We start from the raw sequence: 136,375 nt of genomic DNA on the forward strand, positions 1-136,375 counted from the left end.
CTTGTGCCTTACAGGTGTACACAGCCCATTCTTGAAACATTAAAGTTTGCCCTGTTCCCCTCAGGATTCCTTGCCCTTTTAGGCTCAGGAGTTCCCATATTAAAGTTTGACCTACACCTTAAGGCAAGAGACAGTAAATAATTCAAAGGAAGGCAGGAGCCATCCTCATTTCCACACCAAGGCTGTATCTCTGCTCCTAAGGACATCCCTGCAGCGCTGCGTGTTCTCTCCATAACATAATTCACCTCTACCTCCCACAAACCACCATTCCCTCTGGCAGGACCATCTCCAGAAGAATCCCAGCAGACCAAGGCCGTATTTAGCCTTTCTGAGGAGGGTTCCAATGGCTGGAGTGCAACCCAGGAGTCCAGCGAGCCTCGCTGCCTGAGCCTCAGCATCCTCAGCCCAGCCGACGCCGTCGTCGGGCGATACAAACTCCAGCTCCAGGTCCTCGCTGGGAACAAGCTCTCCTCCAAAGTCCTGGGCCAGTTTGTGCTACTCTTCAATCCCTGGTGTCCAGGTATGCTCTGAACCTCCAAATAACTCATTGTCTCAGCCAGGAAACCTGGGTGTCACAGTGAAGTCTGTGCCTGGTGGTCACAGCTACAGAAAGTTGGTTTTTTGCTTAACATCAAGGATGAAGTTTTTGTCCCTTCTTCAGTGTTGAGAGGCATCAAAGACCCAGACTCTTGCTTGTAGGATAAGAAATCAAAGGGAGTAAATATTACAAATATTCATTCTAGAATTTTTTTCCTCTGATTTTTCCTCTGGTTCTTGCATTCATTTGTAAAACAAGTAACAAGTGCCTGTAAGATACATACTGTGCTTACTGCAGGGACAGGAACACAGTCAGTTCCCCGAAAGGAATTTCATGCTTATTTTACTTTCTAAATGGTTACAGAGGTGTAGCAGAGAGTCCTAAGGCTGAATGTATGGGCAGTCTCATCTGATCCCTAGAACTGCTCTCTATTTGAGATTTTCAGTTAGAGCAAAACCATTTCCTTCCAGCCATCATGTCTCACTCTGCTTGCAGATGATGATGTCTACATGGCTAATGAAAAGGAGAGGCAGGAGTATGTCCTGAATGACAGCGGAATCATCTTTCAGGGAGTGGAGAAAGATATTCAAGAAGAAGCTTGGAACTATGGACAGGTAAATAGCATCACCTCCTCCAGAACTGTAAAAATAAGAGTAGTGGGTAAATAGGATCTTGAGGAGAAAAAAATCATTCTCTCATAGTATAAGAGTTCAATATTCCTCACTTCAGATCTTCTTGCAGATATGATCTCATTTTTCATTACATTACAGACAGCAGCATCAGAATCATTTCCTCTGTGTGGCATGTGCTCATACAGAAATAAAAGAAACAAAGCATAATTTTAGGCAAAAGTTTTCTTTTGCCTGTTAGAAAAACTGGTAAAACTATATTATGCAATGTGTTCAGTAATGGGGCAGAAGACCCTAAAAGGATACCCCAAATGTACTCAACTGAAACAAGTCCTGTTGGAATTTTTGAAAAGCAGTTTGGCCCTCCAAGTGTAACCACTGCAAAGACAGAACCACAGCCCATCTCCAGGCACACAGCCATCCTGCCACTGCCCAGGCCAGCCAGGACCATCCCTGGCCCCTTCATGCCCTCTAACTGTACCAGCATTTGCAGACAGCATTTCTATTTATCCTCCTGACCCCATGGTTGCTTTTACATTGATAAATGAAACAAGGCCAGGGTTCCTTTCTGTCTCAGAGGCCAAGGGCCATCCTTGCCTGGCCACATCCATCCAGCCAAGCACTGGGGCATTCTCTGGGCCCAAGCAGTGTCTTGGTGACCCTAATCCACAATAATTATTTTTGTGGGTTTCTTTCAGATCAGATCACCTCATATGAGGTGGGGGCAGCCCATGAGGGCAAAGCTTTCATAACAGACAGGTGCCTGAAGGGGCAGGGCAGGATGTGGGAGGGTGTGAGCCCTGCTGAGCCAAACCCACAGTGATCTTGTCTGTGCCACCAGGCACATAATGTCCTTGTGAATGCCACTGGCCATGCACCCACACTGTGCTCAGACATCTTTAAAACACTATGGAGAGTTGGCAGCTTAATGATTATAATATCCTCTTGCCCCAGTTTTCTTTAACAGTACAGAAAACTCTTCTATTCCCATCTTCCTCCCAAGCTCAGAGAAGGAAACCAGGTGGGGAGTTTATCCTTGGGTTTTCTTATGAAATCAGCTTTGATATATTGCTTGTTTTGATTCCAGTTTGAAGAGGACATCCTGGATATCTCTCTGGCTGTTCTGGACCGGAGCCTGAACCACCGTGAGGACCCAGCTCTGGATGTGTCCAGGAGGAACAGCCCTGTCTACGTGAGCAGGGTTATCAGTGCCACGGTAAAGTCATCCTGTACTTACACCTACCAACAAAACCCCAACCCGCACTCACCATTCAGCATGAAATCCTCAATGTTTCATAGGTGTAGCCAAGCAAAAAATAGCTACAAAATAGGTAAAATGGAGATTTATTCTCCTTCCCAAAAGTTTGCTCACAGCTGAAGGAATGTTTCCAAGAACTTCTGAGAAACATCAAACCTCACATGTGTTTTCCTGACAGATTCTCAGTCCATTAGATCTTTTCACTAATTTGGAAAGCCTTTGACTATTCTGAAATCACTTGCTAAGTTTTTCAAACACCCAAGAGAAGCACAAAATATTTTGGAAAACCAGTGCTGGTTCAGCTGCATTTAATGTCTGAATTTAGCATTCTTTACTTAAGGGATATTTGTTCAGTGAGCTTTTTAGCATTTCCTGCAACAAATAGTTACAGCTCCTCCTCACAAACCCATAAATGCACAACTAGGCAGCTGAAAAGTTTTCTATTATATAAATAATACATGCCTCACCACAACTCTTAGCAAATTCTTCCTTTATAACTGATATTTTTCAGCCTTTTGGACAGCACTCACTTTAGGCATTCTCAGCCTCAATATAAAGTAAATAACTCTACTCAGATGTACAAAATTACTATAACTACAAATAATTAAGGAAAAAATATTAAAAATAACTTGCTGCATCCTGTACCACCACACTTGATACTTAAACAAGGCTCTACAATGGTTGTGCACAAATTTATGCAACCACATTTAACAAGTTTGGGCAAGCTGTACTATGTGCACATTTGCAACAAATGCACATTCAGAGAAAAGATGGATTTCTCAAGGCTCCCATAAATCACTTGAGAATGTGAAGCAGCATGAATGCAGATTCTAGCAGAGTAATGACATAGAAGGAGGTGAGATCAATGGCTGAAACAGAGAAAATGTAAATAGGTGTCAGTCAGTACATTTGGGATCACTTGTACTGAAAACAAGTCAGTTTTGAATTACTAGATTCTACAATCTAGTCTGGGTTTGGTCCAGTTGTGTGTGGCCTTTGAGCAGACGAAATTCTGTCTAAAATTCAAATATTCTGTCCCATCACCCAGTCAACAAGAACAGTGCTACCCACACAGGGTCACCTCTAACTACTTCCCTCTCTCTTTTCCTGTAAACACTTTAATTCTCTCACGAGAAGGACTCTTTCAGGTGAACAGCAACGACGATAAGGGAGTGGTGGAAGGGAAGTGGAGCGGGAGGTTCCGCTCGGGGACGAACCCTCTGCGCTGGAGCGGCAGCGTGACCATCCTGCGCCGCTGGCACCGCACCCGCTACCGCCCCGTGCGCTACGGACAGTGCTGGGTCTTCGCAGGAGTCACCTGCACAGGTACGCTGGCACTGCTGGAAGTGGCACCACACACGCAGCTTCTCAGGTTTTGTGTTGCTGGAATGGCTCCCGAGGTATTGAAAAGTCTTTTTTCCCAGCCCTGCGAGTGAAGAAGTTGAGGTTCCTCAGGTCTGCTTTTCAAGGTTGTTTATTTTCTCTTATCTATTCCATTCTTTCTCTCACCTGCTGAGATCTGTCTGGCAGGTTGGTTTGTGGCACATTGACTGCCCTTGTGGTGGTGTTAGCTTTTTATACTAAGAACTACGTGTACTTTATTTACAATAATTTTCCAATACCTATCACCTATGTTAGACAGTCTGCCTCTACTCTAAACCAATCCAGAAGTGTCACCATCACAGCAGGAGATGGAGGACAAGAAGAAGAAGGACAAGACACGCCCAGATTCCTCCATCTTACCTCTTGAACCCCCATTCTAAATCCCCAAAATTCTACATTTTCACCCTGTGACAAATTAACTATCATTCTGCCCAAACTCTTGTGGCTTGTAAATCCTCATATAAAGTTGGTAATTGTTTCCATGGGCTAAAATTGAAGGCACAGGTGTTTTTGACTCTGTGCCAAGGTCTGAGAGCCCCTTGCCAGGGTCTCGAGTCATCCAGGGCAGCCAGAGGGATGTCCTGGGTTCTGACAGCAGCTCACTACGAACTGAACTTTGTGACAATTCTGTTCAGGCTGTTTCAGCTCTGGCAGGGAAGAGTGAGGAACCTCTTCTCTCCATGTGTGAAGGGTTAATCCTTCAGTTTACAGGTTGTAATAATGCATGCCAGCTTTGTGAGTAAACACAAAACTTTGTGAGTAAGCAAAAACCAAAAGGGTTTTTCAGGCTGGGCTGGTGAAAAGATCAAGGTTTCCTGTTTCAAAGCAAGGATTCAAAGAAAACCAGTATTCTTTTAAGTCATTTTCTCACACTGCCAGTTTTCTACTGCTGTATCTTATCAGCTGATGACAAGAGCAAGTCACAATTCTGAGGACCTGTAAAGGGAGCTGCAAGTCAGGAAAATAATTTAATTCTAGCAGTGTCCAGTCAGAGCTGCTCTGAGACACCAAAACCTCTGTAGGGAAAATACAAAGGAAAATTGAGAGGTGTATCTCCATAAGCAGAAAAAGAAACAAGGAACAAACAGAGGGAAAATGGGAGAGAGAACAGGGTAAGGAATCAAAGATTAAAATAAATGGATGAACCAAAATCTTATTTAAAAGGACATGACAGCTAAGAATGTCATGTCAGTCAAAGTGTCTTTTAAGCAATTTTGCACAATGAGTGTGGCTTGCATCATGGCTGGAGGGAAATTTCGGAGGGCTTGTTTCACCACTGAAAACATGCACTAAACTGTGTGACCAAGAGAAAAACTTTCTATATGTCTGCAAAATAGGTTTACAGAGCTTTTATGGTATTCTATATTGCAGTACTGAGGTGCTTGGGAATACCTACTCGTGTTATTACAAACTTCAACTCTGCCCATGACAAGAACCTAAATCTGAGTATTGATAAGTACATTGATGTGTCTGGAAACAACCTGCACTTGAGTGAAGACAGTGTGTGGTAAATATACATACTTCTTTTATATTTCTTCCATTATATTCCCCGCTAATTAAAATATCTAGAATCATGCTCCTGAGAAACCAAAACCACCCTGACCTTATGATCCCAGTGATATAAAGCTCCACTCCAGACCTTTGGCTTTTTGTTCAGGAATGTCCAATATTGAATTATTGACTCTGAAATGAAGTATTTTCCTTTTAATATTTCTTTTTCATAACATCCCGACCTTTCTCAGAGGTATAACACAAAAAGCTGGCAAAAAGGGGAAGGAGGTGCTCATGTAAGGAGTACAGCAGCTGCTCTCTCCACAGTGGAGCTTTCCTTCACTGAATTAGAATTATTTCTTGCATTGTACAAATCTGATATTCTGCATTCTACCTCCCTTGTAGGAATTTCCATGTCTGGAATGAAAGTTGGTTTGTTAGAAGAGACCTCGGCTCTTTTTATGATGGATGGCAGGTTCTGGATGCAACACCCCAGGAAAGAAGCAAAGGTAACACTGTTGTAAATATGAAAACCTGTAGATAATGTTACTCCTAAGGATTGCCAGGAGTAAAAAACTGAAATTTGAAATTACCAAAAATTTCAGGACAATTCTCTTCTATATATCCCCTGTAGATGTAGCATTCATTTGGGTGCACAAGAAAAGCAATACCCACATCAATCTCCAGTAAGGAGCTTTTCTGTCAGCCTCTGGATTGCTGAGCAGCATAACAATTTTCTTTTTTCATTTCAATTCTCCGCCTCCACAAAAGCCAGCACATCTTAAGTTCACTTATCTCACCCCTGCTTGTCTTAGCTGCTCACATCACACAGTCCCATTCTTCACTACCAGGTTGAACAAATTCAGTTTCCTGGCTCTTCTCAATGCACACCCAGCACTGTTGATTCCCATCTCTCATTCTGACTGTACTTCTGACTCCTCTCCTTCCATCTGAGAGTTTTGCATGCAGCCTTTGGTGGGTGAGACCATTTCTCATGGCACCCATCACCAGAAGCTTCAGCTCTCCCCACCAGCCTCCTGTGCAGCCCCACCTTTTGATCTAAAGTGCACCTGGAATCTCAGGGCATGCTGTTACCACATCACACAGACATTAAAACACTGTACTTGACCCAAATGTGTCTTTGGAGTGGCTGCCTCTCCCTCTTGCTGTCAGCATGAGGATTTATGTTGCTTTACTTCTCCCAAATGTGTCTTTGGAGTGGCTGCCTCTCCCTCCTGCTGTCAGCATGAGGATTTATGTTGTTCAACTTCCCCCTCTGTAATGCAGGCATCTATCAGTGTGGTCCTGCCTCCACCAGAGCCATTAAGGAAGGGGATGTGGACCTGGATTACGACAGCCCATTTGTGTTTGCAGCAGTGAATGCTGACTGTGTTACTTGGATTCGCTACAGCAAGAAAAGAAAAGAGAGAATTTATTCTGACACCAGGAAGATTGGGAAATTTATCAGCACCAAAGCAGTGGGCACTAACGCCCGTGTGGATGTCACTGATAATTACAAATATCCAGAAGGTAAATTCTTTATTGCAATAGTTTTGCCACTGATGATCAGGTGTGAAAAGAATTAAGGCCTTTGTTGGACTGAGCACTGACTAAATTTCTTTACTTCTAGAGCCAAGCAATTGTGAATTTTCAAAGTCTTAGGGCTCCTTACTTGCTGATATTGATTCAATTGAAACAACAGCCATTCTGGAGAGCTGGTTGGGGAGAATTTTTGCAAAAGGATTATTTCATCCTTCTCAGTTTCAGAGGAGATGGTAACTGCTCCACCTTATGCAGAACTGATCTCCCCCAGAATTACCTTCCTACTGCCCACAGCTTCTAAGGGGTGCCCATGAGCAGCCACCTGGGCACCTGGGCAGGTTTTACTTTCCAGCCTTCATGGCCACGCACATTCATTTGCTTTTGTGCCAAAATTCACATTAGGGTCAGACCTCACTTTCTGCTCTTGATTTTCTTTGCCCTTCTCAGCTTCCCTAAATGTCTGAGATCACTCATGGCACCACAGCATGTACATGCACGAGATCTCTGACCATGGTACCTTTCAATGCAGGATCCCTGAAAGAAAGGCAGGTGTACAAGAAAGCACTGAAGCTGCTGGGTGTGAAAAGACCTGGGAAAAGAAGCAGAATTCCAAGGTCCAGAAGAGGATTTTCAAGGGCACACCCTGCACAAACCCCCAGCATCTCAGGGAAGCTGCTCCTTGATGCATCTCCTGTGGTTGGCCAGGACATCCTCCTTACCTTGACACTCAAAAACTTGATCTCAGATTTTAAGACCATAAAGGTTAAACTGAAGGCTTCAGCCATTCTCTACACCAGAAAACCCAAGGCAGAGATTTTGCAGTTGCATAGGTCTGTTAAACTTGGATCTGAAGAAGGTAATTTTGATTTATTACAGCTTTTATTACTGGACAAGATATAGTTTTGGGTTGTGGTCAGATCACATTAATTTAAAGAATGGCTCATGAGGTGTATGACCTGCAAACAGTTGTAGGTCAAGGCTATTCAGGGGAAAAGAAACACACATATTTTCCCTGTCTTAAGCATTTGCTTTCAGGCACTGACAAAAAGGAGACTGAGCAGGGTGACCTTTTGTCTGACCCAGCACAGCCACTGTTGGTGCTACATTATGACCTTCTTTGCTAAGAGAGAACAACTAAGAGACATGGACTGGAGAATAGTGAGATGCTGGCTCCCCCTAAGCAAAACAAAAAGACAAATTAAAGGGAGGAAAACAAGCCTGCAACTTTCACAGCAGCACAACAGAAACCACCGACTGCAGGAAGAGCTGTGCCACTTGCAGAGAGGGGTCTCTGCCCTGCTTTCAGAGGGACAGTGCTGAAAAATGAGAGGCAGCACAGATGGACAGAACTACCCTCTCAAGCTAATATATAACACGTTAGAATTCATTACAGAGTTCCAGCAGAATTCTTTTTCTCACTATACTGAGTTCCATTGCCTTCCTCACTGGCACAGCAACTCTGATTGTGCAAGGCAGAGGCTGAACAGCTGCATCTGCAAGGGCATTTCAACCAATCCACCTTCTGACCTCTGCCCTCTTTGCAAGGAAGGAGCAATAAACCCCAGCTTCAGTTTAATGAAAAAAACACCAGCAGGTATTGCCACATCCATCCATCCATCCATCCATCCATCCATCCATCCATCCATCCATCCATCCATCCATCCATCCTCAGACTGCCCAGATACCAAACTGTACCTGATCATTTAGTGCTTTATGTAAATGTGAGTAGAAGTCACCCATGAGCATCATTCCTGCCTGTTGGTGTCAACACTCACAAATGTGTAGCCCCAGGGTGATAAGAGAATTACTCCTTAAAACACAGGTATCTTACAGATAGCTGATACTCAGAAAAAAAAAAAAAAGAAGAGAGGGAAATTTTGTTTCTGTTTCATTACAGTGAAAGAGATTTCTTTCAAGATCTCCTACTCCCAGTACAAAAACTCTCTGGTGGATGACAGGAAGATCCTGGTGACTGCTGTGTGCCAGATGAAACAGGGAGCCTCACTTCTCGTGGAGAAGGATATTGTGCTCCAGGATCCTTTTATCACCATCAAGGTAAAAGCTAGTCCCCTCTGTGACCCTTGAGAGATGTGCTGAGAAGCAGTGACTGGAATTCCTACTCCATCTCCTACTATCTCCTACATCTTCCTACTCCATCCCTTTCCTCATGGGAAGGAATATGGGAAATGAAATCATGCCTGATCTTGGATCTTGTTGCTGTAGTAACAGGCCATATGATACAAATGAAATGAAATGCATTAAAAAAAAAGAAAAATCTTTCCATGGCATAGCTGTGCTGGGATATTCTTGTCAGTGTTTGTTATGTGGCACTGATCAAGTTCTCAGTGTTACAACAGTTACAAGGTAAGTCTACCTAAGAATGGACAGGCAGAATACAGAGAAAGAAATCTCATCCATATTTAGACCTCCCCTTCTGTTAGAAAAGTCTGATCAATATCTTCCAGTTTATTTAGGAAGACTGATTTTTAACAAAGACACCTTCAGTGACCAGCTGATAACACCTGGGGCTGTGAGTCTCTCTATTACCAATATTCAAAGAAAGCTCTTTAACTGTATCATGATAAATGTCACTTTTCACCTTCTGCAACACTTCCCAAATGATTAATTAGAAGTGGAGGCTTTCTCTTTTTTCCACTTTTAACTGACTTTTGACACATGTAGTACAATGAATAAAAAGCAGTTCTTAGCCTGCAGGAAAGATCCTGCACTATGTTTGCCCAGGGACAGTCCTGGCTTTGCATGGCCCATCACATCCACATAAACGAGCTGAACTGGTTTTGGACAGCAGATTTAAATGCTGCATAACTCATGGGATCAAATGCTATCTGCTCATCTTACTGTAAATAACACAGAGGGAATATGGTAATGTGCAGAGCCCTTCAGGGCCTCCAGACTGGATTAGTTGTCCCAAACCACTCTGTCAGTAGCATACAAGAAAAGCAAGGTCACATACAGGAGTAAAAAATTGTGGTTTTTTGCAGGTCTGGCAATTTCTGAATGCCAAGTTCTAGTGAGACTTTTTACAAAGTCTCTGTGCTGTGTCATGCAAATAGCAAAGCCAGTTTATGTAGGGCAGGCATCTGGATTAAATTACTCCCATTCAGTGATTAAGTGTTAAGAAGCATTTATGTTTCTGTTGATTGAAACTTCCCTATAAACATGGAGACAGTAATAGAGAAATGCAATTGGGACCTCTCAATGATGTTACCTTATATTACATTATTTACAACTATATACCAGATATCCCAATTCCACATTATCTCAGCCAAAATAAGGTAATGAATATGTTTATTTGCTAATTTGCATTCTTTTCCCTGAGACACCACAATTCACCTTTGCCTCACACCCCTTATGTTCTCCAGTCCCAAACCTTTCATTTAGCCCAGTTAAAGCTAATTTAAGGTGCCTCCAGTAGTTAGCCATGTATGCCAATACTTGTGTTCTCACTCTGATGAGTATCATGTTATACATGAAACCATGCACTGACCTAGTTAAAAAAGGGACTAAATGGTTGATTCTACAGCAGCTTGCTGATTCTTAGCCACACTCATTCACACTCTGTTCCCCAAAACCACACACATGAGCTAATTCCTGGCTCCTTCCTGCCCAGGTGACCCTAAGGGTGAGTGGTTTGCAATGGGAATGAAAGGAGAAAAGCATTATGAAGACACGAGACTGATGCAGAATGTTTTCTCTCTGTAGGTCCTTGGTCCAGCTATGGTACACAAGCCTGTCAATGTGGAGGTCACATTCACCAACCCCCTGTGTGAGGAGGTGACAGACTGTGTCCTGAGAGCTGAGGGCAGCGGCCTGCTCAAAGAGCAACTCCGAATCTGGTATGTCAACACTTCTGACTGGTCATTGTTCACTTTGGTGAGAAATCTGGAGAAAAACTGGGAAATCTGGAGTACCCGTGGGGTTTTTAAAAAGATTATTCTGTCAACCTCATGACTTTCATCTGCACCAGCCTTGGACAAAATGCGACGATGTCAGTACTCTCCATACAGCAGATGGAGTTTTTGCACTGCTTTTGCCACAATTTGAATTACAGAATGCTCAGGGAGTGGAGAGGTGGCATATAGTCTTAAATTTGGGTGCTCAGAAGAATACATAGCAAGAATTTTTCAGCTGCTTTAACTTACAAATGCATTCTCTCTTTTAGTGTGGAAAGAATGGCCCCCATGGAGACTTCAACAGTGGAGTTTGAGATCATTCCCTACAGGAGTGGCACCAGGCAGCTCCAGGTGGACTTGGTTTGCACCCACTTTTCAGACATTAAGGGATTTGTGATGATTCATGTGGCCCCCACTCAGTGATATAACCTGCACAGCAGTGCAGTTTTGCCTGTTTATGAGGCTGGTGCTGTGTTCATGCATTCTCGTGACCGGAAGCACAGAAATGCAGATTACTCAGCCAAAATAAAGTGATGTAATATGAACGGAAACCAATAAAAAGGTACCAGGGACTGTACTGTAAAGACAGTGTCACCTTTCTCATTCTCTAGCCTGTTTTATGGGCCTTTACACATACAATTACTAGTGGGAACCATTATATCATTAAACTTGAAGGAGAGGATCAAGTGTGATGGTTTGCAGCATTAGAGCCTGTAGCAATAATAGCAGCTGGATTTCCTAGGAACATCATTTAAAATCACTGGTTCTATAAGCTTCATGGAATGCAATTTAATTATCACAGAATAATAAATTTATTTGAGTTGGAAGGAGTCTTAGAGCTCATCTTGTTTCATGGGCAGGGACACCTTCCACCATCCCAGGCTGCTCAAAGCCCCATCTAACCTGGCCTTGGACACTTCCAGGGATCATGGGGCAGCCACAGCTGCTCTGGGCACCTGTACCAGGGCCTCAGCACCCTCACAGGGAAGAATTTCTTCCTAATATCCAATCTAAACCTGCCCTCCTCCAGCTTAAGGCCAGTCCCTCATGTCCAATCTCCCCATACCCTTGTGAAAAGTCCCTCTCCAGCCTCCTTGTGAGCCCCTTTTAGGCACTGGAAAGAACTATAAGGTGTCCCTGAAACCTTCACTTCTCCATGCTTATATCCACTAAATATGTTTTATTCAGTACTAGCCAAAGTACTATCCAAGTAGCTGACATAATTAAATTCCAGGATTAAATTTCTCATTGAATCTTATTGCTAGAAAGAAAATACAGCAATAAGATATGGCAGTGATACAACAGAACTCTCTTCTTATGACTGGAAAAATGAGAAAGTAGCAAAGTAGAAAAAGGAGGACATCAGAAAGGTGTACGAAAATTCACAATTAACAGTCACTCTTCCTCACGCCACAAAGCTGCTTAAAGCAGATCATCATTCATGAGGGAGGCATTGTGCCACCCATACCTAAATCCCTAATGTGTCCATTCACTCCTTGCAAAGTTAACAAGCCAATCCAGCAAAGCTCTGAATGCTCCTAAGAGACAAATTGACTTATTGCTCCTGACAGTCAGAACTGCCCAGCAATGCAGGACCAGCTTCCCCCAGAATGTCCCATGCTCACAAACTGACTTTGGGACACAGACTAACCTGAGAACTCATTTAAATATTTCTTTGATTTAAAGCCAGCAAAATCTTCAAAACATGTAAAGTCCCATTTTACTACATCAATTACAATATTTTGCCACCCACACATATAATGGATGTGGAAGCTTGGTAAAACTAGTCAGCCCAGAGAGACTGGAATGAAGGTTGAAAAGGACACACACACATACACACAGGAATTCAGATTTCTCCAGGCAAAGGAGAGGGGAATAGGTAGCTTTGCACCTATCAATTAAGTCTTGCAGGATCTTGGATAGTCAGGGCAGACAATCCTCCACTGGCCTCAGAGAAGGCCTTGAGGTAGTGATGGCATTTCAGAGAATCTCATTAAATCTTACAAGAATGCAGACTGACATTACATTTTACACACCGTACAACCAAAACATCCAAATTCCTTCAGTATTCCTTCTTAAACACAATCCAGGCAATTATTTCAGACAGTATTTGTCACAGAGCTTGCAATGACCTCATCCTAATTAACTACCTGCAAAGGAAGGCTGCAGTTCAAAGGGAAGCCAGGCTGGAGAGCCTGGGCCAAGTCCCAGGCTTTGCAACACTCGCTGGGTTTTCACAGCGTCAGCATTTCCATCTGCCCTCAGCAACCACACCCAGCTCACTTTGAGTGTGAAAATGCAGATCTGGCCAGTGCCATGCAGGAGAAACACATTCTCCCTGCATGAGACATCTGACAACTGTTCAATTATACTAATGATTATTACAGAGGAAAACATCTAAGTGCCCGAGGAAGGATTTAAATTGCTTTTGTTAAACCTGCAATCTTTACACAGCCCTTGGTCAGAAGTCAGTGGGAGTCGGGGGAGTGCAATGGCTAATTGTCAGTATTTTTCTTAATAAATATGCAGTTTAAATAAGGGCATGCCCAAGAGGCTGACCCAGCCAGCCCCCATTCCAGTCTGACCACTCCAAAAAATATCCAATGAGCACTCACTGATATGACACCTTCACAACCATGAATTGGTCCTGGAACACACTGAAATCAGCCTCCAGGGTAGTGAATGTTTCTCCCCATGATTCTGTTCTTCTAAGTTTCTAGATTCAGATTAAAAAATAAAAAATCAACCAGAAATAGCTGAAGTTTCTGGTTTCAAATGACATTGTTCTGCCACCAAAGCCTCACTGCTTTACATCTTGGTCTGTCCCTCTCCTGTACTGCATGTAGAGGGCTCTGCTCACTGTAAAAGATAAAACCAAAGGCACAGTGTAAGAATTTCTGGTTGCTTTAAAGCAACAAAAAGTCTCCCTCAAAATAAAAATTCCTATCTAATTCATGGGTATGCCACATCAAAGCTGGAAGTGTAGACACAATAAAAGGGTGTATGTAATTTTTGATCACCATATTCAGAGAGAGATCCAGTTATAAAAAGATGCTCACTCAGTTTAAGCTTCTATTTTTAAAGGTAATAAAGTTTTTATGGATTTATGTTTGGACCTGTAAAACAAGTATTCCTATACACCATAAGATAATAAAGTAATATCCAGGCAGGATGGACACTTTCAAGGATCTATCTTATGGATAACTTTTTCTTGAGATTTCTAGGACCATGTCAGGGATGTAGTGGATAGAGAAGTGACAAAACCATCTAAGTTTAACAAAGGCAAGTGCTGGATTCTGCACCTGGGATGGGGCAGCCCTGGATGTAGGGAGAGCCTGGGGACAGAGGGCTCATTCTCACCAGATGGAATGCCAGTACAAACACTTGAATACTACATGCAGAACTCTCTTTTGCATGTTAACCTTCTCCATGGGCTTTTTTAGCCCAAGAAAAACTTAAAGGGACAATAAATTGGTCTCTTTTCAGAGCTGAAGTGCAGGAAATCCTGCGCAGGAAATGTTACTTGCAGTTGCCAGTTTGACCAAGAGATGGTACTGTGTGTATGCACAGTCGTCACAAGCCAGTGATGATGGGATAAATACCTCTCTGTATCTAAACCACCCTGATTTAGAGGTTCAAAATTCACACATTTACTGCAAAGGTGCATTTCAGTGCACTTCATTGATCATGCAAGGAAAGTCAGAAGTTTGAGCACAGTCAGTTTAAAATTTGCTTAGACTGAAAGAGCACAAATCAGCCATCACATACCGTGTTTAGCTCCTTATGTAAGAAAAAAGTTCAAGACATATACAAAAATCACATATAATTGACATTGAGCGATGTATACAATAAATACAGAATTTTCTGGAAGATTTTCCCAATATTCTTCTTAGCATTCCCAACTTCTGCAAATCTGGCTTTGTGACCTCCAGGCTTTGCAATAAAGTCAGAGCAGTCAAAGCTCACGCAAGGCAGGAGTGTGCCCTTGTCACAAGGAAGGGAACAACATCCTGGGCTGCCCCAGGTAAAGAATTGCCAGAGGGTCAGGGGAGCTGATTCCTGCCTTGGGCAGCACTGCTGAGGCCACACCTGCAGTGCTGTGCCCAGGGCTGGACTCGTCACCACAAGAGGTGACCAGCAGCTCCTGGTGACCCTGCTGGGGCAGGAGCTGGGACAAGATGACCTCTGAGGTCCCTTCCAGCCTCAAACACTCTGCAGTTATTCTGTGGAAGTGAATCTATACAAAAAACCTAAAACTCAAGAGAGTTTGTTTCTAGCTTAAATGACACAGATAAGCAAACAATTGTAAAATTTAATAAAGAAATACTAGAAAACCACTGAACTCTCTGGACTATATTATGTAATCAACTTCTCAAATTATTTTTAAGTTTTTGGAGATCATAGGTTTCTGCAAAACTATTAATGACTCACTCCAGAGTGAAAGCTGTTCATTTCTGATACCTTATTTCTTGTCTTTTGACCAATTATTATTAATCCAGTGGCATTCTTTTTATATTACAGCAACTTTAGGAACATATTTAGTCCAAGTCTCCAGCTCAATATTTTTAAATAACCTCCATTAAGCTACACAAATTCAGTAGTTTCTTTCAACACATTTTCTCATTTTTAAGTGGTTGCACTTTTCTGAATTAGGCACAAGAGCAATGGATGTACTGAGTATATTTTTTAACTCCTTGAAGGGTTTAGGATCTAAATAGCTTGGGGTCAATGTTGGAGAGCAGCTGTCCGACAGTTACATTGGAAGTGCACTCTGTGCATTGTTCAGAGCCGTATTTAGATTTGCATTTCCTACTCTGGGCTCCTCAGTGCACAGCTCCTTGAAGGAATTGTCACTGGCTGTCTCTAAATGCTTCACCTCCTGCTGTGGAACTTCACCTCATCTGTAGCCTTCTCCAGTGTGGTCTGAGAGATAAAAGAGCCCTCAACATCTGCACACCAGATAAGCTGGAAAGGTGGCAGCCCCACGTCCCACCCTGTACAAAGAAACCAAGCAAACAACTTTGCAAGAGGACAGCTTTTAGCACAGCTGCAGGAAGGAGCCACTGCCCACCAGAGCAAGCAGAAGCTGAATATTTTCATGGTACCCAGAACCAGCCATGGGCCAAGGTAAGCAAAAATCATTTTTGTTACTTCCAAGCATTTGCCAGCCATGTGTCAGGAAGAGACAACTGTTCCTGCTCCAAGACAGAGTTCATGAGGCTTGGGGAGAGCTGAGCTTGCAGGGCAGGAGCCAAGTGCTCTAAAGGCTTAGGGAGCTCAGTCTGCAGGGCAGACTGCACAAAAGGCTCAGCAATCAGAACTTGGTACTGATCCCTGAGAGGAGACTGAGAAGCAGCAAGGAGCAGCTAAGGCAGACAGGTGAGGGCTTGGAAGCAGAGCTAAGTGAATCCTCATGACAGGGAATGGGGGGTGGGAGGAATTAAGGAGACAGCACAACTGAAACAGAGAGATGAGCAAGTGTTTGAGCCTCTGGAGCAGGGAAACAAGGCTCCAGGAAACCTTGAAGAAAGTGACAGTAAGATCCATGAAAAGTCATATGATGGAGAGGAAGCCAGACTCCACATCACTCACTGTTCTACAAGACACAGAACAGACATTTCCATCACAGAGAGAAAACAGAATGGGTCAGCAAGGGGAGGTGGATTATGTGTCACATAAGGGGCAGCAGCTGCAACCCACAGGGCCAAGGATCTTAGTGATGGGCTACAACCCAAAGAGGTAAATAAGGTCAGGATGATTCCAAGGCTGAGACAAAACAGGGAGTAACTGGCTGCTTGAAATTGTGACAAGTTTTTTTCTGTCTTCTGGTGCTGGACAGAAGCACATAGGATGTGTATGAAGCCTGTGTAGGAGACAAGAGGAGGAGGAGGAGGAGGAGGATCTTTCCTGTCTCCTGCATGGCATTGCCAACTGATGTGGTACAAAGTAGGAAAACTGGAGTTTGATCCAGCTGTGCATTTGAACCAGCAGTGAAGGTTGCACTTAATGATGTCAGGTATAAGCAAAGGCAGCTCAACAGTCACTCAACACCAGAAGAGCCAAGCTCAGAGTGAAGTCCCTACCATTACTGGATAGAAAGTCTCTAAGGCAGGGGGAGAATGGGTGTTTCTCCACTCACAATCAGCTGGTTTTGTGCCCCAGAATGTGGCTCAGGGCCCGACTGCAGCCAGCTCACAGCCCCAAACTCATTCTCTATCTTCTCACACTACAGGTCTGAGCATCCAAAACTGTGATTTCATGATACCAGAGAATAACAAAACCCACCACACAGAAGAGATCAGCACTAAAAGGCTCATAGTGAGGAGAGGACAGCCATTCACCATCACTGTGAGATTCTCAGCTCCAGTACACAACTACCTGAAGCAGATGAAGAGGACCTTCCTCATCGTACAGACAGGTAATGCCATAACAAACCTACCAGAGCTCTGCTCCTCCACCAGAGCTGGGGGCAAAAGCCATCTCCAGAGCTGGGCAGGGGTGCCCAATTTAGATGTGAGGCCAGTAAACTGTTTATGTGAGGCAAAGCAGAGTCTCCTGCAGGATCACAACCAGATCCCTTCCAGAAGGGACGCTGCACACAATAACCAACACAGCTTCACCATTCCATGGTTACAAAATGCTCATGGGATCTCTTCTGGCTTTTGGGGTTAGGAGTGCTCAAACCTAGCTGGCCTGTCACAGGTTTTTCTGTCAGAGTGTTTTCTATGAGACCCCTGAGAAGGGCAGCAGCTTTCAGCCCCAGCTTGTTTCACCATATTGTGAGCACTGGGCTGTTACAAGACACTAAATTCCATAGGCACAGCAGGGCTGCACCATTCTGGCCATTCCTGGTTTCTACAAATCTATGGAAAGCACATTTCACTTTAAAGCAGGGAGGCCTGAGTGCATTCCTGGCCTTAGCAGTGTTCAGTGGGCATTGAGCTGCTAAAGGGTCACGGCCCTTCCACGAGGAGAGCTGTGGCTCTAGAGAGAGACAAGGTCCCTGCTGTCTGCACAGGTGAGCAATAAACAATGTTTGGAATAAACACAACCAGATTTCTTTGTCTGCAGGACCACATTCTGCCAAAGCAGATGAAATCCAGGCTGAATTTCCTATCTCCAGCCTGGCAGACCAGAAGCAGTGGAGTGCAGCAGTGGAGGAACAGGACCCAAACTTCTGGACCCTGCGTGTGAGCACACCTGCCAATGCCCCCATTGGCCAGTACAATCTGCTTTTCCGTGCCTCCAAATCCCCTCAGCTCCTGGGCGACTTCACCCTCCTCTTTAATCCCTGGTGCAGAGGTAGGTGGTCAGAAAGAGAAATGAGAAATGCAGGCTGGGATCAGCCACTTCACAAAAAAAAAAAACAACTTTGGAGCTGTGGCAGTGCCTCCATGGAGGGAGGCTGACTCACCCAGTGCTCCTTCCACTCCTGCCCTGCTCCCCACAGCACCTCAGGAGAGAGCTAGGGGCTCATAAAGCCCCAATTTTCCTGCCTCAGCACTTTTGCCTCTCCCTGGAGTACTCCACTGGAAAAGCCCTGTCCTTCTGCTAAGGGGAAAGTGTTTGATTAAGTGTTTTCTATAATAGAGATTTTAGGATGAGTCAAGATTGTAATTGGTCTGGTTAAGGCCACTGTATCTTTCTTAGTATCAGAACTTATCAGCCAGGAGAGTAGAAGGGCCAGCAAGGGCAACAGCCTGGGTCCAGAGAACTTTTTGGACAAGGCAATGGAGATGACCATGAAATTCTTCTTTCCTGTCTGATTTACAGTCTGAGGTATTTCTCAGGGCAGAATGCTGGGGGCTGCCAAAGCCCAGTGGAACCTGCTGATGCATGAGAGATGCAAGTGCACCTGAGACCAGCCATGCTTTCTTCCTGGTGCTTTTATCCCCTAATCTAGATGATGAGGTGTTCTTGGCTAATGAGGCACAGCGGCAGGAGTATATCCTAAACCAAGATGGCATCATCTACCAGGGGACTGAAAATGCAATCCTAGCCCAACCCTGGGACTTCAGCCAGGTAAGCAAGAGGTCTAGTATGTCTGTGCTCTCTTCCAACCACCAGCAGAGGAAAGGTGCATAAATCTGGTTTGTACAGGACACTGATGAAAAAATTCTACTCATCTCTGTGTTCTCTGCACCCACTACCTCCTGTGCAGGAGAGCAGGGACCTGTGGATGAAGTCCTATAACCCAGCACCTGTAATTTTAGCTTCCTTCTCATGCTGTCCTCTATAAAGGAATGCATTGTTCTGTATCTGAGCTTTGTGTGCCTTCCTTTCATCAACAGGTATAAAAGCATTTAACAGAGCTCAATAATACTGTCTCTATCAGGTAAAGTGAGGACAAGAAGATCTTTCTGTTTGTCTAAGGCCATCTGATATAACCAGTGATTATTTCACTTTTGTGCCAGCAGATCTTACAAGCATCTCTGTGCCAACCTAGAGAGTGCTCCAGAAAAGTGTTTCACCTTTTTGCAGGGGTTCCATACTGTTGTCTCCTTATCACAAAAGTTTCATACCTCCTTGGTGTTTCTGTGGGCTGCTCCTCCCAGCACTGACTCTTTGCTCTTCACAAAGCAGCCAACTGACTCCAGTTCCCTTCTCACCCAGCCACCCCACTCTTTTATAGCATCTTCTTCTCATTGGTCACAGCTGTGGCTTGTTAAAGTCAGGCCTGTTCATCATCTTTGATAATTAGTCCAGCTGCAACTCCTTAGGGGTAAGATTACTTTCTACACTATCTTTATTTTCTTATATTCTATCCCCCTACAGAAAAGCATCAATTTCCCTCAATCAGGGAATGCAGTATCATGCTGATGCATTTCCCACCTTCAATAAAGTTGGAGGTCTGTCCTCAGCTCCCCCTGCAGACCTCTGCCCTCCTTCACAGCCCACTTACCCAAAACCATCAGCAGAAAGGGAGAAACAATCTGCACAGTCACAAACCCTCGTAGGGACTCAAGAGAACAAAAATTCATGGGGAGTTTCCTGAAGTGATGTGTTTTTGTTTCAGTTTGAGGAGGACATGGTTGACATCTCCTTCATCCTGCTGGCTCTGGGGGAGCACTCCCGAAGAGAAAAGGATCCTGCCCAGCGCCAAAGCCCCGTCCCCGTCTGCAGAGCAGCTGCTGCCATGGTGAGGAGGGCACAGAGCAGCCCTGGCCCGAGCAGGGGGCACCTCCTCACCCCCAGGGCAGGCTAAACCACTGGCCTCAGAGGAAACCTGTTCCAAACAACACCTCCTGCCCATCTCCAGCCTGTCCTGATATTCCTTCAGCAGACACGTAGGGCTGCAGGACGTTCTTAGCAGTAAAAATGCATTTAATGAACAAATCTCAGAGGAGACTGCTGCCCCTGTGTGACAGTGTTCACAGGGGTCTCAGGTTGAGGGAAGAGATGAGGATCTGACTCCATGTTTCAGAAGGCTGATTTATTATTTTATGATATATATTACATTATAACTATACTAAAAGAATAGAAGAAAGGATTTCATCAGAAGGCTAGCTAAGAATAGAATAAGAAGGAAATGATAACAAAAGCTTGTAGCTCGGACTCTCTGTCTGAGCCAGCTGGGCTGTGATTGGCCATTAATTAGAAACAATCAACATGGGCCAATCACAGATCCACTTGCTGCATTCCACAGCAGCAGATAATCAATGTTTACATTTTGTTCCTGAGGCTTCTCAGCTTCTCAGGAGGAAAAATCCTAAGGAAAGGATTTTTCATAAAAGATGTCTGTGACATCCCTGTTCTGCTCAGCCATGACCATCATGCTTGGCATAAAAATGTCTTCTTGTTTTCTTCTGCTTTGGGAACACCTCCCACAAACAGGATCAGGCAGACCTATCAAAGAGAGGCAATTCCTTAATACATCTTTTCTCTCCTCCTTCTCCACAGCTGAACTGCAGTGAATTTAGAAGCCTGACAGAATATGAGCCTGGGCAACACCATAATGGGACACCCCCTTCCAAGTGGCTGGGAAGCATCCCCATCCTCCGGCAGTGGATTGCATCCAAATTCCAGCCCGTGCACTCCGGGAGGTGCTGGGTGTCTGCTGCAGTCCTGTGCTCAGGTACAGGGAGGTGCTGGGTGTTTGGGGCACTCCTGTGCTCAGGTACAGGGTGCTGGGTGTTTGGGGCACTCCTGTGCTCAGGTACAGGGTGGTGCTGGGTGTTTGGGACAGTCCTGTGCCCAGGTACAGTGCTCCTACAGCCTTTTATCCTCAGGGGAGAGGCACATCTTTAGTGTCATCAACACCCAGCATCACTGCCTTCAAGACAAGAGTATCAGTATATCCATTCACTGAATGCACATGTGAAATTTTATTTCCTGAGGGAGGAATGCCTCTTGCAAAGTCCAAACAGCAGATTTTGTGCCATTCCTAACAGGCCTAGCACCAGAAGAGGCTCTACATGTATCACCAGAGACACTCCTAAGGCAGGGTGCACAACTGATTCACAGCTCTCTCTTTACACAGTTCTGAGGTGCCTGGGAATTCCCACCAGGGTGGTCACTGGCTTTACCTGGGCTCACAACACCAAGGGCAGCCTGAGTGTGGATGAGTACTATGATGAGGATGGGACACTGCTGACACAGGACAAGAGTGCTCGTGTCTGGTAAGAACACATGGCAGGGCCCCAGCAAGGATTTGAGACAATACTTGGATGTGGGAAATGAAACCCAGGGGAAAGAGGTAAAACAGCTGCAAGGAGGTGACAGGAGACAGCTCAGCTGAGATCCTGTCTACAGGACCTGTTCTTGATAAACTCAAGAGTGCTCTATTTCTAGAGCCCACAAAGGAAGAATGATAGCCCAGTCCAGCTGCAGAAACTCCACTTGTTTCTCCACACACAACTCTGCTCTTCTCAATATGAACTGAACTCCTTCAAGGGAGCATTAACCAGCTGCGGTTTGGCAAAAGCTTTACTCAAAAACTTTACCCTGTACCTCAGGGCTCAGTCCCTGGATGTAAGCTCATGCTGTTGCCTCTTGCAGGACCTTCCACGTTTGGAATGAATGCTGGATGGCTCGTTCAGACTTGCTGCCAGAGTACAGTGGGTGGCAGGCACTGGATGCCACCTGCCAGGAAAAAAGCAAGGGTAAGATATCAGAGCAAGGGTAAGATATCAGAGATGGGCTTGAGCAAGAGCAGGGGGAAGTGAAGCAGAGGTAAATAAAGCCATTCAATATTCCTCCTTTCCCATCTTTCAGTGGAAAGATGCAAAAAGACAGGAACTCACTCACCTTCTTGACTTTAGGCACAAAACTATCATTTATGTGTTTGGTTTGTGCAGCTCATGTAGCTCTATCACTGCTTCCTAATGGCCTCCTAAACGAGATATTTCACCAGTATAGGTCAAAACTAGGGATGGGTTTAGTTGGGAAAGCATCTGAATCTTATCTGGACCACATTTTCTCTTCAGGTGTATCCTTCTGTGGGCCAGCCCCTGTTCGTGCCATCAAGGAAGGTGACACACAAGTTGATTATGATGTCTGCTACTTCTTTGCTGCCATCAATGCCAAGTGTCATGTGTGGATACACAAAGCAGATGACACCCTCAAGCCAGCTTTTGGTGGCACAAAATACACTGGAAACAACATCAGCACCAAGAGTGTGGGCAGTGAGCGCTGTGAGGACATCACACAAAACTACAAATATCCTGAAGGTATGGGCAGGCACAGGCTGAGCACATTCCCTGTCACTGTCACAAATCAGGAGTAAAAGACCAGAGCAGAACCAAACCAGAGCACCAGGGTCAGCCACTTCTCACTACTTCCCCTTCTTCAGTGGCACTAGAACACCTCATTCTCTCTGTCTACAGAGCCAAAGCAGAGGCCATCACCCAAACTTCACCCTGCTTAATGGCATTAAGGTCTGTGGAAGACCAGGTGTTTGTACACCAGGCACTTTCATGTCTGGAATACCTTTTCTGATTTCTGTTATCTCTACACTCTGTACATCCACCTCCCATTTTCTCTGTAATATAAATATGGATAGATGTATTCCAGACTCCAGCTTTCTGAAAAGGGCTGTTGTGCTCTCAGATACTGCCTGAATCTCTCCCTCAACAAGCAGCTCCCCTCCAGAATCTGAGTGGTTTCCCTGGCTCAACCATAACACCCCATCTTCACCTGTGGCTTGTTTCTCCATGGCTGCAGGAGACAACTGCAACTTCTCAACACATGAGAGCATGGAACTGTGCCTTAGCTACAGCAGAAAAAAGCAGCTGCCTCCTCTACTCTGAGAGATGCTAGCACCAAGGTGTTTTAAAAACTGTGACAGCTATTGCCAAGTAGAATCTGTCAGGCACATCCAGTGAATATCCTGACAGCTGAAGCTTTCAAAGTGACCCACCCAGAAGCAAAAAAGGATATCTCTCTATGCTCTTAGGAAAAGTATCTCCAGTACTACCAGGAGAAATCAATGCCATTCTCCTGCTGCTTCTCACTAGTAAACAGGAAAGAGAACCAAAGTATGTGCTTCCTTTTTTTGTGACAGGTTCTCTCCAGGAAAAAAAAGTCCTTGACAAAGCCTATAGAAACATGAAGGAACTTGAGACAACCAGCAGCATGAGCAGCACACAGTTTATCTTCTTTCCTACTGCTCTGGAAGAGCCAGTCAACATTTTCATCCATTTCCAGTCAAGTTCTTTGCAACTGGGACAAGATATGACACTTTCCATTGAAGTGTTCAACCACACTGATAGAGAAAAGGCTACTCATCTGGTAGCTGGGATCCAGGCTCTGCATTATAATGGTGTGCCCATTGCCCAGCTTTGGAAGGAAGAGTTTCATTTTAACCTCCACAGCAATTCAGGTAAGGACTCCCCTGGGTGCATGGCTAGAAAAGTCCTCTAGTGCTCTCATTTCAGAAAAGTTCCCCCAGACCTAGGTTTACAAAAGGTTGGCTGAATAGTTGATTCTAGGTGATTACCCAGAGAGATGGTGGAGTCTCCCTAATGGGAGATATTCCAGAATTGACTGGACACAATCCTGTGCCCTGGGGTGACCCTGCTTGGGCAGGGAGGCTGCACCAGATAATCCACTATTGTCCATTCCAACCTCACCCATCCTGTGAAATAAAACACTTTGGCAACATCACCTTAGAGATTTCCAATCTGCAAATCCGCTTGAGGCCACATTTAAATGCTGCAGCTTTTAGTACAATGTTGGGCACTGAACACTCCCAGGTGTCATGCAGGGACAGACCAGGCTGCACTCATCACCTGCTGCTTCACCCCTCTGTTCCAGTCAATAACTTGAAGGTGTCTGTGCCTTACACATGGTTTGGAAAAGAGCTGGGAGAGAACCACCTGCTCAGGCTGACTGCTGTGCTTAGAGATGAGGACTCCTCCTTCATGTACCTGGCACAGGAAGAAATCAGCATTTCTGATTCCCCTCTCACCATTGAGGTACGATTGGGCTGTCATCCTGCCTCTGCAGTGGGGAAAAAACAGCTTTTGTAGTCATAAGCAGCAAAACAATTCTGCTGGGTTCAGGAGCTCTCTGAGAAAGCAGAGCAGAAGAAATTATAATAAATTAAATAAGCTGGACTTTGCCTCTTCTGGCAAATGGCACCTCAGGCACCAAAAAAAAAAAAAAATCACTCATCTCCCTTTAATCATAGAAGAATATATTTTCTTCTCTCAATTTCAGCTCATTTCCTTCTTTCAACAGTTCCTAGAAAACATGGTGCAGTATGAGCCAAGCACAGCAAGGATCAGCCTCCAGAACCCCCTCATGGAGCCCCTGGAGCAGTGTGTGATAGCAGTCACAGGGCGAGGGCTCATTTACAGACACAGGAATTACAGGTAAGTGCAAAGTGCTGATCCAAGAACAGCAAGTGGAAAAAGAGACACAATACAAGCAAAGGAAAAGCTGTCCTCAAAAATAACCAAGCAACAACATGGAAGGAAAATATCACTATGGCATAAAAGGCCCAAGCATCCCATCCTTTATTTACAGATAATACAGATGATTTTCACACTGAAAAGGAGAAAAGCCAGCTAAGAGAATTTTCAACAGACGTGTAATACCCAAGTTGAAGCCAATATGGCATTTGTGAAAGCTTCAACATCAAAGGCATAGACAGCAAAAGGAAAACCTCCTGCCAACAAAAAGGATAACAGAGAAATGCCCCAAGACTTAGTGAGAAATACACATGAAATAAGGCAAAGTTCAATGTCACTGAAATGAGCTAAGAAATTTAGAAACTATTTGCTGCTGAGAAATCAATTACTTTCTAGTGAGCAACTTGAACATCCCTAAGTGGAGTAAAACTGTATTGTTTATGACAGTTTTCCATCCATTACCCACTATAAACAATGAACAGTGGTGTTTTTCCCTTCTCTACTGAAGAACCAGGCAGATGTTACTTAGCCAAGAGCCACCAAAGGGGCATGCTCCCCTTCACATGACAAACACCCCACATTTGTCCCAAGAAGCTGCATTAGGACAAAGTCCCCTCAGATGTCTCCATGGAGGGTTTCAATTCTCCTGTCCTATCTCCCTCCCAAACCACTGTTAGATGACAATTTCACCGTAGTTGTTTGAGTCATTGCCAGCTTTCTTCTATTTCTTGTTTTTCCTTTCCTTCTTTTTGGCACCACATTCCTGTCCAGCTAATGCATATCCCAGACACAGGAAACTAAAACCACAAAGAGGGCGATTCCTGTATAATCCCTTCTCTCCTTTCAGGCTGGGCTCTGTGCAAGCTAAAAGCACTCAAGAGCTGGAAATCCCATTCACCCCCACCCGAGCAGGGCCCAGGAGACTCACTGCACATCTTACCTGCCTCCAGCTCCACAACCTGAAGAGCTACAGAACAACCAACATTGCAGCTGCCTGAGGCCAGCTCAGAACAGGTCCTCACCAAAGAGTGGCTGTGATCTGTGCCCTGGTCACGGGCAAGCACAGATGTAAACAGTTTTTATAATAAAAGCTATATTTAAAACCATGTCTGATTTTGATTATTTGCACAAACTCAACTCTCTCCCATCTGCCACTATGTCTACTCTGCAGTTTTAGAAGTGAGCCTCACTGTGACAAAGATGGGCTGAATGCTGAAACACACATTGCAGTTCTCACCACAGCTGTGCTGAGCCCACCAGTGCTTAAGTCTTCTGCCCTACCTGTGACAAGTAAAGGGTATCCTGGAACTTTTAAAGTGATGATAGATGTAGGATGTCTCAAGGGATATATATATATAGAGGGATATCTCTCCCTGTAGATCCTTGACATTGGTAAGGTAGTAAACAATATCTTCTGCTACTTTCTGAGAAAATAAGAGAAAGCTCATTCACTGCTCTCTAAGACAGTGAACAGGAAATAGACAGGAAATAGCAGCAGTGCAGAACATTTTATAATTATTCACTGGGCTGCTTAAAAAGAAGCAAGACCCTCTCATTCTGTATATATCCTTTGTCCTCTGAAGACAGATAAAGCAACTAATGTAAATCTAGCAATATTTTATTTTTCTCTGAACCCCACAGTAGCTGTAATGTCCAAAGAATGGGGCACATTCAGAAGCAGCACTGCATCATCCCAAGAATCCAAGCAAAATGACACCTTTGCCATGGCAAAGGGCAACTTCCTGGAGAGGTTCTTCCAAGTAGCAGTGAAGTTCTCTCCTCCATTGTTCTCATCATTTTCCAAACAGCCAAAGAACAGCAAAGTTCACTGGAAATGCAGATGCCAGAGCCAGTGGCAGCAGCACACACAGGCACAGAAGAGTTAAAGCTGACCCTGTGTGAAGCTCTTGACTTTGTTCATGTTGTGATCTACTGCACCAGTTAGAAACTGCACCCAGCCTTCCTCTGATGGTGGACACACATGGCTTGTCCTGCAAAAGGGGAGGAAATTCATTAGGGAAGCCTCCTGGTCTGTTTGCATCCAGACAGCACAGAGGTACTGTGAAGCTCTGAATAACCAGCAGTAAAACAGGGCTGCTCTAGCCCCAGAGGGCTTTGAGCAAGAACCCACACTCATGTCTGCAGTCCCAAACCCAAAATAAGGAACCACTATCATCCCTAGCACCTTTTTCTCACTCCCATCCCTTTGTGACTAGATAACAACACCATTGCTCTGAAATGCCAGCATCTACTGTCCAGAAATGAGTCATGTTTGACATGAGGCACAAAGGTATCAACCTTCATAGCAGGGAACACACACTTACAAAACTGTAGCTCATACTCACTTGGCAATCTCTAAGACTTTCGTTAATACTGAGGCCAGCTTAGCAGCCTAGAAAGAAACAAAAGGGAAATAAAGTGAGCCAAGTGAGAGGAAAAGGAGGGTCTGAACAGTACTGGAAAATAAAGAGGACTACGGGGATGCACAAAAGCCTGTTATGAATAAAACTGCCATGGATCCGATGCAGAATGAAGTCATCCATCACTGCCATGCTGGAAGTGCCTTCCAACCTACTCCTGGCTGTGACAGGTAAAAAAGAAACCTGTCTGTTTTTAAACCACACATTAAAATGCCTTTTTTTTTAAGCCTACTAGAAATTAGTAACTGGTATTAAAGTACAAAGTTGCAAGTGATTGCTTTTAATGTAATTTGATATTAAGTAATTCTTTTTTTATTAAAAAAATCAAGCCACTGGCCAAAGGCATGAAACCAAAATTAAGAATAAAACAAATCCCAGATACGAGGAGATTTGTACTTGATTTATGATGCAAGGGATGTTTCAAAGCTCAGTCAGGTTGCCAGAGTGTTGCCTAGTCAAGTTTTCAGTGTTGCCAAAGATGCAGACTCCACTGCTTCTCCAAGCAGCTTGGTTCAGTGCTTAAATACACTCACTGAAAGAGTTTTTCATTTCATAGAAAGCTTTATTTGAGCAAGACTGCACTACCCAAGGAAAGAACTACATGTGCAGTAGCTAGGCAGCCTTAGACATCACTTTCCTGAGGTTCTATCACTGCAAATCTCTGTGGATTATAGCTCAGAGCTGAAGTTTTAAGTACCCTTAAGAGGTGCAGATGCAGTATGTGTGTCCACCTGAAGTTAAGCGTGCAAGAACAAAGGGCACTCTTCATCCTTAAGAAATTATTACTGAGGCAGTTACTAGCACCCATATCTCCCTGAAGTCACCTAAGCCTTCCAATCTGATTTCTTCCCATTCCCTGTGCAGATACTCAGGCACTGAGCTATCAGGACTGCAGATACTCACGTTAAATCGCACAGCCAGTGGGTTCACAGGTGGGTACATGCTCAGTGCCAGCTCATCAACACTGGAACAGAAAAGAGGGGAACAAGGAAGGAATGTTCTGATAGCACAACTCACAGATTCTGGTCAAAGTCTGCCCCAGTCCTGAATGCAGGTCAGGAACAACAGAGAGATGCCAGCTGTACCTATGGGATGCTGTGTGTCCCTGTCACCATGGAGTGAGATGTGGTCACAGCTCCATCCCCTGCGCTTCTCTCCTGACCTACACAACCCTCAACAGCTTAACAGCCTTCCCACTACATCTGTGTCCACCACCTGCTCACAGCTCCAGTATCACAGAGGTTCTTTCAACTTCTCACTCAAGACCTCAAAGAAAGACCAGTGTCACAGACATCTTTTATGAAAAATCCTTTCCTTAGGCTTTTTCCTCCTGAGAAGCCTCAGGAACAAAATGTAAACATTGATTATCTGCTGCTGTGGAATGCAACAGGTGGAGCTGTGATTGGCCCATGTTGGTTGTTTCTAATTAATGGCCAATCACAGCCCAGCTGGCTCAGACAGAGAGTCCGAGCCACAAGCCTTTGTTATAATTTCTTTCTTTTTCTATTCTTAGCTAGCCTTTTGATGAAATCCTTTCTTCTATTCTTTTAGTATAGTTTTAATATAATATATATCATAAAATAATAAATCAAGCCTTCTGAAAGATGGAGTCAGATTCTCATCTCTTCCCTCATCCTAAGATCCCTGTGAACACCGTCATAGACCAGGAGTGCTCTGGAGGGAAAACAGCATGGGGAGAACCCTGCTTACCTTGGGCTGATCTCATTAGCAATGTCTGCTAGGTCATCCAGCTGTGCAATGTGCTCTGGAGAATCAGCTTTGCCATGGGCCTTCACTGCAGCCAAAACTTTCTTCAGGCAAGCTTTAGAAGCCTTCATCAGTCCCATGCAGGAACTGAGCAGCTGCCTGTCAGCCTCTGACCAGTACGTGTCCCTGTTGCCCCGAAAGCCCAGCTCTTCATCTTCCATGATGTCCCCATAGGGATCCTGCCCTTCCACCAGTGCCTGAGAACACAGAGGCACTGAAAACCCAGAGCCTGGCATCAATTCCAGTAACACCCAGGAGCAAAGGGAAAAAATAATCTAGACATCATATAAATAACTAACAATCTAGACATCATATAAATAATTAATGGAGAAATCACAGTTGGTTAATGCTAAAATAACTGGATTAAGAAAAAACACCACTCTAACAGTGCAAACAGCAAGAACTTGGTGAATTCTTACACGATCCTAAATTGCCTCCCCCATTCCCAATTCATGGCTTTATGAAAATCTTATACAAAGTAAACCAGGCTTGAGAATAAAAACTCATTAAAATCCATGCATAAAAAAATAATCTATGTCATGTAGGAGCAAATCTATAGTAAAGTCTGGATGTAAAATAATTCCTGAGTTTCATCACTGAACCAGCCTAGAGGGTGGCTGGGCAGTGGAACAGGGTCCCCAGAGAAGTGGTCACAGCCCCAAACCTGCCAGAGTTCAAGGAGCATTTGGACAACCCTCAGGCACATGGTGGGATTGTCTGGGTTGTCCTGAGCAGGACCAGGAGCTGGACTTGATGATCCTTGTGCATCCCTTCCAACTGAGAATATTCTGAGTCTATGAATCCACCACTGCATGTCCCTCTAAGGCTTAGGGGCTTCCTTACCTGTTCCATCTCCTCCACAGCATCCTTGACCACACCTAGAGATGCAGCCAGAGCCGACACAACTGCTGCCTGGTTATCTGCAAAAGCATGAAAACTGTGGCACCCCACTGTTTCAAATCGGTCTCCAGCAACCTCCATCTAGGCTTGCAATCACTGTAGGATCAAACTTCCTGCAGAGCTCAGAGCTGCACTGTTGTCAGACAAAGAATCTGACCTGATTTCCAAGCTTATACATTTCAAAACCAGTCAAGTTTTTGAGTTATTCTCCATTCAGCTTTTATTGTACCAGCTGGAATGCCCTTGCAAAAGCTATTGATATTCCAAGATCCATCCTGGAGCTGTTGCTCTGCATTTAAAACACTCACCTCGTGGCAGGTTAGACACTTGCTCACAGGCCTCCCACACACCTCCAGTTGATATCAGCTGTTCCTGAGACAAGCTGAAACAAAACAAAACCCTCAAGGTCAGAGTCAATAACAGCACTGTGCTAGACTGTGGTTTGTTTCATTTTCTGCAACAAAGATGATAAACACTAGCAAAAGTTCTGCTGCAAAGATGTCACCAACCAGCTTGTCACTAGGATGCCATGTCTGTGTAAAGCCCTTACTGCCTCCTAATAAGTATACTTGTAACTTGTTCTTGCCTTTTAATCACAATTATCACAAAATTATCACAAAATCACATAACTATGCAATTGAAAATGACAACCTCTCCACTGGGGCATTGAGAATTGTGTCTGTGAGCTGGATCATCCCTTCCACTACTTCAGTGGTGGCATCTCGAACCATCTTCCGAAGGGTAGTACCTGGGTGAGACAGAGAAAGAGCAAGAAAGTTGGCACAAAGTCAGCACTGACAGAGAGCAAGTGCTGAAGATGAACACACAGACTGCTCCGTTTGTGTGGATACACTGTATAAATGAAGTTACATGTATTTTGAAGAAAGGGAAATGCTTCCCAGGTCCAAAAGAACTCTGGACAAGGATTTCATTCTTTTCAATGCTCAATCAACCACACAACTTCCTACATCATCACTCTCCCACAGATGGAAAACTGCAGCAGCAGACAGACAAGTACCTCACTCATAAACACGTTCAAAGTCTACAGAACAGCTGATAATAGGATACCATGGTAATAAAAACTTGCTGATACCAGACCTCATTAGGCTCTGAAACACTGGGTTTCTCTATACAGCAGTGGTGAAAGAACCCCCATCCCATACAGTGGTGACTGCCTTGCTGTCACCAGCTCACCTTGGCCCTTGGGTAGCCAGTAGTACACTGTGGCAACTGCAAGAATGGCATTTTGGACATCCTCACTCAGCTTCCGGCAGTTCTGAAAACAGAGAGGCAAAAGGATCACCCAGAGTAACACCCAGCTGCAGCACATGTAGGCATCCTCACAAGCAATCACCGGCTTTCAGACTGCTCTGAGTAAACAAATACAGCACAAGAAAAAGGCACCATAAGCCAACTGTATGCATCTTAGCTTGCCTCATGATTTAGTAAGAAAACACTCCCTGGTGTGGTAGTCATGCATCAGAAAAGAATTAGTAACTTAGATCATTATTCTGAACTTAAGGTTTTTTTCTGCCTCTGCTCTCAACACCGGTATGATAAACTTCTCTCAACTGATAGCAAAAATATTGCATATTCTTTGTTAAACTTAAGGTCTGTATTCTCCAATAATCTGTCTCTATCAGCAATGAGCTGTGGCTGTGAAAGAATATAAGAACATTTTTATTTAGTATATCTCCCTACCTTAGAGAAATTTGTTCTCTGGGCAGTTCTTGGATTATATTAATACACTCCACCGTACACAGCCCATTTAGTCAAATGAACCAAGAAATACCTCAAGCTTGCAAACACACTGCAATTTCATAGTCTGTCAAGGCTTTCTCTCACCTCTGCAGAAGGTAGTGGAGGCCTTGAGAATGCCAGACTCAGCTTTGTAGCTTCCTGTGATGTTACTTGGAATGTCTGACCTAAAAAAAAAATCCAACAGGAGCAAAAGAAGACAAAGTAACTCAGGTAAAAGATAAAAGAACATAGCAGCAGCTCTGATTCTACTGCTTGTTTACCATTTCACCCAAGCAATACAAAGATAAAAACTAAACCCCATTACGAAGAAAAACTCCCTGCTGCATTCGTGCCATGCATTGCTTGTGTCCTGTCTGCTTTTTCTCACTTGGCTGGTAGTGAACCCCAGTCTGCATTCTGGTCCATGACCTGTTCAGCAGGATGTGCCAGGAGGCTTTAACAGAGACCTTTAGAAACCTTGTGTGAACGGTTCAATATCTGCCTTTGCTCTGCCACACCTTGGAGCGTTTGGGGACCAGACTTAGGGTGGTCAGGCACTGGAACGGGCTGGCCTGGGCGGTGGAGGAGTCAGTAATTGGGGATGTTTAGGATGATCCAGGAGGCTGGATCTGGCACTGACGTGGTTTATGGTTTACAGCTGGGCAAACGGTTAGCGGCTGGACTTGATGATCTTAAAGATCCCTCTCTTCCAACCCTGCCCATTCCGCGACTCCGCGAGTGGAGGGCACACCCCACAGCTGGAGACCCGCGGGGAGGGCAGCCCTGCCCCGGACCGGCCCCGCGGGTACCCGGCACCCCCGAACCCCGGCCCGGCCCGCCCCGCCCGTACCTAGCGCGTCCCAGAAGCGCGGCAGCTCGAACGGCTCTCGGCCCTCGCTCGGCTCTCCCTCTGCAACGGTACAGACACAGCTCAGCCCGCGGGGAGCCGGCCCGGCTCAACCCGGCTCGGCCCGACCCCCGCCCGGCCCCGCTCCCGGTCCCGGCCCGCACCTCGCAGCCGCGCCAGCACCGCCCGCAGCGCCCCGCGCACGTCCCGCAGCGGCTCCCGCGCCTCCATCGCTGCGGGGCGGCCCCGGAGCGCCACAGAGGCGCGTCACGTCCGCTCCGGGAGCGGCCCCGCCCCATAGACAGCCCCGCCCCATAGACAACCCCATAGAGACAGCCCCGCCCCATAGAGACAGCCCCGCCCCATAGAGACAGCCCCGCCCCATAGACAACCCCATAAAAACAGCCCCGCCCCATAGAGACAGCCCCACCCCATAGAGACAGCCCCGCCCCATAGAGACAGCCCCGCCCCATAGACAACCCCATAAAAACAGCCCCGCCCCATAGAGACAGCCCCGCCCCATAGACAACCCCATAGAGACAGCCCCGCCCCATAGAGACAGCCCCGCCCCATAGAGACAGCCCCGCCCCATAGACAACCCCATAGAGACAGCCCCGCCCCATAGAGACAGCCCCGCCCCATAGACAACCCCATAAAACAGCCCCGCCCCATAGAGACAGCCCCGTCCCATAGAGACAGCCCCGCCCCATAGACAACCCCATAGAGACAGCCCCGCCCCATAGAGACAGCCCCGCCCCATAGAGACAGCCCCGCCCCATAGACAACCCCATAAAGACAGCCCCACCCCATAGAGACAGCCCCGCCCCATAGACAACCCCATAAAGACAGCCCCACCCCATAGAGACAGCATCGCCCCACAGACAACCCATAGAGACAGCCCTACCCGATAGAGACAGCCCAGCCCCACAGACAACCCTTAGAGACAGCCCTACCCTTTAGAGACAACCCCATAGAGACAGCCCTACCCCACAGAGACACCCCCACCACATAGAGACAGCCCTACCCTATAGAGACAGCCTCATAGAGACAGCCCCACCCCACAGAGACTGCCCAGCAGGGTTCACTTTATTAGTGACACACTTTATTAGTTAAGAACAAGCAAAGGGGGAAAGCAGTGGGGCTGTGCCCCTGTGTGTGTGTGTCTGCGGGAAAGAGCGAAGCTCACACTCTACATCAGCCGGCGCAGCTCCTCGAAGTTGAGCATGTTGTTGGCCACGTCGGACCAGGCCGCGTGGGTTGCCCCGTCCATCTCCGGGGCCAGGCGGTTGCTGCTCTCCAGGGTGTGGTTGGTGCCACCGATGACTTCGTGGCACTCAGGGCACCTACTCTCCTCCATTGCCCCCCCACACTCCCCAATTACGTAGATGTGCCCATTTTTGCACTTGAACCAGTGGCCACGGGGACAGCCAATAGCACTGACAATCTGCACCCGCTCAGCTTCAGAAATCCCCAGCCCTGACATAGGCAAGCTAGCATTGATCTTCTTCAAGCGAGCCTTCACTGCAGCCTCATCTTCCTCTGTGAATTTCTTTGTCCCTTCCAGGATCTCCCGTGCACTGTTAATCTCTGCTGCAATGTCTGCGGGCATCGTCCTACTTGTTGCTTTGCACCTTTCCAAGAGGCTCAGCAAGTAAGTCAGCCTCTGGATCTCAGACTGCAGGTCAGTGAGCTCCTGGTCTGTAAAACTGATGCGTGGCTTATCCAACCACTTCTGCACTTCATCCAGCCTCTTTATCAGCCCTCTCTTTTCATTCTCATCGATTTTGTTCAGAGAATTAGTTAGGTCTGCTACACGTTTGTAAAAATTAAGCAAGTTCTCAATTAGTCCGATACTCTTTGTGGAGAGAGGTGAAGCTTTTAGTTTATTTTCCAGCATGGCATACTTTGAATATAGATTAGGTCTCAGAAAAAGATTCTGCATCAGCGCAGCCTGAGCCTGCAGCCTCTGTCTGTTAGACTCAATTTCCTCTGCCGGGCCTCGGATTTTCTGTTTCACCCGTTCTATCTCCTCCACCTGCCTTTTCACACTGCTGCCATATCTCAGATTCTTTCTGATGGGTGTCTGACACAGAGGGCATACCTTCAGCTTGACGGCATCATCATCTTCATCCATATAGTGGTCAAGGCCTTGAGACTCAAAGACATGGCCGCAGTCTTCAAGCTGTACAAATCGAGCATCTGGGTCATCCTCAGAGCCAAAGAAGATCTGAGTGAGTTCCTCACGGTCACAAACAAGGCACTTCTTTGGGCAGGGCTCTCCACACAATCCAACACAGGGATGACCACAGGGCAGCATCTTAGCACAGGGAACATTGCAGCGAGGCCTGTTGCATGGCTCAGAGCAAAGCTTGGTACACTGGTAGTGCTGGCACTGCCACTCACACGGCTCAGCACAAGGAACACAGCTTTCCCAACATTTCTTTTTGCACTTACTGTGAATACAGTAGTTCTCACATTCCTTCTGACAAGGAGGACATTCTGAAGTACAAGGCTCTTGACACTTGTGGGAACAGATCAAGACACGCTTGCATGGCCTGGCACATGCCTTATGAAATCTTCCTTCAAAACAAGTATGACAGGAACCTGAACATACATGACCACATGCCAGTGTGACAGAACATTTACTCTCACATTTCACAGGCTCCTCATGCCTCATCCTGGTCATCCAGCAAGCAACTTTCTGCTCGTGGCCACATTTCAGTGTGGCTGTAACCCGTTGAGGACACTTCATCGTGCATTGCTGCCCACAGGTACGCATGCATGTGTGTCCACAGTTTAACTTCTTCCGGCAAGGTTCTAGGCACTCAAATTTCCATTCTGGAATATGGCATGGCACCATCTGTACGTGGCCACACTTAGAAATAGTTTTCTTTACCTTCACCATACATTTTCCACAGGGCTCATAACATGACTTTGGGCAGCGGTGCCCATCTTCACAAAGTACCTTTTGACAAGGCTTCAGGCACTGGTACTCTTTGTGCTCGGGGTCATATGGGTGACATGCCCTTGTGCAAGCATGGCCACAATTCAACCTAAACTCACAGGGACGAGTACAGCCTCCCTCTGGGACACTATTGAAGTCTTCACCTGTAGATACCTTTGTCTTGGTTCCAGGGTGGTTTTGACAGCAAAGCTCCAATGACTGGCCAATGTGACCATTCTTCCTAAGGGTTACAATGATCTTGTTCCAGAGAGGAACCTTGCCAAGCATTCTCATGTTTCCAATACAATAGAGGCCTTTCTTAGCTCTGGATAATGCCACACATATCCGATTAGGGATCTGCAAGAACCCAGGTCTCCCCTCTTTGTTGCTCCTCACCAATGACAGCAGAATAATATCATTCTCCTCTCCCTGGTACTTATCCACCACATGAACCTTCACACCTTCAAAGATCTTTGCTGGCATGAACCTACGCAGACAGAAGAGCTGTCCAGTGTAAGTAGTGAGAATGGTGATCTGAGAAGGTTCATAGCCCTGACACAAGAAATATTTGCACAGTTCCACTACAAAGTGGGCCTCATGTGGGTTCTGGTGGCTTTTCCCTTCCTGGATCTCTTGTTCAGGAACCTCATGTTCCACAAAGAAGATATTAGTTGAGACACCCTGAAACAAAAGGAAGGATGTCAGAGAGAGAATTCTAGTTTCTGTCACCCCAGAGTGTTTCCGTGTTCCTGATCATCCACATCCAGGAGGACTTTTAAGGAGCTGACTACAGTATGCAGTTACTGTGTACTTAGGTGATTTCCTCTTAGATTTCCATAGGTTATTAATCAAATTCCCATTTCAGCTTACTGGTAATATTTTAGTATCCTAATATGAAATCAGTTTCTGATTTTATTCTCTATCTTTCCAGAGATGTTTTTACTGTACGTTTCTAGGTTATACCAAAGAAAACATGAAGTGTTAGTAACTTCTCAAAGCATACTCATGGTGTGAACAATGTCTTGTTTTGGCCCTGTAGGAGAAAGATACTAAGTTACCAGTGCACAGGACTGAGCACTTGCCTAAAACACACTTCCTCTGTTGTTGCAATAAAAACAAAGCAGCAAGGAAGATTTCTTCTTCAACAGAAAAAACTAGGAGTGCTAGGACTCCAGTAGTCACTTACCATCTCATGGTGTTCAGAGTGGACTGCTCACCTGTTCAAAAACTCTATTTGCCTTGAGTTAGCAGGTGCTTTTACTTTTTTACCTATTAACTGGAATTATTCTACCCGTAAGAAATTATTGCTCTGCCTGCCAAAACCCAGAGAGTGATTTTAACAGGAAAGAACAGCTTTTGTAGATCAAACACAGATCTCTGGTTGTCCAAGGTAAGATTACAGAGAGATGACTGTTAATAGTTCAAAGATGCAAGAAAAGCACCAACCTAGAGATACATGAAGCCCTGGTTAGGGCTTCCTCATTTGTATTTCCTCATTTCATTAAGGAAATTTAAATCAGAAAATGGGGAGTGAGTGTTAAGATGGATGCTCAGTATCATTAAGGAAGAAGCAAAGACTGACACTTCTGACTGATACCCAAGGCAAGCATTCTAATAACTTACTAAATTCTGGCTGTTTATTGAGCATGTTAGATAATAAATGATGACTTTATACTTGTAAGCTGCACAGATCTTCTTTGCAATGTTGTGCATTGGCAGAATGCCCAAATGGAGAGACTAAGGAAAGAGTTCCAGTAATCCTGTCACCTATTTTATGTTGGAATTTCAATATTATCCTCTAAATCTTTCATTTAAGATTTCTTCCTAGCTTTCAAACTCCTACAATTTGTTTGTTCCCCCTTCCATTTTTACTGTTCTTTTAAAGTCATTGGTATTGGATCTATTTCCACCGTCCACCATTACTAATGCCAGAAGAACTACAAATTACTTATGTAATTCTATATTGCACAATTCCTTGATTCAGGTATAAATTTCAATAAGTGAATTTGACCTAAGAATTTGAAATCCTTGAACACTGTAGTTTACAGAAACTCATTTAGCCAGTAACAGGGGACAAAAGCAACCCCCTGGACTGCTGAAAACTCACTTTTATATTCTCATATTCCAGGACAGAGGGATGGTTCTCCAGATTCTGGTATATATGAGGACTGATAAGCTGGGCAATTTCAGGGCGCATGCGGTGCTGAAACACAAAACAATTTTATCAGTCTTGTGAAAGGAGAACCATATTTCCCTGTCAATATTCTTTTGCTCCACTGTACAGACAGTGGCTGAATATAAGACAAGGATGACTTTTCAATAAGAGACAAGAAGGGAGCACTTCCCAATCCCTGCTCTCCCTCACCCCATTGCTGACACCACCAACAACTGCAGGACTGAGAGTAGCAGAGCATCTTCAAGAAAATCTCTTGATAAGGTTGTTGCACAGTAATGCTGGCTTCAGTGCAAATCTAGGCACACTTATAGATAACAAAAGCCAGCACATCACCCTAACTACTAAATGAGCTCTTTCAAGTACCTTTAACACAGGACTGGTGGTGGTAGAATTAACTTCCCCAGGCACCAAGATAGATTATTATAGCAATTTAGCAGGAAGCATCCTGAGAAGAATTGTGCTGTCTCACTCTGCAAAGCTGTGGAAGTTTCAGTTGCCACAATAAACCGTGTCCTTCACAGAAAAACATGAGAACCACAGTGCTGTGGACAATATAGCTAAATAACTGAAAATATTCTGGAACTCTGTATCAGTTTGACAGCTCCTACCACTCTTTTCAGAAGTTAGATGGAACATGCTCTTCTTTTAGGCTGCTCTTACAGTAGAAATATAAACTTAACTGTATTACAAACTTAAAACAACCTAAATACAAATGCCATGAAGTATTTTATAGCTCTTTCTTACTTGGTACTTCAGACAGACAAAAGGGAAATCCACTTTGATCAGACGTTCAAAGAGAGAGACTTCGAGGTTGAAGTTCTTGGCCAGGTCATATACATTTGCACTTGGCTGCAACTGAAAGAGAAGGGATAGGAGGTCCATGTTTTGGCACTTTTCCTATGTCTAAGTAGGATTTTTCACTCTCATTTTTTTGTGACTGGTCTCCCACTGAAAGGCCAGAGACTGGATTCTTACAGAAGTGCTAAACATCAAAGCTAGATACAGTCACAATCAGAGCACATCTAAAATTGTATTAGTTCAACTAAAACATCAGTCCCACAGGAGCTCTACTCTAAAATTACAGGAGAGAGGACCTGTGGTATCTGTGGAAGCTGGGGAGCAAAAAGCCTTGGCAATTTTCCCACACAGCATTTGGTTAGATGGTTCTTGTTCATTAACCCAGCAGACAGAGATGTTAGCCATGAAAGTTACCTGCTGGTGATCTCCAATGAGGATGAGGTGCTGGCATTCTCTACTCAGAGTAGTAATGGTGTGAGCCTCAAGCACCTCTGCTGCCTCTTCTACAATGACAATCTGTGGCTCTATGTACTGCAAGATCCGTCGGTATTTTGCAGCACCTGAGCAAGGACAGAAGATAAACCTTAGGGTATAACTTCATTCAAGCTGTAAGGCAAGACTTTTCACAGAGGGGAGTAGGCTGTGTCTCAGAAAAACTGGGGTTCTTCTCAAGATTCCCCACTTCAACACTTGGCTTTTTAAATTTTAAAACAGCACAATACCAGGGATGGCTTCTATATGATGAGTTAAGGAAGGCAGGTGGGGATTACTCCTACGCCTGCCTTGGTCCTTTTTCCAAAGCTCTCTTCAGACAAAAGAAATGCTCAATATGATAACTTTATACTTATACTTTATACTTATTTATGTGTTCTACACACATAAATAAGGCTAAATTGTCTCTCCAAAGGGACAAACTACAACAACCGTGACACTACCATCTCCAGAAGGTACTGTGGGAATAGCAACACAGGTATTGGCTGTGCCTTACTAAGGCACAAGTGGTGCAGCTCCATTAGAAGAATGCTACTCAAGAGGGGGGAGTGCAAAACAGCAGAAGCTGCTCATGCCACTACTTAACTCTCACAACAGCCCCATCTGCAAAGGGAGTCAAAGATTAAAAAGGCAGAGCCTGTCCCAGGCTGTGAAGCAACACATTCTAATCTTTCAGCAAAAAGGTTCTTTAAACATGATTGTAAGCAATACAATACTGGTTTGTTTCCCAACTGCTCTGCACCTGTAGTTGTCATCCCCACAACTCTGGCTCTACTGAGAATGCAGAGATCTTGCTCCAGCTTCAGTTCTTTCAGCTTTCTGGCTGCTTCCTGATACCGCCCTTCATGCTCCCGAATGTTCTCTCGAATAGAACCCTGGTAAGTCTGCAGCCAAAGCCTGGGAAGAAAGCACCATTATCACACACTGCAAGGAAAACAGGATGGTGATCCACAGGTTCTGAGTGGATTCAGCTCAAAACTTCTGCCATGCCTTTTGGGAAACAGATTATTACCATCTGTACTTAGTCCTGAACATGTACAAATGCAGGGCATGATATTGCTTCCCATGCAGTACAAGGAAGGTAAGAACGAGCATGTTCAAACAAGGAAACGAACAAGTACAAACAGAAACATCATGGCTTGACACAGTTTGCACACTGGAATGATCTTAGGAAACACCTGCCTGACAAGCCCTGCACAATAGCTTTGTCACCTGTAAAGCCTCCAGCGGGAGTCCAGGTCAAGTTGCCACACATCCTGAACAGCATTGGCCTCTAACTCTGTCATTGCGTTCACTTTACGGAGCTCAACCTTCATCTTCCGCATAATTTTTCTCCTCTGGCCACGAGTTACCTGCAAAACGAAAAAAAAAAGCACCCCAATAAGCAGTTACAGCACAGAGATTCTTTTGTTTTAGTATCCCCGTGTTTTTCTTTACACAGTCATGCCAATGCATGCAGGTACCTCCCACTGCATGTTCTCCTGCTGTGGTTGAGCTGTTCCTTCTTCCTGATCCAGCTTCATAGCCAGCATGGAATGGGCTATTTCCTGAACACTGTCATCTTCCTTCTCCCTCCTCCAATAGTCTGCTATCTTTTCATCCTCAATCACTCTCTCATCTTCAATCAGGTCAGCCATCTCTGGGATCTCCAAAAGCTCCTCTTCTGCTTCATCTTCGCTCTCCTCCTCTCCCTCCTGATCACCACCTGTGGGAGTCACCAGTCACATGAAGTAAGCCACAGCCACTCTATCAGTGCAGCAGTCAGACCACTACATTGAAATGGGGGTTAATCTTAATTCCCTCACAGTATCACACATCATTCAGTGCCTGTTAAGAAGTAGTGTCTCTTTTCTGGCACACATCCACTGCTTAGGCAAACACACTTGTAGAAAATGTGTGTGGGGTGGGTGTCTTTCTGGTGTTTAGTTTTTTTTTTTTTTTTGCTTTGTTTGTTTTACCTGGATTTTCAGCTGATATATTCTCTGCAGCACTCTGAGTGAAGGCAGATACACCAAGTCCCAGCCACTCCAGAATCAGTGAGCTTTGTGAAGCAATGTAGTAAAACTCAGTGTCCTGCTAATATAGAGAAAGTCAAATCAGCCAGGCCTTTTGTACTTCAGAGTCTTAGCATGATGCCAAAGCAGCACCTTACAGCAGTGGGAACTAGGACAAGTCCCCTCAAGACACCCTCCAGAACTAGAAAGTCCCAGCAGCCCCAGATCTTCAGAAAGGGTACCCCTCCTCCCTTCAGTTTAAGAGGCTTTCCTGGGTACCCCTCCTCCCTTCAGCTTAAGAGGCTTCCCTTTGGGTACTTGCATTTTTATGCCACTAAAGATCACTTACAATCTCTGCAGTTTGAAGGAGCAAAGTTCAAAGCCCCTCTTGCCCTGCTTGTTTAAACTACTGTCATTTGGCACAGCTTGCTGTTCACTCCTTTACTTTCCCAGTAACCAAACGGTGCTAAAAAGATGTGTGCTGCTGGAACCTCAGGCCCATTAGCAGAAAGGATGGTAAGCATGCACTGGGACTGCTTGACTCAGAAGAAAGGGACCTCTCTTACCAGAGCCCTTCTCAGGCTGGCCCAGTGCTGGGGTGCCATGTGTGGTTTCAAGTAGCGCTCGTGCAGAACTCCATAGGCCGTGCACTCCAACCGCTTCGCTCCTTCAAGGAGACCCCCCTCAGCCTCCTTCATCTCCCTCGTTATCTACTCACAACAAAGACCAGGGAGGCAGTGTCACACTCAGAGAAACAAAGCTCATTAACAGCACGACAAAAATCTGACAGAAGAATTAAGTGACCAAATTCAGCGTAAAACAAGGTGAAAGGCCAGGTGTGGGGGAGGTTTATTACCTCCTCCAATGCACAGGCAACCCAGTCCCAGCATCTCCCAGGAGGTCTGTACATACATGGTCAGAGTCTCTGAAGTGGTAGTCTGGGAAACCAAATCTGTAGGCATGCTTCCTCAGCTCCTTCAAGGTGAATCTGTGCAGGGCTGCACTGCTACTCCTGCCCCCAATACGCACTATCCCGGCTTCTTCAAATGAGTATATTCCTGTGAATAAAAAATATTAGAACTAAATGGCCAAGCTCAGTTTTCAGCAGTAGGACAAGACGTAGGAAAAATACCCTTTGACAGCAAATCCTACAGTGGTTTGCTCTGAGAGAAGTTTTTTTAATCTATGTCAATGGGGCTAGAGTCACTAAAAAGAATCAAACCAAAATGCAGGTTATCATGCCATACAATGAGCAGAGTAAGGGTTACAGTGTAGTTTCTAATTACAGGTTGTAACAACAGGCTGACCAGAGAACTGGATGCACTATCACTTGAAGTGTTCAATGCCAGGCTGGACAGAGCTTGGAACAACCTGGTCTAGTGGAAGGTATCCCTGTCCATGGCAGGTGGATTGGAACTAGATGATCTTTAAGGTCTTTCCAACCCAAACCATTCTATGATTATACCACCATCCTGCTTGCAGGCACTCTTACCTTCTAAGAACTGATCCAGTGCATGGTTGGTGTAGCAGACTATAAGGATGGGACGCTTCCTGTAAGTGCTTTGCCACACGTGATCATTAGTCAAGAGAGCCTGAACAATCTTCAAACCCACATAAGTCTTCCCTGCAAGACAAACTCAGAATCAGAAAAGGGTAATCCACGCTCTATAAGTGCCTCGAAACACAGAAATCATCAAAACAGATAAAAGATTTCTTTCCAGGCCGCCAATCTGGTCTGTGCCAAGAGAACTGACTCCAGGGGTAACTAACTTACAAAATGTACACAAAGCAGCATGAACTGACATTCCAGCCTGTAGCTGAGCAAGGCCGTGGTCTGCAAGAATGTTATTTTTTGGATAATACACTGGACACAGGGTTTTCTCTCCCACTGGATCCTCCAGCCTACTCTGATACTGGCATCATAGATGACATTTGGCTGCACATGAAACATCCATATACTACTGAAATACAAGCACTGGTGCTTGTTAAATTCAGGTACCATTTAAAACAATTACAGTCCATCTTGTAATACTTTATTCACACAATGGCTCACGGCTGAATGTTCCCAAAGCCCTAACATGCTGTGAAGACAAGTAGGAGAGTGCTGCACAGCAAGAAGGACCAAGTTCTCAAAGGCCACTGTAAACTTCTTCACCCCAATATACAAGCACAGCCAACAGTGCAGTTGGTGTCTGTTTGCATGTAGGTGGGCAAAGATCAGATGTGGCTATTTGAGGATATTAACTGTCTCCACAGCTCACACTAACTGGGTGACTCAAGCATCAATTATGCACAGGACTAAAGCTTTGGAGACAGTACAGCTGGCTTTCTCTGACGTTAATCTCCCTAGATGGGGAAATCAACAAGAACTCCTTAAATTACAGAGCCTTTAAGCAAATATGTCTCACCAGTGCCAGGAGGTCCTTGGATGATAGCCAGCTCCTTGGTGAGTGCAAGATTCAATGCCTGCATCTGAGACTCATCTAATTTCAAATCTTCCATTGAAAGCCATTGACCGGGATCTAGAATTTTGACAATTTTCAAGCTATCAGGGCACTTCTCTTTACGTGAAGTCTTCACCAAGGGTGCAAAGTTGTAGGCAGTATCCCATGTCAGGTATGCTGGCACCTTCACCTGTGCATCACATTCCACAATGTACCTCTGGAATGGGATGTCTTCTTCCCGCATTTTCTGCAACCCTTCTAGCACATGCCTATAGGCCTCAAAATAGGCAGTTGTCTCTACCATGAGGAAAGAGTCTGAGGGTTCAAACTCTCCCACCAGTGGCTGGCTGTCTGCATCAAAAGACAGCTCCACAATCCCATTGGCAAGTTCTGCAGCATTACGATTAGAAACGGTGGCAAAAAGGAATGTTTCAAAGTGATCTTGGGACATGCAGACAAGGGATCCATACAGCAATCGTTTAGAATTCTGCCAATGTACAAACCTCAGTGGTTTTGTGTCAAACTGGACCTTGTAAGCAATTCCAGTTGGTGTACAAGACGGGGCAATAATCCGTGCATCAAAGTAGATCCTGACGTCATCAAATTTTCTCTTTCTTAAATTTCTGTCCTGGAGGTTCTGCAAAACCTCCATGATACCTTCCCTTAACGGCCTTACAAAGTCTTCTCTCAAAAGTCGGAAGTGGGTGTCAAGATAAATACTGGTGCTTTCATATTTTCCAGAAACAAAATTGGGACGTAGAAAAGGTTTCTCATTACCGTGGATCTCATCGTATGTTGGACAAATGCTCATGAAACGATAGCTTCCTGCTTGCCCATCTTGAGGCTGCATAAATGTACAATTATCAGCCCTCAGGGTGCCTTCACGTCTCTTCTCCTGCAGATGCTGCATGAGCATCTGGACTTGATTGAGATTCTTCTCTGTCTCTTCTGTGATGTCCACACCAAAACCTCTCAGGGCATCGATGGATGCTGTCAAGACTGTCAAGAGGAGGGAGACTTTCTGCACAGAGCTGGCTGGGAAAGTACTTATCAGGTGCTGAAGAAGTAAAATGATGTTGCTGATATGCTCAGGGTACTCATAGCGTACAGCAGGAACTACTTCTGTTACCATGTCAGACACATACTGTGGCAGACAGACCCTGAGAAAGTTGGACTCCTTCACAACCCCAAGAATGTGTTGGACCCTCTGTCTATCCAATTGGGAACTGCACGCTTTCCGAAGCACCTGGCAAATGAGCTGAACGAAACTGCGGTTCATGGTTGTTTGGGAAAGAAGTTCCTTCAACCCTGAACTGGAAGCAAGTGTGTTGACAACTTCTGAGGGGTCTTTCTCAAGGAGACTTTCAAGGAATTTATAGCCAATCCTTCTGGCTTGCCGAGGCTGCTCACTGCGGTGGGCACCACCTGGGGTAGCACTCCTCAGCCCTCTCCCTCTAGCTCCTCCCTGAGCTTGTCCACCTTGATACCTCCTTCCCCTGCCTCCATTTTCTTGCTCATTCTGGGGTCCTCTGGTCCTCTCACGGGCTTGTCCAAGCTGACACCTTCTTCCTCTAAATGCATTTTCTTGCTCATTCCAGGGTCCTCTGCCCCTGTCATGTGTTTGTCCACCTTGATACCTCACTCTCCTTCCCTCATTCTCCTGTTTTCTCCAGAATCCTGTGGCTTCACTGTTGGGCTGTTCACCTTGGATTCTTGGATTCTTACTTGATTGAGGAACCTTTGAAGTCCAACCACAAAACCCCTCTCCTCTTTGCCGATGTGGAAGGGTATAATTATTGTCTTGGAAATTTTCCCCTAACTTAGGTGCCTGGCCTGGCACATTATTTGTTCTGTTTCTGCCTCTTCCTGTAAAGCCAGTGTCCAAACGAAGCACACGTCCTTTAAAAAAGCAGGAAAAATGACACTCCTTAATTATAAATCAACCAAATTAACATGCTTCCCAACATAGACAAATGAGTATATTGACCTGACAGTCAGCATATTTTGAACATTTGACATCAAATTAAAAATTATTACATTTGCACATAGATTTTCAAATTAGTGTCTCATTTGTACCCTTCTATCCAACTGCTAAAGAGAGTGCTGTGCTTAGAGTTCACTTGAGCTACGAAGACACCAAAAAAGAAAACCTCTTTCCACAGAACTGAAAGCAGAAGTAAGAAGGTGAAAGTTTAAGTTTTCTGCACAGGACAGCGTTTCCTGGGGAGTTAATCATCAGTGAAATAATGATAAGAGGACGCCACAACTGACTTGAACTGTACATAGCACGCACAAAACATGGAGTGTTTACTGAAAGTCCAGCCTTTCGGAGAAGAAGGAAGAGCAGCCCACGGGGCTTTTATCAGACTCCCCACAGAACGTTTAGGGAAAAATTGACTGTTAGCAGGAACAAACAGGAAGAGCCTGCTGCGACACATCGCCGCATCATGGCCCCAAACAGACTCCAAGGGCAAATAAGGAAGTGCTGAAACCCAGCCTTGAGAGAAAACTTCGCTGTACACAGGTAGGGGAGTAGCGGATCCCCCTGTACCAGCACCACACCCAGCCCTCCTGCCCTGCATTCCCCGGGGGACCCTCACCTCTCGCTCCACCTCGGAATTGTAGGGAGTGGGGCTCCTGCCCAGGACCCTCCATGGCCCGGCCGGGGACCGCTCCGGCTCTGTTCCAGCTCTCCGGGGCGAGGGCAGCGCTGGGCGCTGGGACCGCGGCGCTCCTGCGGCCAAACACGGGAGATGCTGCGCCGCGTCTGCCCCGAGACCCAGCAGAACTTCCCTTTCCAATTCCCCCCAAAGTTTCGCTTTCCAGTTCCCCGCAAGTCCCGCCCGGTGGGCAGACCCCCCACTCCTGTCAGCGGCGGTCAGCGCGCCCGAAACGAAGCTTCTCCTTCTCTCTCCGGCTCCCGCGGCAAGGGGAAGCGAAGAGAAGGGGAAGCGAAGCACAGTGAAATTGCAAAGTATGGGAAAACACCGCACGGCCACCTGTCCAGCCCCGGCAGGACTGCTTTCGGTTTCCTTTCCCGGCACTGCGGGGCGGAGGCAGCCGAGGCTCTGCCCACCCGGCCCGGCCCGGCCCCCAGCCCGGCCCCCGGCCCGGCCCAGCGCACGCGTGGCCCGCGGGGTTCCGGTTCGCAGCCATGGCCACGCTGGAGAGCCTGGGCCTGGTGGGCACCATCGCCGAGGGGGACGTGGTGCCCGTGGACTCCGAATCCGGCGACTCCGAGGATGAGGAGGTGGGGCCGGGCGGGCGGGAGGCGCGGGCCGGGCCGGTGCGGCGGGGCCGGGCCGCGGTCCGTGCTCACGGCTGTTCCCGCAGGAGCTGCCCCGGGCGCCGGGCCCCAGGCGGCGGGGACCCTCCCGCGGGGACTTCAGCGCCGACTTCGTGTTCGGGGAGGCGGAGGCCGGCGGGGAGGATGCCTGGACGGCGGCGCTGCGGCAGCTCCGCGGCAAGGTGAGGCCTGAGGCCGGGATGGAGCTGCGGTACCAGAGGCAACAGCTCCCACTGCTCTCCTGGGCTCCTCTTACAGCTCTCCTGTTGTGATTTTCTGCCTAGAAAGCAGCAACGACGTTGGATGAGAAAATTGAGAAAGTGAGACAGAAAAGGAAGCTCCAGGTCAGGATCTTTCTCATTGCTGAAATATTGGTATGTGTGTGGCCATTCCCTGAGCCACGGTGCTCTGGCTGCTGCTCATCGGCTCGGTTTGCTGCCACATGGGATGTGCTGCTGAATGGATGGTTTTGCAGAATTATTAGTGATTAAAGTTATGCAAAACCGTGGATTTGTGAATGGGGTCATGATAGCAAACACAGACTCACAAAGGATTGAAGTTTATTTTTCATCCTTTCTTTTTAAAACATTTTTGTCATTTTTATTTTTTTTTTAGGAAAGGGAAGCTAAACAAGCCAAAGTAAAGGTTGAGGATGCAGAGGCTGAAGATGATCAAATCAAAAAGGAGCATGAGGATTGCAGTAGGGATGAAGAAGATGTGGAGTCTGAATATTCACTAGATGATGAAAGTATCTTCACAACAGCAGGTATCAGCAGTACACACTGAGATGGCCAAGAGTCTGACACACAGTTGGCTCACTGGAGAAAAGTGTGAAGTGAAGCCTTGCTGGGAGTGGGCAAGGAGCACCTTTAATTTTTTTTTTTTTTTTTTGCCTTCTGCAACATTCCTTCTGATTTTAATCAAGTTTATTTTGAATGGTAGCCATAATTGACCTCATCCCCGAACAAGGATGTTTATTGGGCAAGTTTACTCCATTACATGCCTCTACTGGTTTCTGAGGCTTCTCCCTCAATAGCTGAATTGAGAGCAAAAAGTATGAGGTTACAAGGTGAAGCTAGTTCATCTTGTTATGGATTTAGCTGTGCTTCCTAATTCCTGTCACACTTATCTTTCTCTGCAGATAAGGTCAAAGTGAAGGAAAAGAAGAGATCAAAAAAGGGAGAAGTGGTAAGTGTTAAAAACTAGTTTAATTCCTCCAGTATTTCTTACTGAGGAATTTGCTTTGGTTTACAAATCATAGCTCAGAAACCAGCCCAGAGCCCTTTGATAATGTTGTGTTGCTGCATGTGTTGTTCCAGTTTTGTTGTTGTTCCTGTTTCTAGGAAGCAGAGAGCTTTTTTGAAGATGCCTCTCAATATGATGATAACTTGTCATTCCAGGACATGAATCTTTCACGACCTTTGCTGAAGGTATTTACCTAGCTGGTTTTTTACATGTTACTCTGAAGAATGTTGTACAGCCTCCCTGCCACCAATTAGAGCTGTCAAATTTCTCATTACTTTGCAACCTCTCTGACAAGGAAATAATTTGGGAGATAGTGTGATAGTCCTTTAGAAGCTGTTATTATACATTAATGGAACTGTTCTTTGATGGTGTCAATCAAAGATTGAATGTGTTAACACCATCTTGAGCAAGACTTGTCACAGCATGGTTGAAGGTCGTCTTGTCCAACCTCTACTCAAGAAGGGCCACCTAGAGTTCTTGCCTAGGAATGTGTCCAGATGGCTTTGAATATCTCCAGGGCTGGAGCCTGCAACCTCTGTGGGCCCCTTGTGCTGCTGCTTGGTCACCCTTGAGGTGAAAAAGTGGTTCGTGGTATTTAGAGGGAACTAAACACATATATCACCATGTTTCAGTCTGTGCCCATTGCATCTTTCTCTGGGCACCACTGAACAGAGCCTGGCTCCATCCACTTTCCACCCTCCCATCAGATATTTATTGACATTGACAGATTTCCCCTGAGCCTTCTCCAGGCTGAGGAGTCACAGCTCTATCAGCCTTTCCCCAGATGTGAGGGGCTCCCAGGCCCTTCATAATCTTCATAGCCTGTTGCTTGTCTCTCTGCAGTGTGTCTGTGTGTCTTGTAGTGATGAGCCCAGCTCTGGGCACAGCACTCCAGGTGTGGCCATGCTAGAGACAGAGTTTAATTGCTCTCCCTCCTTTCTAGGCAATCACAGCTCTTGGCTTCAAGCAACCAACCCCAATTCAGAAGGCTTGTATCCCAGTGGGTCTTCTGGGAAAGGATATTTGTGCTTGTGCTGCCACTGGGACAGGTAGGGAGTCGAGCAGGGCACTAGAAACAGAGAATCAGCTATTAACAATAATTGGTAACCCTTCTTAATATTTTTTTGTTTTTCAGGTAAAACAGCTGCCTTCATCTTGCCTGTCCTTGAGCGCCTGATTTACAAACCTCGTCAGGCTCCCATAACACGTGTGCTGGTTCTGGTGCCCACACGAGAGCTGGGTATTCAGGTGCACTCTGTCACAAAACAGCTGGCACAGTTCAGCAGTGTCACAACTTGTCTGGCAGTAGGTGAGTTCAGTCATTTATGTGAACTGTAAACCACTATACAGAAAAAGGCTCATTGTAAACCACTATGCAGAACTGGGAATTCTGTGTGTAAAACTGGAGGCTGTGTGGTTATTATGCTTCTAGTAGATACATTGCAGTTTAAAGTCTTGCTTTCCAAGGTTGTGATGTACTTGTTTAGCTGTTTCTGAGAAAGAAAATATGGGGTCATTTCTATTTTTGAATGTGGTTTTATCTGAGGTGCTTCCTCTTCTCAGGCAGTTTGCATCCCTGTACTTTGCTGCATTGTGCTCTGGGGGTCAGCAGTCTCTATTCCCTCTCTTTCAGGTGGCCTGGATGTGAAGACTCAGGAAGCTGCTCTGCGCTCAGGGCCAGACATTCTTATTGCCACTCCTGGGCGACTGATTGATCATCTCCACAACTGTCCTTCTTTCCACCTGAGCAGTGTTGAGGTGCTGATTTTGGATGAAGCAGACAGGTAGGGTAAGCAGGACAGCAATGAAAAACATGGCAGGTTTTTGCTTTCATTTCTCCAGGTTATCAGGCTGTCCTTCTTGTCCTGCCTTATGTAATGTTTCTTGGCCAGGCCCAAGTGAAGCTGCCTTACCTTGCTCTTTTTCTCCTGTGTAGGATGCTGGATGAATACTTTGAGGAACAGATGAAGGAAATAATCAGGTTGTGTTCCCACCACCGTCAGACAATGCTTTTCTCTGCCACAATGACGGAGGAGGTAAGACAAGCTGCCGAGAAACATACCCAGGCAGGAAGTTGAATGGGAATTTTTCAGGTCTTTTACCAGAAATCATGTGGACTATTTTTTCTTAACCTGTTTTTGTAGGTGAAAGATTTGGCTTCCGTTTCCCTGAAAAATCCCGTCCGAATTTTCGTGAACAGCAACACAGATGTTGCGCCTTTCCTGCGGCAGGAATTTATCCGGATCAGACCCAACCGGGAGGGGGACCGGGAGGCCATTGTAACAGGTCAGTGATGAGCCAAGGCAGGCTGGAATCAGTGAGTGACTGTGGAGCAGCCTTCTGAGAGGACTTTCTTTTAGCTCTGCTGACACGAACGTTCCAGGACCACGTGATGCTTTTCACCCAGACCAAGAAGCAAGCTCACCGCATGCACATCCTGCTGGGACTGATGGGGCTGCGCGTTGGGGAGCTGCATGGGAACCTCTCTCAGACACAGCGGCTGGAATCACTCAGGTATTAGCAGGCTTAGTTAGCAAGCCTAGGCTAAAAAGAAGTTCCAAGTTGGAAGTTTTAGGGTGGAAGTAGATGGATACATTCATTGCTAATGTATTTGCTTTCTCTGCTCAGGCGCTTTAAGGATGAGCAGATTGATATCCTGGTAGCTACAGATGTGGCTGCACGTGGACTCGATATTGAAGGTGTTAAAACAGTGAGTATATGAAATGCTGAGCTTTTTAATGAGGCATTTCATGTTGATTTCCTACTAACACCGTTTCTGTTACAGGTAATCAATTTCACCATGCCCAACACCATCAAACACTATGTGCACCGTGTGGGTCGGACAGCCAGGGCAGGCAAGGCTGGTCGTTCCGTTTCACTGGTGGGCGAGGAAGAGCGCAAGATGCTGAAGGAGATTGTCAAAACTGCTAAAACACCAGTGAAAGCCAGAATCCTCCCCCAAGGTATGTAGTACTTTTATACTGAGGTAAAAAGCTGCAAGAGTACACAGGGAATATCGTGGTACACAGGGACACTAGAGGTGCTGAAAAACAAGCTGGACTTCACATGAGCTGCCTCTGGTGTTCATATGGTGTTGTTTTCAGATGTCATACTGAAATTTCGGGAGAAGATTGAGAATCTAGAGAAAGATATCTATGCAGTTCTCTGCTTGGAGCGTGAGGAACGTGAGATGCAACAGTCAGAGGCCCAGGTAAGCAATTTTTTTAGTATCTGGTGTGATATAGTCCATTATGAGGTTACCCTAAGTGTACTTAAACTGCCTATTTTAGAAAGGGAAGAGAGGAGTAATTTTTAGCTATCATGAGCTCACATCTTGCATGAATTATCACAGATCAACAAGGCAAAGAAGCAGCTGGAGACAGGCAAAAAAGAGACTGGGACTGAGAGTTTGGAGCGGAGCTGGTTCCAGACCCGTGAGGAGAGGAAGAAAGAGAAATGTGAGTCATGACACTGTGACCTTTTAAAATTCTATAGCCACAGCTGGCCTCTGCTTTCTGCTTTAAGAGGTTCTTTATTCTGGTTTTCTTTCTCTTTCCAGTGGCTAAAGCCCTGCAGGAATTTGACCTAGCATTACGAGGGAAAAAGAAAAGGAAGAAATTTGTTCAGGACACACAGAAAAAAGGCCAAATGACAGTGAGTTGATTTGTCAACAAGTGGGACCCTGGCTAGACTATCATAGTTCTCCCTTAGCAAAGCTTCACATCACCAAAACTTGTGTTTTAACACCTTTCAGCCAGAGGAAAGGTCGCAGTTTGAGATCTTGAAATCTCAAATGTATGCTGAGCGGCTGGCAAAGAGGAATCGCCGAGCAAAGAGAGCCAGAGCCTTGCCAGAAGAGGAAGCAGCAGCAGCACCAGCAGGTAGAGACTTTTGTGTTACAGCTAACTTCATTTTTATGTCACTTTTCTAGAAATAGGTAAATTAATCTAGTTTGTATAGAGATCTTTGAAGGAATGGCCACAAGTGCTGGCCCAGGGTCCATGTTTGCAGTCATTTGCCTCCTGCTTAGGCTAATTGTTGTGTTCAAGAGTACTGTGATGATGCAGTGTTCTGATTGTTATTTGTTAGGTCCCAAGAAGAAGAAAAAAGTGTCTGTGTTTGATGAAGAGCTGACCAACACAAGCAGGAAGGCTCTGAAGCAGTACCGTGCTGGGTAAGGTCTTAGGTCTACATTAGTGTAGCTGCAGTAATGAGAATTTGTTTGCATCTCTGTACTTCCTCGGGGATACTCTGGTATTGGGGGAAGAGGTTCTGAAATTTGGGGCAGGCTTCTTTTGGGAAGTACCTGTCCTGCTGATATAATTCTGTGACATGGCTGACCTCTCCTCCCTCCCCTCTCTCTCTGAAGCCCATCATTTGAAGATCGAAAACGCTTGGGTATCGCCCAGCGCAGGAAAGGAGGGACCTTCAAATCCAAGTCCAGGTATAGTTCCCTTTACTTTCTTGTTCAAGTCTTGGGGCTTTTTCCTTGCTTTCTTCTTCTTCTTGTTGTCATTGCTAAAAGGTGTGTTGGTTCTGCAGTACCCTCTTATTGCAGGTCTGATGCTGGGGGTAATCAAAGATAGGGCCTTTAATAACACGTTTCCTAGGCTTCTATTTGGGAGACCATTATGCCTAGAAAATGCTCAGTGCTGCTCCTCATCTGTCATTGAGAGTTTGACTGATGGAGTAATATAATTTCTATTGTCTTCTCTTGCAGGTATAAAAGAAAGTAAAGTAAGAACTGTTACCAAATGGGTAATTTCAGACACACTGTACAGGCCCTCAATTTTGTAGTACTGCAAGGAGACAACCTCAGTAAAATGGAAGTTTTTCTTCAAGTGGAATAACTGTGGGATGTTTGTCAATTACCTGGTTGAAGACTGTGAAATCATCTGTAGCAACCCATGAAATAAAGGATTATTTTTCTTGTAAAATGTTGATGTTTTTATGGATGGCTAGAACAACTGAGAGCTGGAATATGCTACATATTTCATGTACATAATAACTTTAAGGCAAAAACTGAACAAAGTTTTGCTCATACACTTCTGAGATCTCAAATAATTAAGAGCTGGAAAAATATTCTTTTGGTTTAGAACCCATTTCTATAATAGGAATAAAAGTTTTTCAAACTACCTGTCACAAAGATGTTTCTTTAATTTTTTACCATCTCCACTCTCAAAATCTGTTCTTTTTCCATCAGCCACGTTAAACTTCATTGCTATACTTTAATTCCTGTAAGGAACACAGACCACCTGTTAATTTCTGTCTACACAAATTAAGCTTTTTTTCTTCACACTCCTGACACACACAAACAGACCAGCACAACAGTGACTCCTAGTACTAGGTTTTCCATCTTTATTATAAAGGTCAAACATCACCAACAGCAGATATAAAATATACATAGGAAAGGTATGACAGATGGTACTGCTCAGTGTATCCCCTTCCTTGGTCTTCTCCCATTTCAGAGGTACATCACAGAACTCTCACGGCCTTGGGGGACGCATGCCAGGTGGAGGGGGTCCTGGGAATAAAGGAAAGAGTTGAAGAGAAAAGAAGCAGCAACACTAAACAAAAAAAAAAAAAAAAAAACAAAAACAAACATTTCCCCATGTTCAAAGTAGCCACAGAACCCCTTCTGGCACCAAAGCACTTTGACATCTAGCAGAGCTAGGGAGATACTGGAATGCATCACCCTTCAAACATTTTATTACAGCTCCTCAGAGCCCCATGGCAGTTGGGATAGTCTGTGCTCACCTCTCATCCCTGGGGGTGGTGGTCTCATGCCTGGGGGGGGCATTCCCATGGGAGCCCCTCGGCCAGGTGGCATTCCCATGGGGGGGCCCATTGGTGGTCTCATGCCTGGAGGAGGCCCCATCATTCCTTAAGCCAGAGAAAACACAAGCATGAATATTCAAGGCACTGGCTGGGTATCAGGATATTCTACAATACCAGATTTTCATCAGAAAAATGTTATTACCAATTTTGCAACAAAACATGAGCTCTACAGAGTAATTCCTACCTGGAGGAGGGGCTCCTCTGCTCATGGGTGGGGGAGGACCCCCACGCCCTGGTGTGTACTGAGTTGGGGCTCCTGCTATGCTGGCAGTGGCTGCTGCAGCAGCAGCTGCAACTGTTCCACGACCCTGGGGTGTCATCACCTATAGACAAAACAAACAGACTCAGAAAAAATAGCACCTGCTTTATCATAATAACTAAAAAATCATATTGAAATTCCCCTTCAGAAATTACACCAGTCTTCTCTTAACTTACCAAAGAACACTACAAACTGTAATACAATTCAATGGATACCACTTGAATTATGTGTGAAAAGCTACACTTCTCAACCCTGTTTTGTCATACAGGACAATACCTAGGGAGATCTAGTACCAAAAAAAGCCTCACTAGGCTCAAACTTTGTGGTAATAAACTAGGATTACAGTTCTTCCACTACACCAATTTCTTGCATCACACTGGTACCAAAAAATGAAAGCCACATGGGTCATAGTATCTCACCTGTTGGGACGGTCCTCCCACTCCTCTGACAGGGCCAGCTAATCCTGCTGGAGCTTGTGGCATGGGAGTACCAGCTGGAACTCCCCTCCCTGCTGCTCTGCCAACACCAGGTCCTCCAGCAGCTCCAGCAAGGGGCACCCGGGCAATTCCAGTCTGAAAACACAGCCCCCAAAAAGAAAGATTTATCAGAAATCCTCAGAGCCTACAGATGCCCACAGCCTTCCTTTGTCCAATGAAATGTCCCAGCCCACAAAGGAATTAGAGCTTCCTGCAGAGAAGTTTGTTGGACCTAGTTACAACAGCATCAGTAAGATCTGTAACAATAGCATCACTCCCTTGCAAAGAAACAAATTCATCAGATTTCCCTTGTTTTTTCTTTAGTTCTCTGCTTATTCTTACATCTTTTGGAGGTGGTCCTTCAACTGTCATGGACACCAGGTTTTCTCCTCGCAGCAACACAAGGCCAAGGACTCGTTTCTCTTCCCGCTCTGGCTGTTTTGAATTTTTAGGTCTGGGGAGAAAAAAAAATTGCAAAACAGAAGAAAAAACAGAATGAATGAATGCTGCTCTTTGAGGTTTCAACCGAATATATGACTAGGCTGCTTCTCCAGAGATGAGCATATTTTTTTATGCCACAAACTAAGTACAAAGAGAAATCTTAACTGCTACAAACGGCATCATATATGTTGGTTATTAGGAGAACCGAAACAAAGGGTCCGATAAGCTTTGGCAGTTTGGCGATTTGACAAAAGAGACTAAACCCATGAGTGTTTTTGCAGGATCCGGCAGCACTCGCTGCCCCAGCGCTGTCCCGGCTCTCGCCCCGAGGCCCCCCCGATGAGGGCCGGGCTGGGGGCCCCCCAGCGCTCACTTGATCTTGCGGAACTCGTCGCAGTCGCAGAGAATGAGGTTCATGTGCTTATCGAAGGCCTTGAACGTGCCGATGAAGACGCGCCCGTCCTGCAGGATGCACCGCATGCGGTAGTCGATGTGCTGCAGCATCTTGCTGCTCTTCCCCACCGTCTGCAAGAGAGCGCCGCGTCACCTGCGGCCCGGCCCGGCCCGGAGCTCGCTGCACCGCTAGCTCGCTGCACCGGCGGCCCCCCGCCCCGCGGGCCCGCCCGGCTCACCATGGTTGCGGCTTTCCGTGCTCCCCCCGCCGCCGCTGCTCCTGCCGCTCCCGCCGCGCTCCCTCGCTCCGCGCTCCCCGCCCGCCCCGGCGGAAGCTCCTACGTGCGGTCGCCGCGACTTCCGCCCGCGCTGCGCGGGCCCCGCCCGTTCCGGCGCGCCGCGGCCGCGCTTCCCGGGGCAGGGCGCGCCCGGGGGCGGGGGCTGCGCAGAGCTCCGCGGCCCCGCGCTCGCTGCCGGGGCGGAGGGAGCCGAGCGCGGCCGCCGCAGAGCCCCGCGCCAGCCCGAGCGGCTGCCCTGCATGAGCTCCCGCACGCCCGGCCCCTGGCGCTCGCAGCCGCTCCCGGAGGCGGGGCACCGTGGGCACGGGGAACTGACGTGAGCCCCGCCGCGGCGGCCCCGGAGGCGAGGAGGGGCGCGGGGACGAGGGACGCTCGGTTAGCGGCATTGACCCGGCTGCGCAGGCGGTGCGCTGGGGCGGCGGGTCGGGTCGGGCCGGGTCTCCATGGTCCCCGCGGTCTCCATGGCAGCGCGGCGGGCGCATGACGCGCCCAGGGGCGGTGCCAGCGCCGGCAGCGCCTCGGCGGGGCCGCGGTGGGGCCGCGGTGGGGCCGCGGTGGGGCCGGGGGAGCGCGGGCGGGCCAGGTCGTGGGTAGGGATAGGGACAGGGATAGGGACAGGAACAGGGAGCGCAGCCGTCGGCGGAGCGCCTCGGGTCTGCCGCCTCCCCGGGCGCGCTGCGGCGCCGCGCCCACCCTGCCCGCGGCCCTCACTCCGGCCTGGCTCCTCCGCCCGGCCCGGCACGGCACGGCTCGGCCGCCGCAGCAGCTCCCGTAGGTCCCGTTGTGCCCGGCGCGCTGCCCCCGGAGACACCGAGAGGGGCCAGGCCAGTGCTCCCTCGGGAGCCGAGGCACAGCGCGGACAGGACTTAGCAGAAAAATTCTTGTTTAATTCCTTTAACTGGGTTTTGGGCCAAGCTTCAGGGGTTGACGCCTAGCTGGCGGCTTTGAAGTCACTTGACTGATTGAAAATAATAAAGCAGTTCTCTTTTTGCTCGTTGCTATCAGTTTCTGTCTTTGCCAAGAGACGGTCTCTGCCGTGTTGTGTTGAAATGTGCATTTCCAGGGCCCATAGGCATAGTGATTTACCGCCGAAGTGCAGCCACGGAAGGCATTTGGAGCAATGTGGGATTCCAGAGGCAGGGAATCTGAGCCATTTGCTTCTCTGGTTTATCTAGACAGGGATGTTTCTCATTGCTTAGTGTGTGAGGTAGCATAGGAAACTGCATAGTCTTCAGGCTGGACTCTGCTATCTCCTACCCTTTCATGCTGCTTGGCCAAGGAATGGCTTCTCTGCCCACCTGTCCCATTAGTCCCTGTGCCAACATCACTTCCCACTTTAGCTTGGCCGGTTGGTACCATCTGGGGGCTTGCTGAGGACTGCCGAGGGTGTTTTGTTGCATCTACAGGTTTCAGAAGCTGCAGCAATTTGCTTGTTGACTGGGGGATTCTACCAGGCAGCTTTTCTTTTTCAGGGAATGTTCTTTCATCCTCCTCATTTTCATTCTGTGTGCAGCACGCTTTGTTCTCTATCTGTAATGAAAAGAAGATTGAGTTTGTGAATAGGGAAATTCTGCTTAAAATACTGTAGTTGTTTTAGCTTGCAGCTTCTCAGAAGTCTTTTGAATAGTGTGTTTTTAGTGGCTCTGCTGATTTTTCCTTGCCCTGCAGCTACCCCTGCACCACTGCTTTACATGACAGATCTCACTCTGCAGAAGCAGACTGAATTAATTTTTGATGGATTTCAGCTTGGCTTCTGTCTCTCTGTACAAACTGTGAGGAATTGTTTACATGCTGTTGAGAAGAATGTGCTGTGAGAGCATGCACAAAAGTGATGGTAAACACAATGACGCAACATCGTGGTCTGTACCTCTTCACAAGAGCTTCTCAACAATTTTATCAGCTCTATCACTGTTGCACTGCAAAATATCCATTGTAAAACCAAACATCTTGACACCCCTCTTGTCTGCAGGTGCACAGTGAGATCTTTTCAAAGCATGCTTTTGGCAGGCAGCCTCACGTTAAGAGGCTGACCTGAGGTACCCTTTGTATTTATGATCCAGTCATGCTCTTCTGGGAAGCTGCTCCTGCTGAACTATTGATCTGTGTTGGTCTTTCAAAGCATTGTTTGACCAAGACTGTTCTAAAAAGTTTCCTGCTTTTTTAAATTTTTAATTCCTGCTTCTCTGGGTTCTCCTTAGCCAAGTCACCTTGGTGTTCAAATCTCTGCCTTGGTAGAGATGCCTGTGGTGTCAGCTCTGTGGTGGTGCTGTGCAAAAAAAAATACCTTAAAGATATTTCTCAGAGTCTTGAAGCTCTGTTTCTTTCACTGTGTGTTTGCTGTGCCTTGAATACTGATTGGAATAGGGAGCATGGTTGCCAGTCATGAGTGGGTGCTCATTTATGGAAGGAATTTGGGGCAGAAATAAGTGTTAAATATCATAGTGAGTTACTTTGAATTTGTATGAAGCTGAGAGCTTTTTTTTTGGAGATACCAAGGTAGTGCCATACAACTTGGTTGGTCCCTGGTTTTGGTGGTGAGGATATCAGGGGAGCTGCAGGTAGAGTGCATGACCTCTAGGTGCTGTGTGCCTCTGCAGTACTTTTTTGGCATGAAACAGGACATTTATATGGTTATTAAGAACGTGATTTAGTGGTGGACTTGGCAATGTTATGTTTCTGGTTGGACTTCATGACCTAAAGGGTATTTTCCAACCTAAATGTTCTATAATTTCTGCAGGATTTCCCCTCGTATCAGCATTTCTGTTTTAATGGGCACTTCCCTATCTGAATGAGGCATGTTCTTTGAGTGGGAAAAGAAAAGTTAGAGATTTGTGAAGGCTTCTACCTCTAGTAATCTGGACATTTTTGTTTTGGCATATAAATTGCTGTATTTCCTTGTACTTTTCAGTAGCAACTTGTCACTTGCAATCCAGATGAAAGACTGTGACTGTACTGCAAGAGACTGAAGGGAAAAGTGGTAATTAGATGCTAATTACTCATGCATAATTACTCATGGGTAAATTAGTTTAAAAAGTTACAAATTCAGTTCTTAATACTCAGGGACTAATCTTTGAGCCTTGTCTCTACACTGTGTATTTGTTGTGTCTTGAACATTGAATAGATTTAGATGTTTTTTGGTTGTGACTGGCTCGCTCGTGGGAGAGGTAATTACCTGTTCAGTTATTACAGATGGGTACTGGGGATGTTGAGTGTGTGATTTCTGCACAGGACTGATGTTTCTCAGGCTTTCAGTTTAGGTCATCATAGCCTTTAATTGCTGGAGAACAGTGATTGGAAATCACACAGCATTTGGGAACTTCCTGTTTCTAGATTTAATACATGGAAACCCTGCAGGTCGAGGGGTGTCATACAAATTGGGCTCTTTGGGGAGTACTGGTTGCATACTGGAAATTGCCCTGATTTGGTGCCCTGAGTCTGCTGCTTTTCCAAGGTCAGCCAATGTGTGCTGCTTATCTGGAAGGATGGAGATGTTATTTTGAACCTAACTTGACTGGCACTTTTCTGAATGAGATGTGTTTAGTCTTACAGTCATTTAATGAGTTTTAAGAAAATACAAGCCACTCTTGGGATTGGTGCTCAAACAGAAAGAGAAGGCTAGGAATACTGACTTGTAGCCATCTCTGTGAATTGAGTTTGGCTTTCCAGAATATAATGAAATTCTGAATCTGGCTTTCCAGATACTTCCCAAGTGGTGGGGGGTGGTAGAGTGAACCAAGTCTGGCTGTCATAGGAGTGCAGGAGGTCACATAGTCCAATTTTTTGGGCACAAACCACTGTGTCTGACAGCTGACTGGGACCAAACCCTGAACACATCAAGTTTATGCTCTGAAAGGCAGATAAAGGAGTGAAAGGTACACCTCCGGAGCAAATGCTGAGTTACCTTATTTTCTGCGATGGATGCTCATGTTTTGGATTTATGATGTTACAGGAAGGGAATAGGATAAAGCTAGCTTTGCCAAAGAGCCTGTTTGGGCATCCTGAGTGGATCAAGTTGTCTGAGAAATTTGTATGGGGCATGAGTAAACATGAGCCCATGGGAGGGAGGCTACCTGGGCAGTCTGTTCCTACTCTCACCTACAGCTGAGCCTAGGGAGCTGCTGCTTCAGTAATCCTGCACCCTGAGCTGCCAGTACAGACAGTGGGTGGCAGATGGGGCTTTGCTGATCAGTGACCCTCCTTCTTGGGAGTGCCCCAACAAGCTCTCAGAAGTATTTCTCAGGTGATGAAGCTGAGCATGCAATTTCACAACATGCTGTTTGTGTGAGGCCTTGATCTCTGCTAATACTGGGTGCTTTGTCCCTGTCAGGCCCAGGAAACCATAAGGCTGAGCTTAGTTGTTTCAAAGCTTGGTGTTAGATGCAGTGTAGCAAGTAAAATAGTTTTCAGAGAAGATGCTCACTGTCCTTTCTCTTAACAGGTGTGGAGGTGTATGCTGTTGTAAGGGCACCTGAAGGAGTCTGGAGCAATGCCACCACCTTCAGACATTGTGAAAGTGGCTGTTGAGTGGCCAGGTGCCAATGCCCAGCTGCTGGAAATAGATCAGGTGAGACCTGGTAACCAGATGGGGGAGGAAAGGCACCGCAGCGTTGATACTGGAATGTGGGAAGCATAGAAATGGGCAGTATTCCTTTCTGGTTGAGAGGAACACGGCTTCTGAGGACTGTCTTTCTGTTCTAGAAAAGGCCTCTTGCATCCATCATCAAGGAGGTCTGTGATGGGTGAGTAGTTCTCTGGGAATCCTTGTGGAGAAAGTCTGTCCTGCTGACAAATCTTGCTGGGTTACTGTGGAAGTCTGCTACTTGTTAATGTGCTGCTAGCACAGTCCATGCTGCCTGCTGCTGGTTTTGGCCACAGAAAGGGCTGGGGTTTGAATTGTGAAGAAAAGGATCTCCTGGCAAATGAGGGCCTTCCATTTTTATTCCAATTCTTAGTGTGTGCATTTGTATGCCTTAGGGTCAGTTTCTCTGAGGATTGGCCCATCCTGCTGTTCTTGAAGTGTAGGCCTGTTCAGGTGTTCCTCAGAGTTGATTTAGAGTAGGCTGAAGTCCCACATTGTCCTCAAGAGGAATTTTCCCTCCTCTTTGGGAGACCTAATTTCCCCTGCTAAAGCTTTGCTTGAAAGTTCTTTTTGCAACTTCCTGGGATCAAGCTCCATTTCCTAATGGACAGCTAGAAGAAAGAGGACAAAGATGCTTAATGTACCCTTCTTCCTCTGCCAGGTGGTCACTGCCAAACCCTGAGTACTACACGCTGCGTTATGCTGATGGTCCTCAGCTGTACATCACAGAGCAGGTCAGTGTGAGAGGCAGCAGTTTGTGATAACCCTGGGGGAGAGTCCAAAATGTCTTGGAACAAGTCATGGAACAATACTGCACTAATCCTTGAGGAGCAGCATCTCTGCTCTCAGGGAGATTCAGACTCAAATGGTGCCATTCAACAGAGGAGCTTTGCACTGCTCCCTTTGCATGCCTGGGTGTGGGGACTCAGGCACTCAAATTCAGTACCCTCAGTGGGGTTGTGTGGCATAGAAGCCCCTTTACTGTGCATACAGATGTGCACTGTGGATCCAGCTGGGTTATTTTCCCCCACTTTTCCACAGTTTAAGTTTGGGTTTTCTTTCCAGACTCGCTGTGACATCAAGAACGGAACCATCCTCCAGCTGGCAGTGTCCCCGGTAAATGCTTCCTCACCTCCCTTTTTCTCAGTAACTCTCCATGGGAGGCAGGCTGTTTCTTACCTCTTGGCTTTTCTTTCTCCTTCTCCCCAAATTTCAGGGTGGGTACCTTTGTTGTGGGCCCTTCCACGCAGTGAGACACACACTTTTTGTTTTCCCTCCTGCCTGTGGTGTGTGTCTTTCCTTTGGATGCTCTGCCCTTTTATAGGACTTCCTGTCAATAAATCCAGTCTACAGTTTTAGTGCATCTCCTAGATTAGGATGCAGTGAAACACTGACAAATGTATTCTCAATGTGAATGCATTTAGCATGGTCAGTTAGAAAGCAACAGTTCCAGCAACTGAATGCAAAAAATTAAAAGAGAGACAAATTTGATGAAGAGGAGGTTGTTTTTGCTGAATTATTGCTGTTGTGCCTTCAATAGTAATCTTTTTCAGCTTTCTTTTTATTTAAATTCTTAAACCATTTTCTGTGCAAATTCTTGGCATAGAGCTGAGGGTGAGTGGGACTGGGAGAAGGTACTTGGGCAAAAGGGAATTAAGAGGATATAATGATCTGTGTCTGAGAAATCTTACAGAATGTCTTGTGAATACACAAAATGAGATCATGCTTCGCTTTGAATCTGTGAGACTTTTTATCAATATTGTATTTCTTTAATGGTGTTGCTCCATATTTCTATACCCACCTCCACTCACCTCAGTGAGGAGAAAACAGGCATTTGCTCTAACATGCAAACCAGCATTTTACCTCCTGCTTGGCTGCAACTGTTGCTGAGAGAAGCCTTTTTTTAGTCTGTCTTAGACTTGCTGACTGCAGCTACTGAATGTGACTTTGCTGCTATCTCTAGCCTGGCTCTGCTCTCCCTGCCCACCCGTGGGCTTCTGACAGAATGCTGATGCTGGCAGGACTCAGCCTGCAGGTGCCTGCTCTGTAACTGGCACCATCCCTCTTTCCTGCCAGTCCAGGGCAGCTCGCCAGCTGATGGAGAGGATCCAGTCCCACAGCATGGAAGCCAGGCTGGATGCCATGAAGGAACTGGCCAAACTTTCAGCAGACGTCACCTTTGCCACAGAGTTCATCAACATGGAAGGGATTACAGTGCTGACACGGCTGGTGGAGAGTGGGACAAAGCTTCTATCCCAGTAAGTTTCCTTTATTCCAGGGCTCTGGGAGAAAGCCTTAAATAAGGGGCTCATTTTGCTTGCTAAAGTGGCATTAAGCAATTTCACAACCTTAGAGCAAATGCTGATTTGTGGAGACAAAATCTTTCCAGTCATTTGCTAAACCTCACAAGGCAGAAGAAAAGACAGTCATGATTTGCTCTGGAAGTTTCCTCAAGCACAATCACAGTGAGCTATGGTACAAAGAATTCAGCTGGATTTTCTGTTGCAGTTGTTATATTTCATTGGGAAGTACTTTTAAAGTCTTGATAACTTACTGTAATAACATTTATAGCTCTTCTTATATATTAGCAACTAATACATTTTTGGCATTTTTTGCAATCTTCCCTTCAGTCTCTTTTATCTTTCTGTCTTGTGGTTATGTATTAAATTTTCCACATTTCATGCTGTGCCTTCATTTTATTTCAAGTCAGGTCCCAATATTTAGAGGACAATTAACTTCCCTTATTTTCTTTTCTGATATGGAAACATGTTTGCTCCTTTGAGTAGCCAAGTACTGATCCTGGTGATTGTGAGTCTCTGGTGGCAGTACTAGGGACTTACTGCTGCTAATTTTAATTTGTGCTTGTAACCAGGAAAAATAAAATATCTTTCCACAAAACAGTAAAATTATCTGCATGAGTGCATACACTTTATTGCTCCCCCAGGTGCCAAACTATGTTATTAGGAGAAAGTGGTGACATTTTTCTCTTATCCAGCTTGGGCAGGCTTTTTTTCTTGCCAGCAGATCTCTTGTAACTGAATTCTCCAATTTCTCAGTTATAGTGAGATGTTGGCTTTCACCCTGACTGCCTTCTTGGAGCTCATGGACCACGGTATTGTCTCCTGGGACATGGTCTCAATAACCTTCATCAAACAGGTGAGTTTGGGCGGAGGGGAGAGCGGATATTATTTCTTTCCATGCTTTAATGCATCTCCCAGGAAGAGCACAAGACTCTGAGAAGCTGAGTGCTGTCTGAGAGCACAGTGCACCCCATTTGTGAGCCCTCACTCCCCACAAGTGTCTGGCTGGCAGCAGCTGACCTGCTGTGTGCTCAGATTGCAGGGTACGTGAGCCAGCCCATGGTGGACGTGTCCATCCTGCAGCGCTCCCTGGCCATCCTGGAGAGCATGGTGCTCAACAGCCAGACTCTGTACCAGAAGATTGCAGAGGAGATCACTGTGGGGCAGCTCATTTCCCACCTGCAAGTGTGAGTGTCCACCCAGCAATGGGGGATTTATACCAATTTTATGACTATTTGTTTTATTTAAAAATACATCCTCTTACATTTGGAACACTTAACGATTGCATTACCAATATGAAAACTTACTTGAAGTTTAAGATTTCTAATGGATTTTTTTTAAAAGTGAGATCCTAGAAAAATATGTTCTGGAAGAACTTGGGCACATGAATGTTGAACAAAGATATTTAGCTTTAAATAACTGCCAAGTGTGTTCAGTGCCAGGACCAAACCTGCATTTCACTAGAATAACTTCCCAAAGATTTTGCATCCAGCTGTCTGTTACTTTTACCCCTCTTTAAATTATCTCCACTAGAATCTAAGAGCTCGTCATCTTCTGGGTTTTGTTCTGCATACTAAAGAAGAAAACAATTGCATTTCTTGCTTGAAAGGATTAAAAATTCCCTTCATTTTCTTCCTCCCTTTCCAAACAAAATGGCAAATTAATTTCTGTCTCTTAGGGCTGTTTGTCTAGGTCAGTTCTACTCTTCATTATAAAAAAGCTGCATGTAGCTGTTAGAGCTTTGAACAGGTTGGGTTTTTTCTCAAGCCTTTTAATTCTGAATGTATGGAAAAGAACTATTTCTGAATGTGATTGATGCTCTTTAATCAGTGATCAGTAGTTTAACCAAATTATAGTGCAAACAAAGTGTTGCATCAATGTCACTGCGTGCTTGGAATGTTTATACATTTGAATTTGATTAACAGAAAAGCTAAACAAGTTCTCCTGAACACCCCAGCAGCTTTGTTATGCAAAGAGTATATGTTCTTTCAGCTTTATGATTTCTGGTTTACTCAAACACAGATTTGGTCCTTATATTGACCACACCTGTGCAGGTTTTTTAAGCAAATTTTCTTTGTTCAAGACATAAACTTGTGTGCTTAAGTGCTTCCAGAACACAAATGGTCACTTAAGAAAGCATCCATGCAGGGAATATTTTGGAAGGGGAGGGAGAGGGTGAGTCAGGATTTGCTGGTGGTTTTCTTGGCAAGGCCATCAGGAGGGAACAGTCCATAACAGAGGATATGTTCTGGAAGAACATGACCATGGAAACAAGTCCAAAGGAGATGAGTTAGAAGAGGAGAAACTAACCTAAAAAATTGTTCTGCTTTGTCAAAAGAGCAACAAACCCTGAGAAGGAGAGCAAAAGTGAATGGCAGACTTCAGAGACCTGTGCAGCTTGGAGGCCCAAGGAGAACCTAGGATGGTGCATGGAGATTTGCATGTTTGAAGTACAGCAGATTGACCAAAATGAAAAAGATTTGGAAGGGAGCAATAGAAGAAAGAATATGGTTGTTATCCAGAGATATGTCAAAGTGAGGAACATAGGTATTTAAGCTAAAAGAAGTATTGGCTTCAGATCTTTTATGAAAAGATCTTTTATTTCTACATTATAGTTAAATAAATAAAAAAATATTTTAAAAAATAAGTATATTCAAGCACACATACTCTTTTAGGTGGTACACTGGACTTGTGTTCATCAGAAGAGCTTGATGCAGGAGTGCACTGGGTCAGGCCAAGGGATAGAGTGACTTGACAGCCAAGGTCCACCCCCCAGGAAGAGTTAGAGTATTGCAGGAAACAGACCTGCATTTGACACAGGAGGAGGACAGAAGCATGTCATTGGCATTTAGAAGCTTAGTTTTGTGCTGTTTGGAACATGACAAGTATAACCATATGCTCTGTGTGACCTAGGAAGGGGCTGAGCACCTGAGGAAGTTCTGCAGTGAAGCATTCTTTCCCCTTAGTTCCATTTGACATTAGTGGCTTCCACTGGCATAGGGGAGAAAAATAACTTGCTCCATGCAAGTTCCAAGCTGTATCCATGTGGCAGACTCTACCATAACCAGGTTTTACAGAGATAGTTTCATCATTGGAGACAAACTGTGATGGTGCTGGGCTGCAGTTTGTTCTGCCTCCTGGATAATGGACCTGTCAGTCAGAAATCTCTGACAGTTTTTTGCAAGCCTTTTGAAGAGTTGGACATCATAAGCATGAGTTACATGAGTCCTGCTTGTCTGTTGAAAATGCACAACTGCTGTAGTCAGTGTTCTCATGGTGCAGGTAAAGCTGTAATGTTCTGTACTGCCTGTTGCCTTACAAGCCTCCCTTTTTTGTTTCTGCAGCTCAAACCAAGAGATTCAGACATATGCCATTGCCTTGATCAATGCCCTCTTCCTGAAGGCACCTGAGGACAAGAGACAGGTTTGTTCTTGCCTTTTGACTTTAAACCTGAGTGATGGTGGCTGCCTGGCTTTTTATGCCTCAGAAATCACATTGTCTGGGCAAGGTAGACCTCAGACCTTGCCAAGAACTTAAGTGCCTGTTTCAATATGGCAACAGAGGAGAAAAAGTACCATCCCATTAATAATGTGTCCTGGAGCACACACATCTATATTTAGGACATGCTCAGAGAGGATTCTGAAAGACCTTCAGAAACAGAAAGTAATCCTGCAGACAGCATGGGAAGTTTTTTAAGTTAATTGTGTATGGGAGAGGTAGGCTGAGTAAACTCCTTGGGGCTGTATGTACTTAATAAAGAAACACTCACCTCCCTCTCCCCCAAAAAGGGACCTTTCTTAAGTCATAGAGGGATATCCGTGCTGACAAACATGAGAAATGAAACACTGCCCTGCTTTGAGGAAGCTCCCAAGATCTCAGCTACCTGCAAGATGTGCATATGTGTGTATTGTGTAGCTTTGCTGTGTTAAGCCTTTCTTCTCTAGTGCCCTGTTTGTGCCTTATTCCTGGACTCCAAGCTAAATCCTGTCTGCTTCTCTTTGTGCCTTTTTTTGCTTTCTGCCAGCAGGACAAGCTGCTTAACCCACTAGACCTGCCCATCACTGTAAGTAACTGCAGCCTGAGGGCTGGTCATGTAGGGGACTGTAGGCATGGTAGCTCTTCTCTAGCTGTGCCTTCTTGTATCCCAGGGATGATGCCCACAGCCTCAGGGAGTGGATAAACCTAGGGAGAAGGGTGGGAGGACTCCTGGGGATGCACTCAGACTGTGCAGGGGAGAAGAACCAGTAGCAGAAGAAACCCTGAATGGCTTTCTGTGCACACAAGGTCGTACAGATGGTCATAAAAGGAGACTGATTCTGCAAGAATGACCAGGTGAACTAATTGTAAAACTGGAAAAAGTCCTTTAGAATCTGAATCTCCTTAAACTTACTGCAGCATGAGCTTATAGCCCAAATCTCACTTGTGCTAATGACAGTTTCATATCCAACTGCATCCTTCTAAAGATAGAGCTGTTTGTCTGTGAAGAGCAGTCACGAAACTTGATGCTGACTGGGGACTAGAGCATAAATTCTGCCTAATTTGTGACTTCTCCCTTATGGTAATTGTAGTGTAAGAATGTTTTTGCCCTCTGATCACTCCAGGGAAATCACCATTCTTGTTAATAGGTTGATTTGGAACCTTCTCTGTTGAGATACTGGTAGGTTTTTTGGTTTTCTGCATGGCACAGAGAATGTTCCACTTTTTTCAAGGATGCAGCACCTTCACAGTAGAAATTGCCATCTCAACAAATGTTACATAATTTCTAAAATTAATGGATATGCTTAATGCATGAAAATAAGAAAAATCATACTCTTCTGCTGGTAATTCAGCAAAGATAGTAGACTTCATAGCAAACAAAATTCAAAGGGATTTTTCACTTTTTTTCCCCTCCCTTGAATATAATTCAAATGACCACAAAGGGCCATAGAGTTGTCTAAGGGACTTGGAGTATATTCCATATGAATAGAGCCTGAGAGGTTTAGGATTGCTCAGCCTTAATGAGAGAAGACTCGGGGAGGTTTTATTGTGTTTAAATATCTGATGGAAGGGAATAAAAAAGAGGGAGCCTGGTTCCTCTCAGTTGTGCCTACTGACAGCACAAGAGGCAGTGGGCACAGCTTAAAACCCAGGAAATTCCACATGAAGTGTGCACACCCACACGACATTAATATGATAGGGGTCAAACACTGGAACAGGTTATCCAGAGAGATTTTGTAGTCTCCATCAGTGGAGATATTAAAAACCTGACTGGACACAGTCCTGGGCTGCCAAATCTGTCTGATGTTGCTTGAAACAGCAGAGTTGGACTAGGTGATCTCAAGACATCCCTTTCAGCATAAATCATTCTGTGTTTCTGTGACCGTCAAGTAGCCAAGTGAGCCTCACTGGACTCTCAGCAGAGCATTGATCCCTTAGCAGTGGTTAGACTGTATGTGTGTTGATGCTTCTTTCTATGCTGTTTAGAATTGTTTAATTGTCTTTGTCCTTCCCACTTCTTATGTGCTTCAGTCACCTGTTAACTCCATCCCACATACAAACCAATTCCTTCAGGGAAAGGATTCTTTGTGTGGCATGCGTGAGCAAATCCTAACAACAGAGCCTTGCCCTATTCTCAGTACTACATCTCACAAATAGTAGTAGAAAATAATGACTCAGAGGGCAATGTGTTCTCTCTGAAAGCACCTCCTACTTCATCTAGATGCTCCTTAGATACCTTCCACTCAAGCACTGACTCACTTTGGTTGTAAGATGAGCCCTGCTGAACTTGAAGCCATTACAGCTTGGCTGTCAGTCACTGTCTTGGTTCAGGAGGTTTCTGTCTGGATCAAAAGTGGTAATAGGAATTCTGAACAAGGTTAATGCATACATTTTAGCAGACATCTTGCTCTGTCAAGAGTGATGTTGATAGGAGCAGTTGGAAAGTCTTGGATTGCTCAGGATGTACAGCTGATTGAGTGCAATTGTTTGAGACTCCACATCTGCTCCCAGTTCTCAATCTGCACCGCACAGGAGTGTGAAGAGAGATCTCAGACTGTCAGTTATTTTGGACTTCTTCCAGATGATAAAATGCCCAACAGATTTTTCTTACCCAAAAGATGTTGCTTGTAGCAGCAAACTCATGATATTCACCTTGACATTAGCATTCTCCTAGCAGGGGTGATGAGGTCACTGCTATGTTAGAAAGTGCATCTTCACAATTTCCAAAGAAAGCACAGGTTAGGTTTTTGCAGATGAATGTGTAACTGTTGCTGGAACTGAAGGCATCTTGTATCTGCTGTGACTGTTTGTCATCATGACTTGATGTTTGGGAAACCCTTCTCATCTAGAGAAGGAAGCCATGCAGTCAAGAGGGAAACTGGAAGCTTTCCTCTGAGCATGAAAATTACTAGCCGGTATTTTTGTAAATTCAAATGCTTCTGCAAATTGTCCTCACAATTTGACTTCTGATCACAAGCTGAATTCTGATCATCTCTTTATAAAGTGGACAAAGGAAATAAATTTCAGAGGGAGGAGACCTGAAACCTTCATCCCATAGCTCTTGTTATCTTGGGTGTTTACCTTGGTATAAGAAGCTGTGAAATGTTGATTGGAGGAAGCTCTTATACATTGCATATTTTCCTGGGCAATGCACAATGTGCTCCCTGCTGCCATATCTCCTAATAGTGAAGTACCATTTGATGTCCAACATTAAGCTAAATTTGCTTCTGTGCTTTGATTCTGCTAGTGGCTTTCTCCACACTAGTGATGTTCTGTAGGGGAGCCATCTATGAGTTGTGGTGAGATGCTACGCTAAATTGACAGTCTGTAGAAAAGCACTTTGTTGTGTGCCAATGCTATCTCCAATTCATAGGCTTCTTCCATTTTCTTCTTTCTGCACAGTGTGGGCTTTTTGTTTATATTTCACTCATGTTATTTCATCTTTAAATTCCACAACAGGAAATGGCTAATGCATTTGCCCAGAAGCACCTGAGGTCTATAATCCTAAATGTAAGTATGTCTGGAATGACAAATGCTTCCTAATGCCCTCTCAATGGAGGTTTCACTTGTGTATAGTGTAAATTCTACTGCCCTCAGGGCACTTGCAGAAAAGTGACTCTTTCAAAGGTAAAGCTTATTCAAAAGGGGGTTACCAGGATGCTGCTTTCTCCTCTTACACAGCATTATAATTATGCTTCTGGTGGGATATGGAGGTTAAACAACTGAATGTTCATATAGAGAGATGCACATGCAGTCTGGCATATGCCTAGGGTTAATACTTCAGCTTTTATTTGCATTCTCTTAATTTCTACCCTCTCCTTTATTTTGCAGCATGTGATCAGAGGAAACCGCCCCATTAAAACAGAAATGGCCCATCAGCTCTACGTTCTGCAGGTCCTGACTTTTAATCTCCTGGAAGAGAGAATGATGACCAAGATGGATCCCAATGACCAGGTCACTATTAGAGCTGAGTAAGGTCTGATAGAATAAGATGTCTAAAGAGCCTCATTCCTGGGCTCCCTAGCACTATGGAATTTCCAGTGCATGGTACATAAGGTTTCAAACTCGCCCTTCATATTGTCAACCTTGAGATTAGGGTATGCTCATGACCATCCTGCTGCATGCTGTGGGACTTCGAGATGTAAGTGGGCACTGAAAGCCATATACGCCTTTCTTCACCAGCTGTCAAACTGGCTACTTAACCTCTATGGCAGGCACATCATTTTATCCATTTGCTTGCAGTCTAGGAGGAAAACTGGTCATTTTTCAGGTGTCTGTTACTGAGCTGTATTACAGTTTTTAAGGAGAAATGCCATAGCATTATCTGAATTACTAGAAATTGCCTGTAACTAAACTTGCAGTTAAAGAAAAGTGCAAACAAATATTTTGCTTTACCTACTGTACTGAAACTTGCCATTTTGAAATGGATTGCCTCTTTGTGTGCATAGTGCTAATGACCCTTGGCATCTCTCTGTGTTCATTGTGTGAGCTCTGAGAAGAGATGCAGGAGTGTGCAATATGTGAAAATCCTGCTGCAGTGATTGATCACGTCACCATTTCCCTGCCTTCTGTCCTTCAGGCACAGAGAGACATCATATTTGAGTTGAGAAGAATTGCATTTGATGCAGAGTCTGACAGCAACACCGTCCCTGGCAGCGGAACAGAGAAACGCAAAGCCATGTACACCAAGGACTACAAGATGCTGGGATTCACTGTATGCATCTGACTGTAAACCTTGTCAAGGCAGTCTGAGCAATCTCCATAGGAGTGGGGAAATAAGGAACAAAAATATCTGTTTCTTTTACCTTACTTTGGTATCTGAGTTTAGAGATTCAGTTTCACTCACACTCCTGGGGAAGATCATTATGAATTTGCTGATGGGTTAAATGCAAGGGTTCATTAGGCATTCTCTGGAGGTATTTCCTTACCATATATGCTATGAAGAACTTGGAACCAGCCTCTCCTCTAGAAAGTTCAGATAGCATTGTCAGAGGTGTTCTGGGTTACCTCTTGGATGGATGTGAGGCAGTGCTTGATGGACAGGTGGTTTATAATTCATTCAGAAAAGGTTCTCACACAATTTCTTTGAGCTAATTTGTCTGGATTCTTTCTACACACTCTTTTCTCAGAATCACATCAATCCAGCCATGGATTTTACACAGACTCCTCCTGGGATGCTGGCATTGGACAACATGCTTTACTTGGCCAAATTTCATCAGGACACCTATATCAGGGTATGTGAAGCTGCTGATTTTTACAGATGCCAACACCTCAGCAGCTCTTCTTAGTGTATTTGGCATCCTGTTCTTGTAGATTGTTCTGGAGAACAGCAGCCGAGAAGATAAACATGAGTGTCCCTTTGGGCGCAGTGCCATTGAGCTCACCAGGATGCTTTGTGAGATCCTGCAAGTTGGGGAACTCCGTAAGTACCATTCATTCACTACCCAGCTTCACAGGCTGCTGGGCTGATGCTTCTAGAATATTCACAGGCATTTGTACCTTGATCTCACTTCTGCCATGTAAGGGAAGGACAAGCTTGGAGTTAGCACAGCTGATGTCTGAGTGATAATACATTATCAAAATAAAGTAAGAAATTTTGGTGTGTGCACTGTGGTTCTCCTGAAAAACTGATACATGCAGAAAGCTTCAACTTCTCAGAGCTTCAGTAAGGTGCTCTATAAAAAAATAGTCTTGAAACCACCATGAATTTGGGAAAAGTTTGTTAGCTCTGACAGTTTCAAAACAGCATTCTGAGAAAATTAACCACTGTAAGAAATTCCACCAGAGGAAGATGGGAAACACTGCAGGCAGTTATTTTGGGGGACCAGGATGAAAAGGGCATGAGTCACAGAGGTTTGCATGGTGAAGTGTGGGGAGAATTGCTGTTGTCAATAAACTATCTATATGGAGTGACAAAGTATTGAGCTGTCTTAATCTCTTGGAGTAAATACTATTGCACACCATCAGTTGTCTGTCACTGTAGTGGACTTTAGTTACTCCTAGTACCTTGTGTCCAATATGCTCACATGGCTGTGGTTTGTTTCTTTCTGAAGCCAATGAAGGCAGGAATGACTATCACCCCATGTTTTTCACCCATGACCGTGCATTTGAGGAATTGTTTGCCATCTGTATCCAGCTGTTGAACAAGACCTGGAAAGAAATGAGGGCGACAGCAGAAGATTTTAATAAGGTCAGGGTGGAGAAGAGATATTTTTGTAAAATCTTTTGCAGATCAGCACATATTCACTCAGTCTGTATATTTCGTTAAGGAGTAGGGCACAGAAGATGTGACAGGGCATTGGTATGGGCTGTAAGGGAGGATGACTCAATTTTTATTTGGAATGCCCTGAGGTCCTTCTTGGTTCTTCTGGATCTTCAAAGTCACGAGTATCCTGATACTCCTGGCCCTGGTTATCCCATGTCAGTTCTTTGCTGCCACTGAGCTGTGCCCTGATTCTCTGCTGCCAACCAGAACGTGACTTGTTTTTCTTCCTGTCCCACCTCTTTAGGTTATGCAGGTTGTTAGGGAACAGATCACAAGGGCTCTGCCCTCTAAACCAAACTCCTTGGACCAGTTCAAGAGCAAACTGCGCAGCCTGAGCTATTCTGAGATTCTGCGGCTACGCCAGTCTGAGAGAATGAGCCAAGATGACTTCCAGTCCCCACCTATTGTGTACGTGCCTAACAATAACAGTTACCTTCTATCCCTGCCATTATCTCCATTTTCTGCTTACTCTTCCATATTTGATTGCCAGGGAGCTGAGAGAGAAAATCCAACCTGAGATCTTGGAGCTGATAAAGCAGCAGCGCCTGAACAGGCTTTGTGAGGGAAGTAGCTTTAGGAAAATTGGAAATCGCAGAAGACAAGGTAAGGGGACAGTGTCTACTGTATTTTGTCATGTGAAGAACTGTAGCAAAAAAGATCTAATTAATTAATATGCCAGCAGGCATGTTGCCAGAAAGAAAAGCTGGTTATTTGGCTGTCCATATCAGCCAGTAGTTTGGGATGGCACAAATGTGCATTTCTAAGAATACAGCCATCCCCTCATGAATAAGAAGCTGTGCTGAGGAGCTGGGCAAGCAGATGGACTGGGTGGAGAGGCTGTAACATAGTGGCTGTGAGACCTTATGTGAATGATCTTGCTCAGTTTACCCTTGGTGTGTGTTCCAGAAAGGTTCTGGTATTGTCGGCTGGCTCTGAATCACAAGGTGCTACACTATGGAGACCTGGAAGATAATGCCCAGGGGGAAGTGACCTTTGAATCTTTACAGGAAAAAAGTAAGTCCTGACTACAGGCTGTGCACTCTTCTGTGCTCTGCTGTCTAGAGGCTGAATATAATACTAGATAAAGATGAAAGACACAAAGCTGAAGCCCTGACGAAGGAGATACCAACTTTTGGTCCTTGCCCAAATTCTTCAAATCTTGGAATTACTTGATAGTTCATTTTTAAAAGCCAGCTGCAGGGATGTCTTACTGGTAATGTGTTTTGGAAAAACTGCACTAACGAGCTAAAAAACCAAACAGTGCTCAGTTGCAAAGACAAAACAAAGTTCTGTATTTTCCTGGTTAGAATTGCTTGTTTGGGAGTTTTACTTTTTCACTGTTAGTTCCAGTTGCAGACATCAAAGCCATTGTCACAGGGAAGGATTGTCCACACATGAAGGAGAAAAGTGCACTGAAACAGAATAAGGCAAGTGCTCCCTTTTCACTGTCATTAATATCTAATGCTGTTGTGTTTGAGATTGAAAGCAAGCAAGAGGAATGAATGATCTCCCCCACTGCAAGTGTGTAGTGTACATCTCCTGTCTGAGCCCTTTCCTGGTGTTCCTTTGTGACTGCAAGGGGCTGTAAGCATGATTGTGCTGTAGTCTCTTCAGAATTACTCACAATACCAGTGTGAGAAAGTGAACTGAGCTGCAGCAAGGCAGCTCTCTCAGAGTGGCAGGCAGAAGGTGCTGTAATGTCCTGTTCAGCTGGTGAGTGAAAGATTCTTTTCCATTTAGGAAGTGTTAGAATTGGCCTTCTCCATATTATACGATCCCGATGAGACCTTGAACTTCATTGCACCTAATAAATATGAGGTAAGAAATGTAGTGGTTAAGCAGTAGAATATATAGCAATTTAATTCAGAGATTAAGAAGGATCAGTTGCTTCTCATTAGAGACTTGAGCAGGCTGTGTCTCACCAGGTTCATTCCTAGAATATGTTGCTGATGCTTTATATGGACCATCTTTATTTTCTCTTAGTTACAGGGAAAACAAAGGGATGAAAAAATTCTTTAAAAAGAAAAAAAAAAATCCCACACTAATTCCCCCTAGTCTGGACTGCTACTTTTTCCCTCCTATGATGCCTAGAACATGTTTACTTTTTTCATTTGTTGTCCCACAGTAGAAACTCTTGTCCTTCTAGTACAACCATGGGCTCACACTTTCCTGTAGGCTTTTAACTTCCAGTGAAAATGGAAGTGGGCACCCCACTTGGGATTCCAAAAAATCCCACTGCGGGTGGGATTTTTCCCTACATATTAACTCCCTCCAGTGTTTCCTGTCTTAAAGTTCTCTAATTTTTGCATGGACAGAAAGATTGGACATAAAGTATCGTTTATGCCCGGAGTCGTGAATGACCCCTTCTTTCCCACAGTACTGTATCTGGATTGATGGGCTTAACGCCCTGTTGGGGAAGGACATGTCCAGTGAGCTGACCAAGAGCGACCTGGACACGCTGCTGAGCATGGAAATGAAGCTGAGGCTCCTGGACTTGGAGAACATCCAGATCCCCGAAGCGCCGCCGCCGATTCCCAAGGAGCCGAGCAGCTACGACTTCGTGTACCACTACGGCTGAGGGCCGCGGGCCCGCCGGGCCGTGCGGCCGGGGCCGCCGCTCGCTGCCGTGCCGCGGGCTCGGCCCGGGGGTCCCGGCGCCGCCCGCCTTTTGTATCGGTTCCAATAATAACCAGTAGCGCTCCTGGCCGCCGCCGCCTCCGCCTCTTTCCGCCCTGCGCGGAGCGTCACCGCTGCGCGCCCGCCCCGCTCCGCCACCGCCGCTCGTTCCCCCGCCCCGCCGGCCAACGTCACCGCCGGGCCCGCTTCTCCCCCCGCCGCCCCGGCCCGCTCAGCATCGCGGCCCGTGCCCTGTCCTGCCCTGCCGCGGCCCCGTCCCCGCGGCCCCCGTGCCCATCCCCGCTCCCTCCTGCTCCTGGCGCTGCCAGGCGCATGGCGGCGGGGGCGGGCGGCGCGGCCCTGGGGCGGGCGGCGCTGGCGGCGCCGCTGGTGCTGCTCTACTACGGCTTCTCCATCGGCATCACCTTCTACAACAAGTGGCTGATGAAGGTGCGGGGTGGCGGGGCGGTGCGGGGCGGCGGCGGCGGGAGGGCGGCGGCGGTGACAGCGGCTGTCGGTCCCGCAGAGCTTCCCGTTCCCGCTGCTGGTCACGCTGCTGCACCTGCTGCTCATCTTCGCTCTGGCGGCGCTCGCCCGCGCCCTGGAGCGCTGCCGCTCCGGGCGGCCGCGGGCAGCGCTGTCCTGGGCCGACTGCCTCCGCCGGGCCGCCCCCGCAGGTACGGCCGGGCACGGGAGAGGGCGGCGGAGCGGGAGCGGGACACAGCTTTGGGGCACGGCAATGTGTGAAAGATCCAGGAGAGCCACGAGGATGGTGATGGAGTGGAGGGGAAGCCCTGTGAGGAGCGGCTGAGGTCACTTGGTGTGTTCAGTATGGAGAAGTGGAGGCGTAGGGGAGAGCTTATTGTGGTCTTCAGCATCCTCACGAGAGGAAGCAGAGGGGCAGGCACTGATCTCTTCACTCTCGTAACCAGTGACAGGATCCAAGAAGACATATGAAGGTGAATCAGGGAAGGTTTAGGTTGGATATTCGGGAAAGGTTTTCACCCAGAGGGTGGTTGAGCACTAGAACAGGCTCCCCAGGGGGGTGGTCATGGCACCAAGACTGAATGAGTCCAAGAAGTATTTGGACAACACTCTCAGGCACAGGGTGGGATTCTTGGGCTGTCTGTGCAGGGTCAGGAGTGGACTCAATGATCCTGATGGGTCCCTCCCAACTCAGCATATTCTGTGACTCTGAGAATGCACAGGGCTGCCTGTGGCACTCTGGCTGCTTCCAGAGCCCTTTGCCCTTTGCCTGGTGGTGTGGTCAGGGCCAATCCCCTGGCACAGGGTGAGCTGTGGGGTCCAGCCATTGCTCCAGCTCCTGTGTTTCCCTGCCAGGTGTAGGGCAGGTGTAGATGCTACCTAAAGGTTCAGCCTGAGACATGCCACCTTCGTTGCTCATTACAGAGATGTGTAAGGATAGGGAGAGGCCACACAGAATAAATCTTTCTGAAGGAGTCACTGGCACAGAGAACCTTCTGCAGTGCCTTGATGAGTTGTGTCTGCAAGTAACATTTTCTCTTTAACGCTGGTATCAAGCCATGTGTTGCATCTTTCTCAGGATGGAGCTTGGTAGAGAGTTCATCATTCATGGCACACAGAACTATCTGAGACCAAGAAGTGAAGCTCCTACTTGGAGCACAGAACTGTAACTACTTCTGCAGTTATTTGGCTGGGTGTTGTATTGGCTCCCACAGAACAGCATCTGGTCTGTGATCTCTGGCAAGGTTTGCAGTACCTTACATAAATGGCCCCATGGTTTCTTGAAAAAAGCTTTCTCCACATCTGCAGCAATTTGACCTTTCAGCATGGCCTGCCCTTGGATCAGTAACACTGTTTCCTGTGGTAGGAAACTTAGATAGAAGGGAGAATAGACTGTACCAAAAGCTGCACCAGGGTTAAGGCTGTGTGCAGATAATTCTTGCTTTTTCAGGCTTCCTGCAGTGGCCATCAGACTTACAAGTTATCATGTTCTGATACAGTCAAGAAAGACTTTATGCAAATCTGCAATCACTTTCAGTCACAGGGAGGGCAAGAGTTATTTCTGGCTTTTTTGTAATGCATGTTGAGCAAGTGCAATGCTGAGCCCAACTTGAGTCACAGGGAACAGGACAGAAACATGAAGAGCTGAGAATATCTGAGTTGTGGTGGTTCTGAAGAACTAACTTGAGGAAAGTTTATTTTTTCCCCTAGGTCTGCTCTGCTATCTGTGGCCATGAAGCAGGGTTGGTGGTGGGTTTGTTTCATGTCACAGAGTTTGGTTAATTTCAGGACTTTTTCATTAATTCTTTAGCTCTGTCAACTTCCTTGGATATTGGGCTGAGTAACTGGAGCTTCCTGTATGTCACTGTCTCCCTGTGAGTACAAACACACGTTCCCTGGGAGCCTCTGGTGGGGTTTGGAGAGTGCTTTGCCAGGGTCTGTTCCTTGGAGAGGTGTTTGATTAGTGGGGTCAGCATGCAGGGTCTGTGGTAGCTTGCTGGTAGTAGTGTAGAAATGGGTGATGGTTCCTAATAGTACTGTGATGGGAAGAGCTACACTGAAGGAGTCTGACAGTGTATTTTGGTCCTTACAGCTACACGATGACCAAATCCTCTGCCATTCTCTTCATCCTGCTTTTTTCACTGCTCTTCAAGCTGGAGGAGATGGTAAGAGTCCCACACAAAGCTTTAGGGAGGAGGTCAGAGCCAGGGAAACAGGCAGTGCATGTACAAAAACATGTGAGTAGAGGAATGCTGCAGTTATGTGGGTGAATCTGGAAGGAAGGAGGTGCCTGTCCCTGTTGTGTTTGCTCTCCTGCAGAGGGTGACGTTGCTGCTGGTGGTTCTGCTCATTGCTGGGGGACTCTTCATGTTCACCTACAAGTCCACACAGTTCAACGCTCAGGGTTTTGTGCTGGTGCTCTGTGCCTCCTTCCTGGGGGGCATTCGCTGGACTCTCACACAGATCCTGATGCAGAAGGCTGAACTGGGTATGTGGGGTGCCAGGAGGGGGTGGTGGTGCTGGTGGCAGGGAGGGGAATAAGCAGAGGTGATTGCCCTTGCTGCAGAAACAAAACATCTCTTGGAATATGTTTGAAACCTTGGGCATAGGTATCTGTTGGTGGGTAATGAAGGTGGCTGGGTGTCTGCAGCAGCACAGGTGTGGGCATCACAAATAAGGTGTTTGTCTAGGAATGGTGCTAATGAAGGCTCTGGGACCTGTGTTATTCCCTGGCTTGTTGCTGCCTGCTCTGTTATTGATTCTCCTCTTTCAGGGCTCCAGAATCCCATTGATATCATGTTTCACCTGCAGCCGCTCATGTTCCTGGGGCTCCTCCCACTCTTTGCGGTGTTTGAGGGTGCGTGAGTTCATTAGAGAAAGCAGGGAGAGCTTTATAGAGTGGTTGGGAGATTGCTTAGCAGTTTGTTGGAGATAATTCACTTAGATAAGCAAACAGCTATCAACTCTGCAAAGTAATTAGAGACCATGATTTATCTTGTGCTGGCAGAACATTTAAGAGTGCATAGAAGTAGTAGCTTGCCACACTTGTGGAAGTAAGGGCTGTGAAGAACTGGCTCCACATCCTCCTCATACTGGAATGTGAGCAGCCCACCCATTCAGTCTTACTAAGGGGAATCCTGGGAGCTGGGAATGGTATTCTGCTACTCATTGTCTTCTTCCTAGGCCTTCCTTTGTCCATATCAGAGAAGCTCTCCCGTTTCCATGAAGCAGGAATGCTGTTCTCTCTGGTAGGGAAGCTGTTCTTGGGTGGAATTCTTGCCTTTGGTCTAGGCTTTTCTGAGTTCCTCTTGGTTTCCAGAACATCTAGCCTCACCCTTTCCATTGCTGGCATTTTTAAGGTAAGGCATGGTTCCTGTGCTAATACTAGAAGGCAAGTACTGAGTCATCCCTATTGGGCTTTATGTGCTGGGAGCTTGCTTAGATCCTTAGAAATTTTTGCTTGTTCTTTTTGTTCTCCTTGCACAGGAGCTTGATGCTTTGCCTTGCAGTCTCTGCAGGAAGTCTCTTGGTCCCTGACAGCAAAGGGCCAGAGACTAGTGGCTGTTCTATAAAAAATACCATGAATGATCAAAGTTTGTTGGAATGTGGGATAGACTAAAACACATTGCCCTCATGAACAGCAGATGGTGTGGAAGAGAGGAGGGCAAGCTCTTGCATCAGACCTGCGTATGACCAAACCACTGCTTTGAGCTGTCTCTGTAGCCTAGTTTGGCACATCCTCCCCAGAGGAGTGCAGCACACATACTTTTGAGCTGAACTGTGATATATGAAATCTCTCTGATCCAGAAGTTGAAGGATTCCTCTGTAACTGAGCTATGCAGTCAGATGACTTAAAATCCCACATCCTGGTTTGACAGGTTGTTTGTTTCTAGAAACTGTTTTTAGAACTCTGCGCGCATGAAAGAATGTGCTGATAGAAATTTAGCAGCCTGACATCTTGATCTAGGCTCCAGCTGAAAAATGTACCATGCATATCTCCTCAGGTCCTGCCCTGCCACTTGTCATGTTTTTTTATTTCCACAGGAAATCTGCATTTTATTCCTGGCCACACATTTACTGGGAGACCGCCTCAGTCTCTTGAACTGGCTGGGCTTTGCTGTCTGCCTGTTGGGAATCTCCCTCCACGTTGTTCTCAAAGCCATGAATTCCAAAGGTGATTGTTTTAAATCCCTTTCTCTTTCTCTATAGGCTTTCTCATTGCTTCACTAGGAGCTGTGTCTGGTTCCAGCTGGTTGACAGCACTAGGTTTGGTGGGAATCCAGCAGGTTTGTCCCTGAATGGGCTGTGTGCATGCAGGTGACAAAGCACTGGAGCCGCACAAAGAGGGCAGCTCTGACCCTGACCTGCAGCTGCTGCTGCGCCACCCCGAGCAGGCTGAGGAAGAGGAGGAGGTTGTTGAAACCCCACAGCAGCACTGACTGAACATGAAGCACAAAGCCACCTGCTCTGTTCTTACCTAACCTGCCTGACAGCTATCCAGGAGGAAGGTCCAAAAGTCTCTGTGACCACCCAAAGCAGAGCCAGGGCCCGCTGAGAGAATTCTGCTGTTCTGCCACAGAGTGGATCTGTAGATGCTGCACAAGAGAAGGCAACATCCCTTTCACAGGAACTTGGAAGACAAGCCCTGGTTCAGTGGGTGTAGAATGGTGAGGTGAGACAGGGAAAAGCTATGAAAAGTCCATTAGGGGATCCTGAAAGCTGTTTACTGACAATGCAGACCATGAGCTGTAGAATGAACATGGACATGTCTGGACTGCAGGCTGAGTGATTCAGGGATGATTTTACTGCTGTTTAGGTTTTGACTTCAAAGGAGAAAGTAGCTACACCTTCCATTTTCTTTTTTAATGTTTCTGCAAATTAGGAACTCCCATCCTGGTAGGATCACTGAATAAATCCCTAGAGTTGTCCCAGCAAGGACCTTTTGTGCCTGGGGACCTCCATGTTCTGTGTGCACAGTAAGGGGAGAATTGAATGCTGGTATTTGGGACCAGTTGAAAATTATGAACATTTCCAGATGATGTAGGTTGGAGTGAAGACAGGGATGCAGGAGTACTTCTGGTGCTACAGGCCAAGAGGAGAATGAGCAGTGTCACATGAGATCTAACTTGAGCAATAAGCTTATCAGAAAGTATGTGGGGTTTTGAGAGGGGGATTTTTTGTTTTTTTAAATAAACTCTTTTTCTCATTTGCTTTTGTCTGTACATTCTGTACTTATGCTTCATCAAGCAGAGGTCATTTGTCTTCTCAGCTCCTTTGCTTTTAGTCCTCCACTGACCTTGCTACTGCATGTCCATAAGGCCTGGCACACAAAACACTTGCCCAGCTATCACTGATCTCTGGAATTAGGGAGATGTTCTGCAGCCTCTCATATTTATGCCAGCCAAGAGAACTTACTGACTGTTCTGCCTTGATGCACCATATCCTAAGAGAACTTTTAGCAGTGTGGCTTTTTGTAAGACTCTTCTCTCTTTGCCCCATTTGATTGGATCAGGGAGTGCTGCAGTCCAGGAACGGGGAATAGCAGCATTTAAGATGTCATTTTCCTTGCTGCTAAGCCTCAAGTGGTGTTGGGCAGGTGCTGGTGTTTTGCATGGCAGAATTTCCACATCTTTCAAAGTTTTGTTCAGTGGTAGCTTTTGTAGTTTTTAGAGTAGAAATACCTTGACAGAGTTTCCCAAAGGGATAACAGTACAGTCTTTCTCCTGGCAGGAGCTGGGTATTAAAGTGAACTTCTCTCATTCTGTTTGAGAGCCTGAGCCATTTTGATTAAACAGTCCTTTTGTTGATCTTACTTCTTAGTTCTCAGATATTAAGTCTTTCTTGATGACTTTAATCAAGAGCATGTCCTGTAAAAAACAGGTTCTAAAGAAAACTTTGGTTATCAGTGATCATCTTTGATCACGTTCTGGTAACTGGCTTCACAGCAGACAGCAGGTGGTGCAGCTTCTTCATGTAAAGCTGCTGAACCAGCACATCCACACAGGCTGGCAGACCAAGGGGTTCTGTGCATCAAGGAGAATGTCTGGAGCTGAGAATGACTTGCTCTGGCCCTAGCTGTACTTTCCAATAACTGGAAAATCCAATGCTTCCAGCAGGATTCACCCTGTTTGCCCTGCCAATAGCTGTGAGCTCCAAGCCCCAAACACTCTGTGCTTGATGTGGGGCAGTGGCACTTCCTGCACATGAACTGGCTTCAACAGTGTCACAGCTGCTCCTTCATTTCACTTTCCACTCTCCTACAGCTGAACCTTGGGAATCCTTCTGCTGTGTAACTCCCAGACTGAGATTTCATGTCTCTGTAAATCCAAGGTAAAGGAAATTGCATTTTCAGGCTGGGATTTGCACCAGATATGGTGCTTGAAGATGAAATCCAATTGTGCTTGTGACCTGTAGGACCATGTAGTCTGTTGCTTCCAGCCTTGTTTCCTTTTTAAGACAGAGGTGATGCCCCTGAACTCCAGCTCTGTCTGGGAGCTCCTGGAACATGGCAGAGTTGTGGGCAGGCTTGGGAGGGGTGGGGTGGGACTGTGCTGCTGTAGGGCTGTGCAGCAGAGTGTTAGAACAGCACCACAGCTCTGCTGAACACTGTCCATCTTGCTTGAATGGGCACTAATAATTAATGAAAGGAGAAAGAATCTTTGCCCACCCTCTCATATAAGGAAAAAATCCTACTGTGCATCAAAAATGCTGGAAATGGTAAAAGATACAAAGATGAAGGACTTGGAGGAGGGAGCCAGGAGTGCTGCAGCAATGGCACAAAATAAATGAGAATGCACAATCCTGTAGTGAGTGTTAAGTACAGACTGTAGGCATGGAAAAGACTGGAGTCTACTGAGGAGGGAGGTATGGACAGGATGGTATTGGAAGCTGGGAGTGCCAGTAAATCCTCTTTGCCTCTGGAAATAGCCCTGGGTGGCTTTGCAGTGCCTTGGCCAGAGGTAGCCAAGGCCCCTTGGTGCTGCTGAAGCTGTTTGAGGCTTGGATTGAGGCAGTGGGCTGGGGGTGGGAAACCTGGGAGCCCCCAGCCGTGTGTGCAGGCACAGAGCTTTGTCTCCTGCCTTTAGGAGGTCTCCTGGTGCCACAGTGGCTGCCTGAGAGGAGTGGTGCAGCTCACTGCTTGTGCAGACCATTTTCTGACAACCCCCAAGTCAGGGGCCACTTTAGGGGACAGGGGAAGCAGCTTTCAGCACAGACAAACATTGTGTGGCACAGTTTGGCTCTGCCCCTTTCCTCAGAGGAAATGTGTGAAGGCTGAATGTCCTGGAAGAGCTCTGGAGCAGGGCAGTGCCAGGGCCACGTGTGCTGCAGCAGCGCAGGAGGATGAGCCCTGCTGTGGGGTTTGTGCTGCCCTGTCTGTGCCAGCCCCTCACCAGCACAGCCAGCCTGGCAAGGGAGGGCTGCCACTGAATATTGATGGTGTTTGAACTCATTAAGCAGCGGAAGCAAGGCTGAATGAGTCTCAGAAGTGCTGCACTCCTTCCTCAAACTCTGTTCCTGCCTGTAAGACCAGGTGTTTACATGTGTGATGATTCTGCCTCCCCACACATCCCCCTGGGAGACCTCTTTATTTGAAGAACAGATGCTTGGCTTCCTGCTAAAATTTCAGTGCCGTAAACATCCTGAGGGCAAGGAGAAAGTGTCCCTGCAGAGCCCCCTGCACTCCTCTGCTCCTGTGCCCAGCAAACAGGGTCTGTAGCACCAGTGGGCTTGCTGTGGGGAGGCAAGTCTGTCTCCAGAACACACAGGAGTGGCAAGGCAGAGCAGCAACGTGGGGCCTGGTGCCAGCAGTAGGGATGCCTCAGGATGTGCTTCGTTTCTCATTGCAGCTGAACATCTCTGTAGGATTAATTACATGGTTTGTGCTTGGTGCCTTGTGAGGTGGGGAAGGGGGAGCTCAGGGTGTAGATGGGAGGAATGCTGGTTACTGCCAGCCTGGGGCTTTAAAGGGCTCACATTCTTCTGCAGTCTCTGCAGTGGTAAATAACTGCCTCTGACTCTGGTACCCCTGCTGCTGCACTGAGGCTCTCTTGGTTTTCCTCCTTGCTGGGGTATGCAGATTTTTATGTTCACAGCCTTGGATCTCTGCAGGATTTTTCTGGGAATTCCACTTTCCATTGTCCTCTTGCTACCGTTGGCACAGTACATCTGCATCAGCCTCCTTCCTTACTGCCACATCAGCCCCAGGAAGGCAAAGAAGAGCAGAGAGGTGGGGGAAAGGCAGCTGGGCAACAGAAGTGTAGAAATGGCAGAAGACAAAGAATATGAATGGTTGGAGATCACCATCACAGCATGGTTCAAGTTGGAAGGGACATTGGAGGTCATCTTGCCTGAGCCTTTGCTCAAGCAGAGCCAGCCAGAGCTGCTGCCCAGGAATGTGTCCTGATGGCTTTGATATCTCCAAGGATGGAGAGTCCACAACCTTTCTGAGCACCCTGTGCCAGTGCTCAGCCACCCTCGGGGAAAAAAACTGGTTCCTGGTGTCCAGGGGGAACCTCCTGTTTCAGTTTGTGTCTGTCTCTGGGCACCACTGAAAAGGGCCTGGTTTCATCCACTTTCCACCCTCCCATCAGATATTTATTGACATTGACAGATTTCCCCTGAGCCTTCTCCAGGCTCAGCAGTGCCAGCTCTGTCAGCCTTTCCCCAGATGTGAGGGGCTCCCAGGCCCTTGATAATCTTCATAGCCCATTGCTTGTCTCTCTGCAGTGTGTCTGTGTGTCTTGTGGTGATGAGCCCAGCTCTGGGCACAGCACTCCAGGTGTGGCCTCAGCAGTGCTGCCTAAGGCAGGAATCAGCTCCCTTGACAATTCTTTACCTGGGACACCCCAGGATTTTGTTCCCTTCTTTGTGGCAAGGGAAGGCTCTTCACGCAGGTGAAGATGCAGGTGTGCAAGAACCTGTGCAGTCTAACACTGCAAGAGGTTTGCTGGGGCAGAGAGCTGTCCTACAGCACCTACAGTGGCATAAGGAGCCCCTTCCATCTCATTTTGTGCTCTCCAGCCTTGCAGAGCTGTGTAATTGCTGTATCTATCAGTGCTCCTTGCTTTAACAGGCAGTAATTGGCACCTGTGTTAAAGAGCCTGGTTTCAATTACTGCTGAATGCAGCTCAAACTCCAGAGCTGGGAGATTACAGGGGGGAGGAGCTGTCCTGCTCACGTTTACACTCTGTTTTTCCACCAGGTGCTCCTCTTTCCCCAGGGATGGAGCTTTTTTCCGTTTCTTGCTTGTGCCTTGAATCTGCAAAGACAGCCTGGGCAGAGTGAGGCTGTGCCTCCTCTCAGGAGCACAGGGCCCAGCTCTCTTCTTCCTCGTGTGGGTGTTTCTTACAGAAACCTCTGCTGCACATCTGCCCTGAATGGTGGGGAGGAAATCAGTGTTTGTGGGTGGTGGTGTTCCCCCAGCCCCATGCAGCAGCAATCCTGGGGGCTTTCCCATTCCCTGCCCTCAGCTGCTCCTCTCTGTCTCTGCTTTCCAGTGCATCAGCACTCCCCTGTGTGCTGGCCCTGCCCCCTCCTGCTGCCATTCATCATTTCTGATCCAATAAATTACCGTGCCGTGAAAACGCACAGGGAATTGTTTTCTGTGTTATAGAGCCATGAGCCCTTAAATTTCCATTTGTGCAGTGCTTGATGAATGGACAGCTGTGGCTGGTGCTGGAGCCATGGGGAGTGATGGGAGAGCTCTGCCTACAGCCAGGGCTCCTTCCTGCAGCCTCAGTACAGGAAAGCTCATGGGTTATGAGGCAATGCCTGTCTGGGTATTCCAGCAAAGCTGCTCAGTTCATCACTGGGGCCAAGGGAGGCTAAATCAGACCGTTCAGGCTTTGTTCCCACCCTGTGCTGGGAGTTTTATCATGGCTGGGCGGGATGCCAGGGTAAAAAATTGTGCTGTAGAAGCAGGACTGGGAGCCTGGGGACATCAGCTCCCTGAAGGACACGTCAGAGAGTGGGCAGGAGCCTGATCTCAGGAAATGGGGATAAATGGAGAAATCTGGCACAGTGTGAGGGCAGTGGGACAAGGAGGAGGACTGGGATAGCTGGTACAGATGCAGGTCTGGCTACAGGCATGTGGAGAAAGGCTGTGCTGGCATTCCAGGAATGCTGTGGCTTAGTGGCTTCCCAGTGACAGAAGAGGTTCTGCTTGATGCTGGAAGTCAGCATCTGTGCTGCTGTTGTCTTTCTACTCTCCAGTGACCTGGAGGCTGCACCTGGGCCACAATGCAGACACTGTGAAAATGGCACGTGAGGGGCATGGCCACCACTGCATGGTTTGCTTCCCTTTTTCTCTGAGGGGCTATTCTCCTCCAAATGTGACTTTAAATCAGTCTTGCAGCACTTTGGACCTGTCTAATGGTTTTGACACTGGATGTAAAGTTAGCTGCATGACTCGTTGAGTCTGAGTCCTGCCTTAAGCAATAACAAATCCCTGATCTGAGCTGCTCTGCCTGCACTGCTGACGCATGTCATGTTCTTCTCCTCTTCCCTGTCTCTTCAGGCTCTTCCTGGGAAGAGCCCAGGAGAGGCCTCCAGCTCTGTGCAACTGCTCCAGGGCTACAGCACAGCAGTCATTCCCCTGCCCTGTGATCCAGCACTTGCATAAGTGGCAGGAGAAGGCACAGAAGGAGTTAATCAGTGCTGGAAAAATTGGTATTTAATCCATTGCTGTCCCTTCTAGCAAACCTAGATGTGAAAATGCCTCCCTGTTGGAAACAGCGCCTCTCAAAAATGGAAATGCAGGATGGCTGGGGATTAGGGTGCCTATCACTGGAAATGGGTTTCTTATCATCTCTCTGAGCTGAATTGGTGGGACAGCCTCTGAAAATTGAATTGCCTCTCCTGTTTTGGTCTGTGCCATTGCATCCCTCCTGTGCTCCAGCTTTGCACCCACCTTCCCAGCTTCTGGCCTGCCTTGTCCCCGTGCCCAGAAGAGCAGGGGCTGCCCTGAGGGGCTCTGTGGCTGTGGAGAGGGATGTCCCAGCTGCAAGGTGGGCAGGACTGGCAAGAGTCACCCTTTGGATTCTCAGGGCCAGGAGGATGAAGTATAGTCCCTCTTTCCAAGCTTCTCTCTCACCATGCAAGGGCAGTGGTGGCCTGGCTGAGCATGGTTTGGTGTGAAATGATCAGAGGACATCAGGCTCTGCTGGAAATAAGAGCTGGTGCTGAGGAGCTGGGTCCAGGATGGATGAGAGGCAGAGAAAATGAGGGAGCTGTAAGAAATCCAGGAGGGACCATGTGGAGCACATCAGAGCAGGAATGAGTGTGATTTTATGACTGTGGGCAGCCTGAGCTGTGATGGTGTTCACAGGGGTCTTACGGTGAAGGAGGGGACGAGAATGTTGACTCCATGTTCAGAAGGCTTGATTTATTATTTTATGATATACATTACATTAAAACTATACTAAAAAGAATAGAAGGAAAAGTTTCATCTCAGGCTAGCTAAGCTAAGAATAGAAAGGAATGAATAAAAAAAGGTTTGTGTCTCGGACAGAGAGTCCAAGCTAACTGGGCTGTGATTGGCCATTAATTACAACCATCCAGCATGGGCCAATCACAGATGCACCTGTTGCATTCCACAGCAGCAGATAACCATTGTTTACATTTTGTTCCTGAAGCCTCTCAGCTTCTCAGGAAGAAAAATCCTAAGAAAGGATTTTTAATGAAAAGATGTCTGCGACACTGAGCCCTGGTCTGTGCCATGCCAGGAGGAGGCATCTCTGCCACCAGCACTCAGGCTCTGTTCTGGGATGGCCAAGGAGGCTCTTCCAGCTCCTCCTCACAGTCCCTGCACACCACAGCCACCAGCCAGCCTGTCCCCAGCTCTGTCCCCACAAAACTTTGGGGGCTCAGTGCTCCTCTGGCCCATCATGGCTGAGGCTGAAAGCTGATCAAACCCTTTCTCATGGTGCAAACTGCAGGCCCCAGCCCAAGTGTGCCCAAGTGTGCCAGGGGTGATGTCCAGGCACAGTGCAGGGAGTCATTAAAAGGTCTTTTTCCAGTATTTAGTTTGGGAATAATTATCTCTTACTGAGCTGTATTTTACCATAGGTTGCAGTGCCTAATTTCATCCTTGTCTCTGTCGTAGTATGTTTGGGTTTTTTTGAGGAATTTCCCATCCTCTGTTAGAATTAAATGTGAGCCACAGGCACAAGAGCTGCTGAGTGTCCACCTGTCTATGGCTTTTCAATTCACCAGCCTGCAATCATGCTGCTCCAACACACAGTTGGTGCCCTTGATGCTTTGTCTGCCAGAACACATTGAGTTTGAAAGTAAAAATTATTTAGAACTAATTGGGGAATTTTTTTATACTCTAACACAGCTACCATCCACAGTTAATGGAATCTGCAGCAGATCTCTGTCTCAGAACAGCCCCTCTGCACTGAGCTGGAACACATAAAGCAGTGCTGGCTGTCAGGGCAAAGCACTAACCACAGGCCTGGCTCCTTTTGGAAGAAAAGGCTGTGCTCAGCTTGCAGAGCCTTGCTGTCTGCCCTCAGAAAGAGAAGAAGTCCTCTCTTCTTGCTAAGGTGCTGTTCTCAGCTTCTGCTGAAGGACTGGCTCAAACTGCTGACAAATAATGGCAAAAAGATTACCTTTAATCATACAGGTGCCTCCTTTGTGCTGAGGGATGTAGCCCCACATTTCTCTTCACAGAGAAAAGCAAGGCACAGTTCTTCTCAAGAATGTTCTTATCTCATTTGCTGTGCCTGTGTTTGTGCCAAAGCAGAATGCAACATGGAGATTGTTTACCCAAAGTTAGGATGTTTTGTTTCCTTGGCCTGTCAGGGCCAGGTGTGTGTGTGGGTCAGGACTGTTGGGTGACAGTCACAGATTCTGGGCAGTGTGAGAGTTGTGTGCCGAGTTCAGTGCTTGGCAGGTTCAGTTTCAGATTTATAGAATAATATAGTATAATAAAGTAATTAATTAGCCTTCTGATATCCATGGAGTTCTCCTCATCATTCCTCCCACGTCGGGGCCTTCTCAGAGCAGCTACACAGGGACAGCTGGGGTCAGGTCCAGCACCATGAGAGGGGTGAGGAGCCTTCATCCCTGCAGCAAGGAAATCATGGCCAAAGGCTTTAAGCAGTTTGAGGCCCTGTTCCAGAGCCCATTCCTGGAGGGGAATGCAGCTTTGCTTGCTGGTCCCCAGCTGCACCCACCCCTGTGTGGGAGAACACCCTGGTTTGTTAGTGTGACACAGGCCCAGCCTGCAGTGATGGCCTGCAAAGGAGGGACAGGGATGGGGACAGAGCAGTCACAGCCACAGGACAGCCCTTGATGCAATTTAGCAAGGTTTCCTTGCTGCCAGCCCCACATGCACTGGAAGGGGCTGCCCAGGGAAGTGATGGAGTCTCCATCCCTGGAAGCACTCAGGAACTGACTCAATGTGGGTATGGTTTAGTTGATGTGGTGGCTTTTGGCCAAAGGTTGGACTTGATGTTGTAGGTTTTCCCCAACCTTAGTGATTTCATGATTCTACACTTCTTCAGAGCCTCAATCCTGCCCCAGGGCAATGGACCCAGGGAGTTATCCCAGGTGTATTTTGCAAGGGGGCTGTTTCCCCAGCTCTTGATCCACCTCTGTCACAGACATCTTTTATGGAAAATCCTTTCCTTAGGATTTTTCCTCCTGAGAAGCTGAGAGGCCTCAGGAACAAAATGTAAACAATGGTTATCTGCTGCTGTGGAATGCAACAGGTGCATCTGTGATTGGCCCATGCTGGATGGTTGTAATTAATGGCCAATCACAGTCAGCTGGCTTGGACTTTCTGTCCAAGCCTTTGTTATCATTCTTTCTTTTTGTTATCATTCTTTCTTTTTCTATTCTTAGCTGGCCTTCTGATGAAACTTTTCCTTCTATTCTTTTTAGTATAGTTTTAATATAATATATATCATAAAATAATAAATCAAGCCTTCTGAAACATGGAGTCAAATCCTGGTTTCTTCCCTCATCCTTAGACCCCTGTGAACACTGTCACACACCTCCACTCAGTGTGGGCCAGCCCAGAGCTGTGTCACCTGCCCATGTGAAGGGTCACCAGCTGGGCACAGTGCCCTGTGGGGCCATCACAGACTCCTGGCCATGTGTCATGAATGGCCATGTTTTTAACAGTTTGTCCAAAGCAACTTACTATTTCATTTTGGGTTAAAACTGATAAATCAAGGTGACTTTGGGGAGAGAAATAATTCCTTTTGCAGGATTTGCATAATCCTGGCTGGTGATATGATAATGGTGTTTGTTAAAGACAGAACACAATGAATTAATACTGTTAAGTTGCTGCTGCAAAATGCAAAGCAGGTAATTTACAGGGGGTGCTAGCAGGAGTGTGAGCACAGCAGTGGGAGCCCCAGGCCCAGAGGGCTCCTTGCCTCAGGTCCTGCAGGGCCTGGCACAGAGTGAGTGACAGGTACCCCCTGCACTCTGCTTGGTGGCTAAAGGCTGAGCTTGGCTTCCCCAGGGGAGGATTTGCTCTTTCAGTCCCTTTTGCCACTGTCTCTGTGGGACTGGGACCTGCTTTGCCCCCTGGATCATTCTGGAGAGCCAGGCATGCAGGGCCACTCTCTGCTGGAGCTGAGGGTGACAAGTGTCCTGCTGGCTCTGAAGGGCTCTCTGGGCACAGAAATGCCCTGGGAAGGAGAGGGGCCCCTGCACTGGCCTTGGTGCCACCCTGGCCACCCCCAGGAGGCTCTGGAGGCCTCTCATCCTCCCACAGCAAAGATGGAGCCCCTGGGGTGGGTACAGCAGCCTGAGCACTGCCAGCTCTGGCCTGAGCCCTCAGCTCCCACCTTGCTCGGGTGCTGCAGGCAGAGTGAGGATGAGGAGGCACAGGAGGAGGGAGGGGTTTGGGAGGGGCGCAGGGGTCTCTCACTGGTGCTGCACTTCCAGAGCCATCCTTGCTGCCAGACCCCTCTGGAATCCTAATGCACTGTTTATCTCTGCAGCTCCACAGCTCTGAGAGAGAGAGGGAGATGCTGTGCAGGAGCCAGAGCAGGATTTCGGGCTAATTGGATTCTGTCTCCGTGCCTTCCCATGTAGGCAGGACTGGGATTAGTGCAGTGTTTCTGAGGGGTGGAGGGGAGCAAGGATGACCTGTGTGGGGATTTCCTCCTGCAGCAAAGGTTTTGAACAGGCCATCTGGGTGGCAGGGCCCAAAGCAGTGTGTCCCCACCACCCAAATCTCTTCTGTCCTTCCTAAACCTTTGAGCAAGGTGCAGTTCCCTTCCCAGAGCAGGAAACAGCACAAATACCTCCTGAGCCTGAGCCAGCCCCACATGGGATTGGTCTTTCCTGCTGACTCCTTGTCAGAAATGGAAATCAAAGCACCAGTGGCTGCTGTGCCCCACCAGCACCTGCCTGGCTTTGCTTCCCTTTCCCTGCCCACCTCCATCCCCAGGCCTGGCTGCTGCCTGGGAGCAGAGCACACTGGAAACTTCTCCCGCGCTGCTTGCTGTGTTTTAGAGGCTGTCAGGGCAGGATGCACTCATTAGCACAGATTTATTCCTGTATAAACATTTCATTCCTTTAATTGCACGGCAGTGATGCCGCCGGCAGCAGCAGAGCGCCAGGTGTGAGCCCACAGCCAGGACACGTGTGACACTGCCACCCTGGGACCTGTGACACACACCGAGGGGCAGTTGGTACACGTGTGACACTGCCACCCCTGGGAGCTGTGACACACACTGAGGGACAGTTGGGACACGTGGGACACTGCCACCCCTGGGACACTGCCACCCTGGGACACTGCCACTCCTGGGACCTGTGACACACACCGAGGGACAGCTGGGACATGTGTGACACTGCCATTCCTGGGCATTGCCACCCCTGGGACACTGCCACCCTGTGACACACACCGAGGGGCCCCCGGGCAGGAATTTGAGCTGTGCAATGTGGGATGGGCCAGTCTGAGTGAGTGTGTGGCCCCAAGCACTGTCTTATGGGATGATAGCAGCTCTATGGGGTCGTAGAATCACAGAATCCTAAAATGGCTTGGGTTGGAAGGGATCTTAAAGATGATCTTGTTTCAACACCCTGTCATGGGCAGGGAGACCTTCCACTGTCCCAGGGTGCTCCAAGCCCTGTCCACCCTGGCTTTGAGCACTCCCAGGGATGGGGCAGTCACAGCTTCTCTGGACAGCCTGTGCCAGAGCCTCACCACCCTCACAGGGAAACATTTCTTCCTAATATCCTATCCAACCCTGCCCTCTGTCACTGGGAAGCCATTCCCCTTTATTCCATCACTTCATACCCTTGTACAAAGCTTTCATCTCTCTTAGAGCCCCTTTAAGCACTGGAAGGGGCTCTAAGGCTTCCTCAGGAACTTCTCTTGTCCATGCTGAACAACCTTAGCTCTCAGGCTGTTTCCAGAGTAGAGTGCTCCAGCATCTCCCTGACTTCAGTTTTGTGGCAGGACTGGATATTTTCCTTGCTGTGCAGAGGAAGCCAGAGAGAGGTGCCCAGCCCCTGGCTTTACAGGCAGTGTAGCAGAAATATTGACTGAGCCCCTGTGCCAGCAGCTGTGCACCCCAAAAGCTGCTGGGATGCTGGGTGTCTGTGCCTGCTGTGCCAAGGGACACCTGGGCAGTGGGATGGAGCCTTGGCAGGGTGCTTGTGCCCATGGAAGCTGAGGGGAGAGAGGCCTGAGCCTCTGTGAGTGCCAGGGAGGGTCTCCCCAAGGAGATCTTGGATGTGGCTGGCTCCTGCCCTTTGCCACTTACTCCCCATGGCACTACCAACATGCTGCCACCTCCAAAAGCTTCCTGGCAATCCCTTTCTGGCAATGGGGCACCTCTGGGTCAGGCACTGGGACAGGGGGGTGCAGTCAGCAGTGCCTGCTGGGCTCTGAATGCAGGGGTGGCAGGGAGACCTTGCAGACCTGCTGCTGCAGCTCATGGTCTCTTCTCCCACATCCTCATTCAAATGTTAATTTTGTGGATGCCTTTATAAATCTTGTGGCTTTCCCCTATCCACAGGCTACATAGATTTCATCTTGTTGAGAGGTGACACTTCTGGCCTTTGGTACCAGGCGATCAATTTAATATTCTGAGAGTAGTAAAAAACATGGGACCATATTAACTCACCATTACTCTGCTGCTCCTTCCTGTAACTCTTTCTGTGCCATCCAAAATGCCAGGATGATGGATAGGTGCCTCAGCTGCTGGCAGAGGCACAGGCATGGGACAGCACCAGCCAGAGCCAGCCTCCTAGCTGGAACAGCTGCATGGCGTCCAAATTGTGAGCTGCTATTCTTGTGCTTGCCAAGAGGACAGAGGCTTGTGCCACCTCTTTGTTAGAGCTGGCAGTGTGGAGAAATGCTTGTTCCTTACCTTTGAGGCCCTTCCATGTATTCTGAGCAGGGGACACCTGCAGGTCTGCCAGGCACCCAGCACACTGCTTTGCCAGGCTGAAAGGAAAATCATCCCTCTGCTCACTGTGAGGCAGCCCTGTTGCTGGCCAGCCTGGAAAAACATGTTTGGGTCATTCCATCAATGTAAAGGTTAAATGTTCAACTGCAGCTATTGAAAACAAAGCAACAGCAGCAACAACAACAGCAGCAGTGGAACTGGAAGCCTTATTAATGTCTGGAATTAAGATCTGCATCTCAGCACCTACCAGGTACAGTGCACTGAGGTCCTGCCCTGTGTTTGGAGTGCTGCCTCTCAGCACTCTGCAGAGCTGCCCATAGGTGACAACAGCCCCCATTCACCCCAGCTGACAGCTGTGCAAAATGGATTTTTAGACTCTTATTTTTGCCTGGGAATGTTGAAGGAGCACCTGATGTGCTCTCTCTGCTGATAGAGAGGGCTTCTTCATGTTGTATCCTTATTTTCAGCCACTCAACCTCTGTGAGTACACCAGTGAGGGTTACTTGAATACAGGTCCTTTGTTAAGTAAATATGGACCTGGAGGTGTCATTGTTTTCCTACCCTGCACATCTCCTATTTCAGTAAATCAGTACATTTCTCATATATATAACTCTTGTTGTTTTACAAAAAAAACCACTTTATATTTAACATCCTAGAGCAGGTTGTCATTTGGAAAACGTGGCTCACAGCTTTCATGGCTCCATTGCACGTTGCAATATGCATATTAGTGAAAGAAAAACTAAAACCTCATCATGACACAATATATCCAAGAGTCCCATAATTCCAAATTCCCTCTTCCTGTCACATTTGTGTGCATGTCACAGCAGCTGTCCTGCTGCCAGGCTGTTGTCTCTGGAGCCTCACCCTTTGCAGTCATGTGCCTGGCAAACCTGCAGAGAGCAGGAGACACAGGTCCTGCTCCACGTGTACTCCTCCCTGTGCTCTCTCTCTCTGTGCCTGTTCCTGTCACCCTGTGTCCCCAGGATTGATGTTCCTCCAAGCTCCTGCTCCACAGCCACCCTGTGGCGGGTCCCTTTGAGACTGAGCTGTGACACACTGCAGTCCACAACCAGCTGACCAGAGCCTGATCCTCTGGGGGACCTGATCCAGAGGCTGGGTGGGAGCAGCTCTGTGGCTCTGCTGGCTCCAGAACAGAGCTCTGGTGGGATGCCCTGGCCCCAGGTCCTGCTGAACATCAGCCCAGCCACAGCCAAATGAGGCAGCTCTGGGGTGCAGGGGCCCAGTGAGCACCCAAATTTTTGCTGGGCTGTCACCTGAGGAACAGCAGCAGATGGATGTGGAAAGCCTTTAAATTCAGCACATGATCAATACTAAACTGATCTTCTGGAGTCTCTTATAAGATTACCCCAGCCTCATGCATCCAATTGCAAAAAAATCATTCAGCACACTAGGGAGATGTGAGAAACATTGCAGCCCCCATTTAGAATGCATAGAGCCAGGGTAAGTGACTTCACAATTGTTTATTGCAGTAAATAATTCATCCACTTTACATTTGGTTTTGTTGCTACCCCCATGCCCCTGCCTCAGCTCCTTTCTCTTAATCCTAAAATTCCCTTGCTGGGTCGTTTCCGTGGCCATGATTCCCAAACACACACAAACACAAATCTGTCTCAGTCCAACTTTTCCTGACTGCCATACCAGGGAGAGCAGAGCTGAGGGAGCAACAATCCTGGTTCACTGCTCAGCTCAGCCCCTGCCCAGGCCTGGCTTTGCTGCCTTTGTTTGCCCCAGTTCTGCTTTCACACAGTGCCAATGCTCAGAACTGTTTGGAATACATTAACATTGCTAATAGTGTTTTTATACTAATTAATAATGACATTTGAACAAACTAACACAAATTATCAGCTGGCCGGGTGTGCAGTGAGGGCTGCAGCTGAGACAGAGCAGTGGGAAAGGGTGGGTGTCGCTCTGCAGTGGGACCTGCCTGGGGCACGTGCCCCTCACCTGGCACCTGTCTGGAAGCCCTGGGCTGGTGCCTGCAGGGCTCTGCCCATCCTGATCTCACACCCTTGCCAGGGTGGGCTTGCTGAGCCTGACAGCTCCTGTGTCAGAGCAGGTTGTTTCAGCTGCTAAAACCAGATTGATGAGAGTGCCTGCCATGGCATGAAGCTTTTTGAGTCCTGTCAGCTGAGACAAGACTGTTATATACATCTCTGAAGGCCTTGGCAGCATGCTAGGTCCTGCTTCTGGATAGTTTTGTCAAAAAGACCAAGTACAAATTGGCACGTGTCTCTTTGAATTGAAAACTGTCTGGAAGGGTGTTGGGAGGAGCATCACACCAATGTGCTCCAGGCAGTTGCTCCTGGCCACTCTGGGAGAACTCCTGGAGCAGATTTTGCTCCTCCCTGTGGAAACCATCCTGACTGTCTGTGCCTTGGAGCCTGCAGCCCTGGGAGTGCTCCCACTGGCGCAGGTGGGTGCTGAGGCTCTGCTCCCACCTCTGCTTCTGTCCAGCCCTGATCACTGTGAAGGGCTGGAGAGTTGGGATCATGGTGGCAGTGCTGTGACCTGAACTGCATCTCCAGGGATGGATCCTCCTTTACAGGCATTGCCCAGGCACCTCCTCTGGCTCTTTTAACACTTCATCCAGCAAGGCAGCAGGTGACCTTTTGGAGCAAAATGATCCCAGCATCCATATGGTATTTTGCATGCTGTCCCCTTGGGATCTGTAAGTGGAGGCCAAATCAGTGTTATCTCATCCTCTGCTTTCAGAACAGCCAGTGAGATTTCACCATGTGGGATACAGTCACTGCTCTGGGTGGTTTTTTTTTTCTCCAGGACAGAATCCCTGAAACACCTCAGGGTCATTTCTTGATTTGGTTTTTGGAGCCCTTTCTGGGGCCTGGTTTTTGGGGGGCTGGACCTCAGGCATGAGCTGCTTTTCCAGTTTGTGATTCCTGCTGCTCCTTGCACCAGAATCTGACTGCAAAGGGGTTTTATCCCTTCTCAAGGTGTCAGTCCAAGGCCTCCAGTGCCTTGGGCATGCAGAGCATTACATTCCCAGCAGCTCAGGCAGGGACGTGCACATGGTGGGTGATGTCCTGGGGGTGAGCTCTGAGCTGTGCAAAGGGTTCTCCACATGACCTTGGCCTGAGGTTGTCCATTATGTCCCATCAGGAGAGCCTGATTGTGTAATTGTAACCAGGTGGGGTGTGTAAGGAGGGTGTGCACAGCCCTGCCAGACCCTCAGCTCCTGCAGGTGGAGGGGCTGGAGGAGCACAAGGTGAGTGCCCAGCATCTCTCCTGTGTGCCTGGGGCAGAGCACTCTGCACACCCCTGCAGATGGCAGCTGCTGGCCCTCAGCACCTCTGGAGCCATTCTTAAGGCTCTGAGCTTGTTTCCATTAAAGGTGTGTGCCTTGGCTGAAGGCCAGGGGCTGCCGTGGGTTCTGGCACGCTGTGCCCATGGGTTTGGCTGTGAGAGCCCTCTGTGCCAGCACACAGCAGCTGGGCCTGGGGCTGCACTGGGCCACGTCAGCCCCAGCTGACAGGCCTGCTGTGAAACAAGATGAATGGGCTGAAGTTGGTGAAAATTATTCTAATTTATAATCTGATGCTTTGTGGAGCTCCCCAATTAATTCTTTCTAGATACATAAGTAGGCCACATGTTTGCTTTGCTTCAAATGTAATAAACATTACACTCTGTCCCCTGCTTTTGGAGCTGGTTCCTGTCAGAGCATTAGCCCCTGTAGCTAATTCCTCACACCTGTCTCTGGGGCTCCTGGGACCCGGGCTGAGCACGGGGCGGAAACGCCAGGCTCCAGGAAACTTGTGGCATGGAGAGATAAATTGCTGATCAAAGGGCTGGAGCACAGTGCATGTGAATATTTAGGTGCAGGCAAGGCAGCCCAGCCTGCTCAGGAGAGGTCTTTGTTCCTGGCACCAGGGCAGCATTGGGGTGCTGGGCTCTGTGCAGCCCCAGGCACACAGAGCTGGGGGGAGTGGGGTGCAGAGTCTGTGGGGAGCTGCTCTGCACAGCTCTGCTGGGCTCTGCTGCAGCACCAGCCCTGGGCAGCAGCATCAGCATCAGCAGGAGTGACCCTGCACCCAGCCCCGGGGAAGGCACCGATGCTCTGCTCTCCATGGTGCTGCAGAGCAGGAGCTGAGCGCAGCAAGGGCTGTGGGGTCAGACCAGGGGCTGCAGGCTTGTGCCCAGAAATCCTGGAAAACCAGGAAGCACTGGGGAGGTTCCAGCAAGTTCCAGAATGTCCCTGGGATATTCACAGCCCCAAAGTGCCAGGATGCCCAAGGAAAGGCCCCTGCTGCCCCTGCAGCCAAGGACAGTATAAAGCAAGGATTTGGGCACTGCCAGCCCAGGCAGTGATAGTCCTGCTGTCAGGGGAAACAGAGGTGATGGGCAGTCCTTGTTCCTTCTGTGCATGTAAAAATAGAACCAATTTTACAATGCCTTGCTGATCCCTGTCACCTTCCCCACGTGCAGGGGATGGAGGCTGATTCTGGATTTGCTGATTACAAGGGTGCAGAGAGATTTGCAGGAGCAAAAGCCAAGTGCTGGGTGTTGGGCTTTATTTTCTGTTTTGATTGTCATGTGACTGATCACAGACATCACTCTCTGCCTTGATTTCTGCCTCCTCTCCTGGTACCATCACTGTGATCTCTTCACCTACCTAACAAGCCAAGCCCACCTCACAGGCCCCGAGTGTGAAAATGGGTTGCAAAGCCCAGTTTTTATCATTGCCATCACATCCATCCTCCACCTAAATTCCAAGAATTTCCAGCAAGCTGTGATGCAGAAGCATACACTGAACTTCTAGTTTTGCTGACCTAGAAGTGACCCTGATGTTTGTCCTGTTGCCAGTGGTTTCCACAGTCCCAGGGAATGTGGAGACTTTTCCCAAGCCTTCCTCTGCCTTCCACCCACAGAAAAATCCTCCATCCTTGCCCACATTCCCCCAGCCTGCTCAGCACCCTGGCCTTGCTCTGGTGCTCTGTCCTTCCCATGGGTGAAGCAGGGTGGAGCTGCTTGGCTTGCTGAGATGCTTTTGGTGCAGGGTAAATGAGCAGGGGCTGGTGCCTGCTGGTGGCGGTGCCCACCTCCCTCCACCTGTTGGATACAGTGATGTCTTCTTGCTTGCTGTGCAGAAAAGTGGGGGCAGATCACTTGGCACTTTGTTTGCACCATCTGCAGAGGAAAGAGAATTTTAAAAATAAGTTTAGAGCGTAGAATAATAGTGGATTTCAGCACTCCTGCCACAAGCACTGCCTTGTTCTTTTCTGTTGCCTGGCTTTACCCTCACATCCACAGCTTCCCTGCTGGCATCCAAGTGCAAGAAAGAGCTGCCTGGCCTTTAGCTCCTGTCCTGCCCAGAGCCAGCAGCTCCATGTCCTTCAGTGAGTTTTGGGGCAGGGATGGATTCCTTGAGCCCTGCTGGGGAAGGGTTGCTGGCACTTTGCACTCTGAACCATCACCTTGTGCTGTGGAGCCTGGCTCAGCATCTGCCAAGTGTCTGAGCACACCCAGGGATGCACCTGCCCTTCACCATGGTGTGAGCATTCACTCTGCACTCCCTGGGGGTGTTCCAGCAGGAGAAGCTGTGCTGGGGGCTCTAAAGGGCAGAGATGCCAGCCTGGCCCCTCTGTTCCTGCAGTGCCAGACACAGCACTTGTGTGTCCTGTGCAGCCCTGCCAGGGAGGGAAGCCAAGCAGCCGCTGTTATCAGACTCACACAGACCTTTCCCATCTGGCTGCTCTTCTGAGGAGGGATCCAGGCTCCCTGCAGGTGCTGGCAGCCAAGGCAGGAGGTGCAGCTGATCTGCTCACAGGGTCTCAGGCTGCTCTTCCAGTCCAGGCTGGTGCAGTACCTGCAGCACCTCCAGCCCCTTTCCTCACCTCAGTTACAGAGGTGGAGCTGACAGGGAGCCCTGAGATTTGGGGTGGCTCAGGCAGCTTGAGCTGTGCTGCAAAAGGCTGGAGACACAAAGCTCAGCCTGGGTCTGGATCTGAGTTCGGGTCTGAGCCCAGAGCACAGAGGATGGAGAGCTGGTGTGCAGTGACAAAGGATGCACAAGATCCTGGACACTCTAAAACCACCAGTTCTCTCAGCTGCTGTGAGGGCCAGTCCTCTCTGAGTCCTACCCCAGCCCTGCTGAGCTCTGCCAGGGATCTCCTGGCAGACATGGGCTGTGCCAGCACTGATGCTCTTTGTCCTCCCACAGCCACTGGCAGCACAGAGAGGTGGAGGGGGAGCTGCCCACCAGCCTGGGTGGAGCTCAGAGTAAATACCCTCCCATGGTGGGGCCAAGCTCTGTGTCTGCAGAGCCACTGAGGCTGGGCCAGGACATTGTCACATCCTCTGTGTCTCCCAGTCTCAGGATCTTTTGCTGGTTACTGTGACCCCAAGAAATATTAAAAGTCTCTTTTCTCAGCCTGAGTGCTTGAAGAATGAGTCGGAGCTCTTCAGTTCTTGGTCTCAAGATTGTTTATTGGGTTTATCTATAAAAAATTTTCTCCTGTCCTGCCGAGGTCCATCAGCAGGACAGTTCCAGGCACTCTGCCAGCCCCCAGGGCAGTGTTATGTCTTTATACTAAAAACTACATGTACAATGTTTACAATTACTTTCCAATACCTATCACCTATGTGAGACAGTGAGCTTCTACTCTAAAGCAATCTGTAAGTGCCAACATCACAGCAGAAGATGGAGGCCAAGAAGAAGAAGGAGAAAGGCTGGACACACCCAGATTCCTCCATCTTGCCCCTTGGACCCCCATTCTAGAAAGCTCAAAATCTACTTTTTTACCCCATGAAAACTTCACTATTATTCTACCTAAACTGTTGTGGCTTGCTGATCTGCATACAAGGTTGGTAATTTGCTCCACAGGTCATAATCAAACCCAGAGGTATTTTGGGCTTTGTGCCAGGGTCTCTGAGCCCCCTGGCAGGGGTCCTGGCCGTCCTGGACAGCCAAAGGGATGTGCTGGGTTCCAAAGCTATCCCTCCAGCTTCTGGGGAGGGCTAAGTGGGTGTCCCCCACCCCATTGTCAGCCCCTCTTGCAGAGCTGTGGGGCTGGGCCTGGCAGTGCTGGAGGCTGGGCTGGGCTGCAGCCCTGCCCCTGCCTGCAGATGCTCCTGCAGGGCTCAGGAGAGCAGCAATCCCTGAGTGCCTGCAGCTTGCTCAGTCCCTGGCACATGGGGAGGGGTGCTGGCTGCTGGGGAGCAGTTCCACGACACCTTTCCAGGCCTGGGAGGTGGGAGTGTTCCTCCCTGATGGATGCAGTTTGTTTCAGAGGTGCTGGAGCTCCTGCTGCAGGAGCAGACCAAAGCTGGTGGGCAAAGGGGCAGCCAGGCTGGTGAAGCGAAACATTTGAAATGTTTTTCATTCCAGCTCTCTGCAGCCCCTGCCTTGCCAGGGGCTGCTCTCTGTTTCCAGTTAGCATGGTAACTGCATCAGGACCAAGTAAACAAGCTTTCCAAGGATGCTGCAGGAGCCCAGGCAGCTCTGGGCATCGTGGTTGTGTCCCTGGGGACAGTGCTGCTGGGTGATGCTGATGCTGTGACACAGCTGCTCCCACACCTGGACTTTGGGGATCCCCAACACCTTCTCTCAGGAGGCTGAGCCAGGGTCTGGCTGTGAGAGGGAGAGAGCACCCCCCAAATGCATCCTTGGAGAGCAGGACTCTGCTCTCAGCCTGGGCTGGACACTCCAGCAGGATTTCCTGCTCTTTTCTCCTTCCATTTTCACCACAGACACAGGACAGAGCATCATGAGGAGTTAGATGAGGTAACAGAGCAGAGCACTCAAACCACCATGCCCTGTCATTCATGGCACCCCACTACTCAGAGAGCTGTGAGTTCCAGACCCTCAGCTTCCCTATCCTGGCCTGGCTCCTGTCCTGAATATATTTTTACATTTTGTGGCTCTCAGAGGTTTTTAAATTTAATGGGTTCCTCTTTTTTCCTTCCTCCTTCTTATCACCTGAGCTGGATCCTCTCTGAGCTGCTGCCAGCTCCAGGGATTACAAGTGAATAATTTACGTCTGATGGCACATTTGAAGTTTAAGAAAAGGAAATGGCAAGTGGAGCCTGCTCCTCATGCCTGCCCCAGAGCCACGGTGCAGGCTGCTGCTGTTTCTCCAAAGGCAATTCCAAGGATTCCCTAAGGAGCCATGTTCTGCCCTGCTTGGGCACGGCCATCCAGCTCCTGGCAGGCTGGAGCTGAGGAGCAAAGGGCCCAGTTCCACCCAGCTGCCCTTCCAGGCTGCTGCTGTGCCAGGAGGCAGCTCCCAGCCCCAGCACAGCATCCCCATGGGTGCCAGGGATGCTCTGCCTCCCCAGCCCGGTGCCAGGAGGGTTCCCTGCCAAACCAGGCTGTGTCCTGGCAGCCCTGACAGGAAGGGAAGGGGCAATGTGCCCTGCTGGAGCTGCTGGGGGTGCCTTGGGGCAGCAGCCTGCTGTCTGTGCTGTGTCCAGTGCAGGGGGGGAAGGAGGGATGGCTCTGCCTGACCCACACAGGGGCTGGGCACAGAGTCCCTCCCACAGCCAGGGCTGTGCTGCCCCCATGGGCTCTGGGCTGGGCTCTCAGAATGCCAGGCTCGTTGCTCATTCTCAGAGCTGGGGCCACAGGAAGATGCTCCGGGAAATTATTTTTAACTCCCCACGATTCGCTCTTCAGAGCTAAGTCACTTTTATCAGCGTTGGTTCAGCCCCAATGAGGGCAATCTTTCCTCATACATACATTTCTCTCTGCAAGGTGGCTCTGACAAAATTTAAATATGAACTTTAGTGGTTTCCAGGAGCTCTTGGAAGAACTAACAAGCGTATCACAGGGTCCAGCATTAAATCCTTCCCTGCTGGGATGCAGTAGAGAACGGAAACTGTCAGGCAGTTTGAGATCCACTTAGCAATTAGTGCAGATGAAAGAAGCACTAACGTGAAAGCCCTGGTCTCTGTGCTGCTGGTGGGAGGAGGAAAGGAACGTGTAAGAGAAACATAACAAAATGCGACTGTGTATCCCACCAAACAATGAATCATTTTAACATTTCCAATCCTTTTCGAGCAAGCAGAAACAGTCGATCAATATGTGACAGAATTAAAGACCTGCAGTAAAACCTTGGAGCTGAGGATCTGCAAGAATTCTGAGCACAGACTGATCTGTGAAATTCTGCATATGGCAATAGCACACCAGGAAAGACCAGCATATGTGCAAGAGCCAGGAGCTGCAACAGAACAAGTCTGCTGGGCAAGAAGGCTTCTCTGCCCACCCAGAGGAACACCCACTGCAGAGGAAAAATCGTCCCTGGCAATGGGTATGCAGCAGCTACAGAAAGCAGGAGTATTTCCCAGAAAACTCAAAGTTACAACAAACATGGCCCTAAGCCATATCCTTGTAAAAGCCTGAGAAAATGTGATTCAGAATGTGTATTCATAAAAGCTGCAGCCATAGCCTTGGCTCTGGAGGATTTTGGACCAGTAAGAGCATCTCATTGCCTTTGCACTCTGAAGGGGTGAAAACAGCCAAGAGGTGCCATTCCATGAGTGTGCCACAGCTAACTTCAGGAAAATGACAATTCCAAGGTGGGTTAGGAGGACGGTGTGCCTGGGAAAAGGAAAGGCAGGCGTACAACAGCTAAACTGGTGACTACTTAATTATGTGCTCAAGGGACATGATGGACTGTGTTTGAGTCTATTCTAAAAATATCTATACTGGACTGTTTGAAATGTAGTAGGGAAGACACAAGTACACAGTTTGGAAATACAAATATTTTTAGAAAGTTTGGATCCTGGTAATTGAGTGAGCATAGGAGCCCCACATGATGCATTTACAGCACATCTTTGGCAGGTTCAGATTCCTGCAGCTGCACTTTGGAAAAGCTGTAGAACCCTGTCGGATACTCACAGAAACCTGCTAGTCACAACAGCAGGACAATAAATGGCACAAGGAAAGTGTAACTTTAAATTCAGTGCAATGGGACTGCCACGGGATGAAGGAAGCCAGGACTGCATATTCACATACATTGCCAGCTAATTTAACAGTGGTGGTGGCTGAGCAGGATTTGAGTCAGAGGGAGTTGGGCATGATGAAAGGTGAGCAGAGCTGGGGCTGATGCTGCACCTCCTAGATGTAGGCACTGAACCAATGTCCTGGGGTACAGGAGGGCTTTGCTGGTCCTTCCCAGCCACATCATGGTGATCCTCCCATCCCAGACTGCAAATCCTCCCCAGGGCTGCCCTCAGCCCTGGTTACTCCAGCAGTGCTCATCTTCATCACTCTTCCTTTCTGGGATGTGAGTCCAAGCACCATCCTAGTGACAGAAACAAACAACTGTTTTCCAGCTTGCAGGCTCTCCACTGCTTTCTGCAGCCAGACTGTGACTTTCACTGCACCACAGTTCTGTAATTATCACAGGAAGATTACAATTGCTTTGAACCTCATTTTTCTGTGCCTTTGGCTGACCTCAGGGCTAGAGCAGAGTGAGTGAGAGAGAGAGTGTGTGTGTGTGCCTGTGTGTGGACTGGGGAGAGAAGGACAAAGGGAGGCTGTATCATGGTGCTCCTAGTCCTAAGCTTTCCATCTAGCTGGGATTCTTGGAGGCAACCCAGACTCGATGGCCCCAACCTCTGCCTTTCCTCATTTTCTCTGCCCTCTCTTTTTCATATTGCATATCTAGGACATAGCTTCAGTTATCTGTGCATCTAGATGTAAGTCTTAGGAGCAAACAATTTGGAATAAGTCCCTGTGCCACTGAAGGGAGGGCACTCTGTGAACATATCCCACAGCAGGGGCAATTCATCTGCCTGCCCATTAGTAGAGCCAAGTACTTGTCAATGGGCTTTCCTCAGTCTGGGCCTGGACCAGTAAAGCAAATGTTGAATGACTGCTACAAATAACTGCCCCAACCTCCAATTTTTATAGGCAGAGTGGCAGCATTTCACGCTGGGCACAACAAGCAGTGGAGATGACAGCTCAAAGCCAAATAGACATCACAGAGCCAGTAGAGATGTGATTTATTAAAGAAATGTCTGGATTGCAGAGGAAGCAGAAAGGTGTACCTTGAAAGGAACCTTTAACGCCTATGAGTGAAAAGGAACAAGGGCTGGGAAGGAAGGGAAGCTGCCAGGGGCAAAAGCTAATGGGCCTGGTCCTGGGGTGTGCTGTCAGCAGGGGACGTGCGGCTGCCAGCCAAAGGGTAAGCTGTGCTGCTTCATCTAGAGGCATAAAAGCAAGAGCTGAGTAAAAGGGCTGCCCAAGCTGAGATGAGAGGCAAGGGAGTGCTGCTGGGGAAGGGAATAACCCCAGGCTGCCACAGGGGACTGACATTCGTCACTGGTTTGTGTGGAGAAGCCAATAACCACACATTTGTGTCAGCAGGGCACGTTGCATTCTGCACCTTCCCAGGGGGGACTCCAGCTCTCACCTGGTTGTCCAGACCCAGTTCTTGAGTTGCCAGGTTCTGAGCAGACCCCCCATCCATCCCTGCTCCAACCTCCCAAGGCTCCAGGTTCCAAGCCTTGGTTCCCCCATCACTGCCAACAGGCCTGCCCTGTGCAAGGACAAGTGTCCAGCTCCCAGCAGCTGCCCAGGCCCTTCCAGCTAGACATGCTCAGGCCAGGCTGAGAAACTTTTGGGGGGAGCCTTATACCTTCCCTTTCCCATGCTGTAGCCCCCAGTGCCCAGCCTGTCCTCCTGTGCCAGCACACTGCAGGGACAGTGCCAGCACATGCTGTCCCCAGCCCTGGAGCCACTCTGAGCAGCAGAATCTGCTGCATTAGGTCGATTTCAAGAGCCCCTCCAGGTCAGTTAGCAATTACCTGCACCAGATACACGCTTGGAAAGGAGCTTCTGATCTCTTCAATGCACTCGTTTTCCTCTTTCAATTTCAAATTCGCCTCACTGGAAATAGGCACTTCAGCCTCTTTTACAGACCATGGTAAATTAGGATTTCGTCCAGTTCTGTTGGTTCTGCTGATACAGATGTTTTCCTGTGCAGAGGCAATGCCATGGCCAATCTGAGGTGTTCCAGACCCTTCCTGTTCAGCCTCTTCCAGCTGAGCCTGTGGGTGATGTCTGGTACTGAGTGTTCCTGCACAGACCACAGGCCCTTGCATGTGCTGAGATGGACACCCAAAGCTCCTGTTATCAACTCAGACTGGTGCTCCATGCTGTTGAGACATGGCCAATGGAGAATACCTTCCTTTGAAGAGTCAGCTGAAGTTAAAATTTCCAACTGCACACTCCAGTCTTGTCCTGGAATGAAAGGGCTGGAAAGAAGAAAATCCAGGGTGTTTGCATGCGTCCTTATCTTTGTGCTGAAACCTGACTGCCATCCACTCGTCACAGAGACATTTTCTACAGTGACATCCTTCAGGCTGAGCTCTGCCAGCACTGCACTGGGCACACTGTGGGAATGCTGCAGCTGGCAGGGAGGGAGGCACATCCCCTGCCTGTGCCCCAGGACACACTGCCAAGGGAAGGGAGGCTCACCAACAGGAGACACATCCCCTGCCTGTGCCCCAGGACTGCTCCCAAGGGAAGGGAGGCTCACCCATAGGGAGACACATCCCTGCCTGTGCCCCAGGACTGTTCCCAAGGGAAGGGAGGATCACCACCAGGAAGACATATCCCTACCTGTGCCTCAGGATATGCTCCCAAGGGAAGGGAGGCTCACCCATAGGGAGACACATCCCCTGCCTGTGCCCCAGGATATGCTCCCAAGGGAAGGGAGGCTCACCAACAGACACATCCCTGCCTGTGCCCCAGGACTGTTCCCAAGGGAAGGGAGGATCACCACCAGGAAGACACATCCCTGCCTGTGCCCCAGGATATGCTCCCAAGGGAAGGGAGGCTCACCCATCCTGAAGCTGCTGCATCTGCAGCAGTCTCTGGGGCCAGTGTGCAGCCACCCCCTGTGGTCCCCTGGCAGGCCCAGCTGGCTGCAAGCAGGCACAGGCTGCTGGGAGGGGCTCTGGCAGTGCTCTGCTTGCCTCATCACAGGGCGCCCAGAGCCTGATGGGGTCATGCACAGCCCTCTCCCAAAACTGGGGTTCAGTGCTCAGAGGCAGAAGCAATTTTACATAAAGTTCAATTAAATATTTGCTTTATAATTGCGCAACAAATTATTCATAAAGGCATTGGAATCTAATCACAAGGCTGACACCGTGGAGTCTGCAAATGACACAGTACTCAGGGAGAATAAAGATGGGGGGAGCTGCCAGGCTGTGGTGACAGGCAATGCCTGAATCTGTGGGGCAGTGGGAATGTTCCCAGAAAAAGACCCACAGCACAGAAGAACCTCAGCAAGGCAGGGTTGTCTGGGAAAGGGAATAACCTAAGTAGGGTGACATGAGGAATGGCTCTGGGCAAGAGTTTGGGGCATTTGGCTAAGGTGTGCCCAGCAAGCAGGGCAGTGCTGGGGCTGTGTTCCTCCCAGTCATGTTTTGTCACCTCCATCTTCATGTGGACACGCTCTGTGTTGTGTTACAGTGTCCCCAGTTCTGCAGGACTTGCTGTCTTCAGCTCATGCCCCTATCTCCAGCAGGAATCATGGTGCTGGACCTTTTAAGGGGTGCAGAACCTCTCCCACAGCCATGGGCAATGAAGAAAGCCATGTGGTACAACCTGCCTGTGGAGTTCACCCTAAACCATCCTTAACCAGAACAGCAGCCAGGTAAAGGCAGGGGGCAATCTGGGCAGAGCATCCCATAGTGCAGCCCTCCAGAGACAGGCAGTGCCTCTGAGACAAAGATGAGCAGCTGGCCAGAGGTAGCTGAAAAGCACAGTGGAGCAAATGTGACCTCCCAGGGACCCTTTGCAGGGAATGTGTCAGGGGGATTTGCTCCCATGCGTCTCCCATGGCACCCTGAGCTGCAGCTCTGTGAGCAAAGCGCTCTCTGCCAGTCCTGACACTCAGTGCTCAGCTCCTTCCAGGGTGAATTTTGGAGGGCAGCAGACTGAATCCTGCCCCCAGCAGGAGCGAGGCTGCTGGCACTGAGCTGTGTGCATCTCTGCTGTTCTGCTGAGAGGAGCTGGGCTGTGCTGAGGGAATGCACACGGCTCTGCAGGACAGCTGCTGAGCCCAGCAGCCACTGCAGCCAGGGATCTCTCTGCCTAACAAGTGCACATCCTGCCCAAACTGTGTCCCCTGCTGTCACTGTGGGCAGTGGGCTGCAGGCTGCCCTTGTCCTGCCAGGGAGAAGCCCTGCAGGGCACCCAGGGTTGGGAAAGCTCTGAGTGACAGGGGAGCTGGATCCTGGACAGAGCTGGACTGGAGATGGATTGCCTGCCTGCCAAATGTGGACATTAGACAGGGAGTTAGATTAATGGGAGATGGCTCTGCCAACAGAGAGGTGAGTCACAAAGCTTGTCCTGTGCTGAATCTGTTTCTCCAATAGGGAAGGAGTAGGAGGATTTAGCAAGATTAATCTCTCACGGAGTTGTGAGAATAGCCAAGATTCATGGGCTTCTCAGCAACAAATTTCCAAGTAAGCAGACAGCACTTGGGCTTGCTCCATGTGACACAGCACAGATCTGTGCTGGTAACTCTGGGGTTTCCTGCTCACAGGTGAGATTGACCACACTCCTGTGCTCACACATGAGCCCTGCACAGCACAGGCTGCACAGGAGCACCAAACAAAGCAGCTTGAAAGTATCAATTCCCTGAATTTCCCTGAAGTGGTCTGCAGCTGCTATACCCAAAACAAACAGTTTTCTGGACCTTGCACAGAACACGAGAAGGAGCTGAGAAAGAGCTCCTTTTGGCAGCTGGGAGGAGATGGTGGCACATCAGCTGGAGAGTTTGCCAGGTCTCTGCCATCTTTGCATGAAGGCAGAGCAGGAGTAGGGTTGGACAAGAGCCAGAGCACCTTTCCTGGTGTGAGCAGCACTTCCCTGTGGACAGCAGTTTGTGATACACACCTGGCAGGACCTGCTAGAGGTGGGGAAGGGAGAACAGGTTGGTCACAGCTATTTTTTGGCAGATGATGGGGAGCTCTCAGGCACCCCTGTGTCTACCTCCTACAGAACTCCAGGAAGTCTCCAGGAAGGAGAATGAGGCCAGGAAAATGAAATCTTGGTAAATGGGTTTTATATGGTGGTAAATGGGTTTTATGTTGTGTTTTAAGGAGCTGTGGAGAGAAAAATCTCAGTGCTAGTGAAACAGAGATTTTTTTTGGAAAAGGAAGATTTCCATTCCATGTTGGGAGTCCTGTTTCTTTCTGATATTTCTTCAGTTGTTCATGTCATGGCTCTTCAGTCTGAGCAGTTTTACAAATGTGTTGTGGAGATGAAAGCACCGGGGAAAGCTGCTCAGGATCAAGTTGGAAAAGCTTTTAACTTTCAACTCCTTACAGACAAAGGCACAGAGAGGAAGGGGGGAAGTGCAAAGACTGGGAAAAGGAAGAGGAAGAAGCAAAAAGAGATAAGGAGAATAGAAGAGTGAAAGGGACAGAGCAGAGAAGACAAATCACAACAAGAAAAGGAACAAGGCACCAGCAGAAAGAAAGGGAGAGATAGGGAGAGAACAAAGCAAGGGGCCTGGAGCTCAATGAGATGGGGAGAGTATAACAGAGTAAGGGAAGACTGCTGCAGGTAGAGGAAAGCCAAAAAAATACAAAAGAGCTATTTAAACACTGGGGTAAAGCAGTGATGAGAACAAGAGAAAAAGAGAAGCCAGATGAGGACTGAATTCTCATGGAGATAAAGGGGATGGCAGCAAAGCCAAAGGATAACCTGTCCATCCTTCTGTCACTGCACAGACAAGACATGACATGACAGTGACATGTCAGCTTCTCAGAGGGGCTGGGACACAGCTGTGGTCATGGGGAGCCACAGGAGTGACCATGTCACGGGTGGTCCTTGGTTCTCCTGCTCTGCATCCTCCATCTCTCCTTCCCCGTGGTGGCTCCTGGCCATGTGAAGCACCCCTGGTTTTGGGTGTCATGGAAGGACTGCCATAAAGTGCCTCACTGTGGTGCTCTCCAGGCTCATCTGGGAGCTGGGTGGGTCAGGCTGTCTGGCCTTACCAGCGCCTGCATGGCAGCAGCAAGGGGGCATGGCATCATGGAGTCATCATAGCATGGTTTGGGTTGGAAGGGACCTTTAAAGGTCAGCTAGCCCAACCCATGTGTGGTAAGCAGGGACTTCTTCAACTTGATCAGGCATGGAGAGGCTGTGCCACAGGGGAGGTGGCAGTGGGAAGAGAAACAAATCTTCTGTGTCTTAGCAAAAACAGGCTGGAAAAGGGCACCATGACTACAGACAAGTGCTGGGACCATCTCCTCCCAGTGTCACACCAGTTTAGTGGGCTCAGCTCCACCTGCAGTGTGCGAGGTGACCTCTTGGCTGTCCCAGAGGAAGGATCTGGGTGTTCCCAGTGCCAGTGTCCTAGCTGGCACCAGAGCCTTGCAGGTGTCCCGGGGCTGAGTTGGCACTGAGCACACGGTCTCTGTTTGCAGACTGTGTTAGCAGAGCAGCAGCTGTGCTCCAGGCTTTGCTCCTTTCCCTACAAGAGCATCAGGCTCAAGTGGGATCCACTTTGGCAGCAGTGCTTGCAGCTGGCAGGTCTCTCAGTCTCACACTGGGATTGAGGACATTTCTAGATGCTTCTGTGTCTGAAGGGGCTGATGTGGAGCATTTCCTGGGATGTCCTGAGGGTCCCTGTGGCCTCTGAGGGTGGGAGTCATGCAGCAGTAGGGTGGTGGGAAGCCTTGTGCCAGCCACTGCAAAGGTGGGGAATAAAGCTGCCAGAGCTGCTGCTGGGTCTGCATCCTGCCCATCTTTTGGTCCTGGAAAGGAGGAGCCACTCCTCCTGGGTCCATGCTGTGCTTATGAGCCTCTCTTTTGCTTTCCCCTCACCTTCAGGGCACCTGAACAGGAAGCACCAGATCTATGTAGTTTGAAGATAACCTGCTACTGGGTTACTACTGTTTCTTGATCAAACTGGCCAAGCAGAGGATTTGTTTGTCTTGTACACAAGGTGCAGTACAAATGCAGCAACACAGCATTCCCTCCTCTGGTGTTCTCTTGTGTTCCTTTCAGGGCCAAACTCCAAGGCCAAATAACAGAATGCTGTGAACACAGGAGAGCATTTTCTCCAGGTAAGATGTGAGTGTCTGGGCAGTGGAGACTGGGAAATGTCCCACTGGAGTCTGTTTGCCTGAGCTGTGAATAAAACCTGACTTGCAAGGTTTATCCATCCCCAAATACAGTGCTGCAGTCTCACCAGCCTTGAGCTTCTTCCTGCTTCCATCTTCCACTGGCCCAGACTGGTCTGTGGATCCTGCAGCTGGTGTGTGACTCTACTGAAGGCAACAACTGTGCTGCCACTTCTGCCCCTGCACCCTCAAAAGCTGCTGGGCCAGGACAGTGCCCACCGTGCTTCCAGCAAGACTCTGGAGAAGGCACCAAAAAGCTGAGGTGAGTGTGAGGATGCCAACAGCCATGGTGCACAGTGGGAGAGGGTCTGACAGCCCCAGGCTCAGCCCCAGAGATGCCCAGAGCCCCTGACAGAGCTCCCGCCACGATGCCATTGGGCCATCAGTGTGTGGCACCATTCAAAGGTCTGGGGTCTCTGTGATGCCCGGCGCCCCGGCTCAGCCCCGCGCTCCACGCACTGAATCAGATCTCAGCACCGGGCACAGGAGGGTTGATCCTGACCTGGGGGTGGCCGGGTCTGCCCCTGCCCCGTCCGCGCCCCGCTCCCGCCCCCGGGGCGGCCGGCGAGGCCCCGGGGCGGCGGAGGCGATGCGGGCACGGGGCGGGGGCACGGCGGGCTGGGGAGCGGAGCGGAGCCGCGGGCAGGGCAGAGCCGAGCCGCCCGCCGGGGCCGCGCCAGCCCGCGGGGGAGCGGGGCCGCATCCCGGGAACGGGCGGGTCCCCAGGGCGGGTCCCTGGGGGAGGCTCCGGGGCCAGCCCGGGGCGCGGACCCGGCGCTGCATTCTCAGAGTCTCCAGCAGAGGCTGGGCTGGGCCGGGCCGGGCAGGGCTGGGCAGGGCTGGGCTGGCGGGGAAGGAGGGGAGGCAGGCAGGGAGCGAGGGGGAGGAAGGCGGCTCTCGCCGCACATGCAGCCCCCGCCGCGCTCCCGCCGCCCGCGCCCCGCCTGCGCCCTGCCCGCCCGGTGCCAGCACCGGCTCCGCTCGCCGCCGCCGCCGCTCGGGGCTCCGCGCTGCTGCCGGGGCTGCCATCCGCTCCGTGCCGGGGCGCAGGGGCTGCGCTCCGCTCCGTGCCCGCCTGCCCGGGCTGCCATCCGCTCCGTGCCCGGCTGCCGAGCCTGAGATCCGCTCCGTGCCCCGCTGCCGGGCTCCGCTCCGCTCGGTGCCGGGGCTGCGCTCCGCTCCGCTCCGTGCCGGCTGCCGGGGCTGCCGGGGCTCCGCTCCGCGCCGGCGGGGGCCCGCAGGATGCCGCGGGAGGCCGAGCGCCCGGCGCGGGGGAGCCGCCGCGGCCGCCGCCCCAGGTAAGAGCGGGGCGGGCGGGGGCTGGGGGGCGGCGGGGGAGCCCAACTTCTCCGTCCCTTGCCGCGCCGCAAACTTTGCCGCCGCTCGGCGGGGCTGCGGCGGGCGCTCCCCGCGGGTGAGCGCGGGCTCGACCCGGCCCCGGGGTCGCCGCCGCCTCGGGCCGGGCAGTCCCGGTGTGCCCCGGTGTGCCCCGGTGTGCTCCGGTGTGTCCCGGTCTCCTTGGTGTCGGCGGGCGAAGCCAGAGGTTCGATGCCTCCGGCGCGGCCGCGCCAGCTGCGGGTCCGTGCACACCCTCCAATTAAAACAGTCCGGTGCTTGAAGAGCTGCAGCTCCTTTTTTCACCGGTGTTATCTTAAAACATCCTCTCCGGGCTCCTTCCTACCCACGATCCATCTCCCCATTTCTCTCACTGGGACCGTAGCTTTCATACTCTTCCGTACCCATTCCGTGCCCATTCCACACGGAATTTGCTTTGGGCGCGTGTGGATGTGTGGCTGCCATACCCGAGGGACCCAGCGGGAGCCCTTAGAGCCGGCCGGGTAACATCTCCCTTCACAGAGCCACATTTTTTTCTAACAACAAACTAAAAATAACTGTTCTAAAACTAGCACTTTCCTCATTTAAAATGTGGTTCCCAACCGGCTGTGCTCAGGCCTTCTGGGAGCGGATCTGCAGCCGCATCTGCTCCCTGCGTGCCCTGGCCCAGCGCTGCCTCGCCAGGTGCCTCTCACCCACCTGGGCACTGCCCTGGGTCTGCGAGTGGAGCGATGCACTTGATGCCTCTTCGTTTTCCTTTGGTTTCTGACAGTTCTAACATCCTGCACAGTCAGGGGACATCTGCCCTGTCTTCTCATCTACCCTGGTTTTATGCATGAACAGCACCAGTTGTAGGGGTGATGGTGTAGGCAGCGGCAAGGAGGGGCAGGCTCGGGAGTTCAGACTTAACTTCATGAGACAGTGCAAGGCACCTCAGGGATGCCTTTGGACCTGAGAGGGTACGGAGGATGGGTGGGTGGCTCCGCAGAGCTCTGGTTCTCCAGAGCTTTTTTGCATGGCCTGAGGAAATGAATGGGGGAATGTGCCTCTCTCTCCCTGCTCCTGGGTTGGTCCTTGCGCTGTTAAAATGCTGTGCTGCAACACAGGCTTGCATACCACTGAGGAAATCTCAGCTCATGACTGTTTCTTTGGGACCTGTTTCTGTCTCTTCAGAGTACCCAATGCACAGAGCATGGCTGAAGCCTGCAGTCTCTGTACTCACAGATTGCTCAGAACCTAGGCTTTGCCATGTTTTCCCTATGAGGCTGATGAATGCTCTCCACTTCTTTCAAGAGCGCTGGGTAATGAGTATTTGCAGCAAACAATTATCAGGGTTGGAGATCATTGTCCTGGTACATCAGTTTTTAAATGCTGAAAATAAATTGTTTCTCTGGCTTTAAGTCTGAAACGGTTCCTTCGTGCTGGTGCTGTGTTTGTTTGTGTTCAAGGCCAAAAGGTGGTTGTGCTGCTCATTGATGAATTCCCTGAAATGTTGACAGTACCCTGAGAGCAGCACAGGGTAGAGCCCGCTGAAATCTAAATAAGGTGGCCCAGATTCTGTGCTGACTTTTGTCTCACGCACGTCTCTGCTCCAGCGAGGTGAGGGTCAGAGCAAGTGAGGTTTGGTCTCTGTATGAAATGCCGGCTGCCGAATAATACCGTGCTGAAATTGGTGGGCTCATGAAAGAAAAAGTATGTGCTGTTTCATAGGTAAAAAAGCCAGTTTTGTTCCTTCTGGGGGAAAAAAAAATGCCCTTTGCTTTTTGGTGCATTGACACTTTATAATATGATATGGTGATTTCATACCTATGACAGACAAGTGGCTACTGGAACAAGGTCAGTTTTAAACTCTTTTTCAAAAGAAGCTAGCAGGCCTCCAGAAAAAAAAAAAAGGGAAAGAAAAGGTTGTCTTTGGGTTAAAAATAACAGTTAAAATCCTATTCTTCCTAGCTCCATTCCAAAAAATACCATATTTTCATGATTTAAATGTCATGTTTGAAAAAGTCATAGTTCTTTCTTGTGTTTAAGGTTTATGAGAAAAGGGTCACAATTTACTCTTTGTTGTTTATATTGTCTGGTCAACTTTTGGGCTTTTTTTTTTTTGCACATTAAAAATAATATTGAGCTAGCAAGGCTTTTTTTGTAGCAAATTTTACTTTTGTACTCATAATCACTATCCCATAGCAGAAAAATTTGGCTGGAAATGTTGCAGAGGGAATGTTTGTTTATTTGAAGCCACTTTTTCAACTCAAAGACTTTATTTCATTAGAAGGATTAGATTGTTCGTGAAAGCTTTGAAACAAAACTGGACTTCAGGTGGGATTTAATCTGCTGCTATTCCTTTAAAGTACAATTACTTATTTTTTCAAATGATTCGTTTTTATATTTTAAAAGCCTACATTTTAAAAGCAAATGAAAACAGTTTGAAAAAGAAATGGTGTGGTGACACTTGGGTTCTTGTGACATCATGTCGTTGAAGAGTATTCGTGCATAAGGATACAGCCATGTATGAATTTGTGCTGTTATCTTTTAACCATGTGGTTATGCAACTGTGTTTGGGTTTACAAGCAATGACACTTCTCTGCAGATAAGTCCATGCATATCCCGAGGCACAGGTCATTTTGAGTGATCTGCTTTCTTGAGAAATTACATGTAAAGATGAGGTGGGTGTGAATTCCAAGCAGATTGCTTGCCCGAGGTTGTAGGTGGACAGAGGTTGTAGGTGGACACGGTGTACAGCTCCTTGCTTTTCTCAGGATCTCTTTTGTCTTACCACCGGTTTATCCCATGGTGTTTGTTTGTGGAGGGGCTGCCCGATGGGGAGGGATACCACCAGCTTTGCCTCAGGCTGTTCATTGCTCTGGGAATGCCCTCAGCACCGTGTGCTCTTGGCTCTGCAGGGAGCAGGTCCCCTGTGCCACCTTGCTCTCAGGTGTGTGGCAGTCCTGGGCCGCAGGTGAGGGTACAGAGCTCTGTCCTTTGCCTTGGCTGCTGCAGCATTCTCAGGGCTCATGCCTGCACATCCCTGTGAAGTCCCTGCTCTACCCCAGCAGAAAAGCCAAGTCTTTGTGGCTGGATTTGACAGCAAATTGCCGCAGACTTGAAGTATGGGGTTGGACTTGGACTCAGCTGCTCACCCAACATGAGCTGGGTGTCCCCTGCCTGCTCAGCTCTGTGGGACATCTCTCTCTGCAGTTGTGTCCAGTTTGTGGGTTGGTTTCTTCTCTGGAGAGCTGTGGAGGGCTCAGGCACGGGGCTGTGCTCCTGCTGGCAGCCACTGCAGAGACCCATCCTCCCAGTTAGTTCACAGTTTCCTTTTCATGTAGTCATCACTTTCTATTATTTGCGAAGTCCATAAAAGGAATACAGCACATTACAGTAATTTTCAATTTCATCCTTTGCAACAACTCTGCTTTCAGAGTCTAGTCCAGACCTTACCTTAGCCTGGCTCAGTATCTCTTGCATTTTTGTTTCTTTTTATTGTCCTTTGTGCCGTGGCAGGAAGAAGGGAGTTCTGTTGTACTCTTTTGGGGAATGGTTGTTGGAAGGCATTTTTGTGCTGGTTCTGGGCAGCAAAATTGGATATTTCTCCAGCAGTATGTGCCTTTTGTGACCCCACAGGGCTGGCTGGGATGCCTGCAGAGGGTCCAAGTCCAGCTGTGGATCTTCTTGGTGATGCTGTTCCTCAGATCCTCTTGCAGTGTGGTTGGAATTCTTCTTGCAAATGGATGTCTCAGCTCTTTGCCAGCATTACAGCACCTTCTTCTGAGGCCTGTGGGACACTGTGGGCCTGAGCAAATGATTTTGGGGCCCATGGCAGCCCCGGAGCTCCCTTAGCTGTTGATGATCCCTGGTGCATGTGCAGCAAAGGGGGGTGCAGGACTGTGCTGGCAGGTGGGAGCACAAGGAGAGACTGTTCACAGCATGGGGGTGTCTGGGTGCCTGTGCCTCGGTGGCTGGGCATGGCTTTTGTGTCCAAACAGGTTTCCAGGCGCTGTCTCAGCTGCTTCCATGCTGCTGACCCAGCCTGGGTGGTGGTGAGGGCACACACCAGTGTCAGATGGGGTAGCTCTCCCCAGACCTCCTAGAAGGCAGCTTTGCCTAAAAGGTGGGGGACAGACCCTGCTAAGCTGAGGGCCCTGCATTTTCCTTCTTGAAAGCAGGTGTAATTGTGCCCTGGGGCATAGGAGAGGCAGCCAGCTCAGAGCTGGTCCATCTGTGCTCCAGCCCAGAGCTGGTCCATCTGCTCCAGCCCAAGGGCCAGGCTTGACTGCATCATTCATTGCTGCTACACCTGCAAGCTGGAAATCAAGGTGCTTTTCAGAAAGTGTCTCCTTTCTGCTGGGTGCCCCATCTCAGGATAGCTCACTGAACACAAGGCAAGGCTGCAATACTCATTGCAGGAAGGGCAGCACTTCTGTGTTCCCAGTCCTGCCCTCCTGCTCTTGTCTGGGAATTCTGCACTTGCTGTGCCCTGTTCTGCTGTCCTGCTTTTACTCACTGCCGTGCTCTGGCAGTGCCACCCATGAGCCTGGAGAAAATAAACCCAACAGAACTCATTCAGCTTTGACTCGGCTCAGTGCTGTACTTGCTGATTTCAGATCTCTTGTGGGAGAGCCATGCCTTGGCTCACACTCCTCAGCCCCCTTCTCTGGGCTAAGTGCCTGTTAGCACTGCTGTCACACTGCTGTGGGCAGGGTCTGCTCCCCAGACAGAGCCACCCTGTTTGTCTCACACTGTCACTGCTGTCACGTGTGCTGAATTTGGCCCTCCTGGCTCATGATGGAAGCTGTGGCTGTGATGGAGGTGAAGCACTCACGGATTTGTGGCTGCCCTGTAGGAGCAGAGCTGGGAGCATCCTGACTGTGGATAGGGCACTGGTGTGGCTGCTGGGCTGAAGTGGTCCTGTGCTTTGCTTATGGCACTTCTGTGAGCTTTGCTGATTGGGAAATCCTTCAGGGAACCATGGAAGCAGAATTGTATGTCCAATACCCTTTTGCAGACACCCCCTGCCCCTCTCTATTGCTCCTCCCTGCTACAGGACTTGAGAGAACACCAAGGGGAAGGAGAATGGGCTCACTCCTCTTTGACACTGCCATGCTCACCATTCCCTCTTCACCTGGGGCTTTGTTAATCCCTTCCCAGCTGGCTGTAGCCAGTGGCATTAAAAACTACAGGTGACTTGAAGCTCAACTCACCTGAAGCTGCTGATGGCCAGAAGCTTTCCACAGCCAATGATGGGATGTGAAGGTAGTCGCCATAGAAACATGTTGGGCAATAAAAGGAGCTTTGAAAGCTCTGGATGCCTTTTGGCAGGAGCCCGTGTGTGAGTGTGGGTACAGGTAGTGGTGCTCACCCTGCGCACCAAGGCTGTGAGTGAGAGATTTGGAAGCAGCAGCTGTAGGAGCAAGCACAGGAGCTGAGCCCTGCTTTGGTAAGCTGGCACTTCCCTGAGGTTTGATGGCAGAAGAGTGAGATGTGGTCACAATAGTGGCCTGGCAGCAGGGAGCTCATTCCCACAGAGGAGCTGTCCTGGTCTGTACACAATCAGCCCCTCCTGGGTGCTGCAGCCACAGGCTTGGGGCAGCTTCATCCCCAGTGCAGTGCATGGCAGCCCCTGGGGACCCAGCACAGCCTCTGCAGGTGACATCCATCTGTCTCTGGACTCCTTTTTGAGCACTGCTGCCCTTCCCTGTGCTCTGCTGGGCTGAGTGCAGGCAGACACCAGCCCAGGAATGGCCCCATGCCCACCTCAGAGGTATTGGAGCTGGGTACCCTGGGCTGTGTCCCCTTGGCCCTGGCCTGGCTCTGCCCCCTCGGTGCCCCTCTGCTGCCTTTGGGGCAGAGCCTGGGAGCCCCTGGCTGGCTGTTTGCTCACAGGCTGGCCAGGGAGCCTGATCCTCTGCCCTGTGGGGCAGATAGAGCCTCTGGCCCCACTGATGGCCAGAGTCAGCAAGGACAGATAAAGGTTTGGCTGGTGCAGAGGAACCAGACTGGTCTGGCCATGCCAGGAGGGAAGAGAGCTGAAGCTGTGGGCCAGACCCTTGTTCTGGCAGCCTCCTGCTCTGGAATGGATGTTCCCTTGAGCCAGACAGTAACTTCTGTGTGTGCCTGGGGATGCTGCACTCCCTTCTCCCGTCCTGCTTCCTTGCGTCTCTGTCTGTCACACTGGGATTATCTCCCTCTGCTCCTACTGCAGCTTCTTCCCGGAATCCCAAATCCCCAAAATGCTGTTTCTCCAATAATCCTTGTCATTAAAAGTGGCTCCTAAGCTCTGAGCACCTCCTCCTGTCCTCATCACCCTCTCTAGAGAGAATCAGTTGAGTTGTGCATATACTAACAGTGAGCAAATCATCTTCTTAACCTGGGACGGGACACTGTTGGTTCCACCCCCACCACTGCCAAACTGCAGAGTTACCCTTGGATCTTTCTGTATTTTCCCTATTCAGTGTTTTTAGCTGTGTGAAAACGTGCTGTCTTTGCTATTGTTGTGGCCCCAGCTAGGCATGTGGCTGTTGACATGTGACAGTGTTGTGCCTGTGTGGACAGGGAATTGTTTTCCCTGCCACCGGAGTCTGGAAGGTCGAGGACAGACAGGTGAGGAGGGAGGCATTGCTTTGAGAGCTGGACTTCACCAGCTTTCTGAGCTTGGCTGCCTTCCCACTTATGAAATACAGCTAAACCTTTTGATGGCAGGTAGGAATAGCTGAGCATCAGCAGAGTCCTTAAGAAATTACATCCCTGCTTAAACTTTTCAAAAGTCAGCTGAACACCCGTTTGCTACAGCCCTCCCGGGCTGTTTCCCAGCAGCATGGTGTTTTTTCCAAAATAATTCCTGCTGCAGTAATGCTGTCCCAAGGCAGGGCACCCGTTCCCTGGGCACCCTGAATTTGTGCTGTGGAAGCTCTGGGGGATTTTGGCGGTGTAGTAAGGCGAGCCCCCAAAGCGTAGTAAAAATAAGGGCAAGGAGACCTGCTCATTTTTTAATGTCTTTATTTATGAAATCAGCTCTGGATGCTGCTGCTCCCTTCAGTGACGTGGAGGAGGAGGTAAAACAGCTTTGCTGTGTAGCAGAGCTGGGGCTTCCACCCTCATGAGCGTGCCTAGGAAAACTGCAAAGTTCATTGTCTGAAATCCTCATCCTGGTCCTGTTCTTGTAAGGTTATGGTGACACCCAAAATCACACCCATGGAATAGAGTGACAGTTCCCGAGTAGGACATGTCACTCAGTCCCTTACACCGCAAGTTGGCTCCTCTTTTTAGGGTGTTCTTCTCTCGAATTGCACATTGTGTTTTAATTTACATGTTACTCACATGTCACCTTCTCTACGGCTAAAGCCATTTCGGGACAGAAATGCACAGGCAAGGGGCCGCTGGGCAGGGTGACCAACAACACCGACAGCTAACAGAATCAACACTTTCAACCGGGTAATTAACATTTAACAGCCAACAAACAGGGCAAACATCGATTTACTGAGTTATCCTATAAACTTGTTCATAACAGCGCTGCCAGGTCAGTGGTGTCAGGCTGGGCTCCGGCTGCTCCCGGTACCGGGGGCGGACACGGGCCGGGGCTCCCGGTACCGACGGCAGACACGGGTCGGGCTCTGACTGCTCCCGGTACCGGGGCGGACACGGGCCGGGCTCTGACTGCTCCCGGTACCGGGGCGGACACGGGCCGGGCTCTGACTGCTCCCGGTACCGGGGCGGACACGGGCCGGGCTCCGGCTGCTCCCGGTACCGGAGGGGACACGGGCCGGGCTCCGACTGCTCCCGGTACCGGGGGCGAACACGGGCCGGGCTCTGACTGCTCCCGGTACCGGGGGCGAACACGGGCCGGGCTCTGACTGCTCCCGGTACCGGGGGCGAACACGGGCTGGGCTCTGACTGCTCCCGGTACCGGGGGCGAACACGGGCTGGGCTCTGACTGCTCCCGGTACCGGAGGGCAGACACGGGCCGGGGCTCCCGGTACCGGGGGTGGACACGGGCCGGGGGCTCCCGGTCGGGCCGGTGCCGGCAGAGGGAGCCAGCCTTCCTCCGTTCCTGTGCGCAGCCCGCCGTGCCAATTAACCAATTAATGTGAAAGAGAGGTGAGCTGAGAACAGGGTCCTCCATTGGGCAGTGGCTCTGTGGTCTCGCTGTGTGTTTCCCAAACCCCTCTTTTCCGCTTTGTTGCCCAGATTCAGCTCTCAGGTGAGCCCCCGGGTGGGTTTGGTGTGGCCCAGCTCGATGCAGGACAGGAGCAGCCCCGGTGGCAGGTGTGGCAGGGCTGATGGCACAGCTGGGTGCGTGGGCAGGGGACAATCCCCAGGTGTGCAAAGGGCTGGGGCTGCCACTCTGAGTCCCCATGGCACGAGTGACTAGGGGCTGACCCTGCAGATGGGGACATCATCATCAAGACATTGCCTTGCCCCAGAGCTGGGTTAGTGAAGGCAGCCAAGGGTTTTTGCACTGGAGCTCTGCAGTCCTGCCTAGAGGACTGTTGTGCTGACAGATGTTGCTGCTCCTGTTCTTGGTACCACAAAGCAATGGATGTAAGGAGTGAACGCAGGCACTGAACCCTCCCAGATGGAGTAGCCACCACAGGTGAGCATTTATGGATTTTTCTCTTAAAAAGCAGTTTTGTGTAATGGGAGACTCGTGTCTGCTGGGAATGATGCTGGAACCATCAGTTGAGGCTTTAATTGGTTTTGCACCTAGAGTGCAAATGTGTTTCAGTGGATTAGATGGGAAGTGGGGTGGTGCTTGGCTGCTCCAGAGCTGGAGATGTGAGCTCTCCTCACAGGACTGAGGCTCAAGGCACTGTGCAAGGAGAATGGAGCTTCTCATTCTGCCACTCTGCTGCTTTCTGGGTAATGCCTTTGGAAGGGTGCAGTCTGATTTCCTCTGCTCTGGCTGTGAACATGGCCTGTACTGGTGCAGCCAAGTGTTTGGGCTGTTGTGGGATAGCCTTGGTAAGCAGCTAAGCCCCACACAGCCAATTATTCACTCCCTCATTCCCAAGTGGGTCATGGGAAAAGGAAAGGAAGAGTAAAAGAAAATGTGTGTGGGTTGAGATAAAAATGGTTTAATGAGTGAAAGTGGAAGAAGAGAGAAAGAAAACAAGGGATGCAAAGGCAAACACTCAGTGCCTTCTCTGCATGGACTGATGTCCAGGAGTTACTGAGCTAAAGATTGCAAACCCCCCAAGATCCCTCCTCTCCCTTTTTGTTGCTGAGCACAATGTTAGATGAGACAGGGTGGCTTTGTGGTTGATCTGGGTAATCCGCTCCCAAACTCTTGTGCACCCCAGTCTGTTTACTGAGGACGTGGTGAGAAGCAGAGAGGGTTTTAACACTGCAAACACCATTTGGCAGTAGCTAAAATATCAGTTTTGTTTTGGTCACAAAGCTAAAACTCAGCACCAAGCAAAGCTAATTAACTCCCTCCCAGCCATACCCAATACAATTAAACACCTTTTAGGGCTCATACTGAGGGAGATGGCTTGGAAAAGAGTCCTTGTCAGACCTGGGCAGCAGGAGAAGGGGCCTCTGTCCTGTGGGTGTGCTGGCCAAGGCACACTCAGGCTGACCAGGACACAGGTGTGGGGTGCTGCCAGGCATGGTGTGTGTTGGGAGAAGCTGGAGAGGCTGGAAAGCAAGCCTTGGTGAGCGGGACTGTGTGTCAGTGGTGAGCTGGTGTAAATGATCCTCAGCTAGCTCCTTCCTGGAGCTGGCAGGACAGGCTCTGACCTGGGACTGCCCAGGGCTGCTGCTCAGCATCTGCCTTCAGCTCCTGGCCACAGGCTCTAGACAAGTTTGTTGCTTCTAGGGAGGCATTTTCCAAACCTTAGTCTGTCCCAGAAGGAGAAAATCCTGCAGCTGAGCTGGTATTGCTTGTAGTAAGCACTGTCAGGGTTGTGAAAAGCTGCTGTGAAATAGAAACGAGAGGGAGGGACAGTGAAGCACCAGGCTGGAAGGCTTTTCTTTAAACTGCAGCTGAGCTGGGCTTAGGCAGGGGTAGGACACAATGTCTGGTCCTGGTTTCCAGAAGGCAGCACATGCATTTCCCTTGTGAGAGATCAAAGGCTGGGACTGAGACTCATCTGTATCTTTTTTTATATCTAGTCCATCACTGTGCTATCTGGTGCTTCCCAAGTATATATAGAAATAGCTTTTTATTTTTTTCTTTGTCCTCTTCTAGACAATGCCTGGAGTCTTTGATAACTTTTTAATGCTTTATATGTTTTGTGTGTGAGATCTGTCTGTACCTCTGTGTACCAAGATGTGGAAAGCTGTTTGATGAGTGAATGCTCCTGGTGTCCTCCACCATGGGGGCCCAAGCAGTGCCCAGATGCAGTGCTTGTGTCTGGCTTGGTCCTGAACCTCTCAGAGGTTTGTAACCAGCCCTGCTCAGGGCAGCTGTGTCTTGTTTTTCTGTTTTGGAGTCACCATGACTGTGTGTTCAAGGTGTGAGTTTGGTGTCACACCACTGTGAGGTGTGATGGAGAGGTGAGGGGAAAGACATGTACAACAACTCAGAGGCCCAGGGGGGCAAGAATGGCTTCTTGGCTGGACACTGCTTGGCTTTGGATGCCCAAACTGTGCCTGAGGTTGCTGCCAGCTCAGCAGCCTGAGATTGGTGGTGGGTTGGGGAGGAGCACGTTTAGTCTGTGCTGCAGTCCTGACACAGTGTCCAGCTGGAGCAGTGGGGGCCTGGAGATCAGAGTGGGAGCACACAGGGGGTGATGTGCAGTTTGGATTTCAGCACTTGTGCAAGTGACAGCATGGACTGGGTGTGTTGGGCTCTGGACTGGGGATTTGGGTTCTGATGTGACTGTCATCAAGGGAGCTGGGAAGGAGTGTGCAGGGAGAAGTGGAGCAGCCCAGAGGACAGAGGGAGTGCAAGCAAGGGTGTGCAGTGCAGTGACAGAGCAGGATGCAAAGGGTTAATGTGTGCGAGGGTGACAAAGGAGGAAACCACACAGGAAGGTGGCTGTGTCTGTACATGTGTCCTGCCACTTCTGCCTCTTCCAGGCACAGAACTGCTCTGGGGGGAGTGAGGGGTGCTCAGAGCCAGGGTCTGTCTGTCTGTCTGTCTGTCTTTGGTCACGGGGCTCTTTCTCTGTCAGAGCGGCTGCTGTGCTGACTGGAGAGGGTTGGGCCAGGGGAGTGCTGTGTGTGCTCTCAGGCAGATCCCTGTCTGGAGCAGTGCCAGGCTGGCAGCCTGGGCTGGGCAGGAGGACTGGGAGCTGCAAATGGCTGCTGCACCTGCCTGTGTGAGCGTCTGTGCCCCCTCCCGCACGCCCACACTCCCCCGTGTTCCAGCACAGTCCTGCTTGCCCACGTGGATGTCTATCCCCTTTGCTCTATTCTTTCCCATGCACTTTGTCCATCTGCTTTTCTGTCCTCCCTGTTGCTGCTGTAATCTCTCTTTTTCTTCCTCCCTTTGTTGCCTGGGCTGCTTTGCTGCCTCTGACTTCACCGTGTCCCTCTTTATTCCTTTTGATAATAATAACATTAGAACCCACGTACAAGGCCCCAAGGTCCCAGCTTTGTGCAGATACATGAGGAAAGACCCTTCAAAGCCTGGTGCTGGCTTGGGAAGATTCTCACAGCCTCACTGTTTCCAGGAGTGTCAGAGGCAAAGGGCTGGATTGTGAAATAAGCCCTGTGCAGAACCCACGCTGTGTCCTCTGTCCATCCAGGAATGTCAGAAGTGAAGATGCCAGTCTTGTTTGATGGAGTTTTACACCAAAGCCCTGAACCCCTGTGCCTGATGGAGGAGATGAATGATTAATTTCCCTTTATCAGTTGTGCTGAGCAGAGTGGTTGTTCCCAGGGCTCCCAGTCTGTCCCTTCCTCTTTGTGCTGTTGGTTTGGTAGTGACATTAAAGTGAAGCTACTTGCAGATTCTGTTCCAGTCTGCTGTGTTCACGTGCTTCAAGCTTTCAGAAATGTTCTCCCTTTCAACTGCAATTTGCACATTTGGCCTCTGCTGAGAGGTGATGCTTCAATGGGATGCTGAAGTCTGGTGGTTGGAAAGCAGTGTTTCTGTGATGCACTGAGCTTTGCATGTGTGATACCCACTGTGTTTCCTGTGCTTGAAGGCCCTGGGTGGCTGCTGCTGGATGCTGGTTCTCAGTCTGCAAATACAGCACTGGGGGAGTGCTGGAGGAGGAATCAAATCTTTCTCTTCACTCAGCAAAGTGGTCAGAGTTCCTTGCAGAGGGAAGGCTGGTGCTGTATTCTTGCAGAATCATATCCAGAGACACACAGTCTTGTCATAAGGATGTGTCTCTGCTGTGCTAGTCCCTCACAATTCAGAGCTAGAAAAGGGCTCTGAAATCAGGAGGCACATCTAACACTTTTTGTCCCTCTCAAAGCCCTCCAAGGAATGTACTCCCAGTGTGTAGTGGTCTCTTTCAGCCTTGTTCAGCCACACTCCAGTTTTCTGATGCTCCCACTTCTGCTTTCTCATAGCTGAACCTTCTGTTATTTATGCCTGTGTCCCAAATCTCCTTGCTGAGAGCTGGATTTGGGAAAAGAGCAAGCAGTAAAATCAAAAGCCATCACCTGTTCCCGTGGTTTGCTGCTCTTTGAAGCCCTTTGAGTTTATGTACAGTAAATGTCTGTTGCAAAGTCTGTCCCTGCGAACAGCAACAGGCTGCTTTGGGGTTTTTGCTTCCCCTGTGATTTCTCTTTGAGCAGCACGACTCAAGAACAGTAGAAGAAGATGGGGGTGGGCTGCAGCAGCAGGACCCTCTGGTGCCAGCCTTTTCCTGGGCATCTTGGAGCACTGTGGAGCCTCTTTGCCAGCACTTACATTGGTCACTTTGTTGGAGCTGGCTGTCAGCAGGATCATTTCCTTCTTGCTTTGGCCAAAGTGCCTCAGAGAGCCTGAGCACACTTTGAGGAGAAACTTGGTCTCTCCACAAACCTGGGGGAAGATGTCATTTGTGGATGCAGCAGGGTTGGCAGCTCTGGGTCCTGCATGTGAAGATTTTGGGAATTCCACCTGGGAGCACCTGTGTGCACAGGCACAAGCACACACCACTGTTCTCAAGGTGAAGAAAAAAGGAAGTTTATTTTCTGACTCCAACATTTATAGTTTTCCAAGTGTGACAGTGGGTTGGAGGGTGACAGTGCCACCTCTCCAATGACACTGAACAGACCAACAGTCCATCAACTCTCTCCTCTTCCATAAAGGAATGCAAAACAAGGAGTTATTTACAGAAAGTGTGTGAGAAAGTTCGCTACAAGAATGTCAACATCAGAAGGCTTAAAAAAATCTTTAAAAAACCAGGGTGACAGAGAGTGGCATCATTTTGCTTACCAGGGGGCTTGTGAGAGGTGTAATATTGCTGGCAGAGCAGAGAAAATTGGTGTCTGTCCAGTACAAGGCGCTTCAGACAGGACAGAAATTGAACAGGACCTCATCACCTGTTGTAACATTCACTGGTGTGTATTGGAAGATTTGCCCTTCCTCGAGGGAAGGAGGAAGGAGCAGCCCTGGAAAAGGCAGTGGGACTGGTTTGTCCCTCTCTGAAGTGTCCCATCACTGCTGGTGTGCAGACTCCCCTCCTCTTGCTGGTTAATATTAGCATTCTGTTTGTGGAGCAGACGATGCAATTAACACAGAGGTGCAGTCATTCATCCTGGCTGCAGGACCCGGGGGATCAGATGTGCTGGGGATAGGAAGCAGAGGCTTTCTGCTGGGAAAGAATGTCACAGCACAGCGGCCACAGAAATGAAAAGCTATTAATAATGATCCCGGAACTTCACTTCCATCAGCTGTTTATTTAAAGGTGCTCCATATTCAAAGCCTCCTGATTTATGTGGGCAATAACACTCACAGTCCTGGGATCACTTTTTTAAGCAAGGCTAATGGGGTGAAACCATCATACTGCGACAGTAGAGATCAAGCTGGGAAAATGATACTGGAGAGAAAAATAAACTATTGCCTAGATAATCCCTGAGCTACGCTGGGCTCGGAGCTGGTGGGAGCTCCCTGCTCTTCCAGCATTTATTAAGGCTTTTGCTTCCTTTTTTTTTTCTAGTCTTTGTGAACAGAATTTAGTGGGCATGGAAGGATATCAGAATTTGATTTCTAGCAGACTGGATGCTAAAATGCTTCTTCATTTACATGTGAATGACCTGGGACATGTGGTCTCTCTGTCCCTGTCTCCAGAGCTCCCACCTGGACTTGGTCCATTCCCAAAGGACTGGTTCCTCTGGGGAAGGGTGTCTGTGTCCTCTGCTGTGTGGGTTTTACCTGCAAAGTGGCACAGGAATGCCTGGGGGGGGACACAAATGGGATATTCTGGGCTGTGGCACTGAGGGGACAAAGAGGTGTCTAGTTTCCATGTGGGTTCTCTTTATGGGGCTGTTTGCCCTTGCCAGGGAGGGCTTCTTTGTGGGGCCCAAGTTGGGCCATTGACACCTGAATTTTGCAGAAACTTACAGTGGTTACCTTGTTGTGCAGTTAAACCATGACATGAGGGCTGGGCTCAAAGTGCAAGAAGGGCTCGGGGCAGGAGAACATGAGTGTGCTGCTGGTTTCTCCTGACTGCAGGTGAGCCCTTGGTGGACCTGGGGCAGTGTGAGCAGTGCCAGATGCTGCCCATCAGAGGGCATGTGGTGTCTGCAGGGCAGTGAGCAGCTTTTGGCAAAGGCTGGATGTTTTCCTGGGGGGGTGGAATAGCCCTGAGGCCACCAGGCTTGGCTTGAGTGAGTGGCTCCTGGGACATGGCTGTGAGCACTGCTCATTGTCAGGAGCTGTGATGTGATAGTGGTGATGTGATTAGCAGAATGAAGCAAATGATTCCAAATAAATAATGCATCAATCATTAATGGTTGAATGCAAAATTTAGCCTGTTGCTGTTGTCTGCAAGTTGCTTACAAGGAGGTCAGCCCTTTATTTTGCAGGAGCTGTTATCTGCAGGTGCTGTGCTCTGAATATTCCTGGCACATCTGCTCCAGTGTGTAGGTCCCTGTCAGAACTCAATACATCCCTCTAAGTGTCCACAGTTGCCAGGGGGCTCTGAGACCCTAGCACACAGCCCAGAACACCTGTAGGTTTGATTATGACCCATAGAGCAAATTACCAGCTTTGTATGAAGGCCTAAAAGCCACAAAAGTTTAAGTAGTGTAATAATAAAATTATCACTAAGTGAAAAAGTAGATTTTAGAGTTTTTAGAATAGAGGTTTTAGAGACAAGGTAGAAAGACTTGGGCATGTCCAGCCTTTCTTCTTCTTCTTTTCTACCTCCATCTTTTGCTGTGATGGTGGCACTTTTAGATTGGTTTAGAGTAGAAGCTCACTGTCTAACATAAGTGATAGGTATTGGAAAGTAATTGTAAACATGTTATATGTGGTTTGTAGTATAAAGAGATAACACTGCCCCGGGGGCAGTGACAAGTCCCTCTGTCTGTCCTGCTGAGCGGACCTCAGCAAAGCAAGAGAAAACTTTTTATAGATAAGATACAATAAACAAAATGTGCTGCCTGTGTTGGAGACTCAGCTGCCAGGGATTCCTGCCAGCTGTGGTGGAGTGTTCTGCACAGTGCTGAGTCTTAGCAAAGCACATTTGCCTCCTGTCTGGGGGATGAGCTCTGCACCATCCTGCTTCAGGTTCCTAAATTCCCGTGGTGCCACATTCCTTCTTTTCTTCCTGGTGCTTAGGAATTCCTGGGGAATTTTTGGAAGGTTTGGAGCATCTTCTTGCAAACCAGAAAAGCCTGTCTGTAGGCAGGGCAGTGCTGGATTTTAGCAGGATGTTGCAGAAACAATTTTCTTACCCATTATGCTATCTTGTTTCTAATTTTTATTTAATGAGCTCCTCTGAAAAAAAGAAAATCGTTGTAACAGTTTTCTTAAGTGTGAGAGATCAGGCTGAAATTGGCATTAAGGAGACTAATTACACTCATTCTTCCACCTTGCTAACAGCTGTTTATTGCTGCAGGCTTGTCCTGAGGTGCTGAGGAAGCCACTTAGCTTGGGCCAAAGGCACCCAAAGAGGCATCTGCAGTGGGGAGGTGGTCCAGGCTTCTATTCTGGGCTGTGCTCAACCAGATGATCTTGTTGCAACTGCAGAAAAGCGCTGTGAGAACTGCAGAACTGCAGGTGCAGCCCCCCAGGTCTTGTCCTGGGTTTTTGCTGCTCTCCTGTCCTCCCTCACAACCTCTCAGCTTCATTGTGGAGGATCCTGTGGGAGCCTGGTCCGAATCTCAAAATGACAATGTGCTGTCAGGGGAAGGAAGGGACTTCCTCATGCCTTCTGTAAGGAGGGGTAGCAGATCTCCTGTCATGAAGACTGAGGGATTTCCAAGGACAAAATTGCTAAGAGGATTAAGATGTATGCGGAAGAAGAGTGAGCAGCAGCAAGAGCCCTTCCTGAAAGTGATGTGTGCCTGCCATGGTATTTATTTCACCAGAGGACTGAGTCTCTAAATGTGACCTTGAACCTTGAGAAGCAAATTGGAGGAGGTTTCTTTGAACCTTTCTGACTCACTCTAATACCCACTTGTTATTCTGTGTAGGAATTTGAGGAGTCTTTCACAAGAGGTAGGAAGTTGCAGACAGAGCTATGAACATCTTCAATTTTCCATTTAATCACACAATATTGAATGATAAATAATTCATGCATCTGCCAAACATTGGCTTAAAAGAAGCCAATTCCCTCCACATTTGTCAAAGCGGAAGAATTCCATTTTGTGCTTTTTTACTTTACTTTGTCCTCTAATTCCTATCCAAATGGCCCCTTTGTCTGGGCCATCAGCTCTGATTGCACCTGTCCTGTTTTGGGCTTGTGCCCTTCCTTTCCTGTCACTTTTGGTGGTGTTGAGGGCCAGAAGAAGTGCAGCAGAAGGCAAGGAAGGGGGTGATGGTGGTCCCTTGTGACCGTGTTCACAGGGGTTTTCAGATGAGGGAAGAGACAGAGATCTGACTCTATGTTTCAGAAGTCTTGATTTATTGTTTTATGATCTATGTTACATTAAAACTATACTAAAAGAATAGAAGAAAAGGTCTCATCAGAAGGCTGGCTAAGCTAAGAATAGAAAAGAATGATAACAAAGGCAGCTGTCTTGGACTCTCTGTCCGAGCCAGCTGGGCTGTGATTGACATTAATTAGAAACATCTAAGATGGGCCAGTCAAAGATTCACCTGTTGCATTCCACAGCAGCAGATAATCATTGTTTACATTTTGTTCTTGAGGCCTTGCAGCTTCTCAGGAGGAAAAATGCTAAGGAAAGGATTTTTCATGGAAAGATGTCTGTGATAGTCCCTGTGTATCCCTGGGCTGGCCACAGGAGCAGCTCTGGCAGGGGAGGGTTCTCTGCCCAAGAGCACTTCAGGCTTCTCAGGAGGTGCTGAGGCATAAAAGATGCAGCTCTCTTAGGGGAATGGCTTTCAGACACGGCTCTCTGTCCACATCCTAAAATGAAAGGCTTGGGCTGAGCTCTGGAGCTCTCTCCCCACAGCAGGAGGAGCTCTGTCCATCTCAGAAGTTGTGACAGAGGTGCTGTGATGGCTGCTTCCACCTCCTCTCAGAGACTGTTTTTAAAGACAAATTAAAAGTATTGTATTCACGTAGACAAGGCATGAAAATTCCATATTTGGGAAAGAATTGCTGCAGAGCGAGACCGTTATGGCTGTAAAAACCTCTTCCCTAGGGCAAATGTTGAGATTTTCTTTGCAATTAAAATTTCTTTGAAACTTGGACTAGAGAAGATTTGGAGGGAAAAAAAACCACCCTCCTAAACTTTGAAAATACTTCTTTCCAAACAATGCTTGTGTGAGAGCTTTAACAAATACTGTTCCTCACAGTGTGTCTGATAGCAGAAAGTGACTGAACATGAGAAGTCAAAAGGTTGTGAATAGCTCCTGCTCTGGCAGTTGCCTCATTTTTCTATTATAATTTCTCAAGGCAGCATCAAAGCGGACAATAATTAAACTTAAAGCAACTTAAAAAGAAGGGAGAAAGAGGCATGTTTAGTCATACAGAGCTGAGCATTGTGTAGGTACACATTTTCTGCCAAAACAACTTTCCTCAACCCTGTGCAAGTTGATCTGAGAAGAAAGGCAGATGAAGGAGTTCCTTGCTGAAAGAACACTTCCAAGGAAGCAGAAAGAGGAAATCCAGTGATTTACTTCAAAAATAAGCATGACTAAACTTTTACTACGGATAATGGGTTTTCTGCCCTGTTGTTAAAGCTGAGGCTCTGGTGACATCAGAGGGAGAACTTGATTTTATCATTGTCTGTCTGCTGGGCTCTCTATCAAGGCTGAAGACTTGCTGAAAGGCAGATTGCTACCAAATGTTGCCTTGCACAGTCTGGACCTGCATTTGGGAAAAGCTTATCCAGTGACTGGTTGCATGACCCTTTCAGTGTGTAAGTAAAGACAAAAGTAATTTAAATATCTTAATTAAAAAGCCTCTAGAGTTTTGGATCCTTTTGCCACTGATCTCCAGCATTTGTACACAGTGCTATCCAGGTCGATATCTCTTGGTTTCTCTCTCTTGATTGGCAAAATTTGGTGATATTCTGGAAAGGACGCTGAGTTAGAGTCTGCCTTTTGCAGGATCCATTTCAGCAGAGGGTTCAGTGGGCAAAACCCCAATTTCAGCAGAGCTTGCAGTGGCAAAAACCTGTCTAGCTTCCAGATGCTCCCACCAGATGTGGCACCAGTATTCTGGTACTTTGTCCAGCTTTATGTGAACATTGAGACTTAAATGAAAGCACTGATGGGATCTGCTGGGATGGGAGCTTGCAGTGCAGTGCCTGTGACCATCATCTGTCTTGGTGTGAGTGGGCATCCCACACCTTCTCTCTCAGCAGTGCTGACTTCCCTTACTGAATTAGTGATGTGTGTTCATGTTTTCCAGCCAAGGACTGGTTTGTGGGGGCTGCAGCCAGGTTGTGCTCTTGGTCCCTGGTGTTCTAAAGCTGCAGAGTATTCCAGAGGGCTCAGTGCATTCCACTGTCCAGCCCAAAGGGGGAATCCTGAGGTGCCTCTTGAATGCTGGAGAGGAGCTGTGGGGATGTGGATGGGTGCTTGGCCAAGTGCTTGGTGTGCTATTGACATCTCCTGTCAAGAGACGGCATATGGGGTGTTGGAAGCTTGATTGTGATACCCCTGCCTGGCCTGGAGTTGACAGTGTTTTATGTCTGCTGAGATTGCCTCATCTCTCCTCTCTGTATTTCGAAGAGAAGTTTATAAAAAGAAAAAAAAAAAAAAATAAAAACCTGTTTTTGCCTCATCTTGTCTTACAATATCCAGTAGAGAAAGTGAGCTCCGGAGAGCCTGAGTTCATGTCTTAGCCTTAGGCCTGGAGATTATGAACCATCTTAAAGCTTTGCAGCAGCCTTGCCATGCCTGCATTACCTGCACACAACAGATCTGGGGGGTGTGTGGAGCCAGCCTGCTCCTTTGCCCAGCTTTAAGCGGATTTGAATCCTGTTTAACAGGAGGAGCCATGGTCACAGCCCGTGCTGCTCTGTAGGCAGAGCTGGAAAGAATTGCTCTGGGAGTAATTGCTGCTTTCCCTGCCCCCTGTCCCAGCAGGGCTGTCTGAGGCTGGGCTGCTGTGCTGCCCACGCTCTCACATGTGAGGCAGGTGGGCTCCCTGTGGGCTGCAGGCTGAGCTGGCACTAATTTGACCCCCAGAGCTGCTCTTGTGCTTGCACGTGGCTTCAGCTGTTCCTTGAGGTGACAGAGCTGACACTGGATGGTGCTGGAGCCAGAGCTCACGCTCTGAGCTCTCAGGTAGAGGCACAGTGGGGTCAGAAGGAGCTGGGCAGGGAATGGAGGGGGCTGGTTGGTGCTGGAGGTTGGCTCCACTATTTAGAAAGGGTCTCCAGATGGGTTTGCATGTTCTGGGAACATGAACTTGTGTGAAACTTGTGCTCTTCCTGCTGCTCTGACAGTGGGGCACTCATGGCTGCTTGCTGGGAGTCAGGTAGGAGCTCTGTCTGTCTGGCTTTCTGTCCTGGGTTGTCTCCAGAGGTGCTGTAGTCCTGCCTATTGGAAGCAGAGCTGCAAACCATTGACAAAGCTGTGACTGTGCTCTGTCTGTATCTCCAGCCTGCCTCTTGTATCTCCCCATGCTCTGCTCTGCAGCCTCCCTGTGAGGCACCTGTGCTCAGTGCCAAAGCTGGCAGAACCACAGTTTGGGACTGTGCTGCTTCCATTGGTGTGCTGTAACTCTGTGTGGCTCCCCATGACTGCTCAGAGATTCTGCTCCAGACCTGGGGATGAGGGCACACCACAGCTCTTCTCGTGCCTCCTTTGTCCCTGCAGGATCTGCCCTTGGGAGAGCACACTGCAAGGAGCATGGGAGTCCACAGGCCCCCAGTTTTCAGCCACGGAGTTGGGATTCTGCCTGCAGGTGCTGTCCCCACCCCAAGGACTGTCCCTGTCCCTGCTGTGCTGCTTCTGCTCCTTCCTTGGCTTTGCTGGGTAGCAGGGCTGGAGCTGTGTGAGAGGTGCTGCCCTGAGCTCATTCTGCAGGCAGCTATTCCAGCAGCAGGAGGACTGTGGGTGTCAGGCTGAGGAATTGTCTCTGTCCAGCAACCCTCCTACTGCAGCCTTCCTCTCCTTGTGTCCTCTGGGCTGTGGTAAAGCAGAAGAAAGCCCAAGGTTTAAGGAGCTCCTCTCTTGTGCTTGGCATTCATGCTGTGGCTCTGCATTCTAGAGGGTGGCACAAGCAGTGCCTTGCTCCTCAGCAGATTTTGTAGCATCACCATGGCTGTTCTGAGCAGCTGGAGCAGCCCTGATGCTGCTGCCACTCTGCTGGGAGGAGTAGGGAGCCAGAGCAGCACATCCAAGCTCTCGTTTGCTGAGGCTGCAGCCTGGGGTTCAGGAGAGAGGGCTCTCCTTTCCTGCCTTTGCATCTCCTGGAACCTGGTGGGCAATTCTGTGCTTTTTACCAATTCTTAGGGCTTGTCAGAGGAGCAGTACTGGTGTGCCAGCCCTTCCAGCAGAGCTGTGTGCACGAGGTCCCGGGGATGCTCCCTCCCTCTGGGTGGGACAGTCCTCCCTGGGCTGCTGGCAGCAATGCAGGGCTGTGCTGGGCACTGCTGCCCTGGTGTGCTATTGCCTGCCCCCTCCCCCTGCCTACTTTCTCCTGCATCAGCCTGCATTTGTAAAATGAAATAAATATTGACATGGACGGGATGCTATTCAATTTGTCCTGATCACTGGGCTGCGGTGAGTTCTGACAGAGCACAGTGTAAAACATAAGCTCAGGATGTAATTTCTACTGTCAACATGATGTACAGTAGAGCTGTGCCAAATGCACACCAACAAACTGCACGAGCTCTGCTGGGGAGGGCAGGGGGAGCTGTGCTGATCATTGCAGGTGGGGATGGCAGAGCAGCAGGACAGGGGACATCACCCTGGGCCTGGGGCAGTCTGAGGGTCTGATGCTTCACACTCTGCATGGAAGCCTGCTTGCTGTGGTGTGCTGGGCATGCTGCCACATGGGAACATGTGTGCTGCTGTGGGCTGGGCTGCAGCAATTCCCATGATTATTTACAGCCCCACTGCTCAAGTGTGGCAGGGGGAAGGGGCACTTCCAGCTGTTGGTGAAACGTTTTCAATAAGATGGGGAAATAAACACTGTGCTAGTCCTGTGTGACCGTGTTCACAGGGGTCTTAGGATGAGGGAAGAGATGAGGATTTGACTTTATGTTTTAGAAGGTTTGATTTATTATTTTATTATATATATTATATTAAAACTATACTAAAATAATAGAAGAAAGGATTTCATTAGAAGGCTAGCTAAGAATAGAAAAAGAAAGAATGATAACAAAGGTTTGTGGCTCGGACTCTCTGTCTGAGCTGGCGGGGCTGTGACTGGCCATTAATTAGAAACATCCAACGTGGGCCAATCACAGATGCACCTGTTGCATTCCACAGCAGCAGATAATCAATGTTTACATTTTGTTCCTGAGACCTCTCTGCTTCTCAGGAGGAAAAATCCTAAAGAAAAGATTTTTCATAAAAGATGAAAACAGTCCTGGTTCCTGTGCATGGGTCCTTCTGGGGTGTCTTCATTCCTGCTGCTGCAAGGGCATGAGTAGGACTTGGTGCTTTTGGCTTTGCAGCTTCTGGAAGAGGTCTGTGATGTGCAGCTGGAAAGAAGGTTCTGCACACTGAGGAGAGACATGACCCTGAATCTGTCACAGAAGAGACACAGGCTGAGAATTTGCCACTGGAGAAGGAGGATCTGGTTTGTGGCAATGAGCCTGGCTAGAGATGTGTCTCTGGGCCTGCATTTTGTGGTGCAGGGGACTGGAGTTCAGCACAGGTTCTGTGGTTGGGCTTTGATGTCTGGATGAAGCAGCTCTGGTTACAGCACCTGCATTGCTGCCCACAGGAAGAGCAGCACACAGCTCAGCTGAGAGCAGCTGAACTTTGGGGACGTGACACCAGCAAACTGCATCAGCTCAGATGAGGAATCTGTGAAATATAAACCCAGCACAATAGCTGAGACTGTACATAAGGTTGTGTTTCCCACAGCAACGCAGCCCAGCCCCATGGGTGCTCAGCAGGACTCTCTCTCCATGGCAGAATCTGCTCTGTGGAGTGCTCAGATGCAACAGGACTGAACAAGTTGCCTTGGGAACTGTGGGCCAGCTTGTCTGCCAGCCAGGGAGCAGCTCTGCTCAAGTGGAGCTCACCCACTGCAGCATCTTCTTCTACCCTCACTTCCTCTCTCCTGCCTTGCCTTAGTGTGTGCATTTAAACTGTTCTTGTTACTGGTTTATTGATGCTGTTTGGGACTGTGCTAATTCCACTGGTGTGCTGTAACTCTGGTCAGGCTGTCAGAGAGGGCCAGCGTCCATTTCTGCCATTTCTGTGTGCACAGGGCTGCCTGCAGTGAGTGTCTGGGGTTCCTGTGTCCTGGAGGAAATCAGATGTCACTGAGATGTGAGATGGTGTGATGAGGGGAATCAAGGTGGCTCCTGCTGCTGTCACAGAGCCAGTGTTGGTGCTCTCTGCCAGCTGTGTGCCCCAGTGCTGGGTTCTGGAGGCAGTGGGAATGTGCTGCCTTTGTGCCAGCTCGCTTGGACACCCTGGATGCTGATGTTGGTTGTGGTGCCAGGATTTGCTCCACTGGACTGGCTTTCCTGCAGCCTCCCCATGTGTTCAGAAGGCCTTCAGTGTTGCAGAACTGCACCCTGGCACTGGCACTGCTGCCTTGTCAGGCTTCTGGCAGGGTTTTATAAATCAGTGTGGCTGGATCTGCTCCTGGATGGCAAGGACAGGATGCTGGGTGAGCAGAATGGGAGACTTCAGCAGGTGGTGGCTGCTTCTCCCCAGGGCTCTGGCTGACATAGCTGTCCTGAGAACACATGGAGATGGATTCTTTTCTAAATTCTCTTTCTGGCAGTTGAGTTTACCAGCTACAGCTCCTTGTACTCAGATTTCGGATACAACCAGAGGTGTTGCCTGTAAAAGTGCTGCAGAGTGGCAGGCAGAGATGCTGGGCAGGGTGTTCTTCCCACACTTACTGTTTATTTGCCCTTGCTGCTGACCTGAAACTCTTGCTCTGGCTCAGCTTTTGCTGCTCAGTTTATTGACATGTCTCACTGTCTGGGTAACCTACTCCAAAATAACCAGAGCTCTCCTAGGTGTGAGAGCTGGGAGAGGTGCTGTTTGTGACAGCAGTGCACTATGTCTGGCTGTATTTATCTTCTGTATAGCCAGGTAAGTGTGATAAAGCACTCACTGGTTTTGTGAGTGTCTTGCTCTGGAGCCTGCTGTGGGTTGGGCAGCCTCAGCTCTGTTGCTCCAGACCCCAATCTCTGCATTTGATCTGTGAATTTACTTTTACCCTCTGTGTGGGAAGAGATGGCTCAGTCCATCCCCCACCTACAGGACATCTTGCTCCCCTGGGTGTACAGAGTTAAATACTCTGGGGTTTGATAGGGACTCTCACCAGCTGCCCTTTGGGAGCAGGGACGGGAAGCATTTCTGCTTGGGAGGCCTGGCTGCAAGACACATTGCCAACAGCTCACCTGGCTGGTGTGAAATATCTTTATAATAAATGGGCTGGCAAGGAGGAGGGGTGGCAGCAATGTTACTGCTTCTGTACCGTGATTGCCAACATAAAAATACACTGGAGACCCTGTTTTCCTTGGAGCATGAAGTGCACAGGGCTGGCACATGTGACAGCTGATGTGCATGTGTGAGTGGAATGCAGTGTGTGTAGATGGGGAGGAAATGTGTGTGCACACAAATGAGGCAGAAATAGACAGAAGGAGCCAGTGAGTGTGAGTGATCTTGGCTGTGCATGGGGTGGGATGTGTGTGAGACCTTTTGGTGAACAGATTTGTGCACATTGTTTGACACACAACTTGTGAGACATGAGCAGGCAGTGTAGAATGATGCTTTGTGGTTCTCAGGGAAGGGTCTGTCCAGACAAGTGAATGCAGACAGGAAGGAGTGCAGCAGAGATTCCCTGTTTGGGAAATGGCCCCATTGGTGGAGTCACACAGGGGAATGGCAAGTGAGGGAAAGAGCTGGAGAAATATGTGGGAGCTGTCCCTCCTCTGAACTGTTCAGATTCATGCAGGGGTCTGTGCAAAGCACAGCCCAGCTCCCTTTCTGTGGGGAGTAGATGGACATCTAGTCCAGGATCATTTGCCTTTCCATTCACCCTCTTTCTGCTCTCCTCTGCTCCTCCAGAGGAGCAGCTGACAGGAGATGAATTCTGCAGGCTGGTGCATGTTTCATGAGTAGATCAGTCTGTGGCTGGTATTGCAGAGCTCTGGTGGAACCTCAGGGTGTTGGTGCAGGGAGAGATGGATGCTGCATCCCCATCTCCTGGTCAGGCTTCATCTCTCCATGTGCTCACTGGCTAAAGGTCTTGTGTCCCAGCCCTTGGTGCCTTGAGAGTGGCTTGAAGCTTACACCAGAGCCCTTTTTCAAACTGTTACCTTTGGAGTCAGCCACGTGGCAAATTCTTTAACAGATGCTTTCCTGCTGCCCATGGCTGCAGAGGTGAGATGGCAGAGAGGTTCTGCAAGGAGGGCTTGCAGGAGTGTCTGCACTGGCTGCACCTCCCATGCTCAGAGGTTGGTATCCCTCACTGTGAGCCTTGTCTGCCTGCTGTGCTCTGGTCCTGTGCTGTGCCAGGAGTGCTGCTGCACATCTCCCAGCAGTGTGGGTGGGCACCAGTGACTCCCTCCAGGCATACACCTCACTCCTCTCAACAGCCAGGACCATGTGGTGAGGGTTGCCCTTGTCAGCAGGATCCTTGGTCTCTGAGTCCCTGCTGGAGCAGATGTCTGCAGTGCTGGGAGCTCTGCAGCCCTCCCTGTTGTGTTCCTGCTCTGTAGGACCTGTGGGATTTGGCCTGGCAGTGGAGCACCTGAGGCAGGGCAGGGTGGGAGATACTGAGCAATGCTGCAGGAGCAGCACAGGGGGACATTGGGCCGTGTTTTCACAC

At 48.4% G+C, this 136,375-nt stretch overlaps 8 protein-coding genes across 11 annotated transcripts in view; 5 read left to right on the forward strand and 3 right to left on the reverse strand.

Moving 5' to 3' along the window:
- The window catches only part of LOC131564328 (protein-glutamine gamma-glutamyltransferase 6-like), an 11,424-nt gene extending 246 nt beyond the window's left edge, over positions 1–11,178 (forward strand). The window contains exons 2-12 of the mRNA XM_058814719.1: positions 281–520; positions 1,034–1,152; positions 2,255–2,383; positions 3,574–3,751; positions 5,180–5,315; positions 5,705–5,808; positions 6,587–6,829; positions 7,371–7,697; positions 8,739–8,896; positions 10,565–10,698; positions 11,025–11,178. Of these exons, the coding sequence (XP_058670702.1) occupies positions 281–520; positions 1,034–1,152; positions 2,255–2,383; positions 3,574–3,751; positions 5,180–5,315; positions 5,705–5,808; positions 6,587–6,829; positions 7,371–7,697; positions 8,739–8,896; positions 10,565–10,698; positions 11,025–11,178 (1,922 nt within the window). The remainder of the gene's footprint in view (positions 1–280; positions 521–1,033; positions 1,153–2,254; positions 2,384–3,573; positions 3,752–5,179; positions 5,316–5,704; positions 5,809–6,586; positions 6,830–7,370; positions 7,698–8,738; positions 8,897–10,564; positions 10,699–11,024) is intronic.
- A 4,556-nt stretch (positions 11,179–15,734) lies between these two features.
- On the forward strand, positions 15,735–25,704 carry EPB42 (erythrocyte membrane protein band 4.2). Of its 2 annotated transcripts, XM_058814462.1 has the most exons (13): positions 15,735–15,882; positions 16,988–17,173; positions 17,827–18,057; positions 18,659–18,777; positions 19,772–19,894; positions 20,656–20,830; positions 21,236–21,374; positions 21,754–21,857; positions 22,182–22,424; positions 23,258–23,575; positions 24,010–24,170; positions 24,436–24,569; positions 25,456–25,704. In XM_058814462.1, exons 1-13 carry the CDS (start codon positions 15,873–15,875, stop codon positions 25,604–25,606), a joined length of 2,094 nt encoding a protein of 697 aa, XP_058670445.1. In that variant the 5' UTR covers positions 15,735–15,872; the 3' UTR covers positions 25,607–25,704. The 2 variants fall into 2 exon arrangements, with proteins under 2 accessions (XP_058670445.1, XP_058670446.1); XM_058814463.1 differs by lacking the exons at positions 15,735–15,882; positions 16,988–17,173 and having other exon boundaries at positions 17,824–18,057; positions 18,529–18,777.
- A 504-nt stretch (positions 25,705–26,208) lies between these two features.
- On the reverse strand, positions 26,209–32,588 carry CCNDBP1 (cyclin D1 binding protein 1). Its single transcript, XM_058814464.1, has 11 exons — positions 32,447–32,588; positions 32,286–32,345; positions 31,541–31,620; positions 30,890–30,971; positions 30,347–30,443; positions 30,004–30,077; positions 29,639–29,715; positions 28,739–28,992; positions 27,932–27,992; positions 26,954–27,000; positions 26,209–26,599 (listed from the first exon to the last, which is right to left on the reverse strand). The coding sequence occupies exons 1-11, from the start codon at positions 32,511–32,513 to the stop codon at positions 26,491–26,493; spliced, it is 1,008 nt and encodes a 335-aa protein (XP_058670447.1). The 5' UTR covers positions 32,514–32,588; the 3' UTR covers positions 26,209–26,490.
- Positions 32,589–33,367: 779 nt separating this feature from the next.
- Positions 33,368–46,067, reverse strand: ZNFX1 (zinc finger NFX1-type containing 1). Of its 3 annotated transcripts, none has more exons than XM_058814656.1 (13): positions 45,731–46,066; positions 43,095–45,029; positions 42,179–42,310; positions 41,599–41,744; positions 41,253–41,396; positions 40,651–40,765; positions 40,156–40,397; positions 39,905–40,044; positions 39,435–39,589; positions 38,615–38,760; positions 38,147–38,257; positions 37,334–37,429; positions 33,368–35,907 (listed from the first exon to the last, which is right to left on the reverse strand). In XM_058814656.1, exons 1-13 carry the CDS (start codon positions 45,783–45,785, stop codon positions 33,472–33,474), a joined length of 5,853 nt encoding a protein of 1,950 aa, XP_058670639.1. In that variant the 5' UTR covers positions 45,786–46,066; the 3' UTR covers positions 33,368–33,471. The 3 variants fall into 3 exon arrangements, with proteins under 3 accessions (XP_058670639.1, XP_058670637.1, XP_058670640.1); XM_058814654.1 differs by having other exon boundaries at positions 40,651–40,768; positions 45,731–46,065; XM_058814657.1 differs by lacking the exon at positions 37,334–37,429 and having other exon boundaries at positions 40,651–40,768; positions 45,731–46,067.
- A 181-nt stretch (positions 46,068–46,248) lies between these two features.
- DDX27 (DEAD-box helicase 27) lies at positions 46,249–52,727 on the forward strand. The gene is made up of 21 exons (XM_058814653.1): positions 46,249–46,380; positions 46,464–46,598; positions 46,701–46,760; positions 47,032–47,182; positions 47,558–47,604; positions 47,760–47,846; positions 48,605–48,710; positions 48,797–48,970; positions 49,295–49,445; positions 49,598–49,697; positions 49,806–49,947; positions 50,022–50,175; positions 50,290–50,371; positions 50,447–50,624; positions 50,766–50,872; positions 51,014–51,119; positions 51,221–51,315; positions 51,416–51,542; positions 51,751–51,835; positions 52,031–52,105; positions 52,382–52,727. Exons 1-21 carry the CDS (start codon positions 46,285–46,287, stop codon positions 52,395–52,397), a joined length of 2,274 nt encoding a protein of 757 aa, XP_058670636.1. The 5' UTR covers positions 46,249–46,284; the 3' UTR covers positions 52,398–52,727.
- Positions 52,728–52,998: 271 nt separating this feature from the next.
- SNRPB (small nuclear ribonucleoprotein polypeptides B and B1) lies at positions 52,999–55,395 on the reverse strand. The gene is made up of 7 exons (XM_058814821.1): positions 55,308–55,395; positions 55,049–55,200; positions 54,577–54,688; positions 54,178–54,330; positions 53,684–53,822; positions 53,419–53,544; positions 52,999–53,185 (listed from the first exon to the last, which is right to left on the reverse strand). Exons 1-7 carry the CDS (start codon positions 55,308–55,310, stop codon positions 53,148–53,150), a joined length of 723 nt encoding a protein of 240 aa, XP_058670804.1. The 5' UTR covers positions 55,311–55,395; the 3' UTR covers positions 52,999–53,147.
- Positions 55,396–55,552: 157 nt separating this feature from the next.
- Positions 55,553–74,688, forward strand: ELMO2 (engulfment and cell motility 2). The gene is made up of 22 exons (XM_058814467.1): positions 55,553–55,772; positions 59,806–59,931; positions 60,066–60,106; positions 60,608–60,680; positions 61,012–61,062; positions 62,023–62,204; positions 63,003–63,102; positions 63,282–63,433; positions 65,591–65,669; positions 66,274–66,309; positions 69,183–69,233; positions 69,555–69,677; positions 70,303–70,437; positions 70,853–70,957; positions 71,037–71,145; positions 71,777–71,913; positions 72,233–72,396; positions 72,479–72,591; positions 72,895–73,002; positions 73,333–73,415; positions 73,729–73,806; positions 74,366–74,688. Exons 2-22 carry the CDS (start codon positions 59,854–59,856, stop codon positions 74,564–74,566), a joined length of 2,199 nt encoding a protein of 732 aa, XP_058670450.1. The 5' UTR covers positions 55,553–55,772; positions 59,806–59,853; the 3' UTR covers positions 74,567–74,688.
- A 249-nt stretch (positions 74,689–74,937) lies between these two features.
- SLC35C2 (solute carrier family 35 member C2) lies at positions 74,938–80,301 on the forward strand. Its single transcript, XM_058814729.1, has 9 exons — positions 74,938–75,054; positions 75,131–75,281; positions 76,901–76,964; positions 77,183–77,255; positions 77,410–77,578; positions 77,864–77,947; positions 78,274–78,449; positions 79,135–79,264; positions 79,408–80,301. Exons 1-9 carry the CDS (start codon positions 74,938–74,940, stop codon positions 79,527–79,529), a joined length of 1,086 nt encoding a protein of 361 aa, XP_058670712.1. The 3' UTR covers positions 79,530–80,301.
- The last annotated feature ends 56,074 nt before the right edge of the window (positions 80,302–136,375 follow it).

This window comes from Ammospiza caudacuta, chromosome 15 (assembly GCF_027887145.1).
Source record: "Ammospiza caudacuta isolate bAmmCau1 chromosome 15, bAmmCau1.pri, whole genome shotgun sequence".
Lineage (NCBI taxonomy): Eukaryota > Metazoa > Chordata > Aves > Passeriformes > Passerellidae > Ammospiza > Ammospiza caudacuta.

What these genes read in the sequence shown, in the direction of transcription:
- DDX27 (XM_058814653.1), top strand. Translation starts at nt 46,285, where the DNA reads ATGGCCACGCTGGAGAGCCTGGGCCTGGTGGGCACCATCGCCGAGGGG. An exon ending in GATCAAAAAAGGGAGAAGTG is followed by an intron (nt 47,605 to 47,759) that starts GTAAGTGTTAAA and finishes TCCTGTTTCTAG; the next exon opens with GAAGCAGAGAGCTTTTTTGA. An exon ending in ATTTTGGATGAAGCAGACAG is followed by an intron (nt 49,446 to 49,597) that starts GTAGGGTAAGCA and finishes TCTCCTGTGTAG; the next exon opens with GATGCTGGATGAATACTTTG.
- SNRPB (XM_058814821.1), bottom strand. An exon ending in GACGAGTTCCGCAAGATCAA is followed by an intron (nt 54,689 to 55,048) that starts GTGAGCGCTGGG and finishes TTTTCTCCCCAG; the next exon opens with ACCTAAAAATTCAAAACAGC. An exon ending in CAGAGGAGCCCCTCCTCCAG is followed by an intron (nt 53,545 to 53,683) that starts GTAGGAATTACT and finishes CTCTGGCTTAAG; the next exon opens with GAATGATGGGGCCTCCTCCA.
- CCNDBP1 (XM_058814464.1), bottom strand. Translation starts at nt 32,513, where the DNA reads ATGGAGGCGCGGGAGCCGCTGCGGGACGTGCGCGGGGCGCTGCGGGCG. An exon ending in GGTGCTGGCGCGGCTGCGAG is followed by an intron (nt 32,346 to 32,446) that starts GTGCGGGCCGGG and finishes GTACCGTTGCAG; the next exon opens with AGGGAGAGCCGAGCGAGGGC. An exon ending in CTCAATGCCCCAGTGGAGAG is followed by an intron (nt 30,078 to 30,346) that starts GTTGTCATTTTC and finishes GTTTTGTTTCAG; the next exon opens with CTTGTCTCAGGAACAGCTGA.
- ELMO2 (XM_058814467.1), top strand. Translation starts at nt 59,854, where the DNA reads ATGCCACCACCTTCAGACATTGTGAAAGTGGCTGTTGAGTGGCCAGGT. An exon ending in CACTAGACCTGCCCATCACT is followed by an intron (nt 66,310 to 69,182) that starts GTAAGTAACTGC and finishes ATTCCACAACAG; the next exon opens with GAAATGGCTAATGCATTTGC. An exon ending in CCTGCAAGTTGGGGAACTCC is followed by an intron (nt 71,146 to 71,776) that starts GTAAGTACCATT and finishes TTCTTTCTGAAG; the next exon opens with CCAATGAAGGCAGGAATGAC.
- SLC35C2 (XM_058814729.1), top strand. Translation starts at nt 74,938, where the DNA reads ATGGCGGCGGGGGCGGGCGGCGCGGCCCTGGGGCGGGCGGCGCTGGCG. An exon ending in TCTTCAAGCTGGAGGAGATG is followed by an intron (nt 77,256 to 77,409) that starts GTAAGAGTCCCA and finishes GCTCTCCTGCAG; the next exon opens with AGGGTGACGTTGCTGCTGGT. An exon ending in CAAAGCCATGAATTCCAAAG is followed by an intron (nt 79,265 to 79,407) that starts GTGATTGTTTTA and finishes GTGTGCATGCAG; the next exon opens with GTGACAAAGCACTGGAGCCG.
- EPB42 (XM_058814462.1), top strand. An exon ending in CTTTAATCCCTGGTGCAGAG is followed by an intron (nt 18,058 to 18,658) that starts GTAGGTGGTCAG and finishes CCCCTAATCTAG; the next exon opens with ATGATGAGGTGTTCTTGGCT. An exon ending in AACCCTGGGACTTCAGCCAG is followed by an intron (nt 18,778 to 19,771) that starts GTAAGCAAGAGG and finishes TTTTTGTTTCAG; the next exon opens with TTTGAGGAGGACATGGTTGA.
- ZNFX1 (XM_058814654.1), bottom strand. Translation starts at nt 45,785, where the DNA reads ATGGAGGGTCCTGGGCAGGAGCCCCACTCCCTACAATTCCGAGGTGGA. An exon ending in ACTGGATCAGTTCTTAGAAG is followed by an intron (nt 41,745 to 42,178) that starts GTAAGAGTGCCT and finishes TTTTATTCACAG; the next exon opens with GAATATACTCATTTGAAGAA. An exon ending in TATATCAGCTGAAAATCCAG is followed by an intron (nt 40,398 to 40,650) that starts GTAAAACAAACA and finishes TGACTCCCACAG; the next exon opens with GTGGTGATCAGGAGGGAGAG.